Here is a 144,179-nt window from a genome sequence, read left to right on the forward strand (position 1 = left end):
GGTTGACTTCATAAACCAGTATTTCTAGAATTAACGCACATGCATGAGTCATCCCAAATCAACGAATTGTAACTGCAGATAGTTTAATGGCACTGTACAGTTATGTCTCGTACTAAACTTGGTACTTAGTCTATGTGGCCCTTATGAACATTGTTGTTGTTTTATCAACCTTCAATAGCAATATAAAATTAGCGTTCCGCACCTTTCAAAAGCAATGAATGAATGATTTTATGATAGTATTATTGATTTTTTGGTGAGATCAGTTGTTTTCTCTAAATCAATGAGCCAGGGAGTGCTCACAAAAGCATCTGCAAGAACTGCCATCATAAGAAGGCTAGAGGAATGTCATGTCCGCTGTTTTTTGTGTTTCCTGTCATGTGGTGGTCATTAACCTCGCTACCAAGATGAAGCCAGTAATATTTGAGAGTCAGTAATATTTACAACTCAGAAAAGTACAAATCCATAAATATACTCACAAACCCATAAATATACTCACAAACCTATAGATATACTCACAAACACACAGATAAAACAAGTCTGTTTACAAACACTGCAAACATTTGCAGACTTCGATAAATCATAAAAATGGCTGCACGGTTCAAGGGAGACAATTACCACCAACATCTCCACCCAGCTGCTGCCCTGATGACGAGAAGTACTTATTAAAGTCAATTCTTAACAAAAGCTGAACCAGATACGGGTTCCTCTGGTGGGTCTTGGTACTAGTGAGAATCTTGAATAACAGCAAGGTCTGCTTCTGGAACATCTGCAACACATGAGATCAACGAGTCAAGTCTCTGCAGGCTTGTAGAATAACAGTAATGTGTAGGCTTGATAGAGAAGAGTCAACCAAGAAGTAGCCGCTGATACTCTTATTTAACATCGTATGTCTGAATAGCCTCTGGTCTCACAAATGTACAAGTTATACCGATAGATATTGGTATCTCATGTGGTTTAGTAAAAGTAATATTTGTTATAGAGAGAGCATATGTCCTCACAGCTGATAAGACTTCGACACAATCACACTAAATGCAATTAACTGCTACATTATTCGTCTAAATTAATCTACGCATCGTGAAACGTATTTTTGAAAATTCACGGTTTATAATTTCATACGTAAATCAACTGAGATTAAGCATAGCTTCGGTTCATCTTTGTTCTTTGGTTATGCTTCATAAACATGACTTTTACTTGAAAACAATTTACAAAGCGACACAAAAGTTACATAACAAAGCATTTAGGCTAAACAGAAATACTAGCAAACCAATACAACACCTGATAGACTGATAGACTGATGAAAGACATGCTCTGGGTAGTCAGCAGCCAAACAGTGTGTTAAGCCTAAACTAACAGCGGTGATCCGCGCATCTTTGATTATCAAAGCTAATCTGCAATTACACGTTAATTCCTTTGGTTCAGTTGGTTCCATTGACCGCTATTATTGGATAGAGGTTAGAATCGTATTTATTTGTTTTCAGCTGACGCCAACTACATCTTAAACCTGCTAATGAGCAATATGGTTTCATTATAATTCATAATTTATCCTAAAGGGAATCGCCATTAACTCAGTTTGCAATGGAAGAGAAAATAAAGAATTCAACTTTTAGAATCACTGATTGTTTCAGCAAAAAAAGCGGTGGAAAATTCAGATGTGACAACACTAACCACCCTAGCAGGAATTTCACTGGTCAATCTACATGTATTTGTCAGCACCAAGTAGTCACAGCAGATGTCCATCCTATACATGGGGTTGAGTTTTTTGTTTTCGATATGTATAACCATATAAGGTATACATAACCATATAAGGTATGTATAACCATAGCTTTGTAAAGGATTCAGGCTCAACATGACATTATTTTACAAATAAAAATCCAACATTCCAGCAAATAACAAAAAGTTAACCACTTCAAACGGTCGCTGGTGGTAAGTAGGTGGAAAACTTACGGTTTGAAGAGACTGACAGTGCTCGATCTGGTCGGGTGAGAGCGAGCCATCGCATGAGCGGAGAATTGTACAGAAGGAATTGCAGCTCTCAAGGATACACATGAGACAGTGGTTGACGGGTACATTCAACAGGAAACACTACAACACATGTTGATTTGGTTTAAAAATTGGTAATGAGCTTGATAATGATGGTAATGATGGTAATGAGCTACATCGAAATATTCTACAGCTTGATAGAAATATTAATGTAGCTTTGTTAGAAAATAACTTCATGGATACTTTTATTGTTTCAGTCGCTACGCAAAAGCACCTGACGATGTGCGTGACGATGAAGAGTCACAAGATGTACCTGGGAGAGAAGGTTAGTCTGGAATGTCTCATGTGCCGATCGAATTATTTCAAAATCTTTGGAGTTGTCTATCCTGTCTAGCATCTCCTGATGCTGTGACTCGATCACATCTAGCTACAAATGAAAAAATAGACACTGCAAGCAGGTGCCCCTTATGCTGGTGTGCAACAAGTTTCATGTTGATAACAGTTGACACATTTGATAAAAACTGAATTACAAGTGAAAAGTTTTCATCGTAGGACAACTACCAATAATCTCTTGTTTTTGCACTTTTCATACAATGCAATAACATAAAATTACTAAAATAGAATAGAGGACCTTACTAGTTTCTTATTTATGGTGAAGAAGAGATTAAAAATGTCAATTATATCAATTTTAATAAAATCACAAGTAATGCTTGTATACAGCACCTGTAGATACATCTGCAGGTTGTCGACTAAAAACTGCATGTGGTTACGAATTTGGTGAAGCCATGCCTCTTCCTTCCCCAAAGCCAGCTTTTTTCCCCGACACATTTGTTCTTTCCACGCCTTGTGCAAGGCCACCTGAGTCTTTTTTACAGCCAGCAAAAACTTGAATATTACATTGTACCTGCAAATATGTTCTCTGTTAGTCACATTCATTAATCACCAAATCTTACAATCAATGATCCATGATAACATAAATCCTTCCAATGTAAAGACATGCTATCGACTCGGAATGATACCTGATTGATTAGCAATGCTTATCAAAGTAGCCAACCAAGAACCAAAGCTTGGGACAAAAAGTTTTGAATTATGCTCAGTTTGGTTAACCACAACTAAAGCTCACATTTGATTGGATAGCTTATTATTAACTAATCCAATTTTCACTTTATTTCGTAACAAAGGTTGAATTACTCAAGGTTTAGAACCTAACTGGACAACCAGTTTGAGGCTAATTTTTTGAGTTATGTTTGGATCGTGTGGCTGTTTCAGTTGAAATATGCGAACCTCAGAAACTTTAGTTTTGTTGTAGAGTGACAACTCCTTAACAAAATGTGCACCTGATAAAACAGTAATAGTGATTGGGGCACTGTAAATGGTCGGTAGTAATAAAAATGAACTCCTTGGGATAAAAATGAGAGATGAAAGGCTTTCAGATAACTTTTAATAGTTAGCTGTTGCCCTTCTTTAATAAATTCAAAAAATTTACAAGTCATCCGTATGTTTGCAGTCAACACATAAAGTAGCTGCCGAGCCTGAAGGAGTCTGTACCACAAACAGAAATCTGTAAATCAGTGTGCAGCGGCTGTTGAGAGGATTTGATGTCAGAAAATTAGATAGCACAGCCTTTAGACTAATTGTATTAGGCCAAAATTAAAGGGTTAGTAGGGGAAGATTCTTAGCCAGCCATTAGGAACTGTCGAGCAAACATGACCATAGACAAACCAAAACATAAAGCAGCATGATATCTTGCTTATAATCCTTGCATAATCCTTGCTATAATAAGAGCCATTTACGCCTGTCAAAGCCGTGGCTAGAGGTTAGAAAAAGAATCACTTTCAATGGGATTACAACTCCTAACATTAAGCTTGATAGACGGACACTTTACCACCTGCGCCGATTGACTACCTGGTCACTTGTTTGGAATAATTGTACGGTTAGTTATTATGCCTGACGATTTCTCATGATGCATTGGACTGCTAGGGTACTAGTAATAATAGTAACAGAATAAAGTCACAGAATAATCCTTATAATAACACTAGAAATTCCCCTGTCATACAGCCCACGACCAAAGTGATATTGGAAAAAAGAAAGGGTACTGCTGGTTGAGAAATGTAATATTACCAGTCAAATGACAATGCAGTGCAATAGGATAACTGCAATGGTAGCTGTAATGTACTGGGTGTTATTATGTACAACAGACAGCAATAATGAAAGGAAAATATTATATGTTTATATTTCTCCCCTGCAATAGGAGAAATGCAATATTAGAAGTAAAATGGCAAGCTGCTGTGTAATATACACAGTTTGAAAGTTGGTTGTGTTGAATGGTTTTGATAGCGATATGTAACAGAAAGCGAGCATCAGCATTCACGTGTCTAGAAATTTTCTGCAAACTGGAGCAAAATGAAAAAATGTTCTCGTCATAAAGAGGCATAAGATGTTAAGAATTTTGGCTAACATTCTAAATATTTTAATGAAACCTTCGGTAATTCGGACAAAAAAAAACAAGCTGATAAACTGTGTACCACAATTTCGTACCTGTATATCGGTCTACGCCTCAAACGGTCTACGTTATTTTACAGAAACCTTCGGATAAATAAATTCGAATAATTATTTTTATAATTAAATATTTTTGCAAGATATTAAAAACGGAAAGATATTAGAAACCTTCGGCAATTGGACAATGCCATAGACTGGAGAAATGTGCACGTTTTTCTCGTGAAATGCGCACGACTTAATGGTTCTACTCTCGGTCGCACGACTTTATCAACGTTTCGTAGGCCGGTCTTAACTTTGATTAAAAAAGGCTTGTCAGGTTTTAATAGCGATTTTAGGCCAAATTAATCTGTCTAGCTATGTATTATCCGATCAGATGGGTAAGGTTTAGGCTATTGTCTACAAATTTTAAAGACTTGGTAACATATTTAAGTAGGTTTATATGTGTTTTGTATTGTTATTATACTCCATTAAAAAATGGTTAAACTTGTTGATGAGATTTTGGTACAAGGGTTTGCGACAGTGTTGATGAATAATTTTCGTGAGTTGTGTGCACATATGCATTTATCATAAAGCTCCTAAACAATCGCTTCGCTCGTGTTTGGTCGTGGGACAATTATTGCTTACGTGTGGCCAGGTGGTCAATCGGTGCAGGTGGTAGAGTGTCTGTCTATCGAACTAGGTGTTGGGAGTTCGAATCCCATTGAAAGCGATTCTTTATCTAAGCTCTAGCCGTGGCTTTGACAGGCATACACGGCTCTTATTATAGGTAGCAATAATTATGCAGTGATATAGTATAAGCAAGATGTCATGCTGCTTTATGTTTTGGTTTGTCTATGGTCATGTTTGCCCGACAGTTCCTAATGGCTGACTAAGAATCTTCTCCTACTAACCCTTTAATAAACCGCAGTAATAAAATGTACCACAGTAATAGCAAAAATTACAAGAGCGCATGCCATAGGCAATGGGCGTAAGGCACACCACGGTGACAGTACACACCACTACAGAGTACAACAGACCACTACAGATGTAATACACACCACTACAGATGTAAAACATACCACTACAGATATAAAACACACCACTATATGAGTACAATAGACCTAAGTGATAAAATGGATTACTAAAAGGTGAACGACGCCGTATTGAGGGAACAAATTACCGTTCAAGAGCGACAGTCGTAAAGAAAACATGTAGGGGCCACTCAGCCTTGTACTGAATAGATAATATTGTCCAGCCATTCTCTTTAGCCTTAGTACCATCAGCTCTCACTGAGCTCACCAGCAATTTAAATGATTGCAACTTTTCATCGTTCATGTTGAGACTGCGAACGACCTGCTGGAAGATTCTATTAATATCTGTAAAATATAAAAGTCAGCCATGTTTATTGGTAGGAATAGTTCAGACATATTTGAATCTCGTAGGACAGACACGTACCATTTGTAGTCATAGGGTTGGGTGGACATGAGAGAAGTCTGTCAGCTCCATCTATGAGTGACAAGTACAAGTCACTGCGACCAAGCAGGAATATGTCTTTGATTCTGAAGAGCTGTTCTTTTAGTTTCGACTCTTGCACCACATACTCCCACAGTCTCTACAAAAGCAGAGAACCATAAGGGAATGAAATTCTTATGTAGCTTATAGCCAATCAAAAGCATCATCCAACTACATGCTTTTAGAATCTGCATCCTGTGAGGTAAGCATACTACGTTAAACTGGTTATAGAATATTACCTTAAAACAAAGGATGTTTGGAGGCAACAAACATCAAAATATTAGGTAGAGTAAAAAATTGAGCAAATTTTAAACTTTCTGGTTATTGTTCCTAGTACATCGTAACAATAAATAATTTCAAGTTCACAGAAACAAAAAACTAGGGTCCATAAGAGGCCAGTAAGCTGATTCAGTACCTCAGTGACACACTTTCTTATAGTGTCAACAGCGTTTTCTAGCTCCAGCACAGAAAAGGTCTTTGCTTCTGACAGCTGGTGAAGATAGCGAGAATATTCCATAGCTTTATCCTTGAGAATTGTACCTAGAGCAGCAAAAGCTTTTCCCTATATGGCAGCAGAGTTGAACATCGGTTGCGCATATGTAGGTCAAACAAATATGTCAATTTTTCAAGATTCCAAGAACAGACCAAAAATATGCAGCAATAAAAAATGGCATGTTTGCTGAAACTGTCTGACCTAGAAAGACCTCTCACACACCAACCATTTTGTAAGTTATAAAGTGAAACAGCAACATAGGAAATTACATTCTGTGAATATTTTTATGAACTGCATTGCACCAATAGCCAGTTTACACCTTTTTGCTATAAAAGCTTTGCTGCGTAACAGACATGCTAGTGATTCCAAAACCTTAATCTACAGCATATTAATACATCCAAATTGTCATTGTGTGTGTCTGTTAATCCGCGCAGATGTTACGCGTTTCCACATTGTTCGGCTGATTTTATTAAAACTCCACACGTATATGCTCCGTGTCTTTCACCAGTTCACTAAAATTATTTGGTTCCATCTGGTTGCTGAGAACCAAATAATGAATGTTGTAACCAAAATTAATGATTCCGTTGATTTGTCATTGTGTCTGTCTGTTAGTCTGTGTAAACACTACGGGTTTCCATAATTTTTTGTCAATTTCATCCAAATTTAACCTGCATATGCTCTGTGCTGTCTGCCAAGTCGCTAAAATATTTGGTTCCAAACTCCATCTCGTTCCTGAGACTTTTAAACACCCGCCTATAGACCATCTGTTTGATAATAAAAGAATTCCCTGGCATCACCAGGCTTACCACTAGTATACTGTATAAAGTCACGGCTACATAGCGTTTGGTATCCATGGTAAAGTATCCTGGCATCACATGGCATCACCAGGCTTACCACTAGTATACTGTATAAAGTCACGGCTACATAGCGTTTGGTATCCATGGTAAAGTATCCTGGCATCACATGGCATCACCAGGCTTACCACTAGTATACTGTATAAAGTCACGGCTACATAGCGTTTGGTATCCATGGTAAAGTATCCTGGCATCACATGGCATCACCAGACTTACCACTAGTATACTGTATAAAGTCACGGCTACATAGCGTTTGGTATCCATGGTAAAGTATCCTGGCATCACATGGCATCACCAGACTTACTGCTAGCATGAAAATAAGTTTTTCTGGATTTTAGGTTCTGCTCATCTGAATTCTACATGTAAATCAACCGAGTTTCCACCTGTCATTATTAAATTGTATAAGTTTAGCTACTTTATACAGAGAGTGCCAATGAGAGCAGCCAACTCATGTTTATTGCTAAACGTCAGCACGGATCAGGATTTTCTCTTTGCTTCTATTATACCTGCAAACCTGTCAGACTTAATAAATGGCTTACAAATGTCTAATGCGTTAACTTTTATTAGAATTGGATGACATTTAGATTGGAGTTAAAATACAACTACAACGACGACAAGAAAAAGTTGGTCTCATCTAGTAAATAGAATCGAAGCCTAATAGGAAACTTGGACAGTAGTTGAAGGTGAGAGACTGTAGAATCCACTCAGCTGTTATGCTCTGTTTCAAGAGCTTGCATTCAATTCATCTCTATTACATATACCCTTAAAACTATGTATTCAACATAGCAAACGCTATAGGCACATCAAAGCTTAGCCAGATACTCACTTTTGACATCAATACTGTCATTGTTCTCAAACATATCCACAGATTCACCGATGAAGACTATTTTATGTAGAACTCGAATAGAAAGGTAGGGTGGCAGCATGTCCCCCCTCAAACTGAATTGCTCAAAGTACGCACCATCCTTTTTATCCTTGTTCTCTTGGGAAGCACCCTAACAATCATTCCAACCAGACCCTTATTGCAATTTCAAATATTCATCAACATTATTTTCAAACAATTAAGTTCGAAAATGTGTGACAAGCAAATAATTGAATCTACGCAGAAATGAAAATGTCAAGCACATGTTTGGAGGATGTCACCTAACCAGACCAATAATCAAATTTCCCCAGAAGGTAGTGGTTTTCGAATAATATAGTGTTTTCCCAAAAAAGGAGTCATTTCCCAAGAATGTAGTTTTTTCGCAAGAATGTAGTGTTTTCCAAGAAAGTAATGTTTCCCTAAGAAAATAACGTTTCCCCAAAACAGTAGTGTTTCCCCATGAATGTAGCTTTTACCCAAAACAGTAGTGTTTGCCCAAGAATGTAGCTTTTACACAAAAATGTTGTTTTCCCAAGAAAATAGCATTTCCTCAAAAAATTAATCTTTTCCCACCAACAAAGTAGTCTTTTCCCAAAAGGGCAATATTTTCCCAAAAGGGCAATATTTTCCCAAAAAAAGTGTGTTCTCCAGAAAGTAGTGTTTTGTCAAGAAAGTAGTGATTCACCAAGAAAGTAGGGTTTTCCCCAAAGAGTGTTGTTTTCTATAAACTACTACTACTATATACAGTGAAACATGGATAACTCAAACTTCACGAGACCGAGCGAAAGTGTTTGAGTTATCAGAGCGTTCAAGTTATCAGAGCACAGTCACAAGTGAATGTATTTATCAGTAGATACATATACAAACTACATGTATATATAAAACTAAAGTATAGGCTGTTTGTTGTAAGTTAAAGGGCATCTGATGTAGAGTTTTAAAGTATTTATCAGACAGTATAGAGATTTTTATACACTTGAGATTTGTGTGTTGTTTTAGGTGATGTGACTGCCAGAACTTTTTCAGATTAAGATTGGCAAAACATAATCGCGGTTAAAACGCTCAGAAGACATTTTTTCTTCTGAGTGTTTTACTCGAGATCAATTTTGCCAATTTTAATCTTAAAGCGTCTTGTCAGTCACATCACCTAAAACTGCAAACAAATCTCAGCCCAATAGAAAAATATCTATTCTTTCTGATAATTTTTAAAACTGGACATAAGTAAACATTTATGACCAATGCAAAAAAGCATGCTTTACATCTGATCAGTTGTTTCATTTAAAAAACTTATCGAGTGTAGTCTGTGACAAGGTATTTTTTTGACAAAGATCAACAGTGTGACTTATTGTAGAAATAGATTTTAAACAGTTATTATAGTCCTTAAAAACTTGTTGGCCTTGTCTAACAAAATTGGCCCATCGATAGGTACGCATTCACTACGCACTTGTCTAAACCAAGTCAATAATACACCATCCAAATCATCGTGCGACGTTGAACGATCTCTTAGCCTTGATAAATTTTGGTCACATAACGATCTTATTCTTTCTTTTTGTTTAATCCATGTTGACACTGTACTTTTTGGAAGATTTTCTCTTTTTGATAATGCTGATAGCTTTTGTCCTGCTTCGACTTCCTCGAGTACTTTAAGTTTGTCAGAAGGTTTCCACGCTTTTCTTTGCTTGCGTGATGCCATCGTTAAGCGGATGTCTGTTGTAGCGGACGCCAAGCCACGAGCCTATTTGTGACATTTTATCTTTATGTATCCGCATATAATCACTGTTACAATATGTATTTTGCACGCTGTGTCTATCTTTATTAAATTTTTATCGCTAAAACCTTCTAACGTTTATAGCTTGGCCGTAACTAAGCGAACGTTTTAGCGACCCTATTAATCATTTTTATACGATTTCTTTTTCGGTTCCATTATACGGTACGGGGGAAATTATATGTACACTATACGCGTATAAAAAGCGCTTTCGTTAAGAAAGCAGAGTAGTCTCAGCTCCGCGACTAATGGAAACTCATTCGAAATAAATTGAACGGAAACCACGTTTGTGAATTCAGCAAAAAACTGTTCGAGTTAACGGTGCCGAGGTCGAGTTATATAAAGCCATTTATCATTGCGTGGGAACAGACCAAGCAAATCCATTCGAGTTAACCATGTGTTCGATATATCCGAGGGGGAGTTATCCATGTTTCACTGTATATATATAAAACTCTGTGAATCAATAGAGAGTATGTAAAAATAATGTATACTATTGCATCAACCGGATGTTGAGAACCTATAAACAAGCAAACTTGAACCATGTACGTCTAAGCAATAATGATACTTGTGCACAACACAAGGCTAATACATGTATAAACAACTCGTACTGCCATACTAGCAACTCAAGACTGCATAAACATGAAGTAACACTGAGACTTTTTTGAAGTCACCTGTATGTGGAGAAGCTGCTTGCCACTAATGCCACCGATGCCGAGCTCTTCATCCTGATTGCCAGCAGATGTCAAAGATTTAGTCTTGCGGACTTTGTGCACAAAAAACTCTTGGTAGGGGTCAGCGAGGTGACCCTGCAGCAGCCATGGAGACAACTGCTTGTAAAGGACTTTATGCAATTTGAACCTGAGGCTACAACAAAATTATCCAATCATATTGGATAATTGAGGAATTCAGTAGTATCAATGGCAAATGAAAAAAGGAGCCAGAACTTTAGTACTTATTTATAGTTTTTATGGTAACAGATCTAGCAGCTATCTTACTTACATATTCATGGCTCTCTGAACGATAGGAACTCCGCTGACCAACTGCTTGTCCACCAAACCGAGTAGCTGGCATCCATGAAGCTGAAGTAGTGAAGTTATTACGATATAAAACTGACAAGTTGAGAAAGTACAAGATGAAGTTGAAATAATATCATATATCTGCATATATATGCAGATATTGTTAAAATCTGCATTCAAAAACTTTCTCCATCTTACTTCATTTTTCGATCAGATGATCTTTAGAATTAATAAGATGTGTGTTCGCTCTTTCATCTGTCTTAAGGTTGGAGATTGAGAAAAGAGTTCCGATGTAAAGGATTCAAACTCATCTCATTCAGATTATTAGCCCGAGACTGTACCCCCCCCCCTCCCCCCCCCCGCACCAATTGACCGAATTTCAGAATAATTGTGCATATATTTATTATCTACGCCTTACTTAACGATCTCTAACGGCGCACTGTACTACCAGTGTACTAGTTTAATATAGTTTTTGCTCGTGACTAAATTAAACTCTAACTTATAAATTAAGTGAAAGAGAAAAAATCCAAGGAAAATAGAAAGTTGATTTAATAAAGAATTTTGCTTGAAAGGATATACTTGAATTAACTCTTTATTGGCCACGCCAAAGATCATTCCACACAGCTAAACTTAGTGGTCTGTCGCCAGTCTTGAGCAAAGATTCTCTTGAGAGCGACAAGAAATATGGTAAATTTTTCTCAATTATTAATAGCTCTTGAGAACATGTCATATAAAAAAAATTATAAACAAAATAATTTAAATCAATTCACATTGTAGTCATAAAAGACAATTACAAATTTGCGAAATTATAACACTGGGCATACAAGAATCATGCCTACCTTCCTTGACTCAAGCTCCTCAATGAACTGGTGAAGCGCAGGAAAGAGAAGAGTGTATTGTTTGTCCTCGAGTCGAGATTGTATATAAGACAGAGTGATGTCTTCATCCATCATAATCTCTTCCTCCAGAGACACTAGACATTCTTCGTAGTCACCGAGAATGTCATCCCGCAGAGTGTAACATAACGCATTCAGGTACAGCCCCGGCGTTATTTCTGCACATGCACACAAGATTGTAAATCATGAAGACATGATAAGTGTTACAGATACGCCATTTGCAAATCACTTGTAAGCTACTTACAATCATTTAGCATCAAATATATGTATTTATAAAAAATAGTCAAGTTCTAACTGTTCATCAGTGTACTATATTTCTGTCGTTTAGTCCTCCATCATCAATATCAAGATTCTTTATTAAGTTACAAAAAGTGGAATGACCTGCTGATTTATTGAAGTTGATGTACTTGGCAATAAAATCTTGAAAAATCTGGTAATAGCTTCCAAGCTGACATATTCTGTTGAGAAGTGTTCTCTCTCCAGGATGAAGAAAAGCAACAGGTACTACCTGTAATGACAACACAATGTTAGAATTTTGTAAACTAAAATTAACGTGGCTTGAACTTTATAAAGTAGGCCTATATCTAATGTGGCAAGACAAAAATGCAGCAGTTATTGCAGAGTTGTAAAAAAATGATAGGAAACCAGCGAAAGCGCTGCCCTTTACCCACACAAAATTGAAAATATTTAAAGCCTTTTAAAAGAATTTTAAGCTTGACCTCATTTCTAAGAGCTACCTTACATTGAAAATTGGCATCAAATTGCTTTTGCCGCGTCTGTTTTAAAAAAATGCCACTTTGTCTTTTAATTCAAGAATTATGCTAATGCTCGTTGCCCAAACAACCATTTATACTTTTTGAAAAATGAAATTTTTCATAAATGTTTACTAATAAAAATGATTAAAATAAATTAAATAAATATTATTCAATATCTATTAAAAGTTGAAGTGAATTTTATACCTTTCTACTGATTTCTGCAACAAAAAATTGGTTTAATGCAATGAACTTTTCTGTTGCAGCACTTGGTGACCGTTCAATATAATGCAGTAGAGCAGTTATGATAGTACTATTAAAACAAGTTACACAATACTTTCATTCTACATAGTGTATGACGTGACACTAAACATTGTTTTCTACCGTTACACACATTGCTTTAGATGTTCTGATCTTGATTGCTATAATATGAAAAATCTGATTAACAGACTTTCTCACTAGACCATTTTCCAACTACACCCATTTTTTATCCCTTAGCTATTGTAAGAAAGACTTAAACAGTTGGTCAATCATACATGTATATAGTTTACCACTTGCGGGGTTAGTCATATAGGTAGCTCAAATAATGCAAGTGATCACTTTTAGAGCTCAAGTAGATTATTGTGAGAATCTGAATTATCGTGCTGAGATAATACATGGGCAAGGCCAAGCATGGTGTCACACACAAAGGCAATTTTTTTCTGCCTTTTGCAACCATAATTTTTAGTTAATTAGCGAGCAAACATGTTCAGACATGTGAAAACACCAAAGTTTTCATAATGAGATCTTCTCTCATGAAGATATTGGGCACGCAAGTAGGTTTTTCCTGTATGGTGTGTGATGCGTGGGACAGTTGATCATATCCTCTCAAACTTTGCAGTTCATTCTGAAATAAATTTTGCTACCATTTTATAATCAATACAAGAGTGGATTTTCTAGCCCAGGTGTTTTTTCCGAGCAAATGCAAATTTCTCCTTGTAATTCAGGCAAGCAAAAATTAGTTTGCCCGCTCGTCACAATTTTATTGTATTTAGTTGCAGCCTGTTCTTCCTAAGCTATCTGACATGAAAAATGTTCATCTATAATTCGATTTTGGGCTGCTATAGCTTAGCCCAACTCGCCAATTTGCTGAAAATACTGCACATTTCTGTTTTATAGGTACATGGAAGTTTTTATGACGCGCGGGACACTTTTAATAATATGGTGATGTCTGCCTTTGTTTGAGAGTTCTCTTTGATACCCTGATATGTGAAAGTAATGCTGGACATTCCAAGTCTAAAAAGCCAGTTTCTTTGAGAAAAATAATGAATAGAATTATTTTGTTTTGTAACTCAGAATCTGGAGCTTGTCAATTTTAGCCTACTCTTCTGATACACACACCTTGTGTGCAAATCACGAGGTAATCTTTGAATCAAATGTGTATTTTTAAAGTATGGTTACGAAAATTCTCTTTCACTCATTCAATTTTCCGTCAATAGAGAAAGTAGGTTTCCCTTATAGATACTGTAAGACTTTTTTCTGAACTGGCATGCATTCTACTGACTGCCAAACTGCTGTTAACATCATGCCACACTTCCTGTTCACAAGCGATGAAAGCTTCGGAAACACCTGCTGAACTACACTTTGAGTGACATCTTTGAAATTTTCAATGAGGAATATCCAGATGTCAAGGTGAGCCCTAGTAAATTTAAAAAGTTGGGCCCAGTAATATGCAAGCCAGTTTCCAGACATGATCAAATTGTCTGTGCTTACAAATACTGCGAAAATGTGGAGTTAGCTCTACTGGGACTGCGGCAGGCCAGTGTCTGTTCTTTGAATACACCTACTACTGTTCACCAGCTACTGAAGAGAGCTGTGTGTAACATGGAAAATAAATCATGTGTGAAGAGGGAATGTGACTCTTCTGGCACCGCTTCAATCGATAGTTTGGTTGTTAGCGCTAAAAAACATGTGAATTTCTATCAGTGGAAAGATGGTGAAAACCGCTTCCTAGACAAGCTCGAAGATCAAATGCCACCTTCTGACTTGCTTATGCTGCTGAAATACCAACTGACATCACTTTCCCTTTGTATGTACACTTCCAACCGTCAACACAAATCAATCAGCTACCTCAAACAAAATTTGAAAAATGGGGCAGTGATCATTCACAAAGACTTCAGTGAGAACTTTAACTGTAAGCAAGCAATCGAAATCCAAAACACCTACTACATTACAATAGGGGAGACAGTATTCACTGTCATGATTTATTATAAGCTGGATGGAGTCTTAGCCCACAAATGCTGTGTAAAAGTTTGTGATAGCCTAGAACACACTAAGGATGCTGTTTACACGTTTAATAGAGAACTTGTGAAATTTCTGAAAGCAGAAGATATTAACTTGCAACATATTCATTATGTAAGTTAAGGATCTGCATCGCAAATCAAAAATCGGTTCACAGTTCAGAACTTGATTGGGAACTTGATCAGAAATGGGTATGCCAGCTGACTGGAGTTTTTTTTAGACATCGCATGGCAAAGGTGCAGTAGATAGTGTTGGGGGAAGCATCAAACAACAGGTTCTAATAGCAGTATATATTGAGGATGGTATGTCGTAAATGCAGCAAAGTCATTTGCAGAAGCTACAACAATAATAACTTCCAAATCAGTGAAACCAATGAAGATTTTCTACATCTCAGAAAATGATCACTAAAACAGCAAGGATCTGCAAAAAGCGCTGGTCCACTGCACCTCCAATTCATAGCATTTGATCTTGCCATCGCATAGCGATTAAAGAAGACAGTGATGCTATTCTGACGGAATGGTGTTCTTCCACTTGGAAGCCAGTTTCATCTCTACCGAGAAGCGAACCTAATCAAAAGGTAATTACAGGAGATACTTCACAAACATTGACTCAGTTCTTACCACAAACGCTGGTTGCAGTGGCCTATGACTCTGAAGTCAGCTTTAGAGAAATTCTCACAATCGAAGCTAATGAAGGTAGCTAAACTATAAAGTACATATACCATGCACACAAGCAGTTCACGTGGCCAAACCCCGATGACATAAGAACCACCCACAGGGATTTTCTTTTTAAAGTATTTTCAGCTATTGTACCAGCAGCAACTACAAGGTCACTGAAATACTTTGTATTAGAAAGTGAGACAATAATAATGGCAGAATATGATATTCTTAAGAAAAAATGGTTTACTGCATGAAAGTCTGACAATCTTTAAGTTATACGTGTTTATGTTTTAATAAATAAAATATATAGTAATTTTAAACTATTGGTTGGTCTAGCACAAGTATATTCAATGTTACAACTACAACAATTTGTAGTCTAACAACTACAAAACAGAAAACTGCTTAATTTTTCATAATGTTATTTTCGTCCCGCGCGTCAGAGGCGGTAGTCTTCTTTCAAACCTTACAGAATCATTAAACTTTGGCCTGGAAACAAAATGGTATGTATTACTAATAAAAAAACAATAGAGCTTCGAGCTTGCCAAATAATAATGTTATGAGTCCAAAATTTGAGAAGATTTTTCCAATTGATCAAAGAGTAGTTTTTCATGTCAAATTAATACAGATGCCATGAAGTTCTCATTTTTTAACCGAGTCATGAAGTTTTGATATATATATGGAACAAGCTCAGTAGCAGATTTTATTTAACTCTCGATTTTACAAGAATATCTGATCTCTTTTATCGTTATAGTCGCATCTTATCTCTAAAGGCTTATCGGGCCACAAGAGATATTTTATCGAGATAGATAGATAGATAAATTATGGTCCTGCGCGTCATACCAGCTTAAATGGTTCATAATTTGTTAATGCATTGCATGACAAAAATGAAATCTCATTCAGTGATAGTTGATGTCAAGTGCTTTTTAAAACAGTATGAATGACACTAGAATTTCCAATCTGAGCTGAGAAGTATGCGAGGAACCGTTCAAATGTCCCGCGCGTCATAATCCTGCCAAAAACGGTCTTACCCACATACAATCGTATGATACAAACCTCGATTTTCTTAGCATAATTCACAACAAATAATCCTCCAGTATGTCCTTGAAGCGCTAAAATTAGCTCATGAAGCATTTTCAAAACTAAATAATTATCCAAAAATTGTTTTATTGGATTACATGGTCCAAACCTTTCTTGCACAATGTTTTCGATTTGGTGTACTCTGAATTGTAAATTTTTTGTATACAAAATTAATGGACTCACTGACAGAGCGCCAGGATCTCGCATACCTCTATATTATTGGATAGTCTACGCTTTTATGGAGGTTAATTGGACAAATGTACGGTACATATTGCCAAGTTTCTGCGTTTTTTAATTTGACGTTCCGGAAGCGACCTTTGTTTAAAGGTAGCCATGATACCGTATTTGTTTGCACGCCAAATTACAATGCATTTTTATTTTTCATGACTGTCGCACATATTGACGATGAAGTTTCAATCACTTGAAGATATAGTTATGTTTGATAAGCAATTTATCTAATGGCTCGATTTGAAAGTGACAGCTTCACAAAAAAGAGTAGCAAGTTCGAAAACTTTTTGAAGAAAAACCTGGATGAACACTCATACGACCGTATCCGAGTATATGAAGCTTGCATTGTTTGTTCAAACAAGGAGCAAAAAGCATTTAAATATGTTGTATTGAGTGATGAGTGCCTTTATCTTACGGAAAATCCTCCTAAAACCATAAATGTTGCTGTCAAGCTGGAAGATATATTTGATATCAAGCTGGTAAGGAGTTACTTTTTTATGCTGTTGTAATTTAGTGCATTGCTGTTAACTTTAATCATGTAAACGAGAAACAATTAGTAAAAGTCTGTAAGGATTATTGGCTACATCATTGTATCGTATCTTCAATGTGATACAAAAAATAAATTGTTTGTGTGGTGTTGACTCCAAGTGCTTTTCTATATACTATATAACACGCATATTATTGTTCTACCGTACATTCATTGTAAATGTAGAGCAATTTGTAAATAACAGTGGCTCTGTTACACTTGTGTCATTTAAAATGTTTTTTAATTGTTTGATTTTTTACAAAAGATTATGGTATTGCATTTACAACTATTTCTACTTTTGCATTTTATCTCGTCTTTTCTAGTCATGCAGCCACATCCAAGTATAAAAAGTGAATACTGCATTAATGTATAGAAATTATTCCATTTACAACAAAAAGTATTGCATAAACTAAGCTTGCATTTCAAAGCAGAATGCTGCCATTTCTTCTTTCCTCTTTTGCATCTGCCTTTTTATCATTTAGATTGATGACCTTCCAGATTTCCTCTCAGGACAGGAGCAGAAGAACACAACCCATATTGAAATTAGCTACTGGGAAGAAGTTGTAGAAAAGGTGCGACAGAGTAAAATCAAATTGGAAGCATATATAAAATTTCTAGCAATAAAAACTGAAGACTTTAAATGTTTGTAAATTTCTGTTGTTAATACACCTATATGAAACTTTTTTATATCATTTTTAGTGACCATGAAAATAGCTGAATTTAAACTGCGTAAATATTTTTAAATGGGTTTTTGCAAATTTCCATTTTAGGACATGGCAAATGTGATAAGTTCTTCTGCTAGCTATTTAAAAAAAAATTGCTTTTCTTTACAAAAAAGTATGACAAATTTCATGATGAGCACAAAATTTTAAATGACTAAACATCTGTTTACATTTACTGCATCTGGATTATCTTGTGTCAAAGATTAGCCTTGATATTTTGCCACAACATTTTTTTCTCATAGCTTACACTTTTATCTATTATTGTTTATTATTATTTGTCAGGTTAAAAGTTCCTCTCGGCCATCTTCACAAAGCTCTAACCGAGCTGAAGACGGCACGACTACAGATCACAACAAATCTACGACAATAGAGGAGAAGTTCTTGTCGGGAGAATACAAGCTCAGCAGCGATGAGGAGAGAGACAGCCTCTCTGGCTCTATATCTAAGTCAATGCCTGGGAGCTCACTCAAGTCAATGCTCAAGTCATCTCACTCTGCTGAGAGGTAATACTAGGTCGTCAAGTGCAGGTTGTTGCTAGTTCGGCCAATTTTAGCTTTGTTATTCATCACGTCTTATGATACAACGATCCGACTGTGACACAATTTTTTAGTTTTTCAAGGGTTGACTTGCAACAAAATTCACATTACAGTTATTTGGTATCAAAAAGTTCATCATGTTTTACTCTGCTGTGTTGTAGGTGCAAAAAATGTGGAAATGTGATTACAAGCTCTTTAAAGCTAAAAAACGAACAGTTAATCGCCGCCATCACGAAACCGCTGTAGATTGGAATCAGTTTGTTTCTCCGATGTAGTCAATCCATTTGGTTACTGTTTTGACACGTGATGTTCTCATGTAAATTGAAAGGCCAATAAAAGGCTCAATATAAAACTTCCCGTAGATCTAGTTTATGACAAACACTTTGGGTTTTACTGAAGAGCCTGTATCAAATGTAGATGCTCGCTACTTTACAGTTTTGTTTCGGCTTGGTCTAATCGTCTAGTCGTAATCTGATCATGTGACCCATACTTCCTGCCAAACAGCGCGAATAATTTCTGCAGCTTTTTTGATTATCACAGGTGACCAATAGGCTCGTCATGTTTGTCAGAGAATGATATGTACTCCTTCGAGCTAAGGTTAAAAATTAAACGAATTTTTACGGTAGGTTATAAGATATCAGTGCTGAAAGTGACAGCATTACAATGATGATGAAATAGACGCGTAAGGCAATAGACATGGTTTTATTGAATGCGTGAAGTACATTTGTGAAAATATTTCGACGAATGAGGTTGCATGAAAGTGTAAACAGAATTTTTTTAATGCTTTAACAATGGCTTCGGACAGCCGGACAGACACGGGTCTTATTATACTAAAGATTAATATCCACATCAATGAATAGAACAGTTATCAGCATCACTAATCAACGAATATACATGTACTATGGTGTGAAGTTTGAGCAATTTTACCAAAATTATTTTTATTTATTTGTAAGTGAAAGTGAAGAAGCTAGGAAAAATTAAAAGGAAAGCATGAAAATAACATAAAAATTGGAAGCTAAGCTAGGTTAAACTTGACCTAGTTAAGGTGTGTGAGTAAATGGCATATCTCTATCTCTAACCTATGCGTTGCGTTCTAAAGCCAGTTACCTAAAATCCATTTACATAGATTATTACGTTATTGCGTTATTAGTTTTTACATATAATTTAGTTTCTTACATAACTTTATCTAATGCTTTTTATTGTTATACATAATTACCTATTCTATTTATTAAGGAGTTACTGTTATCGGAACAAATTAAGCGAACCATAATAGTGTGTTCATATAGGAGTATTTGCTTCAACATACGATCGACAATTTTGAGACGCGAAGCAGATGATAAGATTAATTAATTTTGTATGTAAAGTTTACTGTACTATGACAGCATAACTACAGCAAAAGACCAAAAACAGCGCAATCAGGAATATTAATGCTAGAGCGCTAACCAGAGATATAACTGTTTATATCCGCAACTCATCTGTTACGATTTTCAAATATGAACTCTTCCAAACTTGTTTTATAAGTCATTCGCTACAATTCTTTACATATTCTGCCATATTTACATTTTGACTTTATTGGCCGCAAAACAAGTATGACATTTTTTATATAAAAATAAACAATCAATAACGAAAAACATTGATTACTTTTCACTTCAGTTGAATAAGAGCCAGGAGCCAGGCTTATATAATAGCAATTGTGCTGAGTGCTTGTTTGCTGCTCAGATAAGAACTAATGTAAACGCACTACTAAGATGGATTTTAACATAGGAAGCACGACTCTCGTTTCTTGTAAAAGCGTGAGATAATTTGGTACACATAAAATAGACTGTGTACCCCACTTCGTCAACCCACATTATAAAACAGACTTATGTAAAAAAAGCTTTTTCTTCCCGTACTCATAATTTCATTTACTTGTTTTTCGTCTCATGGTATAATTTACTTTCAATGACATTGATCAATGATAAATACATTCGTATCTGTTTATTATTACTCTGAATGCATTGTTATTGTTTTTAAAAAAAGTTTAATATTCTAATTTGTTTGCAGTATGTTGCATTTTCTAAGCCATATCTTTTTTACGAGAAAGTCATGCGTGATGTGACTCCCTTAAAATGGCCCGGTTATCTAAATGAGTTGCTGAATGTTTGTTTTCTGATATCATAGCCAAACACGTTTTACATATTTCAACTTGTCAATATTGGTGCTGCCATTCATATTTGTCAAGCTTATCTCCTCATATCACCACACGAATGCTGCCAGATATTCTGTGAGTTACAATCATGTTGTCCCACATAACACTGATGTAAGAGCGGTTAACGCTTTTCAGGGATCTATTCAAGTCAGTTTCAGATCTTCGCTATATATACTGTAAAACCTCTATTCAGACACTCTGGCGCTCTATTTTTTAACTTTTTTATAGTGGCGGTCCAATAGAGGCTGGTGTTCAAATGGGGGTTTTACGGTATATTACTTTGTTGGCAATAATTCCATTTCAAACAAAAATTGTTTTCAAATTATGCCATACAACAATCATCAACAACTCACCTTTTGCAGCATTGGTCTCAAGTCATCTCTGAAAAAAGTCACCATACAAGATCAGTCAAGAGTCTCATCGACCAGGTATAACACACTTCATGGCTGCTGCCGAGCAGCAATAGTACTTTATATTTATATATTCAATGATTGATCTTTCATATATGAATACTATAAAAATATTCCATACGTTTATATTTAATAACTTATCTCCATATGCATGCACTCTGACTATGTGTATGCTTAGCATGTATGCGCGTATGTACTATATGTAGATATAGCAATTTACAAACCTGTATGCATATATTAGTTATTTGGTCAGCTCTTATCTGGTGACATACTTGTCTATTGCTGCCTGTACATGTGAACTTATTGTAGAGGTCTGCCATCTCCTCCAGGAACAGGTGACTCCGATGATTCCAAGCATAGCCATAGTCCCCGGACTCTGCAGAGGTAGGCTAATTTTTCAGTTGTAAGTTTTTTAGTCCAATGGAAAGAATACATCACATTTGTTATGGAGTTGAGACAGTCATTAAACTAGGCAATCAAGCTGTAATTGTCAGGCTTTCTGGAGAGAATCAACGCATTTCTATAGTCATAAAGTTGTAGCATTTTTTCCCCCAGGAGTCACAGTGCAATAAGTAGCACACTATTTTATATCACAAGGTAACTCACACATGCTCATTGGTACACAAGCTAAATATGTTTTATGGTTGACTTTTTGTTCATATTATTTGCTGCAGTTAAGTGTTGCTATCAAACCATTGCTACTGCTCATTGTGATACAAGTATTAAACGGAGCACTTCCCTTCACTATTTTATTGGCATCAGTTTTATATATTTCTTTGTAAGCGTTTTTTTGTAAAGGTTTCGAATCTGTATTTGTTAGGATTTTTAAGGAGCACTTGCAGTACACCTGAAGTCAATCAGCGTATATCTAGATTATGGAAGTTTTATAGTAAACCAGTAGTGAGACTGGTGATGCGGAGGACTTATTTCATTATTAATCAGACAGCTGCTGTTTAACAGGAGCTATCTGTTGCTATCTGTAGCTATCTGTTCGCAACAGCTGTTTAACAGGCTGGTTATCAGAAACCTGATGGAGTTTTTGTAATCCAATATTTATAGTGACCTGGTGAAGGGCATGAAACATATGCCTCTAAAGTTTAGATGAAATCAGCCAAAAATGTGAAAATGCAGAGCGTTTACGCAGACTAACAGACAGACTAACGGACGGACTAACAGACAGACTAACGGACGGACTAACAGACAGACTAGCATACGAACTAACAGACAGACTAACAGACGGACGGACTAACAGACAAACAGATAGACTAACAGACAGACTAACAGACAAACTAATAGACAGACTAACGGATGGACTAACAGACGGACTAACAGACGGACTAACAGACAAACTAGCAGACAGACTAACATACGGACTAACAGACAGACTAACGGACTAACAGACAGACTAACATACAGACTAACAGACAGACTAACATACAGACTAACGGACAGACTAACAGACAGACGAACGGACTAACGAACGGACTAACAGACAAACACAATGACAAAATGGGATTCATTAATACAGATGCGGCTGTATCTGAATATAATGCACTATATGATTTATATAATATAATAAAAGTATTTGTTTATTTTTTAGAATAATTTTTTGTATGATAACTAAAGAAAACAACAGCACATTCCAAGTAGTTAAATACATGACTTTCTAAATTATGAGGTTTTTAAGCAGAAACTCTTAAGAGTGTCAACTGCATGCTTATTGGTCAACTGTAACATACTTCCATGTTTATTGGTCAACTGTAACATGCTTCCATGTTTATTGGTCAACTGTAACATGCTTCCATGTTTATTGGTCAACTGTAACATGTTTCCATGTTTATTGGTCAACTGTAACATGCTTCCATGTTTATTGGTCAACTGTAACATGCTTCCATGTTTATTGGTCAACTGTAACATGCTTCCATGTTTATTGGTCAACTGTAACATACTTCCATGTTTATTGGTCAACTGTAACATACTTCCATGTTTATTGGTCAACTGTAACATGCTTCCATGTTTATTGGTCAACTGTAACATGCTTCCATGTTTATTGGTCAACTGTAACATGCTTCTATGTTTATTGGTCAACTGTAACATGCTTCCATGTTTATTGGTCAACCGTAACATCCTTCCATGTTTATTGGTCAACCGTAACATGCTTCCATGTTTATTGGTCAACTGTAACATACTTCCATGTTTATTGGTCAACTGTAACATGGTTCCATGTTTAATGGTCAATCGTAACATGCTTCCATGTTTATTGGTCAACCGTAACATGCTTTCATGTTGCTATGTTTACAATTAGTTCACGGAATGTTAAATGATTGCCGACTACTAGGTGCTTGTTTACACTTGTTTGCAGCAACACTCCATCACCTTATCACTTTCAAAAGCTTATTAGAGCTCAATGTCGATTGTTTCATATCATTTTACGTCAGAGCGAGTCTGATTAGTTCAAACACTTCATTGAACAGCTTATAAAAATTTCATGTCAAAAGAAATATCTGAACCATAGATCCTTTTCATACGGCTGCTCCTATTTGTGTTTGCTTATTTATCATCGTAAAGTAACCCAGCCATCCTGTGCCCTTGAGAGTAATTTTTATTTTCTCAAACTGATTTGAGGTAATCTATAGAGGTTTATAATACTCATATGGCCTTAAACTTCAAAAGAAGCTTTCTAACGGTACAGTTGTTCTTTAGTTCATTATGCTGGTGTATAATTTATGAGCGAGCCTCTTTTTAACTGTTTGCTTGCGCAGGTTTTATTATATGATGTTGTGTTGATGTCTTTCACAAAATTGTCTGTTAAAAACAGCTTAATTTACGAATACACAAACTCTGGCCATTCCATGCGCTACATCAGATACGAAGCACAAACTCCATCAGAATATTTTGGCAAAATTCATTTTTATAACCATTTTATGACTGCGTTTTAGCTAATATGAGGATGCCAGATGTAGCTTTCTTGTAAAACTTAAAGCTTATTTTGCTAATAATAAAATAATTGCACTATTTCGTTATTAACAAAATATTTTGTGCTTTATATAAGTTTTTAGTCAAAGGAAAGGTGAAGGAACATGAGACCCTTATATTTACTTCATATACAGAAACAGACTGCCGTACCCTTAAATGTATAGCAGTCTGTTTCTGTGCAATAAACCAGGAAGATTAAAATTCAACAATACTTTCAGTGAACTTCCTAAAAATTTAAAAATTTTCAAGTTTTTCTTATAAGTTTAAAAATTTTTAAAAACACAAGCTAAAATTATCAAATTTTCTATTTGGATACGATAGGTAAGTTTATTTTGAATTGTGTCCAAAACAGTAGCACATAAAACTACATGTCTTCTACTTGTCAGAAGTATCATAGAATGATGATTGCAATGATGTGCCCCTCGACATGTTCATCAGCATCTATATACTTTAGCCAGGCTGTTTAAAGCCATTAAACACTTTACTAGAGTCATCTAAAACTGATGTTAACCATAGTACAGGCCATCCTTGTATCCCATCTAGTACTCTACGAAAACCTAGCAATGGCATGGCTCTACGGTCAAGGCTGCCTGTCAATATATAAGGCTCACAAAATACCCTTGCACAGGCTGAAAGTAATGTGGGATTGTTAAACACTCGACCCTCGAGCAAACACAATGCATAATACAGTCTCTGCGGTTGTTCAGTAAACATCGTCACAACATTGTTCTTCCTAATCGATTTCTATTAAGAATTCAAAAACCTGCACACATACCTCAAATATCCGATTGATACACAATGCACTTAACTAGTCTATTTAAATTATTGCGGGCGGGCTCATGTTACAGCAAGCAAACAACATTTGATTGCGTATAGCTAGTGGGTTATGGAATAGTACAATAGATTATACTGGGCGTATTTGCTCAGCAGATGGTTTTGTGTTAGCAGAAGGATTTGTTGCTCAAAATAGAAGCGAGTGGCAGTGTCAAATCAAGCCGAGTGCTTGAAACTTTTCAATTTTTCAAATCTCTTTGTCTCGATCACGTCTTACTTCAATTCCTGGTAACTTGTAAATATCACCTTTCTATTAATCTTAGCTTTTTAGTTGTTACTTGTTGTTGGCGACTAGCTGTGTTTTGATTAGAATGACTCCATATTCTACATGTACATCACAACACCTGCCGTGGTCTGTCACTTACAGCGTAGTTAAAGACACCGCTGCTTTAACGAACGTGATTCTATCATGGTTAACTCGTATGCTATATATTTTCATCGGTCCCAGACAATTGGTCTAACACCGGTTGGTCCAACTCCAATTGGTCCAAAGTTGTGTCGTCTAAAACCAACTCGTCCAATAGATTGATCGGTTCACAGCGTGATTGGTCTAAAACCAACTCTTTTTACCTCTGGCCTACTTACTGAGGATTAGAGCAGATTTGGCTAGGGCATTTGAAGGCCACTCTCCTGACATGGAATGTCTTTGCTTTTATGGTTTTTTTCTGACTCAAGATGTGTATGGTGTACAAATAAGTTTTGCCTTTGATCAGATTTTATGGTAAGGGAAGAGTTTCTGATGAGGCGCTGCAACTGCAGCTTTGCAACTCATGTAAAAGACTAACCTATGCTGCCAGGTGTACAACTTTAAAATCGTTTATAAGAAACTGTTTTTATGTATTTGATAGTTTTAATTTATGGCCTAGACTGTTGACGGTCTATTGCAAGTGTTCGCATCAAAAGTTCTCATTGTCAAATACATATAAAAGAGTTTCTTATAGATTATAAATACCTACGTCATCACATGTTCCGGCTCTTTCTGCTTGATCATTTCGTAATAGTAGTGTCAATATAACATAATCAATGTATTTGGTTTTTCTTAGGCATAAAAACAAGTGATATAATAGCCATTGTTCTCTTGCTTCATCGAGATACAGACAGAAAATGCTCACAGATTTTGACTTTTTGGTTAAGGTTTTTCATAAACATATGAATCAACTTGAGTCGTTATTCCTTTTACAGTAGTAAAGTGGAGACTCAAACAAGCTCTGACAACCTTGCTGTGCCATCAGTTCAGCAGGTACAAAGTTCTAATTTATTGTGTTAGTAGGTGCCAGCGAATTGAACACCACTTTTTGGCATATTAGTTAACCTTTGCTGTGTTAGTTAACGCAATTAATAACAGCAGCTGCCATCTTTAATGTGATGTAAAGAGTGGTTCACCTTCATGTACTGTAGCTTCATATGAATCTCTCTTGTGCTTTTATTTGTTAAACCAATGAGAGTCTGGATGATAAATAATCATTTTTAAATTTGGTTCGCTACAGTTAGCTGACAACAAGGTTAAAAAAGGGAGAAAGCTTCATCTTTATATGCTGGTGACAGACTCCAAAATGCTGCTTCTCATCAGAAGTGCTGTCAATAACCATCTGATTGTAAGTAAACAGATACGCATTATGTGTAGTTGTCTTCCCTTTCTCATTTTATCTTTAAAGAGTGGGGAGAGTGAAAAAGAGAGTGTGTGTATATTATTTACACATTTATTATTACCCATTTTACACATTCGGTTATTTATTTTGTTAGATCGCAGGCTAAGGATAGATTAGAAAATGTGTGAACATTGGGACGGTTTCACTAGAGTCTGACAGAAAGTCCACTAGCAGTAAATTTGGGTATATTCAGTATTGTGTTTTTATACTTCTGGTTGTCAGTTTGTTGTGACAGGAGTGATAATTGCAGTTGTTATATTTTTAAATTTAAATTTCATCAGAGAAATTTAATTTAGTTCACATCAGAAACCAAGTTTTTCTACAATAATAAAGACAGCTCAAACTTAGAAAATATAATTATTAAATTAAAATTAATAGCCAAAATTAAATCATTTTTTGGCTAACTTAATTACTTCCTTTGAACAAAAGACAAGAATTTAAACATAAACTATGCCTTTCTTCCAGTTATGCATAAGCATCATTGGCAATCAATCTTCAACGGTGTTGCCGAACGGTCATCTTACATATCGTATTTCAAGCACCTGCTTTTCTTGCCAATGCACTTGTCAGCTCTCGTTGAACTTCTTATCAATCAATAACCAATAATCTTATTGATCGCCATGCCAGGCATTGCAGAGACTAATGAAGCTCAAGCATCATGCGCTGTCACTTGAGTGGTAGCATTCATTATACCCAACTGGTCACTGCTGGTTATTTAACATATCTATGGTGACATTCACCTTTAGAGTGCTTTTCATCTTTTGATATAGATGGACAGAGTGCCATGCATTCGCATAACGTTTGTTTTTAAATAGCGTTCGCTCCTTTGATAGTTTGCATTTTCATATTTATAGGTTTTCTTAAATCTCAATGGCATGGTTTAAAGAATTTCTTACTCGATGCAACAAATACAGACATAGTCTGTAGATACAGTCATAGTCTGTAGATACAGTCATAGTCTGTAGATACAATCATAGTCTGTAGATACAGACATAGTCTGTAGATACAGTCATAGTCTGTAGATACAGTCATAGTCTGTAGATACAGTCATAGTCTGTAGATACAATCATAATCTGTAGATACAGTCATAGTCTGTAAATACAGTCATGGTCTGTAGATACAGTCATAGTCTGTAGATACAGTCATAGTGTGTAGATACAATCATAGTCTGTAGATACAGTCATAGTCTGTAGATACAGACATAGTCTGTAGATACAGACATAGTCTGTAGATACAGTCATAATCTGTAGATACAGTCATAGTCTGTAGATACAGTCATGGTCTGTAGATACAGTCATAATCTATAGATACAGTCATAGTCTGTAGATACAGACATAATCTGTAGATACAGTCATAGTCTGTAGATACAGTCATAATCTGTAGATACAGTCATAGTGTGTAGATACAGTCATAGTGTGTAGATACAGTCATAGTGTGTAGATACAGTCATAGTCTGTAGATACAGTCATAGTCTGTAGATACAGTCATAATCTGTAGATACAGTCATAGTCTGTAGATACAGTCATAATCTGTAGATACAGTCATAGTGTGTAGATACAGTCATAGTCTGTAGATACAGTCATAGTCTGTAGATACAGTCATAGTCTGTAGATACAGTCATAATCTGTAGATACAGTCATAGTGTGTAGATACAGTCATAGTGTGTAGATACAGTCATAGTGTGTAGATACAGTCATAATCTATAGATACAGTCATAGTCTGTAGATACAGACATAATCTGTAGATACAGTCATAGTCTGTAGATACAGTCATAATCTGTAGATACAGTCATAGTGTGTAGATACAGTCATAGTCTGTAGATACAGTCATAGTCTGTAGATACAGTCATAGTCTGTAGATACAGTCATAGTCTGTAGATACAGTCATAGTCTGTAGATACAGTCATAGTGTGTAGATACAGTCATAGTGTGTAGATACAGTCATAGTGTGTAGATACAGTCATAATCTATAGATACAGTCATAGTCTGTAGATACAGACATAATCTGTAGATACAGTCATAGTCTGTAGATACAGTCATAATCTGTAGATACAGTCATAGTGTGTAGATACAGTCATAGTCTGTAGATACAGTCATAGTGTGTAGATACAGTCATAGTCTGTAGATACAGTCATAGTCTGTAGATACAGTCATAGTCTGTAGATACAGTCATAGTCTGTAGATACAGTCATAATCTGTATAATATTTGATGCATCTAAAAATGATAGCGCATGAGATAATGGATGTCAATGAGAATAGACACAGAAAAAACTATATAACTATGTAGGTGTACAAGTCTTAAAGAAAAGATGGAGAGAACGAAAGAGCGAGGAGTGAAGAAAATGGGGAAAGGAGCATGGAGAGAGGGGCGGAGGGAAGTGGGGCGTGGGGAAAGTGGAGAAAGGGGCAGAGGGGGAGGGGCATGGAGAGAGTAAGGAGAGGGAAAGAGAGAGAGAATGTGGATATTATTTACACACAGAACGCATTGGCTAAGGAATAGCTTAGAGAATGTGTGAAATGTGTGATGGTTTCATGAGGGTGTATAGACTATAGATACGGCATCCAGTGCAGGTAAATTTCAGTTTTATATTTTTGGGTGTCAGTTTATTGTGACAAGATTGATGATTACCAGCTGTTATGTTTTTAAATTCAAATCTCATTAGAGGATGTAATTTAACTCCCAACAGAAACTCAGTTTTTCTACAATGATAAAGTCAGCTCAAAATTAGAAAATAGGATTGTTAAAATTTTTTTTAACGTATTCTAATTTGACTTCAAAATTTATAAATGAAATAATTTTGTATGAATGTCAAGGACAAATAGTTTGCTGGCCCGTTTTAAGTGTGCACTGTAAATTTTTAGCATTTTTCACCTTTAATTTCATCCTTAATCTTTATCAAGGTGTGATGGCAAGCGCTAGCAGGTGTGATATGGCATTCATCAAGGTGTGATGGCAAGTGCTAGCAGGTGCGATATGGTATTCTCATTTGTCACTTCATTGTACCTGGTTGTGACTGATCAATCACACTGATGCAGATTTTTGTCATAGCTCCTCAACGTCATGAAAGACGCTAGCATCTGTTTGATATGAGTTTCCCAGAATTACGAGACATGCTGAAAATAGAGCTTTTTAGCTAGACTGTAAAAGACAGCTACATTCAAACCTGTGTGCTTTTGGCTGTTGAACACAAAGTTTCAGCCACCCTGGTGGTTGAATGCTGGAGAGATTTAAGGCTGCAGCTTTCCCCTCTGGTTACTGACGGTCCTAGTTTAATTAACCCAATCGTGAGATTAGATAGATAGAAACTTCTAAATTCTCAGCCATAACACTTCAGAGATTTCTAGTTGATATAGGGTTTATAGTGACTGGCAGATAACTGCAGCTAATTGGCTAATTTTCATTAGATGTCCACTAAAATCTTTTAGATATTTCTTTTAAACTTCCATGACTATCTGGCTATTTTGTTCTCCCCGTAATGTAGGGTATATTAGGCATTACGCTTCTCGCTATTGAAAATTTCTTTTCTCCTCGAGCTGCCATTATTGTCAAGGTTTTTCAAGTATGCTGCTGCCACCACTCTGTTTATTTTATAATGACAACTTCTATAGCTCCTTATTCTTTTGTGGTATTCTATATTATATATACTAGAAATTTCACTGTCATACAGCCCACGACCAAAGTGATATTGGAAAAAAGGTACTGATGGTTGAGAAATGCAATATTAGCAGTCAAATGGCACTGCAGTGCAATAGGATAACTGCAATGGTAGCTGTAATGTACTGGGTGTGGGTGTTATTATATACAACAAATAGCAATAATGAAAGGAAAAGATTATATGTTTATATATCTCCCGTTGCAGTAGGAGAAATGCAATATTGGCCAATATTAGAAGTAAAATGCACTGATATTATTAGAATAACCAATATTATTAACATAGTAATAATACAAAACCAATGCACAATTTTGTTTACATTTCAAAACGTCATAGCTCACAATATCAAAAAGTTGTGATATTTATATTGATTTTTAGAAACTCTGTACTACGTAGTCATTGTTCTATAGTCATCCAAACTTATAATTAGTTATTGTAATAATCTCATCAGAACTGTTAGAAAAAATATCATCGTCATTTTCTTTACTTACTGCGTTGGACATCAGTTAGATTACCAAAGTACTCCAAATTGTCTAAAATGTCAGTTACTTTTATATCGGCAAAAATGAAACGACTTCAGTACTCCTAACTTAATTACAGAAACCTTCGGCAATTCGACAATGCTATAGACTGGTGAAACGTGCACGTTATTTTTTTCATGAAATGCGCACGACTTAATCGTTCTATTCTCTGTCGCTCGGCGTTTTAATTTCCGGTCTTAACTTTGATAAAAGTGAGGCTTGGCAAGTTTTAATAACGATTTTCGGCCAAATAAATCTGTCTATTTATGTATAATCCGATCAGATGGGTTAGTTTTAGGAATTTGCGGTAACCTTTCAAAGGCTTGGTAACATATTTAAATAGGTTTATATGCGTTTTGTATCATTATTATACTTAAACGACTTTACTGAAAAATAGTTAAATTTGTTGACAGGATTTCGTTACAAGGGTTTGGTGACGGCCGTTAACGGATAATTTTTCGTGAGTTGTGTGCACATGTGCATTTATCATAAATCTCCCAAACCAATCGCTTTGCTCGTGTTTGGTCGTGGGATTATATTATTTTTAGTCGCGAGCACTTTGAATATCAGTTTTAATTGGTCAAAGGTGTAACGTCGCTAAATATTAGCCTCAGTGTTTGTGGTAAATCAGATGTGCTACACCTTGGTTACAACATCTCTACTTTTTTGGTTAGGAATCTCTAGCTAAGTTGTTCTCTGTATATTATATGCTTTATTAGAAATTGTTCTCTCGTCGAGTTGCCACTATCGACTAAACATCTCAACTACGCTGCCATCACTCTACTCCTATTAGTTATTCCTTACTCTCTGCTTCTATTCTATATAGTCAACAGTTAGAAATATAGCTTGTTAATCAACTCTATACCCCAGTATTCCCTTACAAGCTGTTTTATTTCTCTGAAAGCATGGGCACTAAACCTATTACTGTTTCATCAATATTTTTATCTCCAAACAGCCTATTTTATGATTACTAACTTCAACAGATATTGAACTGTTTAGAATTTGTTAAACAGTTACCTACTCACACTTGCTTTGTTAATACAGTTGTGATTTTTACACAAACAGTGCCTTTTGATTCTCTAAACTGTGTACCAGTAATGAGCATTTATGTGTTTTTTAGCAGAGCAACCTTTGTAACTGTTTTTTTAGACAGCTATAGCTTCAGCACTTTTTATATTTAAATACTTCAAAAAGTATAAAAAATTTTGGAATTTGCAGTTCTAAACTACCGTAAAACCTCTAATTGAATGTCACCTCTATTTGACCGCCACTATGAGGGAAGAGTTGAAAAATAGAGTGCCATGGCATTCAATTAGAGCTTTTACGGTAACTACAAAGATAACTCAATTTTGAGTTCTCGGACAAGTCAACGGCAGTCATAGCAAAAGACCTCCAAAATGATTCCTCCTCATCCGGTTCACTTAGAATCGTTTGTATCTGATGTAAGCTAAAGCTAGGATATTATTTCAACTTTATGAAAAGAACAACTCACTGTTTTTCATAATTACCATCGCTGCGTGTCTTTTATAGAGATCAACTCTATCAATAAACACAGAATACGCTGAGGGAACCATTATCTATCCATATAAAGGAAAGCACACTTCGTAAGTCTATGCTATTTTATAATTTACTGATAATTCACTAATAATTGAATTCTATTTGTTATATATATAGCCAGTTTGATATTCCCACAAGACCACTGGTGCCTTACTATATAGCCTGTTTTGACAAACTGTTGTTTTTGCGGAGTTGTCCTCCGTTGAGCGGGTTTAGCAAACAACAGCTTGTCACAAGACGCGCTGCACCTGATGCATCAGCTGCACTGAAACGGAATTTTTTTTTTTCCGTCTATGCGGCTTGGCTGCGATGTTATGTCGGTCACTCCATTGGTAATCAAAACAGATTTCGTGCAAAAATTTATGTAAAAATAAATTAGATTTAAACATTGAACCAGAGATCGGTCTCTGTTGTAAACTTTAGTAAAACTTAAGAATAAATAAATTAAAAATAAAATCAATCAAAACAAATAAAACTGACTGATACAAAAATACAAATAAAACTGACTGAGCGCACAAATAAGAACTTGTTTAGTTGCTGTTGTTGCCTAAGTTCTTAAGTTCTACTAAAGTTTATCGCAGAGACTGGTCTCTGGTTAAACGTTTTTATCTTATTTTTTTCTACATAAATTTTGGCGCGAAATACGTTATGATTACCAGTGGAGCGACCGACATAACACCGCAGCCAAGCCGCATAGACCAAAGAGAACAACTTCTTTTTAGTGCAGCTGTTGCATCGGGTGCAGTGCGTCTTGTGACAAGCTGTTGTTTTGCTTGCCTCACTCAACGGGGGACAACTCCGCAAAAACAACAGTTTGTCAAGACAAGCTACTGACTATAATAGTGGATAGTTCATTTATAAAGCTTGGGTATGTGAAGGACTTTAGCAGTGGGGTAAGTGTGGTGTTGGGAGGCCATTTTTAAACATAGAGGGAATGACATAGAGTGAGGTCTGGTGTGAGATAGCGTAGACAGTAGTCTAAGTTACTGAAAGGGAGGAGCCTATTGGTAAACAGGACTGGGTCATGAGAAGCATTAGTGGTAGGAGTGTCATGGTACCAGAAGCTTGTGATAGGAGGATTGTCTTGGTGGCGGAGCTTTGTAAAAGTAAGTTATTATAGTGGGTGGAGTTTTGTGATGGAAAGTAGTTTTGGTGGGAGGAGCTTTGTTAAGAAGAGTCAGTATGGTAGCAGGAGCTTGTAATAGAAGAATTGTTTTGGTAGGCGGAGCTTTGAAAGATGGATTGTTATGGTAGAAGGGGCTTGGTGGTAAAAAAGTTGTTTTGGTGGGAGGAGCTTATTGACAGGAGGATTATTATGGTAGGAGGAGCTTTGTGAGAGAAGAGTTGTTTGGTGGGTGGAGTTTCGTAAAGAAGGGTTAGTATGGTAGGAAGGGCTTGGTGATAGGAAAGTCGTTTTGGTTGACAGAGGTTTGTAAAGAATTGAAACTCCAAATGAACTTTTTCCACTAATTTTGTCACAGTTTTTTTTGTTCAATATAATAAATTGTTAGCCAATTATTTTCTCCGTTCTAACTACTACTGAAACTACTGGTCACTACGGTTTGTGTTAGAAGATGGTTCCTATTGACTGGCTACTAAGCTCGCTGTGTACTGCTTCAATAGGAATGTATCTGGAAACTTCATATATTCAGGGAGACACAATTCCAAGATACTGTTTATTGCAATGTATTGACACTATTTGTTGCATTTTCGCTACAGGGAACTTGGCGGTAAAATATTTAGGTAACATTTTAAATTTCTATGTTTTCTATATATGGTTTTAAAATATAATTGCTATACATCCACCACCCCATCTAGCTTTGTCATAAGCATGCCTTTAACTGATATCATCTTACGCCAGTTATCATTAACACGCACGCTATATTTTATGTTGGAGTGACTGGCCACTACTTATACCCTTTACTAACGGTCTTTGCATATAAATATTTGATAGTCTGAGAGTTAGTATGGTTCATCACACTCTATAGGATTCTGGTTCTACCTGCCTCGTTTGTCAAGCTCACAGTCTAAAGTCTGTACAATATGAACAGGCATTTGAATATTAATGATACCTATAATCGGTTTTAGTTGTTTTGTTTAAATCCGTTGTTATATGAAGCTTTCAGCGTTTAAACACGTTTATTTATTTTATCGTTTGATGTGGTTATGGTGTCCTTTGCACGCATCTGCCTGCTTTCGTGGTTGGTTTGGTTGTCATTATTTATATTTGTTTTTGGTTTATCGTAATAGGGTGTGGTCCCACACCCAGAATTATGTTTTCAAAACTATTTTAGCATTCCGAAACGGCTTAATGAAATTTGCAACATCAAAGATTAGCAAAAGCCATTCTGCAACATATCTATATGTTGTCTACTAACACTTCATGGACTAGCATTAAATAAAAGGCTGGCTCATTTGCTGAATGCCCTTCTAATTACTGCGGGTGTAAAAAATGATGTTTACCTGCAATCGTGAATGCTAAAAGCCCTTTATTACAAAGCAACCTGATAGGCCCAAAGGTCGTGACACGTTTGATGTGATGCAAGCTGTTATTAGTGACCTTTCTTAAGCTTAAGATAGTCGTACATGTATCTCTCAGAATTCCTAAAGGGTAAAATTATTAATACATTCTTTATGCTACACAGATGTCACAATTTTTTGACTGATTAAAGGCTTGATTTGGAAATTCCCTCAGCAAGCAGCTTGGATTTCCCCATTTCGTTTTTGTTAATAAAATCAAATTGTTTAGTAAATACTGATTTTCATGTTTGATAATTTATAACAATGTTAAAAACATTGAAGATGTTGCGTCGAGTTCAGATTCTGTTTATAAACTATTTATAATCAGTCTTTTAATAATTTTAATAAATTTATAATAGTTTTAGATATTTTAATTTTATAGATTTCATGTTTCATCACTAAGAATTTTCATATTTACAGCGAGAAAATTGACACATTGTTTACTACTCTGACAAAAGATCTCATGCATCCAGATAACTCTATGGAACGAACATTCGCTCTCATGTTAGAACTGAAGACTGCTGCCGAAAAGTACTTTCACTTGAAGAAACTATTTTGGAAGGTAAATCATTAATTGCTGTTCGGTTCAACTTCATGTCACTGCGATTCTGAATAGCTAGGAAATACTTAGAGAAATAAAGGAAGGAAGTTGATAGAGAATGGTAGGGTGTTATCTTTGATTTATTAACAGGTCTCTGGTATGTAGATTAGACTAAGTTTACTAACATACTTGTGTGACACAAGTGACACACTAACTTGTGTGTCTATGTGACACTAGGGGTCAGTAATGCTTTTATCTTCTGATGTTGTGAAAACAAAATGGAAGATAGTAAGATCTTGGAAGATTTTGCGGCTATTGGGTCACTCTCTGAGGAGCAATGGGCAAGTAATAATGCTACATAACCATTAGAGAGCTAGTAGTAATGCTGTAGTCATATATGCATCAGTGGACAGGTAACATAGCCATCCGATCATCAGAGACAGGTAGCATAGTCATCCAATCATCAGAGACAGGTATCATAGTCATCCAATCATCAGAGATAGGTAGCATAGTCATCCAATCATCAGAGGCAGGTAACATAGCCATCCAATCATTAGAGACAGGTAACATAGTCATCCAATCATCTGATGCAGCTACCATAGCCATCCAATCAACAGAGACAGGTAGTGTAGTTATCCAATCATTCGAGATAGGTAGCATAGTCATCTAATCATCAGAGACAGGTAACATAGCCATCCAATCATCAGAGACAGGTAGCATAGTCATCCAATCATCTGATGCAGCTACCATAGCCATCCAATCATCAGAGACAGGTAGCATAGTCATCCAATCATCAGAGACAGGTAGCATAGTCATCCAATCATCAGAGACAGGTAGCATAGTCATCCAATCATCAGAGACAGGTAACATAGTCATCCAATCATCAGAGGCAGGCAGCATAGTCATCCAATCATCAGAGTCAGGTAACATAGTCATCCAATCATCAGAGGCAGGTAGCATAGTCATCCAATCATCAGAGGCAGGTGACATAGTCATCCAATCATCAGAGGCAGGTGACATAGTCATCCAATCAACAGAGACAGGTAGCATAGCCATCCAATCATCAGATGCAGCTAACATAGTCATCCAATCATCAGAGGCAGGCAGCATAGTCATCCAATCAACAGAGACAGGTAGCATAGCCATCCAATCATTAGAGGCTTAGGAGTAGATTGTCAGAAAATGCTCAGAATTAATGAACTTCTGCCCAGAAATTAATAAGCTGCTCAATTATAATAGACACAAATCTCTGTCCATTATTTTTATTCATGTTTCAGCAGTTCATTTCAATGTCTATTCTGTCTTCCAATTTCAGTAACAAAATCTCTATGTCTCTGAATAATAGTTTAATCATGGAGGTCTTTACATGTTTATCAGAAATGTTACGAGATGGTAAATACGGACTATCAAGTGTTCGGTGTTGTCCCAACTGCTTGTTCTTTTACCACACTTTCCTTTTCATATTTCTAATTAATTAGCCCCTTCTGATTGGCTAGTTTTCTGCACTCGAGCATTTCCTAGTACATCCTGTTATCAATGTCGTTGGATGCTACGTTTTCTACAAGTGAATTTTTGCTATCTTTGTATTGATATGTTTTCATAAGTCAGGAATATGTACTTACTAGCTGTGCTACCCGGCGTTGCCCGAGTATTAAAAAAGTTTGGACAGAAGCTTGATTTGTATTTAACAGAAACCACATTTCCCATTCTAACTTTCAAACTCCTTATTATGAGAGAAGTTTTTTGTGTAGTTGAAGTTAAGAGATAAAAACAATTTTAAAAATTTTAAAACTTTGTCAAATAACTGTAACTTTCAAGCTATTAGCTTGGCACATTGCCAATGGAAAATTCCAGTAAGCTGCTAAACTCCTAATGACGGTACTCCATGACGTTGCATCAGCATGGTTGTCCAGCTACAGTTATTCTAATAATAGCTATAGCCGGATTGCAGACAGACATACGGACATACTTTGAGAAATATATATAGATTAAGTAGTAGTAATGATTACCTATTTTGTTAGGATGTGAATTGGAAATCAAGATGTTCTACGAACTACATGTTTTATGAGCCTGTCAGGAATAGCTCGTTATAGCTTTTACTGGCTTGCTGATACTGACTTGCCTCTTATAGGCTTGCTTATTAACAGTTGCATTAGTCTTTAATTTTCTCAATACTCTTTCGATAATTTAAAAAATGCTGACAAGTTTTGCTAAAACTGATATCATTATTTTGTGTGAAACTAGTGTGGATGTAGTTATCAAAATATTTTGTAGGATTTTTTAAAAAGAAACCAAGTGGGCTCATTAAACTTGATTAATCAAAATATTTGTTTGTCAAATTTGTTTGTGCAGAATTTTAAAATAACATTTTTGTATTTTTTTGCATGGGCAGGTAATCTGTGACATTTTAGTAATTGGTTGGAGAAATACCATATTTTGCTATTAGACATCTTCAGATTTCTGTTAAGGAAATATTGCTATAACAACATCACCTCTAGAAGTTTAATTTGAGATTTTCAATGTCTGATGTGAGAAAGCTAAGAACATTTGATAAAACTCCTTGAAGTTACAAAATAGAAATTGAATTATTCTTACTAAGTCTAAGGTGTAAGTCTAGGAGACGTAAGTCTATGAGGTGTAAGTCTTTTGAAGTTATCAATGTTTTGTACAAGCTTTGCACTCATTTAATTTGCCGTCATTATAAATACTTGTAAATATTTTACTATAGACTGCACTATAGAATGATTTTGCATCATTTGATTATAAGATGAGAATTATTTTTAATTAGCCATGTTGCTCTTCATAATGTAGGTCTATAAAGTTGAAAATTATTTGTTTTTTTTTATAGTCTGGAGAGTTGTTTGCCATGATGGTAAGAATACTGAAGAAATACCTTCCTAGGTCACCCATCTCCAACCTCAATAGCGATGCTGGAAGAGCCCGGAGAGCTGATGAGTTTGAGTAAGCGAGCAATTATTTTTGTAGTGTGTTGTCTGCTCATTGCAAATATGTTTGAAAGCAGACAACTCTTATTTTTAACATGATTTGTACATCTACATGTATAATATATGGTTCAGTGTTCCACATAAGTAGGTTACATAAAAATGTATAACAATGCTCGACATTAATAAAAAAATTTACATAAAAGCTCGGCAGTAAAAGAACAATTAATATTTATTAATATTGCATGTTGTTGTCTTGCATCTTAGAATCCCATTTTATAAGCTATTTAAACTATCCTAAAAAAAACCTTTTTTAAGTTGGTTGTGTTGCTGGCTAGATCTTCTCTGATTTGTATCTTCTTCTTTATCAGTTTTTTTAAAGCATTCACGGTTTATCTGACTAGATTAGGCTTCTGTCAACATCATAAGCATTATTTAGAGTCTGCCACACCTTATCAGTTAAGTTATCAGGTACTGACTATGTCGTGTCATCTTTAATATTGCTCGTATTTCTGTTGCAAACTTTATTATTTCATCTCTATTTAGCAAAGCACGTTTAGTGTTATATTATTATTGTTATCAATGTTAATAAAAACTCACAGAAAACTAACAAGTTGATAAAGTAATTTCCTTCAAATTTTTATAGGTCTCCAACCAGAACAGCTAATTCTGAAGATTTTAAATTTTACTGGTTTTTTCACTGTTTCCAAATGTACAGCAAGCTACACTTTTGCACTATCCTTGTTTATGACTTTATGTTTAATTGATCAAATCTTCTTCAGTTTTCTGCACCTAATGTGCTCCGACTATAATATGTATTTTACTTCTTAAAATTTGAGTATTAATTGTTCTGTTTATTTACAGTCAAATCTTGACATACGAAGTAGATCCTTTCCAATATTTTCTTTCTATGTAGAAACTGTCATGTGTCAGAAGTAAATATTCCTATATGAATACACTGTGTTTTATTCAATTGGTTTTAAAGCCCAAAAACAACTACTACTATTTCAAATAATTATCCATACAATTAAAACAAATGTATATTATATTATATAAATATATTATATAAATATGTTATATAGAATATGTAAAAACTAAATTATTAAAGTAATAATATGTTAAAGGTTTTGTAGTTACTTCCCTATACCAGCGTGAATAAAGGTGTAGGCTCAGGCAGAATCTAGGATTGGTGGTAGAGTGATAAAAGTACACATTTTAACTTACGCTAAATTCTACTAGATATGGTTTAAATTAACTTTGTTTAATTACCAAATTAAAATTTGCTTTTCTTTGCTATTTCCATGTTTGACTTCAATATTTTTAATGTTTCACAAAATTTTAAACGTTGCGTGCTGAAAATGATTTTGTAGGTTGAGCCAAAGTTGGTCCAATTTATCATCGTTTTTGTCGAAAGATCTGCACGTTATTACTCTTGCATCGCTTAACACAACTAGGTATATATCATTTAGGCTTTAATATTATTTAAAACGAGTACTCTAGCGATCCGGTGTGCTGGGAGAGATTATCATGTGCGCCAACAAAGCACAGAGAATAAGTATGCGCACAATCATTCCACAACATAGAAAGCGAAGGATTGGTGCAGGCGGTTACTTAGGAAGTCTAATAGTTAGTTGTACTAGTAAGGTGGTAGTCATGAGTTCAAATCTCATATGGTTCAATGTTTTTTGCAACATCCAACCGTGGCTTTAGACAAACACGGTGAAAATTACAGTAAAACTTGCATAATAAATTTCTTGTTCCAAACACCGACGATGTTTAAGTCTTGCATCATTTTTTAGGCTAATCATATTGGTCATACAAACACTCGGTCTCATGTTCCGAGAGACGGAGATATTTCCCTCGCGTCTTCGAGTCCTGAAAGCTGGCTCTGGAAAGCTAGTCTGTGATCTCATAGAGGTTCTCACATGTTTTCCTGATCTGCCTGTTAAATACGTACCTCCAACTACGAAAGCTGCCAAACTTTTGATGCAGACAGAGGCAGACAAGTGGAAATGCTCGGCTGACCATGAGGTGAGTTTCAAATATTCTGAGTTTGTTAAAAGTTAGTAGTTATTAACTAACAAAATTTACATTAATAAAACCACTGTTTTGATTTCAGTGTCAAGTCGGCTTTTAGCTGTGGGAAGTCGTCATATCGCGAAATATCTTTTATCATTTTAGTGATATACAGCATTAAAAAGAAATCCATTATTGTTTAAAAAAGAATATTAAAATGCGCTGTGTTTTCAACTATAAAATTATTTGGTTATTAGATAAATTTGTGCTGTTTTTATTGACGATATATTTTGCTAAAGTATCATACAAAAATTATTGATTACTTATTACAAGAAATTTTTAAATTATCCAATTTTTCATTTTAGGCATCATTGAGAAATTCATAAACAGTTCTTTATGCCATTTTTTATCATAATGTGCTGAATTGTCCAAACAAATATTCTAAAAATCGTTCAGTGAACAATTCAAAACTTTTTCTACCGAAAGTACCATGGTTGCACTTTTCAAGGTATATGTTCAGTTACGATAAAAATAACTACATGTATCTGAATGGTGTGACTGACCATAGGTTTTGCTTTCATGTTATGTTGTACATTATGTGGTACGTTACGTTGTACTTTACATTGTGTGTTATACTGTTTACAGATACATGAGCTGTTTGTGGAGTACACAGGAGCATCTATGTCAGTCCTCTTCGAATTACTAGTCATAGCTCAGCAGTCTAACTGGGGCCGCAGCGAAACGTCCTTTTTCAATGTTTGCTGGCTCATGAACATCTTGGAAGGTCTCAATACCACCGTATGTGTCTACTCTAGTACATCTATGCTCTATAAATAGTCTGCGATATAAAGTTAGGCGCAATTACATATGTAGTCATGTGGCTGTGTTATAAAATGGTTATATGTTAATTCACATAGGGCCTATGGTGTGGATGCTAAAATGCCACAGTAATACTGTAACGAGACTGTGGAATCGTAATGCAGCACTTTGTGGCAAGTCATTTAATACAAGTTGTACAAGTATTTTCACATTTAAGCTATTTGTTGTTTGATTACAGGAAAAGTTTCTTGAGCGCATAATAGGGCAAGCGATGAGGTTTGTACAGCCGTCAAAAAGGGTAGAGTTGTCTCCTCAAGAAGCAATCTTAGTTTTCCAAGAATTCTATATTCAACATGCCATCATGGCATACAGCTCCAAGCTCGCCTCATTCATCAAAAACAATTACACTGAGGAGTTCAAGTATGTTATCATATAAACTAAGACTTATTAGTAACAACCCAAAGTGTGGGAGGGTTTCTACACGTATCAACTTTAGCATAGTTAATTTTAGCTTAGTTAATCTCTACATACTCACAAGGGTAACTCTTAAAGTCACTCACACTGTTAACTAGTAGTATTACTGTTGTCATTACGCATTGTTTGTGTAAGTATTATTTTTCTTTAACAGCCATGTAACTAGAGTAATCTAATATTAAAATGGCGTTTTTGTTTGGAGTTATTATTTCTTGACATTAAAGAGCACAACTCCATATAATCAAGTCTGTTACTTATTGAAGCTACACTATTGTTTGGTTGTATGTAATCTATTCCTATCATTCTAACACTTTATCTGTTCTCATGCTGCTCTTTTTTTTATTTTTCAGGTATTATATTCAAGGGCCAGTTTTAAATGAAAAGCTACCAGAACGATATCCTATATCCGCTCGAACAATTCTACTTATTGAGGAAGTGATGTCACAGGTCTTACAAAAAAAAGCTAGTCTACTTCCAGACAGACGATATATTCATTGAGTCGTTTTTTTTGGCTGGCTGTTGGCATATAGGGACCATAGGCTATTTTAGCAGATATTATTGTTTCGAGATCCGAATAATTGGCTAATAATTTAGTATATTAACATAGCTAAAAGGAGCTCTATTTTAGCAAATTTTTTTCACTGTGGTGTGGAGAAAACTCCTAACTTTTGCCAAAATGTCTTTCGTACTATTTGTGATTAACATTCCATTTACAAATACATTTGAGCAGATATAAACTTCTATCTAGAATCATTTATATTAGTATTTTTTTACATGATTTTTAAATATAAGGTTTGTTTTATTTTTACAATATATATCTCAGATGAATTCCTTTGCTTTTCAGGGTTAAATAGCCTGGAAATACAACTACTGTGTCTCAGTTTTGAAAAAAATTACTGTTTGCCAAAGCAAGTTGAAAATAGTCATATTGGCCATCTCAGGTGACCATCATGTAAATGTGGCTGGAATTTAACATTGAAACCGTAGAGTGTAATGGAACAGCAGCAAGGAGTAGCATTGTTTAAAATTCGGAACCATATTTAGACGAACATCATGACTGATGAATATACATACTGCAGATTTGAGGATGCTAACCACTCCATAAATGTTGATAGCCTTGTTGTTAGTGAATTAAAGTGCTTTCAACTTCACATATTACATTCTAGTTAGAAGTTGTCTTCTCACACTAGAATCAATCTGCCTCAGCAACTCACCACGGCTTAAAGATTACTGGAAATCATCTTTTTTTACTGGGATGAAGGTTGGAGGCTAGTAGTACTTAAGCTACTTCAAGTTATTTCTCATATCACCATTTCTCATGTTTTATCATTAGGTCAAATTCAAAAGCAAAATTGTTATTTCAGCAGGTCAATTAGTTGGTTATGAGGGATCCAGGCTCACCACCTGCAAAAACCTTAAAAACAAAACTAAAGTCTACTAAAGGTACATTTTACTGTTTGCGATGACTAGCAAAGTATTTTTAGATTACGAAGTCTTTTTAATTCATTAGTTTGTTATATTATTTTGTTTATCATTTTTCTGATTGTCGTGAGCTTATTGCGAAAGATGTATCAAAGCATCAATTTATAAAACAATTGTAAGGTTGGTGTTGAGTTCTCTGCAAATAAAATTTTACAAAGTTTTTCCTGACACATGTAATAAGCATAATATATACATATATGCTTCTATGAAATAAAATTGTATTTTATTTTCAAGCCAAATAAAGGTAGTATATGTTACACTGAATAACCTATATGTATACTTTACACTGAATAACATATACATGTATATGTATATTTTTTTACCAACTCTCAATAACATATATTTGACACTTTAGTGTAGTAGCTTCTATAGAGCCACATTGACTGTTATTTAGCCTGAAAATAAAATATAATTTAGTTGATTTGAATTTATACTCTAGTTTAGTGCTAGCTAAACTTACATCAATCTAGTAGCACTCACACCTGACCTACTTACATCGTGAACTTACTCTACTCGACCTACTTACATTGTGAACTTACTCTACTTGACCTACTTACATTGTGAACTTACTCTACTTGACCTACTTACATCGTGAACTTACTCTACTTGACCTACTTACATTGTGAACATACTCTACTTGACCTACTTACATCGTGAACATACTCTACTTGACCTACGTGCATTTTTCAATTAAGAAAATCATTAATTTGAACTAGTGATGCAAAAAAGATAAAATCTCCAATAATTTTTTTTCAAGTGTTAAGGACTGTTGTGGGTGGTCGCTTGTAAGGAAAACTTAGGACACTGTTTGGTTCAACATTCATTTTATACTGTCGAGGGCTATAACTAAATTAAATTGTGATTTAGCATCTCTCAAAACATTACTAATAACAAGAGTTGAATGTTCAAATTTGTTGAATATTTTTGCAGTTTATTTTTTTCTTATGTCTTTTGTCTTGTTTTGTATTATATTATTATATTTTATACATATTTAAGTTTTATATTTTTTGAAGGATAGGTCTCATAAATTCATTACCAAGTAAAAACCTAGGAACACTGAGATTACAAAAGTGTTTTGAAACACAGGTTTTGCACCAAGCTCAATGAGCTTATGCGAGCACTGTAGATTTCTGGTTAGTGGGCCTAAGAGCAGCAAATATGTTTGGCTTAGATGAATAAAAGTTTACATTACCTGTTCAGTTTAAAACCAAAAACAAGAATCATTTATTTCCATGAGCATTTTTAACAAAAGACATTGTAAAACAGGGTTGAATACCTGCAGTTTATTACATGTAGCTGTGAATAGCGTGGGTGGGAAATCTACTATGGAGTTCGGGTAAACTTCAGTTCCTTTAAGCGCAATACCCAAAGCTTTCGTTGCAATTTATGCATGCTATCGCTGCAACCCGTTGCCCTGGATATTTAGGAGATAATTGCGGGCTGTGACGTTTATTGTGTTTGACGTTCTAATTATTAGCTTACCACCCTGCTAAATCAAAAACATTTAAAACATTTTGCTACGTTTTTTTGTAAACTAAAACATTTGAGCTGTAAATTATTTTATTAAAAAACAATTATTAAACAATTTTTAAAGTGTATGTTACGTATTTCTTAAAACAAAATTCAATTAATGCCATCTTATTAAATATTTTTGGTACGGGCGATTGTTAGAACTGCTATAGACACTGACAACAAATCACGCCCACTGGCACGTGCTCGAATTCAACCAATGAAAAGAAGTAAACATTGGCGAACATGGCGTCCGTTGAAGAAGAAAAGAAGAAAAAAAGATTCATTGATGAGAATTTGAGGCTAATTCACGAATAGTTTGTTGGAAATTGCAACCGACATTGCAGTCAAGGTGATTCATTTGAAATCTTTTGGTTTTTTTATTGTTATCAATTCAAGTTTGTGTCATTAAAGTATTAATTATTTGGTGCCGTTTAATGTATTCACATTATTTTCATTGTTGTATTATCATCAAAACCAACAAAACGAAGTAAATGAATGAAGTATTATACCTTAACTGTAAAACAAATAAAAATAAACTTGAAGTTCTTGCAATAAGTATCGGTTTGGCTCGACTTAGTCGTATATAAGTCAGTAAACCATGATTTAGTTAGGTTTTTTATTTTGTTAGCGACCAGTCGAACATCAAAGCCTGTACGATTTTTTGTTAAAGATAATTCGTTTGAAGCTAAAATTATTGAGATTTATGTTTTGGTCATCTTCAAAAAAAATTAAACTATTATTTTGTTGTTTGTCATCAAGTTGGCATTGCATGCACTTGTGGCAGCTAAATGATTGTACATTCTGGGTTTTACAGAGACATTGATAGACGGCTACAAAATACAAATGATGGAGTATAAAAAAGGACTTGTGGAAATTGGTCCAAGTGGACAAAAGCTCCTGCACTGTCCACATGAAGGCTGCGATAAAGTGTTAACCAGCTCTCCAGGTCTGCGGTATCATATGAGAACGCATTGTGGAAATGATCGCCCCTATTTATGTAATAGATGTAAAAAAACTTTTAAAAGGTAAATAGCTTAGTTTTAGCATATGTTGATCATTAAGCCTGATGTTGTCTGCTTTAAAGTCACTCTTACACTAGTGTATTGTGATCTACCAAATCTACAAAAGTTCATGTACAATTCAGTTGTTTATACTAGTGATTTGTATTAGCCATTTTATTTATTCTCTACGCTAACAATTAAATTAATGCCAAGGCAGCCAGTAGTAATAAACAGTGGTATATATGTATATATATTTCGCTATATATATTTCGCTATACATGTATAAAGAGGTAAAGCTGTGGTCATAAACAGCAGCCAGAATAAAAAGTATAAAAATGACCTCGAACACACTTTACTACAAATTGTTTTATGTGGTATGGACAAAAAAGTTGTTAAAAATTTAGTTCACCACCGCAATCTCCTGATACGAGCGTTTCACTAGAAAGAAACTCTTCAATACGACAGCGCTGGCTCCATTGCTGCCGTTTCATCTTAGCCTGCTTATGAGTTGCAGTTTTTGCATGCATGTTTGCCTTGCTCTGCTGTGATTTGCCAGATTTCTTCTGGTGAAGCGGTTGCCTATATGTTTGTATATATTTATATATACTTACGTATATACACAATATTTATATATATAATATATATTTATATATATATTTATAGGTATTTATATATATATATATATATGCAATTTTGATAATAAAGAATTGCTGCTCGAAGTGTCAATTTCATGTTCAAAGTCGATTATTAGTGAACTAAACTACGCCTAAAAGTGCTAGTCAAACAGTAAAACTGATGAATGCGAAATGTGTAATCACTCATAAACGATCACATTTTTCTACCTATAATCTGGTTTGACGAAAAGGCTCAACTGAACACAGATTCCTTGTTGCAGGTATCACCGTCTGAGTTTTGTCAGAAGCGACTGTAAATTGTAAAGTCTCACAAAGTCGGTTAATGTAAACACACTTTAAGAATCGCTCATTCATTTGGAAACCTTAACCAAAATAATGAGTTTCACAGTGAAGTGTATGAGCAGTTGAGTGACAAAAAGCGACTAGTCAAGCGCTATCTAGGTCCTAACTGTGCTGTGGTTTGACCTTGTAACCTTCAGAAATCTCAGCAGTCAACAGGTTGCGGTGTCCATCAAATATGTGCATAAATCACTTCGGAGCTCGAGGATATTCAGGACATGACCTCAAAAATATACTCCTCACCAGTTGTTTTTCTAATCCCAGATTTAAGGGCTTTCACGTAATGCAATAAATGCCTTCTGTCACTTCAGTTTGTAAACACTTGCAATGTCACTGAATTTAAAACTCAGGCTATTACAAACTCTAAATTAAATAATTTCTCTTTTATAAGCTGAACAACTAATGTTATGGTATGCTCCGCTTTGTGTTTCAAGTTCTTGCTCTGTTCAGGCTTTTCTCACACGTTTGTTGCTGTATTACGGTAGGGTTGAGAGTGCACCGCTGCTGCAGTTTGCTGCGGGTCACTGCCCGCTGCAGAGGGTGCACATTCTAAATATACATCAGGCAGTCGACTTATTCATTATCTCCCATTGATTTCTCTTCATGTCATACGTTGTGCAGGTCTCTGAACCCTGATAGTTTGAGTTAATTTTCCTGGTCACTGCCTTCCTTATTGCGTAATAATATCCTTAACTGTCAATACATACTTTTGTAGTGCAAATGGCTTGAAGTATCATACAGAGAAGACCAAGTGTGAGCTCATGATAGATATGACATCCATCCATCATATAGATGTTAGGATGCAGTCACGCAATGAGGAGTCGATCCAAGGTATAGAGAACTTTTTGCAATTCTTTGCCTTTGCATGCAACATTTATTAAATTGCTTGCAACACCCTCTCTAGCATTATGCATTATGTTTAACATGCCATTAATGACTAGATTGGCCAGTGATACGGCTGGTGTAGAAGTACCTTCCATATATAGAGCGCTTAGTTAGTTAACTACTAGCTCTCAGCGCCCTCACTAAATCAGCTGATCGGTTGTGCGTTGTTGACTTACCTTGGCACTCGGCCAAACCTACTTGTCAATGTTTGCCTTAGCTATAATACGTGGCCCCTGGTAATCAATCTTTGATGTATACATCTAGTTATGCAGGAATTAACGCCTTCACCTTCCATGTCTATTGTCGATTGGTGATGGACCAAAAGCTAAATACGACACTAATGTTGATTGGTGTTTATTTCTAGATGTGTTTTCCAATTCTGCGTCACGTCAGTCACGACAGAGTAGCATTGAAAACAACTGTTGCACAATCCTCCGCAATTATTTGTTTCCAATAGATATTGTTTGGACTCTGACAAAAGGCTGATGCAACGCTGTGGAAATGCCTCATTTGATCATGCTGCGCTTAGTTTCCAACACGTTTGGGAAAACTACTGGAGATTTCCAAATAGGAAAAACGAAAAGAGATTAGCAAAAGTGATAAGAGTAAGCAGACGATACGCTAGCAGACGATACGCTAGCAGACGATATGCTAGCAGACGATATGCTAGCAGACGATATGCTAGCAGACGATATGGTTGGAAATAGCTAACATATTTTCTTACCCGTCAGGTCATACATATTAGTATATTACGTGTATTTATTATTTATTTTCTGATAGGGTTAGACTGGGTTGCTTAACAACCCCCTTTCAGTTGATCTGGTTGCTCACCAGCGCCGCCTTGGCAAGCTAATCGTTTACACTTAGGCTATAGGTGAATTGCTCCGATCAAGCAATGAGCTTTCTCTCGCTAGTAGTTGTGGCATTTCAATTAGTGCTTGAGCGACTTGTGCTGGCTGTCAGATCGTAGGAAGGTACAATATAGTCTTTCCGACGCTAAAACGCATCGAGAGGTTAGTGTTTGAAGGGTAGAAAGCAGAGGCGGCTGCCGGAGGGGCAATGACCTGATGCATAATCCGAGAGTACGTTCAACTCTTTACCTAATGTGTTAGAGAGGATTAATGAAATGTTTCAAGGGGATGCCTCATTAGCCTCCAGCCCTGCCTTCCTTCACCTGCATCTCTGCCTTCCCGGGCTAGCACTCCTTTAATGTTCCATACTCCAACGTATTTGCTCTCAAATATTACTTATCCAGCAGTGAAATGGCTCACACGATTGCCTCCAGTCAGCATGTCATTCGTTGTTTTGTCGTCATCTGGAAGCGCTGATGACTTTATCAGAGAAAGTAGGAAGAATATGTTGTACAATTACACGAGAATTGCTCGACTGCTGTGCTTTTGAAAGACGTCTTTGCTTAACAATTAGTTAGATTTTCTATAAAGAGAGGCAAGTAAAATAAAATTGCAAGCCGAACTCAATGTTGTCTTATCTTTGCATTTTTCCTGGCCTTGCAAATTCTGAACTCCAGTCAGATGAAGCCCGCACTCAACTCGCAAATACCAACTAGATTAGACAGAAGCAAAATCTCGAGTGCGTTCAAAGACTCGGTGAATGCTGTCTTCATAGACAGCTATAATCAGCTCACATAAGGAGGCTGCTGGAGCACTTGACCCGTACTCTCGGCTCTCCAATTGCGTTTCCCTCGAGTCTAGTCGGTTGTGAGCTATTACGTGTGTGTTACAGATGTGTTACGTGATACATTGATTACTAGATATAGCTCAAGCATTTCGAGAGAGAGAGAGAGCAGTGTGGGTCTTGTTAGGCCTTTCTCTCGCAATAGTAACCTCGCCTATTTTAGGAAAGCTTTTTCGCTCTCAATCAGGGAACTGTAAAGCAAAGAAAACCACATTCATTAATAATTTTGATCAATACTGCGGCTTGTCAGTGATACAAGTCAACTGTCTTATTCTCTGACGTGTTTGATTAATGCGCTGTGAGGAGGTTGTTCACAGCGCAATCAAGTAACAATCTTCCTGAATAGTCATTGGTACCAGTTTAATGCAGTGACACCCTTGCAATAGCATTCCTTAATCCATTTAAGCTTTCTTTGTACCACCTTGTAGCTTCCAAAGTTGTAGAGTCGTGCTGGCAGCCAATATTCAAAGGTATTCAATTTATAGCATTGTGAGGCTATCTTATTGCTGCCCGATTCCCTATTGACAACCTTTTTAGTAAGGCATTTGACCAAGTAATAATGCTTCAATCGACAGCCATTCAGCTATCTAAGAATAGACTTACACAATTATGAGTAAATAACAAATATAGGTCAGAGCGGGTATTGTGCCCGCGCACTCCTGACTTATCCGCTCTCGACTGTCGGATCGTACAAGCTTGTCTTTGCTTGATCGATCAGAAAACGTCCACTGAATTACATAATAGGGTCATTAGGTGCTCTCCCCGCTGTAACAATGCTCGGTCTAATTGGGTCAACAAGCTTGACTTTCTAGCTTGTGTCTCTCGTTTCCACTAGCAACATTCCTGAGGGCGAGTGTGTGCGGATAGTGGGGGCCCGGGACCGCGTCTCCTTTGCGGCATTCCTCGCTGACGAATGTCTAATCTCGCTGCATTCATCAAGCAATGAAATTTTTCATAACAAATTTACCTGTATTTAGTAGATGTTGTAGGTCGTATTCGTACGACCTACAACAGCGTATACCTACGACCTATTGGTCGTGTTCCAATCAGTTTTGAGTCGGGATCAAAGAAAGATGATATTTATTACAGTTGAATTTACACAAAATTTTATTGGATTTTATCAAAAAGTATCGATATTTTTCTATTATTTGTGATTGTTTTTGATGTTGGAGGTGATCTAATTGCCAGGATGTTTCAAGATTAAAATCAATACAGCTTTATCACGGTTCAAATGCTCAGATCAAGCAAAAGTGCAATTATGACATTTATAGTTGCAAAGAGATCGACAGAATAAAGACACATAATGCTGCAACTTCAACTCAATAGTCGATATCAACTATCGCAACGATAGCAGCTAGCTGCGTCATTTCGCATGTATTTTTTTTGGACGTTTTACTCACGATGAATTTTTGTCGATTTTAATTTTGAAACATCCTGGCAGTCAGATAACCTCAAACATCAAAAACTATGAAAGGTGGTAGAAAAATGTTGATAATTTTTGATAAAATCTATTAAAATTTTATGTAAGTTTATCAATAAATTGTTTACACAGGTTGCTAGGCAGCCATAGATTCTGCACAGATTTCAGCTGGCACTCAGACCAGCATGTTGGTGTTTTGTTTGGAATGCTTTCGCATTGCTCGCGTCTTATTGGTCAAACGCTATTTTTAAATGTTTGATGCCATGAGAATTCACTGCATTTAATAATAATACAATAATAAAACTCTGAAACATTGAAAAAAGTCGCTGTACGACTGATTTAGGTGTTATTATAAAATAGCACATGAGGCGTCGAAACCATAACTCCCCCATGGATGACCACCATTTTGTGTCGCTACAAGCATCGAAGCGGGACGTCTAACCGACTCATGCGACCTCTTGCCCGAACCCGACACCTGAACCAGTGGCCCGTATAACCGTGACTTTACTCTGCTGTTGCATCACTTTTGGCTGCCGGACAGCAGGCTAAATATTCATCCAAATAGGTAAGCTCTGAGGTTACGCAATTTGGCAGTCAGCTACACGTCTGTTTTGGATCAAATCAAAATGTCAGAACCATCTTGATGCTCGAGGGACGTGTTGGTTGGACTCGCAAAAGATGCCTCTTCTTAACCTGTCTTTGACAGCAGACTATAGACGTAACCTGGGTCTTGCGAAATGTGTATACGAACATTAATAGATTATGCGAACAGTCTCCTATGATTTGATGAGCGGCTGCAGAGAATGAACATCTGAGTCAGTGATTGTAATCTGTTTCTAATTTTGATGATTTATGGCTCAGAGCTGGTGGCTAAAGTGCGGTTGTACTAAAGAGCTAAGTGAAACGGTAAACAAATTAGCTAAAGTCATAATTTGTTTACCGTAATTTCGCCCATTCATCGTTTATTTTCTGGGTCTTCGCGATGTAGTCTAATATTTGGCCAATTAGGTAAGTTGCTAAGTGCCAGAGTCTATTCCTCGCCTTATCTGTTATAGTAACACTCTGTTCATTCAATTGAAAGTTTTGTGCATTTTCTGTTAATAATAGTTTTGTTCATTTCAAGCATAAACACTTATTTTGTCTAATTAGTTACTAAAAAAAATTTTGTTCATTAATTTATTAATGATTGGCTCTGATTAAACTTGTGAATATTTATCATTGAAGATGCAATTATTTTATGCATATTTTTAATATTTTAGTAAATTTTTCTTGTGAATTAATTTAAACAGTGGTCACGTTTAGCTTGAGTGAAGGTTTGTTTTTTTGTTGTTGCCTGGGCACTCTGTAATAATTTTATCATATTATACATTGTATTGTGCATTTAACATTTGATCAGATGAAAATACATATTATTAAAATCTGGCAGAGTAAGCTGGTACGAAAAACACAAAAACGAAAGATCGCGAATATCATTATTATTATTGGTTATTATTATTATTTCTTAACAAAACTTTAGTTGGAAACACGTTTTAATATGAATAATATAATACGATATGAGCTCAGCTATTTTGGTAAAAACTAACGGATTTTATGAAGACGCGAAAAATAATCGGTGACAGGATGAAATTCTGTTGATGGAAATTTTGGCGGGTCGGTAACAAAATAAAACGTAATTAAATCATGGTTCACTGACTTATACACAACTTATATGGAGCCAAACCAGTACTTCTTACATGAATTTTATGTGTACTTTTATTCCTTTTATATTGGAAATATAATTTATTCATTTACTTTATTTTGTTGAAATGATGTTTATCCAGCAAGGAGAAGCATGCCAATACGCACCAAATAATTAATATTTGGTGGACACAAACTTAAATTGATAATAAAAAGAAATCCAAAAACGTTTTTAAGTTTATCATCTTGACTGCAAAGTTGGTTACAATTTTTGACACACTGTTTGTAATTTACCCTCAAATTCTCATCAATAAGCTTTTTTTCGACGGACGCCATGTCTGCTAATGTTTACTTAATTTCATTGGTTGAATTTGAATGCATGCCAGCAGGCGTAATTTGTTTACTCTTACGTGTTAAAGTACAATTGGCTTAAATACAGACTTGACCTGGTGCTGACCTTTGCATTTTGCGGAGACCATTACCTCTGTTACCCCAACCATAAGTTGCTGGAATTGTAGCTAATCTATTTTAGTTTAGAATTCTTAGTACGACACTCTTAGGCGGTTCCGGTTCATTTTATTAAAATATAATCAAACCTCTACATACATATGTTATGGTTTGACTGTAGTAACTATATGATCAGAGTTTGACTAGAGGGGTGATTTCTTGTACAGATGATGATGTAGAAGTGGATGTTGTATCGACATCGCAACCATTGGACATCCAAAACTGGCGACAAAGTGCAGTACACGATGGATCCAATGGCCTAACACTCAGCCCTTCCCCTTACAAAAATCGTCTGGATATTTCCGACCAGGATGAGATAGTGAATCCACTGACCCAGTTGGCGATAATTGCGACCGGTCCGCACAGCCCGCTCTTACACGCCAACCTGCCACTCACTGACTTTCAAAAGTAGGTCTGCCTCGTTTGTTAATGTACATCTAGTAGCTTGGTGAGATGGATCAATTTTATTTTATATAAAGTTCCCATAGGGCGATAGTGTAGCGATACTATGCTATTCTGGGCCGACAAGTAGATCATGTTTCTATAGGACGCTATAAGAAAGCGAAGGTTGTGCGATGCCTGCTGAAGCAACAGAAAAACAAGACCTTGCGCATGCATAAATGCGACGCTGTTGATCGCCAAGACTGTTTCCATGGCACAAAGATGGCGCATTGCAAAGGTGTGTCACTTCCAAATAGCGACACTGAATCCCGATAGAATGAGAGCAACATGGTTGTTTTCATGGTGGTGTTGCGGCGTCATATGGGGGTGTGTCACTGCACTATCGCTGTGTGGGAACTTAGTACCGTACTTTTCGGACTATTGGCCGCTACTTTTTTTGATGTTTTGAGCCATGCGGCTTATATAAGGGTGCGGCTATTCTGTGGGTTTTTCTTTCACCGCTAGGGCGCATTAACCAGAATCTCCGGTTAGTGCGCTTTTAGCGGTGAAAAGAAAATGCGAAACAATGCCTAATGGCACTGTTCCGTTTTAACTACTAGCAAAGTTGCCGCCGTGTTAAAAAGCACCGCCTTGAGTTCTGTGGCCTACACAAAGGTGCCTCCTATGTATTGTTTTATTATCGGTTTTTTTGAAAATAAAGCAGATGCGGCTTATATAGGGGTGCGGTTAATAGTCCGAAAAGTACGGTATTAGTCTGTCAAGATTCCCCATTGCTGGAACATTCTTTCTAATCCTACTGTTGAAGGCTGAACAAAAGAATTGTGGAAAATATTGAATAAATCGAGTCACATCCGTCTGGCTGAATATTGTAAGTTTATCCTAATGAAAAGTTCTTCTATTGTTTTTAGAGCGTCCCAGACGTTTAATGCCTCCATACATTCGTATGCGAAACCCCCGAGGAGCAAAATCACATCACCGGTGATCTCACGAAAACGGTCACTTTCCTTCTCGGGACCCGAGAGTAAATATTCATCTAGCACAAGCAACAATAGCAGGTTAGTAACCAGTACCCATACGTAGTACTAGTTAGTAGTAACAGTACCCATCCGTAGTACTAGTTAGTAGTAGCAGTACCCATCCGTAGTACTAGTTAGTAGTAGCAGTAACCATCCGTAGTACTAGTTAGTAGTAGCGGTACCCATCCGTAGTACTAGTTAGTAACCAGTACCCATCCGTAGTACTAGTTAGTAGTAGCAGTACCATCTGTAGTACTAGTTAGTAACCAGTACCCATCCGTAGTACTAGTTAGTAGTAGCAGTACCCATCCGTAGTACTAGTTAGTAACCAGTACTCATCTGTAGTACTAGTTAGTAGCAGCAGTACTAATGGCTGGTGAAGTGGCAGTTATGGCTGCTATCAGCCAGTAAACTAGTACCACAATTTCGCACTGTAAGACAGACATACATTTAGAAGCCTAAAAGTTTAAAAAATCGATTCGACGCCCTTTAATACAGTGCGCCCAGTGATTGAACTGATTTCTTAAATCTATTATGTGCCTTTGGTAAATGCACTTCGGGCACCGCTCCATGGACCAATCTGATAAAGCTACATGTTTTTCCGTGTTAGTAACTTATTATAACTTATTATACAGCGTAGGTGTGCTGCTAACGGCTATTTACTTGTTTAAGAAACCTCCTAAAAGGGCATCGGTAAAGTGACACGCTTATGAGGTTCAGTTTAAATTAGGAGTTAGTGACGGGCAAGTTACACCAACATAGATGTGGATAGATTGTGGATGCATGGGCTAAGGTAAAGCTAGCCACCATTGTTAGATCTTTCGAGAAAGTCGGTTTAGAGTTGAACTGCAGCCAACAGGCGAGTCTGCCTCAGACAATGATGAGGAGGAACCCGGAATGCTGGACAAAATGTAGGAAGAAGAGTGAATATTTTATCCTATAAAGTTGACGAGGTTCGCTGTTTCTTCTTTGTTTTTTTTTTACGTAAGTTTTAAAATGCGTATTATATTAAGGCGCAGTTGAAGATTGTATCAGCTGAAGGTGAATTTACACAAACCTTTGGTAGATTTTATCAGGAAATACCGGATTTTTCTATCATTTGCGATTGTCTCTAATGTTTGAGATGATCTGACAGCCAGAATTTTTCAAGATTAAAATCGGCAAAGCTTGATTGCGGTTTAAACGGTCAGATCAAGCGATAATGTGATTATAATGTCTATAGTTGCAAAAAGACCGACAGAATAGAAACGCGTAACGCTGCAACTTGAACACAATAGCTGATATCAATAACGCGAGAGACAGGCAGCTGAGCAACTAGTGATGTCATATTGGTACATTTTTCTGAGCGTTTTAACCATGATCAGGTTTTATCGAGTTTAATCTTTAAACATCTTGGCAGTCAGATCACCTCAAAAGATAAAAATTGCTGATACTTTCTGATAAAATCTACTAAAATTTTGTGTTAGCTCATATTTAACGTAAGTACAGAAATTGAGACTGCGTCCTTTGACAAGGAGAATACTCTTCATATTGATCAGGCAGTGACTAAACTAGTACCGAGTGACTCACAGTCCCCTCTCATTGGTTAGCGGATCAGTAAGACAGTTAAAGAGTGAAATATGATAAGACTCTACCAGTCACTTAGTAGTGTCAGCTGTCGGTCAACTGATAAGTGAGTTGGGGTCTTAAGGATGTGTCTGTCCTTTGTATGTCATTAGATATGGGCTAGATAACTTTACCCTGTTAAGCAAACATCTACAATAGATATCTATTACCTCAATTGAGCAAACATGGTATATTTATATAGGTAGAGTGCACCCGCGTCATTTAAGCATCGATTTTGAAAAGCAATCAATTTATCCTCGTGTTATGATATTCACATTCTTCTCCACACAGTCAGAATCACATCATGGTCACATTCCCATGATGTCATGGAATTCCCCCTCTCTTTGCCTTGTCAACATTGTCAGCAAGGATTAACCAACTCCCAAAGGCGAACTCGGGCAGGTTTGTGCCTGCCCAGCAACAACCTTCACCCTACATGATAATCACTTAACTCTATTTCATAAGCTTTGATTTGACCCGAAAACTTGACCTCAATTAATGGACCCGCCCTGGCTTGTTTCAGTACGTTTATTGCTATGGCCAAGTCTTACGACATATATGGTAGGGCCTTACACCGTGAAATGCATATGCCATGAAACGCATCATTAGTTCATTTAGGGATTGTCTTTCCTCTGTGCTTATAGTCAGGTAGATACAGGTTATATTATTCGAGAGAGAGGGTAGGCTAGCCTACCAGTAGCTACATCTTTAGATCTTTCATATACGAATAATAGTTTGTTTGTGGATTTTGCCATTGCCAGCCATTCTAGTCAAACTCAGTATTCCATTTGCGATATGTATGCTTTGGAGCCCTCTGTTCGCCGGTTGCGCTTTGTTGATCCTCTAGCTCTAGTAGCTCTATCCTCTAGCTTTGGAAAGGGACGATTATTTTATAGAAATCTCCCAGAATACAGTGAGTATAATGGAATCACATGTATAATTGCTTTACAGTTGTTCAGATGATGACGGTCCGCTGCCGAGTGAGAGTACCAATTCTGAATTAGAATTAGATCCTATATCCACAAGCTCTGATGAGAATAATGGTAGTGAGGCTGGCTCTGAAGACAACCACTGCGAAGAGATGTCATGGCCTGAGGCTAAGTGGCAATGTTTTATATCAGGTGTGTGTTTTTCAACCTCTTTTGAGTCTCTAATCTATGTCATTTCTCAAATAACATCCATACTCAATAATAAGTTAAAACCCATACTCAGTAATAAGGTAAAACCCATACTCAGTAATAAGTTAAAACCCATACTTAATAATTTGGTAAAGCAGTAAAACTGTATGTGTCACAATTTCGCCATAGTCAATGAGCTCAAATTTACACATTTGTTAAAAAAATTATGATATATTTGTTTAATTTAAAGTATGTACTCATAAATTACATTTCCGACCAATCAAGATGTGTTTTGTATCTCGGCTTCCATAGGGTCTTGTTTTTGGTAAGGAAGTTTGGCAAACTACTTGTGCCCATTAAAACATGTCTTTTCCCTGAGATAAATATTTTCAATCTATGTAAATAGTTCAGTTTTATCACGCTTGTATGATTTAGTAGACAAGTTCTGTCACAATTACGTCACTTCATTAGCAGGGTTCAAATAAAGAGTGACGTTGTATCTTTCAACACTTTAGTAGTGGTGTTCTATTAGAGGTGGCATTCAAATGGACGTTTTACGGTAACCACTTTCCATTTCGAAACTTCTTATGATTTGTGACTTAGTCATATCCCTATTGTTGCATTTCGAAATTCAGCAATGCTTATAAATAATAATGTTTTTATTACTTCAGAATATTGCAAGTTGAAGTATTTGACATAGGCTATAAGATTTACTATCTATAGCCATACTATATGAAAACCACATTTGTCTGATTCACTCTGTAGGCTCTTGTCTTGGCAGTTGTACAAAAGTGTAGTTGACAGCACTTGAAAACACCATTGCTGCGAAGGAAGACTGGCAGAGGAAGGGTTTAGCATGATGAAAAGATGATTTTCAAGTTTGAGTAGAAAGTTTTTTGTCTACAAAAAAATTACTGAAGCTCATGTTCATGTGTCGATGTCTAGTGGATTATTGTGAGTTTGGGTAGAAAGATCTTTACTTCTGGCTTCTTATTTGAAGGTACGAAGGTTCGCATAGAAAATGGTATTATTACTGACTGGAAAAGGGTGGAAGATAGGTTTGAGGAAAAATATCTGGAAGGAAGCTATGCTCCCCATGGCCTTCGATTAGTCGAAGTCTTGGCGAGAGAGCCAATGTTACATTTAGCTTTCTCTCCAGAGCAGCCAGGCGGCGGAGAACGAGCGACAGAGAATGATTCCGTACTCTTTGCTCAATGCCAACTTGACCATCCCTTCTTTGTCAAAGACAAAGGTACGCTGACTTTTATGTAGCTGCTGCTTGTGTAAGACCAAGTTGCTGTCAAAAACTACTCACCCTTGCGTTAAACTGCACGCATCCTTAATTATAGCCTCACTTCCAACACATTTCTATGGTCTGCCCCACAGTTTCATGATAGCTTGCGGCATCCACTTAATAAAAGCCAGAAAACCCTATCTATACTTGCTATGTTCACATCGTGCGGATCATCTGGATTTGGAGTCGTGCATACATTAAACTATTGTGCAATAAGTGTTTCAATGAATATGCACATGCTGCGGATTAACTTTGTATGAAAAGATACTTTGTTGAAAAAGATAAGGAATTCTACGTCAGACTTCATACTCCTGTCTCGCTTAGCAGCGCTCTTTCAACATAAGAAAAGCTGAAGCGTGGAAATTTTAAAATTAGTATAGCCTGCACCGCATTTTCTTGCGCACCATTCACAAGTGCCGTTTCCATCTTTCGTAAACATATTTTACTTGACTTGCGAGTTTTTGTCGTTTAGATCTTGCCGATTGACCGTGTCATGTTAACCTGGTGTATGTGTCATCCATCGCCATTGCTCATTTCACTGGGTAGATAATATATGGTTCTCAAAATATGTTTCTTTACTCCTTCATTACCAGTTTAGTTATGTACAACTACAACAGGAAGTAGTTTACAGAGATAGTAGCTCTTTATGGCAACTGTATTGGTTTATTATTGGTGTTTGTTAGTTAGTTAGGAAGTGTTTGACCCCCTCATCCAAGTTGGTGTGACAACTTGCTGCTAACTTAACCTTGCATTAGTTGACACCTGCACTGTTTGGAGATACAACTTTGGTCAGCTGTATGGCCATTTCTTTCTTGTGTACGTGTATCAATGATAGCCTAAGTGCCTTTGTATTCTCTCTAGGTTGGTGCTCTTGCCACCCGTCTTTAACTGATGAGAACTATGGAATACCGTGCTCCTCCTTGGACATAAATGATGTTTGTTTGCCTTCTCATCATCCAGATGCCTCATTCACGAGGAGCGCTGTCCGCAGCCTTAACAGGTGCTTTGAGTTTGCCATTCAGAATGAGTTTTGGGTGGGGAGAGGTAAAAAAGTTGTGGGGAAACACTTTTTATTATTTCTCAATCCAAGCCCTATAAACCAATTTCTGCAAAACGTTTTTCTCTATTAGTTTCTTGTTACCGTTATATTCCATTTTAGGAGCTATTTTTTGAGAAGTCTGTTTAAATTTGGTGTAATCAAGATAAACGATGCTAAAATGGTTTTATTGGTTTCATTGATAGGTCATCTTTTGATAACTAGAGGGATTATCACATTACAGTAATTCTTCACTTTTCGCAGTTAATGGGACTGACAACTCCTCGCGGCAAATACAAATCTGTCAAATAGAAATTAAAAAACTCATATCTAATAAATTCACTATTTCTTTCCCCGTAAGCATTTTCATTGTTTCTTGGGTTCATTAGACAAGATGGGAGGCATTTAAGAGGCACGATAAAGGGTGTTACAAGCACTTTGCACTTTTATGCTTTACAAAAAGTAACAAGAAAACAGTCGATCATGGCGATTGCTAATGCAGCGATGCTCCCTCAGCCAGAGTATGAGAGAGATTTGTGTATTTTATGTATCTTAGTTTTTTATATTTTATTTATTAATTTTTAGTAAACAAAAATTTTTATGAATTTTTTACTTTCGCAGCTTCAGTGCTTCGCAGGGTTAAAAAATATTTCTTTTAGTAAAAGTTTTATAAATTTTTTTATTTTGTTGTACAGAAGCTGTGAAAGTTGAATTACCCTAGGACACTTTTATTTCGCTAGTATTTAGTTTCGTGAGTAGCACACAGAGTAAAATTTTGCTGCAACTTAATTTCGCGGCTCTGATGAGTGCGAAAATATAGTGATGTGAAAATAAATGCAGTGAAAAAAACAGATTACATTCCTCAGGTCCAGTTTACTAATAAGAAACAAAATTCAATTTGGGACTAGTTCGTATTTGTAAACCGCAGGTTGAAATGTGTGGGTGAGATCGATAATTCAATTTGATCACTTGCTGCCATTTGTTTTTTGGACTATCAATGACGTCTAGGTCCCTCCCGCCGTGACTTTCACACTCGAATCCCAAGAAGAAGAAAATAGATAGGTAACAACCAACTTCACAACCAAAACTGTATAACCCTTTCGCTGCCATAAACGCATTTATGCGTTTTCTAGGGGCCACTGCCATAAACGCATTTTTGGACTTTCTCAGCAATTGCGTGGTAACCTGATTTTACTATTCGTTGAACACATAACCCACGGTCTTTGAGAGTTTTATGAAATTGACTGTGTTGTCCGAAGATTTCTCTATAAAATCAGCCTATAACAACGAAGCAATTTCACACTTTTGTTTGAGAATTTCTAATCTAAAATCGAACATTTTTCTGTGAGTTCATTAATTACTGCCCGCGAGTCATAAAACAGGTAATTAGTTGTTAATGACATTATAGCCAACCAATATTTAGATTTTTGTGATTATACAGATAATTAAAGTAGCAGCACTGTCTTTAATGTGTCTGTTCACAACCAAAACTGTATAATGTAGTTGAACCTGGTGAGGGTTGATATTTTTTTGGTTGGTAATAAAATTCATCACTACAATAATTATTCTTCAATTTGATGACTTCACCTACCAGGCTTTCATCCTCATCAGTTACAAATTCGGTGACTAAACTGATATCATCTTAATTTGCTTTGCCATGTTGCTCAGTCGATGTATTAGCTATAATGAGTTTACCAGAAATTTCCCATTGAGCCCAACCACAAATGAAAATTGCTTGCATTTCTAATATGAAGATTTTATTGTGGATATCAATGAACAAAGCTATTTAATTTCGCGTTTTCGCTTGTTCGTTATGATAGTTTAGTTTCGCTCATGAAATTTTCGCGAGAGGATGACTCCGCGAAAATGCGAAAGTTAGATGAGGCGAATACATAAGTGTCCTAGGGTACGAAGTAGCGAGGGATTACTGTAATCGCATGTTAAAAGCAGCATTTAGAGGACAACTCCAGGTGTATGACTGCAGGAGGTGTATGCCTTGATTGCTCATCAAGTATTCAAATGATATTTTCTTCATGCGAATCACAAAGTGGTAGGTTTAGTTGAACTGACATGTTGCTGCCCATTAGCCAATAGCGATCTGTTTTTAGTCAGCAACTGTTTTTAACAAGTACATTTTACTTATTGATTGACACTACTCTCTGATCATTCCGTGTGCTAGTATTTTCTCTCACCAATAAGTAAATTTAAATGAAACTTGTTATATCAATAGTTAATTAATGTTTACCACTTGCCATTCCCTAATGAATTTAATTTATTCTACTGGTCAACATCGAAAGTAAACAAGTCAGAGATGTGAGTAGGTTATTCGCGTGTAAACTTGCTGTTCAGTTTTCTCCAGAGATTCATTTATAAAATCGCATGTTGCAATTGTCTAGTGTAAACACACAGCAAGAGAAATAATTTATGCCTATTAACTGTTAGCTCTGCTGGGGATTTACCCACAGTGGCTTTACCTACTAGGGAAATTGTGACATACACCTGGTCTTTATAGCTATCTATTTATGGTGTCCTATAAATACGGCTTTTTCATACTTACTAAACATTTGTACTCTACCGTAAGTTGTCATGGAAAGAAGCAATTATTTAACTCCTTGTAACATTAGTATGTTTATTATATAATATATCCATTACTGGATATGTCATGGCATTTGGTTTGTAACCATGGCCATAACTTTGTGTGTTTAAACACACAAAATAATCGCTTGAAGCGTGACTCACCACCCATTAGAGCCAAGCACAGAATGAGCGGTGCTTAGACAGGTCATTTTTGTGAACTTTATACAGCTCATGTGACAGCTTCTTACAGATTCTTGTAAGATGCATAAAAGTTAGTGTTAAAATGTAATGTTCTTATATAACCATCCTGGGAGTTGTCTCTTCTACAAAACATGATGGTTATTTCTGTAAGTAATGTCTATTGTTGAAAGTTTTTTTAAATTACTTTTCTTTTATAAAAAAAACTGCTAATTTTGCTTAATGAAACATTAATTTCTGAGCTGGTAAACAACTTTGGTCAAGTTCGGACCCATTCAACCAGTAAAAGTAAATGTGCAATGTCGTGTCTGTTACAGCCTACAGTTCACACCTGAGGATTCACACGCAGTGTTCGCATTGAGTCAGATGGCTAGGGTATGTTTGTTTGTTTACATCTTTCACTTGCTAGCGGCTGATATTGAGTTGTCGCCGTTATTATTTATTTGTTCTCTGTTATTATTTGTTTGTTCCCCGCATGCCATTACACAATCGTAGTCGTCTGCTGTCAATATTTAGAGCCAGCCCGGTGTTTGTTTAATAAGGCGTCTTGTCGTTGCTTCAATATATAATCTTGTTCAAAGGGGCTGATGGCAATGGACAGCTTATTGATCTATGGCGTGTTTTGGTGTGATCCTGTTAATTTTTGGAGTTGTCTGCCTAGGTTCTGCAGAGTTTAATGTCAAGGATAGCTGCTGAAGCCTGACGTAATAGTTATTATTGCATCTTGAGATTCGATAAGATTTAAAAAAAACTGATTTGTTCGGTAGGAATTTGATGTCTTCTAGTGCGCTGCCGACCACTTAAAAATATGTTTATTAATTTGGTGAAGTTCATTCATTTGAAGTCAAACTGGTTTGAAAACATAATAAATGGTTAGGTTTCGTTCAAGACCTGCTAACACTCCTACTTGTAATCTGTGAAAAAAGCGTTCTATGGATAATAATCAAACTGGCCGACAGTGATAATTTCGCTCTCAAGTAATTTCCAATATCAGCGACCTCTAGACTTGTCATTTGCGAAGCTATATAGGCCAGAAACATTCTATTGTGAGCTCATATTAGAGTTAAATAGAGGGTGATTAACTTGTGTTAGACAGCCATGCAATAGTTAGCCCTGCATGTAGCTGGCATCACATCTCTTTGTTTGATGATTTTAGTCCAGAAAGAAGTCTAACTCATCGGAACAATTGTCAAGTTCGTTTCCTCGAAGCTCAATGAAACCGGCGAAGAAAAGGCCTTCCTCTTTCTTTCATGATCACCTCAAGGCCAAACGACCCATGAATGCCTTCATGCTTTTTGCTCAGAAGTACAGACTCCACTATACTCAGCTTCATCCCGGCAAAGATAACAGGTAGATGTATCCTCTTTCAGGTCTGCAAATTGGCGCTGTTCTCTGTCTCACTCAACATAAGTAAAAAAGTCATTTTAAAAAGTTCTTTGCGGTTCCAAATTTTCCTTGCAGTTTTGTTCATTTTTTTGAAAGCAATTGCTCTCGGTTAGATGACAGACTACCATAATTTAGACATGTAATCCACCGCTATTTCATTGCATCTCTATTTGCCTACCGTGTAGAGCTATCAGTGTATTGCTCGGAGATCACTGGAAGAAGATGAAAAACGACGAAAGAAAAGGCTTTTCACAGGAAGCCAAAAAGTTGGCCGAGCAGTTCAGGAAGAAGAACCCGGATTGTTGGAAGCGTAAGAGATCTGTTTCAGAGGTGAGAGAGTTACATTGATTTCACTGAGCTTTCCTAGTGGGCTTCGTTTGAGATAGTGGTGGAGAACAACTCTCATTGAAGTGGGCGATAGAGTGTAACTTCTGTTGGAAGGTAGAGTGCAACTCCTAATGGAGTAGGGAGCAACTTCTATAATTTGAAGTAGTTGGTAGAGAGTAAATACTATTGAAATAGGTGGTAAGAGGTAATTTCTATTGAAGTAGGTGGTAAGAGGTAACTTCTATTGAAGTAGGTGGTAGAGGGCAACTTCTATTGAAGTAGATGGTAGAGAGTAACTTCTAATGGAGTAGATGATACAGAGCAACTTCTATTGAAGTAGGTGGTAAGAGGGCAACTTCTATTGAAGTAGGTGATAGAGGGCAACTTCTATTGAAGTAGATGGTAGAGAGTAACTTCTAATGGAGTAGATGATAGAGAGCAACTTCTATTGAAGTAGGTGGTAAGAGGTAACTTCTATTGAAGTAGGTGGTAGTGAGTAACTTCTATTGAACTAGGTGGTAGAGGGCAACTTCTATTGAAGTAGGTGGTGAGAGTAACTTTTATTGAAGTAGGTGGTAGAGGGTAACTCTTATTGAAGTAGATGGTGGTGAGATAGCGAAGGGTTTCCAGCTTTCAGAATAGGCTCTCAGTTACAAGTTGCTAGTCATTTATATGCGCCAAAAATTAATTTATTGATTTCAAGACTGACTCTAGGTAATGTTACCCCAGCAGATCATTGGCTTCGTATATCCTAAATCTATATAATGTAAAATACCTGCCATATACTTGTGGAAAACCAAGTTTAGGATTGGAAGAACAATTATTTGTTGTGATGAACCAAAAACCTCTCGTTCTTTGTCTAACAAGTTGGGCAAGTTGGAGCCTCGGAGTTAAAACGAGGAACGTTTTCATTGGTTGACTTATCCACTTGCTGCTGTCACAAACCACGTGTTGTAGCAATAAATATGGTATTGCAGTTACTGATATCCATGTTTACAACTTTGGATTTACTTACCCAAAACTATTATTATGAATTTTTTATTGAACAAATGGTAATCGTTGCTTAAATCGAATCAACAATTTATTAAAAATGGCACAAGTTTGGGGACTGTGGCTGATCGCTGATCTACCCATTATAAGGCAGCGGTCGCATGGCCTCTTATCAATTTTCTTGTCCCTCTTGTCACCCTCTTAAATCCAATCTGTTTGAATGAATACTTTTGCTTTTTATTTACTCACTGCTCTTGCTGCGACGTCTCAATCAACCTTCTTTTCTACCAGGGGTTCATTTCCTAACAGCTCACACTACTGCTCCGCCATCCTGCAAGTACTCCAAAGCTGAGAATTAGAACTCACACTTACTGTCCGCAGACTGGACCAGCTGATCTCAAGCGTCAGATACCCTCTACATGCTTTCTACTCTCCGTGTCCACTTTGTCTTCTCTCTTAATTATTTTATAAAATATTTTGTTGAAATTTTTCCATGCATACTTCTTTTGTGTCTACGTCGTTTTAGGATGCTAGGCCGAGAGTCGCGCTCGCCACTGCTTTAGCCCTGACCTATCTTTAAATTCATGCTCGCGCAAAACAATCTCCTTTTATCAATAATAATTTCAAAAGCGTTTCGTCGATTACAGATTTGTTGCGTTCATGGCAAGGTTTTTAATTCAGTCGCGCGACGCATTTCGGTTGTTCTCACTTTTGGTCAGTATTAAATGACTTGGGCTAAGATATTTTTTGATGTTGGAACTTTAGCAGTGGATCAGGGTCAGCTCCGCTGCATATTTATTGGCTGTTAGTACCTCAGGACTTCATAGACAGTGGGAGACAATTTCCACTCACAATCAAATTAAGATCCTTTCAAATTTCTGTATATTTATTTAGTGATATTTTCTTATCAACATATATTTTGGTAAATCGTTTTAGATGTAGGTGTAAAATCAAGCTTTTTGCAAAAATGCTATGGATGAGCTTTTAGTTTGATTGGCTGCGATTATATTAGCTGCGGAAGAAGCGTCAGTTTGGTTGGCTCGGTTCGTGTTGAGAAAATTAGTTGGCAAAACTGGTATTCAGTATGGTTGGGGTTTTTAATGCTGGTAAAATGCATTTTTAAATATATATTTTATATTAGTATTAATTACATTATTATATTTTGTGCGTTACACTACATTATTTGTTTTTCATCTAGCTTGTCTATGTTCATAGACGTCTGCACACGCATATAATCAGTTGTTAATTGTAAATGTTTGCCACCAATGTGACTATGCATCCTGTTTAACTGGATCCTGATCGACCTACAGTAGTTACCATATCACGCTCTCCCCTCGCAAGTTAGACTGGAACCTTAGAGTAGTTTACGCTGGGTGGGGTACCAACTAGAGCCTACCTAATCTCTTAAAATGTCTGCATTACAGGGCATTAAAATATTTTTCAATTACTAACTAGTTGTATTTTTATTAACAATGTAATACAGAGATGCTATATTTGTTATTTTCTAATGTTGATTGGCACATATTTCAGAGATTTTATCCTGTTTTGAATTAGGTGGGAAGATATATATACGTTATTGCTATACTCACAGATTTCACGCCCGCTATAGTGATGACAGGCTGTTACACTGGCTAGAAATATATTTTGTTACATAATTTTCTTCCTTCAGTTTTTGTTGTGAATATTGAATTGTATTTTGAATAAACTAGATAAAATTCACTATCACCGTTTGCATGTTTTGTTGAGCCATAAAGTGTTTAGTTTGTACATACTAGCCATTTCCTTCTAGTAGCAAAACTATAATATCGAGCGTTAAAGAACTACGAACAGCTGGAAATCTAGAAACAACTGCTGCCTGGAAATGGCGCTGTATGTTTATTGATTATTGATTATTAGATGGTAAATAAAGTTGAGATTGTCGTAAATAAAAGAAGCTGATAGAAGAGCAAAAGTAACATAACAAAATTAACAAACAGCTTCTGATAATAGAAGTAAAACATATCCTCACAATAATCTCCCTGCACCATTACTGTTGACTTAACATGAGAATACACATAGAAATGAATTTTAAATAACTATAAACATGTGGTAGGCATGTGTTTACAAAACACACAATGCCAATTGTTCATAATATATTGTAAATAGAAAACATAAGAAATACGTGAAATAACTTCATACTGAACTGAATGGGTTTGGTATATTTGATCAGGCTGTTCAATGTTCGTTTGATTACATGTTAGTTTGGCAGGAACTTCTCAGCCAAAACGCTGCAGACGTGCAGAGCACTGAGTCGTGTGACTAGACAGATATGAGTGAGTAATACAAAAGGCAGTGCTGAACACCCTCCCATCTTATCTAGCAAGCCTGGCACCTGCGTTACCAGCTAAAACCAGCTTCACCTATAGGTGGTCAGCCATGTTGGAGTCAAGAGTATCAGCAACCTGACTGTAGCTCGATGGTAGCATGGGAGGTGGAGGTAGGGCGTGATTATACTCCTCTAAACCCGTCCCCTCTACAAAAATATTTTGAGGTTAAGTGCAAGGCTATTACAGTGAGAGCAATCACTAACAGTTAATTGATAAATTGAAGCGGGTTTCGAGCGACCACAGAGGTTAGTGTCAACAAACTGAACTTCAACTAACTGAACCAACGCTATGCCTGTATTGTTCTCTAAACAAAATGTAGTTTAGATGAATTTATGGCATTTGCTAAAACTACGGCTAAGGTGAATTATAAAACAGATTTAACTCTTAGGATTATTTGTTCTTAGCAGGAACAAAAACAATATAGTAAAGTAAATTCTGTATATTAAAAGAAAATGCTCTGTTCACATAACGCCATTCCATAACGTAAAACTAGCAGTAGAACAGGCAGATGACAAACAGATTGTGTTGGCTAGGCAGGAAATTTATTCTACTGCCTGTATATCTGTATCCTAATATTTTTTTATTGGAAACTTTTGTAGACCGTAGTTTAAGATCACAAATACACATCATAAATGTAAATTTTACTAATCATAGTAGTATAGGTGTTGTCTTATAAAACCAACATTTTCAACTGCTTTTTAAACAGGAATTCATGTCAATATATCACCTGTCGCTGTCTGTCAATATGAGAAATGTTATATCGCAGTAGTTCAGCGGTCAGCAAAATTTATCACACCTTGATTTGTTTTTATAATTTTTTAAATATTACAAAAAACAGCACATGCAAACATGCAGCCATTTTAGCTGCTCTGTAAATTTAAATGCCAATGTTCTGGCAGAAGTATCATATAGGCAGCAGTGCAACTGTATCAGAAGTATCATATAGGCAGCAGTGCAACTGTATCAGAAGTATCATATAGGCAGCAGTGCAACTGTATCAGAAGTATCATATAGGCAGCAGTGCAACTCTATCAGAAGTATAATATAGGCAGCAGTGCAACTGTATCAGAAGTATCATATAGGCAGCAGTGCAACTGTATCAGAAGTATCATATAGGCAGCAGTGCAACTGTATCAGAAGTATCATATAGGCAGCAGTGCAACTGTATCAGAAGTATCATATAGGCAGCAGTGCAACTGTATCAGAAGTATCATATAGGCAGCAGTGCAACTGTATCAGAAGTATCATATAGGCAGCAGTGCAACTGTATCAGAAGTATCATATAGGCAGCAGTGCAACTGTATCAGAAGTATCATATAGGCAGCAGTGCAACTCTATCAGAAGTATAATATAGGCAGCAGTGCAACTGTATCAGAAGTATCATATAGGCAGCAGTGCAACTGTATCAGAAGTATCATATAGGCAGCAGTGCAACTGTATCAGAAGTATCATATAGGCAGCAGTGCAACTCTATCAGAAGTATAATATAGGCAGCAGTGCAACTGTATCAGAAGTATCATATAGGCAGCAGTGCAACTGTATCAGAAGTATCATATAGGCAGCAGTGCAACTGTATCAGAAGTATCATATAGGCAGCAGTGCAACTGTATCAGAAGTATCATATAGGCAGCAGTGCAACTGTATCAGAAGTATCATATAGGCAGCAGTGCAACTGTATCAGAAGTATCATATAGGCAGCAGTGCAACTGTATCAGAAGTATCATATAGGCAGCAGTGCAACTGTATCAGAAGTATCATATAGGCAGCAGTGCAACTGTATCAGAAGTATCATATAGGCAGCAGTGCAACTGTATCAGAAGTATAATATAGGCAGCAGTGCAACTGTATCAGAAGTATAATATAGGCAGCAGTGCAACTGTATCAGAAGTATAATATAGGCAGCAGCGCAACTGTATCAGAAGTATAATATAGGCAGCAGTGCAACTGTATCAGAAGTATAATATAGGCAGCAGCGCAACTGTATCAGAAGTATAATATAGGCAGCAGTGCAACTGTATCAGAAGTATAATATAGGCAGCAGCGCAACTGTATCAGAAGTATAATATAGGCAGCAGTGCAACTGTATCAGAAGTATCATATAGGCAGCAGTGCAACTGTATCAGAAGTATCATATAGGCAGCAGTGCAACTGTATCAGAAGTATCATATAGGCAGCAGTGCAACTGTATCAGAAGTATAATATAGGCAGCAGTGCAACTGTATCAGAAGTATCATATAGGCAGCAGTGCAACTGTATCAGAAGTATCATATAGGCAGCAGTGCAACTGTATCAGAAGTATCATATAGGCAGCAGTGCAACTGTATCAGAAGTACCATATAGGCAGCAGTGCAACTGTATCAGAAGTATCATATAGGCAGCAGTGCAACTGTATCAGAAGTATCATATAGGCAGCAGTGCAACTGTATCAGAAGTATCATATAGGCAGCAGTGCAACTGTATCAGAAGTATCATATAGGCAGCAGTGCAACTCTATCAGAAGTATAATATAGGCAGCAGTGCAACTGTATCAGAAGTATCATATAGGCAGCAGTGCAACTCTATCAGAAGTATAATATAGGCAGCAGTGCAACTGTATCAGAAGTATCATATAGGCAGCAGTGCAACTGTATCAGAAGTATCATATAGGCAGCAGTGCAACTGTATCAGAAGTATCATATAGGCAGCAGTGCAACTCTATCAGAAGTATAATATAGGCAGCAGTGCAACTATATCAGAAGTATCATATAGGCAGCAGTGCAACTGTATCAGAAGTATCATATAGGCAGCAGTGCAACTGTATCAGAAGTATCATATAGGCAGCAGTGCAACTGTATCAGAAGTATCATATAGGCAGCAGTGCAACTGTATCAGAAGTATCATATAGGCAGCAGTGCAACTGTATCAGAAGTATCATATAGGCAGCAGTGCAACTGTATCAGAAGTATCATATAGGCAGCAGTGCAACTGTATCAGAAGTATCATATAGGCAGCAGTGCAACTCTATCAGAAGTATAATATAGGCAGCAGTGCAACTGTATCAGAAGTATCATATAGGCAGCAGTGCAACTGTATCAGAAGTATCATATAGGCAGCAGTGCAACTGTATCAGAAGTATCATATAGGCAGCAGTGCAACTGTATCAGAAGTATCATATAGGCAGCAGTGCAACTGTATCAGAAGTATCATATAGGCAGCAGTGCAACTGTATCAGAAGTATCATATAGGCAGCAGTGCAACTGTATCAGAAGTACCATATAGGCAGCAGTGCAACTGTATCAGAAGTATCATATAGGCAGCAGTGCAACTGTATCAGAAGTATCATATAGGCAGCAGTGCAACTGTATCAGAAGTATCATATAGGCAGCAGTGCAACTGTATCAGAAGTATCATATAGGCAGCAGTGCAACTGTATCAGAAGTATCATATAGGCAGCAGTGCAACTGTGTAGTCAGCAGCATTTTAACATGGCAGAAAGAAGCAAATCTAAATTTCATGTAAAAACATTGAAATAAAAAAAAACTCCTTACTGTATGAAGGTTGTAAAATTCTCAAGTTGCTTCTATTTTCAACAAGTTTAAAAAGTCTCAGTGCACTAGTGTTAACATCAAGATAGCCAGCTGAAACATGCGGCATGTGAGGAACGGATATCATGACCTTTGTACAAAACAGAAGTTGTTGAAATCTTATACCTCATAAAGGCATTTACAGCAACAAAACAGACCCCATCCGAAGGAACCTTTCTAGACTAAGGACCAGGATACAGACTAAACTGAGAGAGTGGCTATCGGGACCCACCTCCGCTGCTGAGATCGGTGTTAGTGTTGTACTCCTTGGCAGAGCCAGCGTTGGAGTTAGACTGGTGCAGAAGATGGTCTCGGTTATGTTGACTTCTCTTTTTCCTGCGCCGCCGTTGCTGGCTACCCTGTGAGCCCTCACACGCGCTTGACACAGGAGACTGCGCGTAGTGTATTGGTCTCAAACCTGGATAATAAAGTAGGGTTGATTGGAATACAACAGAAGGCATATGAATTACCTAGATGACGACAATGAGATTTAGCAGAAACAAGACGATAGAGGCAAGATATGTAGTGCATGTTGAAACAACCACAACAATGCATGAAAGTGAAGGATTTCACACATAAATCAGCCGAATTCTACCAAACATACTAATAAATTTAGTCAAAACAATCCAACACTGTTGTTAGTCTCTGCATAGCTGGATTTCTACTAAACTACCTATAAGAGTCTATATAGCAGTCTAAAACCAGATTTATATTCAGCCAGTCAGCTTTAATAAAATATGTAACGGTAATAGTCACTACAGTAACCCCTGGCTCTCTGCGGTTAATAGGGACCGACAACTCCCCATGATAAGTAAAAGTCTGTAAAATAAAGACTAATAAACTCATATCTAACAGTCGCTGTTCTATTAATCGTCAGCATTTCCACTTTTCTAAAAAGTTCATTAGACAATTTTGAGGGCATTTAAGAGGCATGATAAAGGGTGTTACAAGCACTTTACACTTTTACGCTTTACAAAAAGTAATGGGAAAACAGCGAACTATGATGACTGCTATCACAAAGATGCTCTCGGAGGGATCTCACTGGGCCAAAACATGAGAGAGATTTATGTATTTTAGCTTTCATCTTTGATTTTTAAAAAACAATCCTCAATGAATATTTTTGACACCACGAAGTACTGAAGCCGTGAAAACTGAACAATGAGTAGCGACGGAAGTAGCGACGGATTACTGTAATGCTAGAAATCTGCGCTGACAGTGCTGACCCTGTGGATGCGGAAGCTTGCCGGTGATAGGAAGGGGAGAGGGAGACGTCTCTCGGGCTGGACAAGGAAGGAAAGTGCTGAACTGAGGTGTTGTCGAGCGAACAGGATCATACTGCTGGTGTACATTGTAGTGTGGCAAGGAGCCGTGGGTGCTATTATCATGTTGACTCGCTGCCTCTGCAACATGAACGATGACTATTATGATATAATGATAACGATGAATTATTCAAGGATATAGAGTAAGGCAGTTTAGATCGCAACTGTGACTATGAAAAAAGACAACAGTGCGTCGGCTAATATTTTATGGAACTACAAAACTAGTGGGTGAAAACAACTTTCTCTCCTCAACTCATTGACATACAATTTATTTTTTAGCCTTTAAACAAGCAATTGAAATGTAATAATAGCAGCACAATCAACAAGAGAAACACTGCTACAATAAAGGTCTAACTATAGCCTGTTTATTACACATGTATTCTATAACCTGCAGACATGTTCGAGGATGTAACGGATGAATGGGTAACAAATTTTTGAGTTTCACATCATAAACTTACGCAAGGAAACTTGTTGTTTACCTCAAATCACAAGAACAACGATTGACCACCGAACATTGTGAACATTGTCTGACAATGAAATCTTTTTCATTACTAATGATAGACCACCGGAGTTGTCGTATCATGTAAATACATAGAAGTAGCACCGCTGTCTCAACTAGAGGCAGTGCTGTTTAATCCTTAAATACAGTCGATTTAATCCTTAAATACAGCCGACAGCCAACTGAGAATACTTGTTACGAGAATTAAAGGCACTCACCTATGCTCTGGTGCGAATTATGGTGATAAGTTGGTGTACGTCTGCTGCCGTTACTGTTATAGTGTGGGTAGTGCTGCATCAGGTTATAGTCTTGATTGGTGTGCTCCCTGATTGGTTCCTGTGGGGAAAGACAACAACGAATGCTGATGACCTCATACGACAGTTCTTCTTGAATAATAGGTAAAGCATTGCATATGCCCTACTCGCCATGTGATTTGCAATAGAAGCATACAACAAAAATAGCGTTCCAGTAATGACCAAAATTAGCTGCAAAACAAGGCAACTACAAGGCAGTGTTACTTGTGCTAAATGGTGTTCTACAGCTCTAACTGGTTGCTGTTACAATTCCAGGCGTGAGATCCTAAACCATCGTCTATTATAGAGATCTAACTATTTGTCACTTGTAAATTTAGTCCACAACCATAAACGGATTCATTCAACGCCACTTTTTATTAGGTCTATGACTCAACCAACCAGACTGCGGCATGTTTTATTTTTATTTTACTCAAAATAAATATTATAAAAGATCATGCTGTTTTTATTTTACTCTATGTTTAGTAATGCTTGTGGAGTTTTGAAAGGGTTTGCTACACTCCAGCTAGGCTAGTAGTTAGTGTTTTCACAGATGCTATGTTCGAAATCTTTAGACAACCAAAGTTTTTTTCACGCAAATAACTACAATGTACCTTATTTTACCACCCTAACAGTTTACAGACGAAAAGAGTTACAGTCTATAAACACTATCCTCCTTACAAACGCTGCAAGGTCAAACTAGAGTGATATTTCAACTCACCGGGATGCCACCATTAACTGTCCCACCAGGATTGCCGTCAAGCTCATTCAACGGGTTGATGTTTAGACTCATTCGCTGAGAGTTCAAGGATGAAATAGTACCATTGGATTGAGGAGGTGCTGAGGCGTTCTCACCTTGTGTTACGAACTGGAGTGACAGACCGTTATGGGGCTGCTGCTTAAGTTGATCTCCATATAGCACCTTCGAGGCATCAGCAAACTTGTTATGGCTGCGTGAGGACATAGCTACAAGGTGAGCAGAGTCAACATCAGCTAGATTTACAGCTATAGACCCAAGGCGATGAACGCCATCTACCTACGCTGTGAAATGTTTGTAAATTCTGGTCGAAAGGCTAGTGCAAGGATGAAATGAACTTTTGGAAGATTTAAATCATAAAAATGTTAAAGAGGATGATTCTATCTGCAATGCTACACTAGGATTTGATTATAACAGTGTCGATTCACAAACCTCAAAAAACAACATCAAGAGAGCGGTAGTATGACTACCACATACAATCAGGAAACATGAAGGGCATGTGTAAACAGGAAGTATGAATGACATGTGTAAACAGGAAGTAGGAATGGCATGTGCAAACAGAAAGTATGAATGTCATGTGCAAACAGGAAGTAGGAATGACATGCAAACAGGAAGTAAGAATGGCATGGGTAAACAGGAAGTACGAATGGCATGTGTAAACAGGAAGTAGGAATGACATGTGTAAACAGGAAGTATGAATGGCATGTGTAAACAGGAAGTAGGAATGACATGTGTAAACAGAAAGTATGAATGGCATGTGTAAACAGGAAGTAGTAATAGCATGTGTAAACAGGAAGTAGGAATGACGTGTGAACAGGAAGTAGGAATGGCATGTGTAAACAGGAAGTAGGAATGACATGTGCAAACAGGAATGACATATACAAACAGGAAGTATGAATGACATACGCAAACAGGAAGTATGAATGACATGCAAACAGGAAGTATGAATGACATACGCACATAGCATGGCCCTGCGCCGCTGTCGCTGCTTGAAACCGCAAATGGACACAAAGACGATAAGGAGGAGCACCATTGAACCGAGCACCGAAGCAAGGATTATATAAAGCATGTCATCTGACCACATCTGGCCATCTCCAAGTTTCACCGGGTTTGTGTATGTCTCATCGGCATCGCTGCCGGCCTCTGTTGGATCAACAGCAGCCCTAAAATTTTCGTAAGGATCTGCAAAAGAAGAGAATAGAAAGAACTGCTGATGTGAAGCCAGCAGAAGGTAAAAGCTCTGAGGGATAAAGAGACAAAAGTTTACATCTCATCTTCCGTTGTCAGCTTAACTTCTACATGAATTCTCATGGATTGCGTGTTAATTGAATGCCCATGTTAATCAAATGAAAAGCTGTTTCAGTTCAACAATGACATCTTCGCTGTAAATATATAACAAAGCATCCGTTCATCTTATTTTTTAAGATACATTTGATATTGAAACATCGTTCTCACCAGAAGTTACTCTCAGTCACCCAAGTTTTGAACTGGCTGTTTTTTTAGTAAGATGAGACAACTCCTGAATATCAATTTATTAAGTTTTTTTGTTAACATTCTGCATTTAGAAAATCACAATACAGTCCAGAAGATTTGCATGTAAATTGTCTTATTTGCACATTGACCTTGAAAAAGAGACAATAATATATAAGCTGCCACAGCACACAAGATACTTACAGACCACCTGACGCCTGAAAGCGTTTCCATGTGGACCCCTCCCATACTCATTCACAGCAAGAACTCGGACTACATAGAAGGCATTGTCTTCCAGGTTTCTGAGTCTTGCTTGGTTGAAGTCCATTTCAGTCGAAGTTTTTACCTCGACTTTTTTCTCGAGCCAGCCCTGCGCCACCCTCTCATCCACCTGATACTAGAAACAGCAGGTTGAGAATATAACATCAATGAGAATTTATCTATGAAAACCTAGTGAATGTCTATAAGCTATGTTCACAAAGAACTGGTTTTCTGACAAGAAAGGTCGAGTTGAACCAACAACCAAATTTGAAAAGATGCAGGTGCTATCAATCGATTACTCACCAAATACTGGTTGCGGGTCGACTTGCTATTAACAAAAATGGGGATATACTTCATCGTAGGCTAAAATCAGTGACACCGAATCGTTTTATGCATGTCATGTGACCAAACTGGGTTAAAGTCACTCGCACCCGTTGCATTATAAAAGATGAACTTACACACACTCAGACCAAGAGGAAGTGCAATTATGCCGTCTATAGTTGTAAAGAGACCGACAGAATAGAGGAGTGTAATATTGAACGCAATATCCGATATCAACTATAGCAATGATATAAATAACATGAAGATAAATCTTCCGAGCGTTTCAATTCCAATCAAGTTTTGTCGATTTTAATTTTAAAACATCCTGGCAGTCAGATCACCTTAAACATCCACAAAAATCGCAAATGATAGAAAAATACCGACTCTTTCTGACAAAATCTATTAAAATTGTGTTTGAGTTCATCTTTAATTGAAAGCTTATGCCCTTTTGGGGTAAAAAGAATGAATTTATCCCTCTGGCAACATAGCGAGTGAACAAGTGCAAGAGGTACTTAGGATTGAACATATCTTCTTGCAGCACCCTTGACTTTCACTAGACTTAAAACCATCGATAAAATTCTTCAAACAACTCAAGCTCACAGAAAAGATTATGTCGAATCTAAATTATCAAGCTTTCAACATGAGGGACGGATCGTCCTCACCCATAATGCATAGTTTATGAAAATGTCAATTCTTTCAGCGATCCAACAAGCTGGCCAGAGGAATTATAGGCATTGCCAAGTTACCTGTACGATGAACATGCTTATGGGAATAGCAGTAGCATATGTCCATTGGACCAGCAACACGCCGTCTCCCTGTTGCACAACACTGAAAACCCTGGGAGAAGTGCGTGGTGAGCTGCGAGAACCCTTATTAGCCTCCGGCAATGAAACTCTGACAGAGTCACTGTAGCTGACCTTGCTGTTCTCATAAATGGCAGCGAGTCTGACCTTGTAGGTAGCGCCTGCAAAAAGAGCACCCGCACATAACCATTTGTTGTGGCTAAGTATGCCAACATATTACACAATGCAGTGTATATGTAAACACACCTGGGTAACTGAGATCTTGACAATTTAACCAAAAGTTCAAATCACCTGCTATGCAGTGGCCTACATGAAATGGGTAGGAGGAGAGGGGGTTGAGCTAAGCTACCTAATATTAGCTGAGCAATTGACATGGTTTGTTTACATGTAGTGAGCCTCTGTGCCATCCAAGAGTTGACTTGCTTGTGGGAGCAACTTATTGGTTTACGTTTGACTGTCACTCTGTTTGTCAACACATGTTTGACATGTTTATTTCTGTTTAATTTGAAATACAAATAACACAAGGATTTTTAAAAAAGAAGCGATTTTACAATAAAAAATAAATTAAATTTTATTTTTATTATCTTAAACGCAAAAATTATTTGACTTTTCATTGAAGCTGTGTTTGACTAACAGTGTTGATCAAATGAATTGTAGAAAAGCAGAAAGACATCCACATGTACAGTTTTGGCTGACATTCCTTTCACCTACTACGCTGAAGATATGACGTATAGCAACTTTCATATACCGTAATACATTGTATCTGCTCAAACAAGCCGGCTTCAATAAGAGTACAATACTGTGAATAAGAAATTAGCCAAATTACAAGGTAAACCAATCAACTTAATGAGAGATAATTACAAAGAATTGGCTGAGAAAGTAATAATGAACCCTAACCTAGTTTAGCATGAAGCTAATTGACATTAAAGTAGTGACTTCTTATTGTATTCCAGTCAACTTCGCTGACCTTCAACAAGCTGAATATATAAGAACTGTTTCCCCTTGCCAGACGAGTCGTGAAAATAGAATCTACCTGGCTGCAGCTTGGAGACCTTGTAAGAAGTGTCATCTTGATTTCCCAAAGTTGGTACTGTTTCCCAGTCGGAGCGCTGCTTATGAAGTTGCCTCAGCTGTATCTGGTAGAGACGGACAGACACTCCGGCCGAGATCGGCTGCCACTCAACAATGAGCTCAGTTGGAGAAATCGGTCGCAGCATAGGAGCAGTGGGCGGGACAATAACTGCAGACAAGGAAACGCTCATAACGATTGACCCCTTAAAGACTGGTTTTCAAATCATAGATATCTAGAAACACTGTATGGATTTCGGATACAAACATCCAGCATTCACAATGAGCCAGAATGAAAAATTAGAAAAGGAAAACATTTGAGCGGCGTAGTTCGGTGCAAATGCCTAAGATCACGTGTATTGGTTTTCAAATCTGCGTACCTATTAAATCAATACAGTAGATGCTCCTACAACGTAAATAATCTGTTCAGGGAATGTTTACATTATACAAACAGTAAAATACATAAAAATTGCCAAGTAAGTTCCATGTTCTTCCCAAACTCACTTCATTAGTTCTATCAAAAATACAAAAACTAGGCTTCACTTTTTTAATTTAAAGACTGTACAGCAACTGCAGTATTAATGGTTTGTTTCGACAACTTTTTTGCTTTGTATCAATTTCACAATTTTTACAATAAGTTAAGGGGAGCGCACACCTTCAACATCAATTTACATCGGCTCTTTTTATTTTTGCTAGACATGAAAGTTTATTCTGCAAAGGAAAAAGACTGTAAAATATTTTATGTTTAAAATAAAGCAAAACAAAATATACCATAGCTTTACTATGCATATTTAGCAGTATATTTAATGTTAAAGTTACTTGGCAAAATTACCGGTGTCAAATATAAGTGAAGCTATATATTATATAAAAATATATAAGTGGCATATAAATATTACCAGTAAACAAGTTTATGATGGCACACTCAATCATAACATGGCCGCCGTCATCGTTGTGCTGTACCGCTACCTGTCGATTTGAAATTTAACAAGTACTATATTTGGAAAGCCGTTAACTGAAAGCATACAACTGTAAATTCCAAAGAAAGTATACGTATAACTTTAGGGTTTGTTCACCAGCCACAGAGTAGCAAACACCGCTCCTAATACGTAAGGTATTAAGAGTCATGTCTGTTTGACCGTCCGTCTATCCATCGCCAGGGTTTTAGGTTAGAATCAAAGAGAGCTTCCGGCTACACTAAAACTCGTGACATTACACTTAGTATATCGACACTCCAACGCGTGCACCAATAGGTCGGCTTGTTGAAGTATTTCATAACTATTGCACGGCTACTTGTTTTCTGTGCTTTGTCGACACACTCTGTTGACGAACTATAATGCCAGGGTACTTTTATATATAATGGAGAGAGGCCTATATGACATTTTTTTCTCTCAAGTGCGACAAAAGATTAAGCAATATTTTTAAGGCTATGATATTATTGCTAATCAAATCGAATTTGCACCCATTTGACACTTTAGGTTGTATGGAATTCTTTATGTTGTATGAAGCAAAAACTTCACATAAATTATTTACATGATGTGGAAGTAACGTTATAAGAGGTATACGCTATAGGAGCATCTACTGTATTGCGGTTTAAATTTCAACTTAGACTCTAGGCGCAAATGCACTTCAATATTGTTTTAAAAATCAGTCTTTTTTTTCTTTTAAACTATACATAATGAATTGATTGAGTGTTCACATTTACAGGACTAGACAACTCCAAAACTGTAGCGTTATGTGAGAGCAAGTTGCATAATGCTTTGGATTTGAATGCCCAAATGAAAAACTTGAATTGCTCATTCTAAACACCCCACTAATATAAAACCAAAATAGCAGGAACAAAATGATAAGTGGAATATCAACACAGCACATGATGTCTACGCTCAGTCATGGATTTGCTGATACATGGTCAGCTGAAACGCAGTGAAGTTGTCTTCTCATACCAAATTATGGCATCTTTGCCAAGTTAGCCTTATAATAGAGTAGGAATAACCGTATTCTCGAATGACTGTTTTTATAGATATAGTAAACTTACGGCTTACTTCTGTTTATAGTCAAGTAAAAAATAGGTGAATTTCAAAGAATTGTGATCATTCCTGCTAACAGCTGTTTAAAACAAAGATTAACATCAGAATTCTGCCAGTTTAACATTACTAATTATTCTTTTAATAAATTGCATGTTTGACATTTAACTTCTTCAGTACTGGCAGTATACACTGTATACACTGTAATATAATATTTGTATTATATGTACATGTATATATAATATAAAATATAAAAAGAACTTAATACCGTGTATACTCATGTATACGTCAATAGGTATTTTACTACAAAAAATTGCATTATAAGGTATTATAAGTAATATTTAGGTCCCATTATAGGTATTACTCTTGTATAAATAGATTCCGCTATTCCAGAATATTCTAGAGTAATTATATTAAATCAGAATCAAGTTTTGCGAGCCCGAAATAAAAATATAATTTTTAAAATTTAAAGTATTCTTACTCAATACAATCAATGGTGTTCTTCTCCATGTTTAAATGAGGTCTGGGATGACACGCTTGCTGTATGAAAAAAGTATGAAACTGCAACCGCAAAACTTAGCAAAATATGTCTTGCTGAAAAGATAAGACTTTATTATGCAATTACATGCGGCATCAGATATTCTTGTGGTAGTAAGTGAATAAATACAGAGCACTGCTCCCAATAAAATCAGTTTTAGATTAGTTGATTTGCTTTAAATATATTTACATTTTCTATAATTTTTGTAAGGTTTGTAAAACGTTCGATTTTATTTTGTGGTGCAATAACGCCAGTTCGTTGAAAGTTACAGATACAAGTCATCGGATTTTAGCATTAAAAATTATATAAAAAAAAAGATCTTTTATCAAAAAATTTTTTTCAAAACAAAATTCTTATAAACAAAGACAAGCAAACTTTTGTGTCTTAAAATGTCTTGAAACTGCAGTAGGAGCAAATGAATTGATAAAAAGAATATTTTGGAATTCGCAGACAACTAATACTGATTCGACCAACCGTATGTCAGTCTGTTTCGAACTAATTGTAAACCGCACATCTCAACCTGTCAAAGTCAAGGTGAGTACAGCGGAACATATTGAGCTAGCAAGAGAGGGTGTCAGTATAGCTTTACCATTCTCTCGACTTGGTTGGCGAGCTCTAGCAGTGGTAGTAAAGGGTGTAAGGTCAACACTAGGTTGCGAGAGAGAACCTGCAAGCAGAGGTACATGCATGCAACATAGGTCAATAATATCTGTTAGCAGCCCAAATATTCAATGATTAAGCTATTTAAGAAAAAGCCTTAGCTCCCTTAGCCTTAGCTCCCATGGTTATACAAGCGATTAGATTTTAAGCAGAACTTGGAGTTGGATAGCCCGATATAGGTTAAAGGTTATGAATGAGAAATATCCCTAAACAGGTTACAAGATGAACGGATACCCATTACCCAAACTGACAGGAAGTGATGTCATAGATGCGCGTAGACATCTATGACAGATTCACTAGCAGTGAATCAAGCCATACAGAATAAGACATTAAGAATGTTAGACTAGCGTATGGTGAGACAACATTTGAGTGCAGTTACCAATCTTGGACAACGAATGACACGCAAACAAGCTGCCGTCTGATGCCAGACAAGGTTCTCACTTCGTCGAACAATTCGACTTTTTTGAGCTGGGTATACAGAAAAACTTATTGATGATATTTTATTCAAATTTTTAGAACAAAGTCAATTTTTGGTTAAATAACACAAATACCAATTTACCTTGCTCATGGTGCAAAGCTGTAGTTTCGCGAATTTTTAGGTACGACGAATAACTTTTACATCCAACTAAAATTTAACTGATTTTATTCAACTAACAAATTGCTGCCGACCATGCTTCGCAGCAAAAGACAGCTTGCCTGTGGGGAAGAAAGATACATGTAGCATCTATCTACCTATAATGTTTAAATAGGCTGAAGTGTTCACCGCTCCGTATTGATTGGATATTTGACACGTGTACCAGGCAGTATCCTGAGTGCGAGCATATGACAACCACAACAAGCCGTCATTCATGGCAATATCGCCTGGAACCCTATCCAGTAGGACACCATCTTTGTACCAAGTGTAGCTGATATCACCAACGATTCCCTGACACCGCCATTTCACGATGTCACTCGCCGGCCGTGTCATGTTGCTCAAAGCAGTGATGACAATAGGTGGACACTGACTGGAACATGCGGGTGCTTGCGCTGTGGTTGACAGTGTGTCAGATGACAGTGTTGCGTTATACTCAGTGTGAGCTAGCATAAGGAAAGAGGTGTTAGTGAAGCCAATATATGCAAGATCAAAATTAAGAAGAGATATACAAAAGGGTGGCAAAGCAATCAGTGACAAAGTGAAAAGCAAACAGAGAACCATAGGCAGGGGCTGTCCTAATGGTATACAGTGATCTCTCGCTGCATCATGCCTCAAGTTTGTCTCTATCAACAAATGGCCACATTTTTGTCATGTGCATTTATGAATGTTTCACCACAAATTTAACAAAATTCGATCAGCAAAAAAGGGAATTTTCAATCTAAGTGACTTCCAGATTAAACTTCGACTCGAGATCCACACACTTCTGAACTAGCTTGCTATTATGCAAAGACTAGGCAAGTTAAGCTAGTTCACAATAATTTAAGTATTGCCCTTCATGTCGAGAAGATGAGCAAGCAAGTCAGTTTAGATCTTTGTTTTCAGATAAAAACAATGAACCAAATAGTTTAATCGTAGACTTCTTTTTTATACAAATAAATACAACTTAGCTACAGCTGAACGAATGTTTGTAAAAATTTGGGAGAAGGCTGCTAACAACATCTAGACAACAGAGATGCAACAAAATACAGCATTCACAAATACTTTGGCAATGCTCCATCACCTTTTCATCACTCCCATGTTTTATCCTGCTTTAACATTCGATCACCATCTAATAACCACGCCCAGTTAGACAGGCTATTAAGGTAACTAGAGATACATTATAGTATGACCCTCAACCAGTGCTAACCTTTAAATAATGACTCAGCGTTTGTGTTGCTTTGAAATGTAAGATGCCAGTATAGAAGACCTATCCAAGACGATTCAATTACATGAATCATTTAACATAAAAGTCAGCGCTGACGCAATGTTCAGTCGTTGTCTTTGCGCAACTTAAAAATGCCAAACCAGCTAAAATCTATTTTAATCGTCATGAAACCCAGCTATCGCTTTTAAAACCTTCTGCTCATGGCCGCTGTCAGACCACGAAGGAAAAGCCAGGGGCAAGCCATACGCTGCCATATTACACATATTGGCTGTAGAGTCTCTTGATAGTTGTAGCGACTCCACGGCAAAAGCCAGACTATGCATCACAAAGAATCTGTCTAAATTCACTTCCAAAAATGTGTGTATACCTAGTTTTAATTATATATTTTATTATTCAACAAAATTAATGATAAATGTTAAAAAGTTTCAGTAAGCAGCAAGAATACGAAATGGAGGCCGCAAGACATTCAACAACGGACGATGTGATACCCTCAGAAAGATAGTTAAAGTTGTTTTCACTAAAACTAAAATAAAAACAAATGAACACATTTATTATGAAAGTTCTTCTTCCAACAGGAGCAAACCTGCAAAAATCACTCCTACTATGCTAGAGACCTTACAATTACAATTACCTAGAGCATTACAAATTAATATTTTATATTCACAAGTTCATTTACTATTAGTGAATGAATTTCACTTACTAACTTTATAGAAATTTTAATGAATTCAACAACAATTTAATTTTGAACTAATATTATTAAACGCAGTTAACAACCTCATATGTAATCTGCTGTTTTTCATGGGAGTTTATGCCTTCCTTCAAGGCAAGATAACTCCTGTAAAAAACTAATTCTTATCTAACTTCTACTTTATGTGAAGGGAGTGAACATTTGAGATGTTAAAAAGTTAAGAACTAATGCTGCACGTTGTTTTTTAAATTAGATTTTAAAAGTTCCATATAAAAGTATGGCGACTGCTATTATTATGGTTTCATTATTATTATTACTGTTTAATAGACTTATTTAAGACACTGTCATTCCTGTGCGCACATGGTACATAGGCTGCCTGGGGATATCACAGAAACAGAGGTAAAGCCACACAGACATATATATATTTATATAAAAGAAGGACTTGCATAGACAAAGCGGTTGACTCACTGTTGGCAGGAGTTGTCTCATCCTCCCCAAACGTTGGATCGAGCGTGATTTTATGAGTGGGCTCACTTTCAACGCGGACGCCAAGACGGTAGACTGCCACAACTGCGAACTTATATTTTTTACCTGCAAGAAAATACCAATCACAACTGGGCAACCTTAATATAATACTTCTGGCTATTAAAAAGTCAAGTGTGCATACTGCAGATAGTTGAAACGAAACGGTTAGGTAACGCAAAATTTAAAAGGGGCTGCCTGATTGAGGTCACGTGCAGCTGTCACCTTCAGCATGTGAAGCACCCACAAACATATCACGTAACACTAACAAAACTATAAAAAGGTAGAATGTGAAATTAATAGCCCTGACAGTGGCTACTGCACACAAGTCATACAGTATTATATCATCTGAGAGTGCAGTAATACCGAGGTGAGGGCACAAGTCATCATTGCCCTGAGCATCATAAGATAAAAGCCTGAACCTTGCAGAGCCTCTCTTTCGTTATAAGGAAAACAGCATAGATATTCGATTTGTCCGCTATTCAAACTGCATTGAAATGTTCCAGAATGAAATGCAAAGCTCCTGTACTTAATGGCTAATGACAATTGCTGTTGTCGCATGTTCAGGGGCTAAGGATCTTCAAGGATAAACAACACTAGTGACATCACTGAGCCTTTCTTGTAACAACACGTTGGTGTAACCATCAAAGGAGAAATCGCATGCCACAGCATCGATCACTTACCCGAGACAAGGTCGTTATGGACTTCCTGCGAAGATGCTTGCTTCGCAATGTCCCAGCTGACCGTCTTCCAGTTGCCCTTGCCTTCCCTCATCTTTATTTGGTATGACAAGACGTCAGCATCGGGATCGATTGACCAAGTGATTTTGAAGCCTGTTCGCCGTATCTGCTCAACCCGCACATTCTCTGGACTCGGTTGTATAGCTGCATGTCAAACAAATGCAAGAAATAGAATTCTTTAATTATTTGCATCTATCATCTGGAGTGTACTAATACCGCATTCTCTAAAACCCGACAATTAACCTTGCAGTTCCAATATTGCTACACCCTCACAATGAACCCACAAAATATTTGCACTCTTGGATTTTTAGAATGGCTTGATTTTCGTCAGAATTAGATAAAAACGAAAATCAAGGGATAGTCTATTTTATATTTAATTTTACACAAAAAAATATATTTACTTAATTTCTTTCATTCTTCATTCTTTGATTTCTTACTTAATTTCCTTCTCGTAGGTAATGGCTGAGACAGAAAGAGCATCTGATCCTATGCTGCGCTGATCTGACCTTTGATCTGACCTGATCTTAAGCTGCGCTGACCCGACAGTCACAATGTTTCCATGACATGATTAATCCACAAGTTGGTTAATCCATGACATGGTTAATCCACAAGTTGGTTAATCCATGACATGGTTAATCCACAAGTTGGTTAATCCATGACATGATTAATCCACAAGTTGGTTAATCCATGACATGGTTAATCCATATGTTGGTTAATCCATGACATGGTTAATCCATAAGTTGGTTAATCCATGACATGGTTAATCCACAAGTTTGTATCATCCACAAAATGGAAACTGCAAAAAACCCGAAAGTTAAGCGAGTTTTTTCACTAGAAAATTTTTATGAAATTTTTCATGCTTGCAAAAGATAGAAACAGCACTTGGGAACGATGCTCAATCGAATCCATTTAAAACATTTTCCACTATTCAGTCATTCCTTTTTCCAAGGTCTGCTACTAAGCAAGACAGGATTGCGCCGCTATTACCTCCGATGTAGAATTCCATCTTTTTTTAACAAAGCACCTGTGTTAACCTGCAGCAGGTGAATGTCCATTAAAACGCTTATCGTGCAGGAAGTATCGTGCGCACAATTCCAAACCCACATAATGAAAACATACGCATCAAGAAACGTCAACTTGAACTTAAGCAGCGCTGACCTGACCTTAAGCTGGGTTAATCAAACACTAAGCTGTGCTGAACGAGCTGCCTACTGGTGACTAATACACTTTATTAAAGGGCAGACCGCAATCTTACAAGGGAAATGAGTAATGAATGAGTCACTTGGAAGAGTGTAATGAGACAACGACTCCTCGTTTCTCTCTCATCACGATGAGTTAGATGAGAAATATACAGGAAACATTATAGTTCACAATCGGCGTTTTTATAACCAGTACATAAACATAAAACCAAAACATCAGTCACGATTTGGTAAATATAGATTTAGACATATTTTAGTGAACTGCTCATTCCTCTAATCGAATACTCTTTACTGTCGATGCTTTTTAAAATCGTAAAGTTGCAGAGACGTACGTCAAAATTTATCTCTCTTGACCAAGTAGTTTCCAACATACAATGTCCACAACTAGTCAAAATATTGCTGCTTCGTCAATCATTCAATATTTCCACAAGTTTCCTTCACACTGTTTGCTTCTACGTTGTTGAAGAAGCCTGAAACTAGTGAAAGTGGAATCGCTGGCTTTATGAAAGATGAAATTATAACAAATAACAAAGTTGAACAGATAAATATATAAAGTATGTTAAAAGTTCTCGCTGTCAAGCTAGACTAGCTCCCTATCTCTATGGTGATGCCTACCTACACCCGATCCATCTTTCATATCACGAAGGCTACACCTGATTACACCTGTCTTTCATGTTGTGGCGATGTGGCAACAAAAATACTTTCCATTGATTAGTACCTTATTCAATTTGTTTTTACACATGAATTAGTTTTTGGTTTTAGCTTTTTACGGTTTTATGTAATTTATTTGTTTTAATGTTATATGTAACTAGTCCAGTGCTACCATCCTGTGTAATAACTATGTGCATAAATATTCTTAAATGAGGAAAGATAGTCGAGTGGTACACTTGGTGGCATATTGGTTGAGAATCGGAATATCCGAATATGATTCCCGTATACTGCCAACTTAGCTGACTTCAGACAGACAGACAGACACGGGTCTTATTACAGATTACCTAAAGTTTCTATTATTAATTTTTTGTGCTGTGGAACCAATTAAACAAAACACCATGTATTTTTATAAAAGTATTTGCTCCAACATACGATGATTTTGACATACATAGTAAATACAGGAACAGATTAACTTTGTATACCGAGGTGTGACTGTATATTGAAGGACTTGGTTACACGGGAGTGGAAGTAATCCAAAGCAAACATAAACATTAGTTGAAGCCAGCAAGCTCTTGAAATCAACATATGAGAGCCTCAGTACCTAGTGTTGTAGTGGTTGGGGTAGTTGTAGTAGTAGTGGTAGGAGGAGGGGGCTTCTGCACGCGTAGCTTCATGTAGGCTGTATCCTCTCCCACATCATTGCTTGCGGTGCACTGATACATGCCAGCTGATGACTGTGAGACATTGGACAATGTCAACCCAGCTGCAACAGACGAGTTGAGCTCAGTGATTGTCTTACAACCTGGCATTTCCACAAACAGCAGAAGATGGAGCAAAATAATTAAAATAAACATATTATCGATAATTCTAACGTGAAATGACATCATCTAGCTTTTGTAATAACGATTTGATAAAAAGCCAGTCTTTAAACGCGTAGCTGCAACAAAGATATCTCTCAAAATCGCTGGTGTAGTTAAACATGTGCCCACTGTACTTAGCCAAAGAATAATTGCCCTAAACTGGATACAAAGCACCAACGGATAGCCTGAGAATGACATTATATCTCAGTATGAATAAACCTTAGAATGAAAGGAGGTGAGTAATTAGTAGAGATGATACAAACATGATGAGCCATTAATACACTCAAAGGCCCCATTGGTCTGCTTCTAAGGGCAGACTTCCAGTTAACTGACCAGTAGAATATTTCACGACTTCTTCACAACTATTAATATGTAATACCTGTCTTCATATGTAATACCTGTCTTCATATGTAATACCTGTGTTTACATGTAATACCTACATTCATATGTAATCTCTGTAGCTTGCCTTCAACTCATTAAAGTTGGTTCACGGTAACCTAGTCTGTCTGCAACCCATTATAACTGTACTACAGCCCTTTCCAGCCTGCACACAATATCTTACATATATACAGTCTATCACAGTATGTATACAGTCTCTTCCAGTATGTATACAGTATCCCAAATACCTTCACCAAGAGCAACACCAAGGTCAGGATCGCTCGTCAGGAGACTGCCATCCTTGTACCAATTCTTTATAACATTATTGGAGTTGTCCCCAGAGTCAACACGGCAAATTATGACGACTTCGTGACCCTCATCTGCATTGAACTCTCGGCTCCTAAAGTTGGCCTGAGGATAGGCTGAAAGACACAATCAATAAACCAATAATATTCTAAGACATAAATTTGTAATAGTTGATGACAGCGATGCGATATCCAATTATTTCACCACTAGACTAGTACTAGCTAGACTAGTACCATCACAGGACGTGCAACGCAGCGATGTTGTTCATATTTGATTTGGTGAAAAAAATAATGGTAATCATTTGGTAATCATTTACGCTAATCGGCTTTTCAAATGCTACAACTATGTACCATTACTGGTTACTAAATAATGTTTCACATCAAAGTAAATAGTAAAAAATGGAAAAATAGGCTGTTTTCTACTTCCAACGGACCAAATGTAGGAGATTTAGCGTACGCTATTTCGGTAGTATTCAAGCAACTTACATGTAGATAAAAAAAACTTAAATACATGTTAAAATTCATATTAATGTTCTATAATGAATTGAGGCAGAATAAACGAACCATGATTTTCATGTTCATGTGAGAAACAAAAGTGGTTTGGTACTTTGCTCTCCAAGTAGATTTGCCAATTTCCATTTCAAAAATGAGTTTTTAATAAATAAAACAGAAGACAAGTACAAATGATGCTAAATGACTGTAATAAAGAACTAGCAGAGGTGTACCGACCTGCAACGTCGATGTTTACAGTAACGATAGCATGTCATCGACATGGACCGTAACGATAGCGTGTTATCGACATGGATCGTAACGATAGCGTGTCATCGACATAGATCGTAGCTATAGCGTGTCATTGACATAAATCGTAGCTATAGCGTGTCATCGACATGGATCGTGATGATAGCGTTTTATCGACATGGATCGTAGCTATAGCGTGTTAGCGACATGGATCGTAACTATAGCGTGTCATCGACATGAATCGTGACGATAGCGCGTTATCGACATGGATCGTAGCTATAGCGTGTTATCGACATGGATCGTAATGATATTGTGTTATCGACATAGATCGTAATGATCTTGTGTTATCGACATAGATCGTAACGATAGCGTGTTATCGACAGATCGTAACGATAGCGTGTCATCGACATGGATAGCTTATTATTTTATATTTTTTTGCGCAAAGTAAAGTTTGCTAAACGATTGTCAAACCAGAGATCTGCCAGCCGATGCACCCCCAAAGCATTTCATATAACTATGGCATGAGCTGTCTACCCTTGTGTTTATGCTAACAAGAAACAACATTTTACTAACGCCAAAGGCCAACCGACACAATTAACAATAGAGATAAAAACGTCTCCTCCATTGTTGAGATACGGTTTGTCAGTTGAACTCGAAATGCTGGTTTGCAAGGAAGGAAGAGTCTAGCTATCAAACTCAAGTGATATAACTGACTAAGACATATATTATACTAGCATGAAGCCCAACGAGGCTCAAGATTTTTTAAATTTACGAAGCCAATTGTTTGACGACAACAATCCATGAACGTGTTTATGAAGGACAATTGTTGTTGATACGTGTGAAGGTGGAATCTTGAGTTTCTAATCTGATAGGTTGTGGCACATTTATATGGATAATGAAAGTTCCAAGATTGCCAATTGAGCCTGGCATTGCTTGTAGTGGACCTGCTTTTGTACATCCAATAACCAGTAGTGAGTCTGTTATAATTCTTCCAGTACATGAGAACTCGCTAACGGTACAGAATATCGCTCTTATTCTTCAACTTTGGAATGTCCGAGTGACGCGAGTGGTAGAGTGTCAGGCTACATACCGGATGTCATGAGATCGAAACCCGTACAAAGCAATATTTTATGATTCGCTTCTTCACGGCGACGGTTGCAAGCAAGACTACAACAGTTATATAATATGGTCTATATTATAATATTATATTATGTATGAACAGCCACAGAAATTTTATTACAATATTTTATGAAGCGCTTCTTCACTGTGGCGGTTTTAAACAAGACCACAAGAGTTTTATAATACAAACTATAATATGTTATTATATATATTAGGTTATAAGATTATATTACGAATAGCCACAGTAAACAGGAAACTCATCTTCTTTCCATGATCCTAACAATCTAACATTCCCTGAACAGCAAAGAATGCATAGCCGTTTAACATCACAGCACACTAGCTGCTATAGGACACAGACAAGTGATGCTGGTGGCTTAAACAGCCCAAGTACCAGTAGCGACACAGACTACCTCTGAAAGTAAGTAAATAGGACGAGAGGAGGCTATATGTACTTACTTAATACATTAACCACATATGTGAGAGTGAAGGGTGCTGGATTCGTCTCATAGTCTGCCTGGCAGTTGTAAGTCCCCGAGTCACTACCTCTCAGGTCCTCAAGTAACAGGCTGTCTGCAAACAGCGAGAACAAAAAACAGAACATTAGGGTCAATGATAAACTATCATTATCAACGCGCATTTACGCTGACAATAAAATCCATATTAATAATAATTATACTATCATATAGACCAAGTGTATGTGCGTCAAAAGATAAGTGGCTTACTATGTATATAATTGTATAGTAATCCACTTTTACAATGAGACGCATACAAACCCTGCTATTATAAACAGCAGAGTTACTGACCAGACAATCTATAGAACCGGTTAACACAAAATAAATACTTAAATTAATTATATGTGTAAGTATATGCATAATAATATAGATAAGATTAAAGAAATACTTAGAGTCATAGCAAAGTCACACTTAGCTAAAAGCCGCGATCATCGAGTCAATTTTGGACATTTAAACTAACAAAAATTAAATTATTACATATTATTATTATTATTTTGCTAATTGTCTCTCAGAGAGCGTGAAACAGATTTTCAGTGACTTTTAGCTAAATATTCTTTCTTTTACCCATATTATCATTACTCTAATCAATGAAACTTCTTTTTTCCAGTGCCTTTTAGTGTTTTTAGAATTCTCTTTTGTTAGCATTTAGTAATACTAACTGTATATATATATAATGTTTATATATTATATATATAAACATTATATATATAATGTTTATATATATAAACACATATAAACATATATAAACGTTATATATATAAACATATATAAAATAGATATGAAAAGTGTGAAAGTTTGATAAAACTGTATTACTCAAAGTTTCATGTAAAAACAATCTTCAGATACAATAGCTTTCTTTATAAACACACACACACACACATATATGTATATATATATATATATATATATATATATATATATATATATATATATATACACACATATATATAGAGTAGACGCTCCTACGACGTGGATAAGCCAATCCAGGAACATTTACGTTAAAGGATTTCACATCATAAGAACAGTAAACTACATTTAATATGCCTAATCCGTTTCAATATCGTCCCAAACTCACCACTTTGACTATACCAAAAGAAAAAATTTGACTAAACTTTTTAATCTATCTGTTCGCCGTTTATCTGTGTCCAGGGGTCCAGGTTAAGATAAAAGGCAATTATAGACGATACTCCAACTCGTAACATTCAGATTGGTAGACCGAGGCTGTAACACCTGCACCAATCGCTCACCTTCAAGTATTTATGAACAATACCTATTCTCTGTTTTGTCAACTAATCTGACCATCTACCACGACGAACTAGAATGTCATGGAAGTTGTATGCATAATAGATATAACGCTATACGTACGTCTTTTTTTACAAGTGTGACGAGATAGATTACCATTAAAATCAAGTTTGAGAACTTGCCCGACTTGACACTTTACACCATACAGAATTTTTAACGTCGTTTGAAGCAAAAACTTTCCATAAATTCTTTACGTTTTCTGCAAGTTAAGTTGTAGGAAGTGTACATTATAGGAGCATCTACTGTGTATATATACACAGGAAAGTATATATATATATAAATATGTATATATATATATGTGTATATACATATATATGTACACATATTTTAAAATGTACTAAAAACTGTAAACTTTAAAAACTATTTAGTGCTTAAAGTTTCACGGTTGTTACCATTCATCAGGTAAAACTGAAATATATATATATATATGTTATATATAATATAATAAATTTATAAACTATATTAGTTTACTAATTAGTAATGTAGTATGAGGTAGGTAAGCTGATAACAGATAGACCCAGTTGAGTAAACAGTAGTAAGCTCACTGAAATCTCTGTCAAAACACTTCAAATTAGACACACATCACGCACCAACGAACTGAAAGTGAACATACCATGCACTTGCTGAGACCTATTTTGAGGCATTTGAGATGGATAGCGATCCCATGAGATCTCTGCTTTAGGGTTACTGTTGACAGCGCATGGCAGCAGAAGGTCAGTACCTTCCTCGACGTTAACCTCCTGCCCAGAAGACCAGTACTGGAATTCCGGCGCAGATGCTGGCTGGGTGTTAGCTGCAAGAGATTAAAAGGATATACTAAATCGTAAACAACCAGTAGATGTGCGACCAACTAAACTGCAGTCAAAACGGAGAAGCGTAAAACTGAACAATGATTAAAATTGAAACACATGTTGGATGGGATCTATATATATAAATCTGTGTATATAAAAGGTGTCTGTGATTCCACATGTGATTCAGTCTATCCAGCTATAGCTATTAAAATCTTGGAATGAAGAATCTGTGCCACAGAAGATTTGATCTCGGAACCTACCATTCCCCAAGCGATATGCTAAACCATTGAGCTACACGAGATCGATGGATTCATTGGGCAATATGAGTCGTTATATGGTTAAAATACACATAGCGACTATGCATTACGTTACAGTGCAACGTCAGTAAAACTTGCTCTCCCGACTCTTATTAGTAATTTTAGCAATATGAATACTAGCTTACTCAAATTAGCTAATGGCAATGTGCCAGGCTAATGGCAAGTGGTAAGCAACTACATTACCTGCCACTGTTTATAAGCTGTTTTTTAATACCTGTGCAACGCCGGGCATTCGGCTAGTCTTAACTATAATAGTAGCCAATCTAATTATAAGATTTTTTTTCATTAATGATTTACTCAAGTTTATTCATGCTCGCTAAAGATAAAACTGCACAAAAATAGACAGAAAATAAGCAATAATTTGTGAGAAGTTTGATTGGATGATTTATTATTAGCGACAGCTGATAATAAATCATCTACCCAAACTTCTTTCACCAATGCTGTTTATTAGTAAACAACTCATTGTGTGGCAGCTCATTTCAAACTACAGGGGTTCAATTAGACTATGGCTATAAATTAGAGTTGTCATCCTCCCATTTTTGTCAAGTCGCAATCATGTATGCGCATTTTTATCTAATTCCAAATGCTAAGAGTGTTTTAAGATTAGAAATATTGATGAAAATAATAATTTGAGATATTGCGGGAAGACCAAAAAAGTTCAAAAAATATCTACAAGTTCAGAAGCACTACCAAAACATTACGTAAAATTTGATACACGAAATGCGTAATTGAATAACAAGATGATTTACATGAGACTTCAACCGGGTAGACAACTCCAACAAGTTATTGCAAATCCGTGTAACTGAAGATCAGAGTAATATAATGAGCACATGTTACACTTTTGTGAAAACTTCAAGTATATGTTTATTATGTTTATTATGTTTATAAAACAGCACCTCATAAAATATTATTAAAAAATATGTTCAAAGCTAATCAATTTTCTATGAAATAAGGTTTTTCTTAAATGTGAGGCGCGGAGACGATGAGCCTCGTTACAGCACCTAAACTTTCAAGAAAGTAGTGCTAAAGAATAACAGTTTATTGCATCACAGTTATGAATACAAGTAAAATTATACTTAAGTGCAGTAGTTAAAAACTCAGCAGTGTTTACTTTACTTGATGTTTTGTTTTCAAACGTGTTTAAATATCACAAAAGCAGCAAGTGTAAAGCATCTTATTCTTAAAGCCTGGTTCACACTGTACCGACGTATCTCGGCATTGATACCACAACATTTCGGTGATCGTCGATGATAACGATGTTCACACTATCACAAACCCATCCGCGTTTGCATCAGGAAATACTCTGTGACGTAATGTTCTCATTTATTTTTTTTTAATTTTCACGAAGAAACCTCTTTGTTTTCGCGTGCTGGAATAAAAAACTAGTCCCGCAGCGACTATCATAAGCGAATATGAATAAATCACGCAATTCGCAACCGCAAATTACCATCGCTGAAATGGTTCACATCTGAAAAGCGGTCATCGATGCTCGGCGAAATATCGGGAAAGTTTGACAGCTGCAAACTTTCCCAATGTATCCGCGATTCTTCATCGATGCCATCGGTTCATGGTTCACATAATCGACGGATGAACGCCGAAACGAAAACACGGACTGACGGCGATATAGTGTGAAACAGGCTTTAGCTACTCGGAAAATACAAAAAAGCTGATTTGTTCAATACTTTCCGCTAGAAACTCATAAGAAGCATTACATGGGCAGCAGTAAAAGCGCGGTCGGCAGCTCTTGAACAAAGTCAACGAACCATTGCATAAAGAACAGACAGTAGGAGTGAATCTGAAATTTGTCATAAATTAAAATATGAAAGATGTATTACAGTGGAAAGTTAGTAAAATACTCGCGGTACAATAGCTTTAAAGCTACATACCAGGCTAGAGATTTTGGATAGCAAAAATTGATATGCATGTTTTTATAGAAAATAACCAGGAAAGTGATAACATGTTATAATAATTGATGCATCTTACCACTAAACAGGAAGCTGTCAGCATCCCTAGTCGGGCGATGGACGCACACGAAGTACCACGATGTTGGAATCGATAAGCCACACTCTTTAAATTGATTAAATTGGAATGTGTATAGAAAGGAAATTGAATCATCTGGTAAAAGCTGGACTTGCGAAAGCAATCCATTTTAATAAGAAGAGATAATTGATTGAACAGTGTATGAATTCACTCTGACGGTGGAGGTTGCAAAAATAAACATAGGTAACTGAGTTATATTGACTAGTGTAGTATCGAGTATTTAGTGTAGTATAGAGTATATAGGGTAGTATATAGTGTAGTATAGAGTATATAGTGTAGTATAGAGTATATAGTGTAGTATATAGTATATAGTGTAGTATAGAGTATGTAGTGTAGTATAGAGTATATAGTGTAGTATATAGTATGTAGTGTAGTATAGAGTATATAGTGTAGTATATAGTATATAGTGTAGTATAGAGTATATAGTGTAGTATAGAGTATATAGTGTAGTATAGAGTATATAGTGTAGTATAGAGTATATAGTGTAGTATAGAGTATATAGTGTAGTATAGAGTATATAGTGTAGTATATAGTATATAGTGTAGTATATAGTATAGTATAGAGTATATAGTGTAGTGTATAGTATATAGTGTAGTATAGAGTATATAGTGTAGTATAGAGTATATAGTGTAGTATGGAGTATATAATGTAGTATAGAGTATATAGTGTAGTATATAGTATATAGTGTAGTATATAGTGTAGTATAGAGTATATAGTGTAGTATAGAGTATATAGTGTAGTATATAGTATATAGTGTAGTATAGAGTATATAGTGTAGTATAGAGTATATAGTGTAGTATATAGTATATAGTGTAGTATAGAGTATATAGTGTAGTATAGAGTATATAGTGTAGTATAGAGTATATAGTGTAGTATAGAGTATATAATGTAGTATAGAGTGTAGTATATAGTATATAGTGTAGTATAGAGTATATAGTGTAGTATAGAGTATGTAGTGTAGTATAGAGTATGTAGTGTAGTATAGAGTATATAGTGTAGTATAGAGTATATAGTGTAGTATATAGTGTAGCATAGAGTATATAGTGTAGTATAGAGTATATAGTGTAGTATAGAGTATATAGTGTAGTATAGAGTATGTAGTGTAGTATAGAGTATATAGTGTAGTATATAGTATATAGTGTAGTATAGAGTATATAGTGTAGTATAGAGTATATAGTGTAGTATATAGTATATAGTGTAGTATAGAGTATATAGTGTAGTATAGAGTATATAGTGTAGTATATAGTATATAGTGTAGTATATAGTGTAGTATAGAGTATATAGTGTAGTATAGAGTATATAGTGTAGTATAGAGTATATAGTGTAGTATAGAGTATATAGTGTAGTATAGAGTATATAGTGTAGTATAGAGTATAGAGTGTAGTATAGAGTATGTAGTGTAGTATAGAGTATATAGTGTAGTATATAGTATATAGTGTAGTATAGAGTATATAGTGTAGTATAGAGTATATAGTGTAGTATAGAGTATATAGTGTAGTATATAGTATATAGTGTAGTATAGAGTATATAGTGTAGTATAGAGTATATAGTGTAGTATAGAGTGTAGTATAGAGTATATAGTGTAGTATAGAGTATATAGTGTAGTATAGAGTATATAGTGTAGTATAGAGTATATAGTGTAGTATAGAGTATATAGTGTAGTATAGAGTATATAGTGTAGTATAGAGTATATAGTGTAGTATAGAGTATATAATGTAGTAAAAGAGCCAGTAAGTAATGGTTAGCATTTAATGCTATCATCTATCCTACTAGTATGTTTATCAGGAAAAACTTTCGTATGGTACCAATAGCATATACATGTGTTCCAACTTTTTTTAAAAACTCTAGAGATCAATGTTCATGGCTATTCTTCAAGATAAACTTGCACCAAATTTTAGTCAATTTTATCAGAAAGACTGAGAAAGTATCGGTAAATTTTTGTCATTTGTGATTGTTTTTGATGTTTGAGATTATCTGACTGCCAGGATGCTTCAACATTGAAATAAACAAAACTTAACCGCGGTTAAAATGCTCAGAAGAAATATATGAGTAAAATGACATCACTAGTTGCTATCATTGCTATAGTTAATATCATCTATTGCGTTCAAGGTGAAGTGTTACCTCTCTCTGTCACTTTCTTTGCAACTGTTGCATAATCTCTCTTTTGCTTGATCAGAGCGATTTTACAGCGATTAGGTTTTCTTGACTTTAATCCTAAACACCCTGGCAGTCAAATAACCTCAAATCTCAAAAGCAATCGCAAACGATAGAAAAATAAAGACACTCTGTATGTAAATTTTTAAATCTGCAGCGTTATGACTGCGCCGTTAAGCGCAGACTTCCAGGCAGCAGGCCACACCTACCTTGTACGTCTAATCGCACCACATAACCGGCTGTAATTTTTCTCCCAAGCACCCTGTTAATAGCCACACAGACATACTCTCCGCTGTCAGATATCTGGAGGTCAGAGATCAGCAGGTCACCGCTGCTAAGGAGGGTGAATCGGTCTGTAACAAATGAGGAATAGAACACCCAGTAGCTATTTCAACTTGGACAGTTGAGCAAGATGAGATGTCTATGTATCACTTCCAAGGTGAGGTACTATGCTGGCATCCAATAGCATATTATCAGCAATACAAGCATATCATTCCATTACCGAATTCCTACTAGCGAAAATAGTCTCAAATGGCGTGTGGTACCAGCTCCTACTGCAACATCTAAAAAATGCTAGATACAAATACCATAGAAATGATTAGACGCAAAAATGATCAAAGAAGGTTCTAGAACGAGGTAAAATATATTGTGTCTGAGCAGTCATAACTGACCCAAATCTGATCAGACACAACTAAGCCAAATCAATAAGTACCTCTGTTTCGCACTTTCTAATCAGAAAGCTTGCAGTAAATCGAGATGAACAACATTGTATTACAACATCGTGGTAGAAGGATTCAATTACTAGAACAAGCAGCACGATTATAGCTGTAAAAATACATAAATTGTGAACATAGTATTGCAAATCATTTCCTTCCCACATCTGCTCCGCAGCGAGCTCATTATATGGATTACGTTAGAGTCAGCTAAGTGAAACGGCGTGGCGTGCATACACCGCCGTGACAGTACAATATCTTCCATTAACAAGATAAATTGTAAAAGTCATACACTACAAATATTTACACAGCTCAAATAACGGTGACGGGAGAGAGCCTTGTATCTATTGTGCCAACACAATGAGCCAGCTACACCGGGTCGTAACAGATGGGGCCAATCTACTGTATAATGGATTTTATTAAAACCTCTGCCTCTGAGGCAGCATATTGTGGAAACTGTCTCGAAGAATGTCGAGACACCAAAAGGTACTAGGTTATCATGGCTTCATTTAGTTTTAATCCAGATTGGCTTCTAACATTTAACTACAAACACAAATAAAATTTAAGACCGGAGTGTAAGGGAAAGGGAGACAAACTCAACAGACAAAACGTCCGCAACAAACGAATTTTTATGTTTACACAAAGAACTCTATTACATTTTCTGATGATCTTGAAGGAATCGGTTGTACGGTCATGATAAAACAACAGCCTCCTAGTAGAAAGATTTTCACCTACGGTAGGTAGTCAGAGATTCACAGTTAATCAATCGTGCTGGGAAACAGCCATTATTTTACAGTTCTATTCAAAAAGCAAACACATCCATGCAGCTGAAATGCTACCAAAGCAATTGAAAAGCCGTTCTGATAATTAGTTGAAGGTGCAACATTCTTCGTGACAGGAACCAGACTGTTTACTAGCAATTTCTGTTGTTGTTCTAGGCGTAACCAAACATTCCTCTCGTAATATGCAAACTAAAACGTTCGTAAGAATACTTATGAGGTATTGATGAGCGAGGAGCTAATTTAACCATGTTTTCATTAACTACTTCCTGTTCTGAAAGCGTTCATGAGAACTTTACTGACTGTGTTCAGAAAAGTCCCTTCAAATCAATACAAATTATCTGATGTTTGTTGAGCCTTTGGTGAGCCTTTTGAATTTTTACTACATCTGCATCTGGCAAATGGTTATGTCGGAGGAAGAGTGGGCAACAAAGAACTGACGAGAAAACACAGGAAAGCTAATAAGCTAATTGCCAGACGGAGCTCGTGGGGAGGCAAACATCCTCAGAGGCTCGCGCTGTGGTCGGAAAACAGCTTTGGCAGGCACCTGCTCACAAAGACTGCTTGAGACAAATGTAATTTCACTACGCTATAAACATTAAGGGTAAAAACAAATTAGCGCGTACAGAACCTAGGTTCTAATTACCTATAAAAATGTTGCGAGTTAAATCGGCCAATTAGGAGCGTCAAAAGGAAGACAAGATGTTTTATTGACACAGAAAAAGGAAACAGACAGGATGGGGCAAAGCGGCGCACTTGGGCTGCCATGACTCAACCTGCCAAAGCTGTCTTATAAATTCAGAAAGTGCTTGCTCCACCAATTAGGTGAGTTTAATTGGCAGCGCAAAAGGCCAGATGCTGTCAAAGTATATCATGCCAAACTGAAGAACGCCAGAAGAATTGTAAGCATGACAGGAACTAACCATTCAGCTCATACAACCTCCAGGATGATTATAACTTCAACTTTATTTGAAAAATGATCAATATATTACATGGGTCATTTTTCAAATCATTTTACAAATATCTTTCCTTTCACATCCTAAAAAAACTGTTGGATCTTTCTAAAATAAAGTTGTTTTATTTTCTCTCGCTCATCGAGTTTTGACAAAAATCACTTTTGATTGTCCCCACATGTAACTTTACTTTTAGACAGCTGCTAAAGGGAAAAACCTCCTTAAAGCTTTATTAGTGTATACTAGTACCCTGGCAGTCTAGTGTGTGCCGCAGGAGGGGGTCAGGTGTACCGATGAATCGTAGAGAGTAGAAATGTGCACAACATCGGACGTGTAAGACTGCCCGGTTGCCAAGCCGCATGTCACAAGTTCGAATCCCGCATGATGAAAACCTTTTTTCCAATCTCCAACAGACGGATGAACTCGGTTGTTGCAGTAAAGATTTTCACTAGTTACTAGTAATGAGTTGATCAGCTGATATGGAAATATTTACACTTTAGGTAACAAGTTCACTAGTGAAAGGAGTTCATAATTTTTAATAAAAAATAGAGATTTAACATATCTAATAAAACTAGATACTAAAATGGACTAATCTAGAGACCGGTTTACATGATGACACATCAGCAGCTGGCCGATTTTGACTGATGCATTGAAACGCTAAACCTTTAGCCAGTTAATGTTCAGTTGACAAGCCTTGCATACTGGACGGGACTAACTGGGCATTTGGAAAATTCCTTTAGTTTTTTTCTTGTCAAATCGGATGAGATCACACCAGGTTATATTTCTAGCAAACCTCTGATGCACATCGTGTGAATAAAAAAAATTTACATGATTTAATATATGAGAAAGAGTACATTCATTTGAATTGAGACTGCATGATGAATAGTTTTTACTAAAATGTCCTATTGTCCTTTCAGTCAGCCACTCGACATTCTTGCTGATCTTTGATGCTTTTTTTAACATTTTATCATTTACTAAACAGCCTTTAACATGTTTTAAACATTAATTTTTTTGAAGTTTTCAACTACTATGTTATCACGGCTTCATTTAGTCCTAATCCAATTTGGCTGGTAACATTTAAATAAAAATAAAATTTTAGACTGGAGTGTAAGGGAGACAAATCCAACAGACAAAATGTCCACAATGAATTTTTATGTTTACACAAAGAATTCTATTACATTTTCTGATGTTTTTAAAAGAATCTATCGAATAGATTGTACGGTCATGATAAAACCACAGCCTCCTAGTAGTAAGATTTTTACCTTCGTTAGGTAGGCGGGGATTCTACAAACACATACATACTATCTCAAATATTATCTCTATTTGCTAATCTATAGCATGTTGTATGTCAAGTAATATCCGAGAATTATCTTATCATAAAATACAAGTTACACGTTATTCCACGATGATCTATGGTGAGCCGGAAACTAGTCGCTTGCATATCATCCAAACAATTATCTCAACACTAACAAAGTTTTTAATAGAATCGTTACGAATGTCAACACAGAGAATGACCACTGAAGAACTGGTGCCAATGCAACATCAGCAGTAAGCAACTAAAGGTTGGTTCGGCGTGACTAGGATTTGATTGGAGCATGTGAAAACAAAGATGTTCCTTTGAGAAAAATTGAAAAAGAAAAAAAGAACACTACGTCGCAAAGTATTCGCTGATGCAAAAGTGGATGGGTTTGTGAGTGTGCACATTTTTTATCACTAACGATCACTAAAGATTTGTGGCTTCAATGCAGAGACACAGTGGTCTAGTGTGAACTGGTTTTAAGTAAGCACACTATCTGAGAGTACTTGTTTACCACCTTAAAATTAACTAAAATACTACCCTGCTTGTCTCGTTAATATGACGTCATGTAAACCAACCTCAAACAAGCTATTTAGATGGAAGTTTGTGATATGACTCATTTGGCGTCTGCACAGGTTCTCAAGGAGACTATGTGCCTTTGTCCATGACATAGATTTGATCGACAACAGGTCGATACACTAGACCATCGATAGAAATATAGCCATGACCCGACATAGCAAGAGCAAAGATCGATAGAAATCGGACTGAGGCGATTTAAAAAATTGGTCCCGGCGAGAGTATATTGCTCATAGAATAATTTTGGTCCTGAAAGATCATTTCGATGTCAAAAAACAGTCATAGCATCGCAAAGCAAAGAATATGGCAGACGATTAGCGTGCATGCGAGGACATATTTTCAGTAATAAACGATCACTTAAAAAGCTCAAGAAACAAAACAAAATGAATGATTTCTGAAGCATGCCATGCTGTCACGGATCTACCACAGCCATTGCTTTGACATTCATAAACACATACTGTTGGTCATCATGGATTCGGAAAAAACTCAAGTTTGTGAAGTACCACGGACCAACTAATAAATATTAAGACTTCACATTTCATCAAGATACGATCTTTTAAACGATTATTAAAATTTGGCCATAAAAAGTAGCCAACTGATACAGGTGATGGCGATAAAGCAAACAATTATGGAAAGTACCAGAAGACGATCGGACGATGACAATACATATCGTTTTGACCAACCATTCGTCTCACTGGTAGTGAAACATGAGTTACAATGTACTTAGGTATGGACAACAAAACCGTTGCTTGAAAGTTCAACTAACCTCGAGACTCGTCTATTGTTGCACCAGAATGTTCAAACACCGTATCAGCCCTTGGGTTGCTAGTTGGAGGTTGGCACGGAATGAGAGCGCTCGTTCCTTCAAAAGCTGCCACCGCCACATCTTTAGCCGAGGATGGGAAGCTCTTTATTTCTACAATCAGTTGCCATGGTGATATTACCAGTTATAGATCACCTAAGTACTTGGTTTGTATGGAAAATTAATTGACCATTTGGCTTCAGCTGAGTTCTAACAGCGATAAAAAGAGATCACTCACAGAGACAACTCATGAGGAGTAAAGGAAACTAGGATTGAGAAGTTCGGAAAGTAACGTGTAGTTTTTTTCGCCTAGAATTTCTTCGAATTAGATGTTCATTCCACCAATTTAAAAAGAAATAAACAACTCGCTCTTTTACCACAACTATTGTGTTTCATTTATTATTCTGTGAACATGGTCTCTCATATTTTTTAAATTACTATGCCCTCACAATTTATCGTTACATTATGCGAGTGAAACCGTTTCAAAAGTTTGATTTAAAAATGAATCATAGACCAACCGGCAACAAAATGTATACCATAATCTAGATGCAAATTATGCTTGTAAAAAACTTGTTTTATTTGGTAAAAGAAGATAAGTTTTTTTGTTCCCGAAATTGCTTGCTCATCCTCAATCAATGGAACTCGGTAAACTCAGCAACACTGCTGACTGCTGCCAATTCCAGCTGATCGCTAAACTACTCCTGACAGCAGAAAACTCAGTTATGATTGGACAGCAAGCAGACAACCCAATTATGATTGGACAGCAAATGGATGACAACTAGCATGAGCACCTTCATCATATCATGGCTGCCGCCAGCAGGCTGAGGGACCTAACAAGCTAATCACTGACGGCAATGTTATCATCTTGAGCTTGTTTTAGGCCTATTACACGCTAATTGGCACAAATCTTTCTGTCATTGCTACTATAGCATAGACATCGAGACTTTCTGACACACATACTCTAGCATATTCACTGCACCCCAGGATATGTCAGCTCTCTCCACCCTCTCATGTGTTTAGTAATAAGAGCTTGAAGCCTTTACTCACTTGCTTTGGAGAGAGTCAACTTTTTGCTGACCAGAGATCCGCTGACACATCTCCAGTCACCATCCTGAGAGTTAACATTGTTAGAAGATGCTCTGAATTGATCTATAGTCATAGAGCTACCATTGAAGGTGATGCCCATTTCATTGGCGGATTCTATCACTACATCGTTCCGTGTCCAGGTTACCGGGGAGTTAGGTTCGGAAGAAACACACCTTAAGGTGACACTCGATTTCACCTTTACTGCGCCGTCTATCGTGTCAGATTGAATTATGGGTAATTCTACAACAAGGATTGTAAATTATAAAGTAGTGTTATGGCAACGGCCACCTTATAAGTAGGTCCAAGAGTGACTAGCGGCCATGCTGTATACAGTGAAACCTTGACTTGTGACCACATCTACATAGTAATTTTAAATAAAACTACATCTACATAGTAATGCTTAAATCAAATAGCTGTCTCGACATATGTCAATTTCTAGAAGCTTCTGAAAGCATTGTAGGTTTGTAAATCACTTTTTGTGAGATAGTTTAGTTGTACTCTGTTTTAATAACATTGAACCGTGCTTTATACTTTTCTCATAGTTATAAAATCATAGTTCCAAATAAGCTTGGCGCGAGTTGTGGCGGGTTTAAAAAATGAAAAATGGCTTTCCTTCTAATTAAAACAAACAATAAAAACAAGAAAACATCTTGGAAGGCGTTTAGTAGTTATTATGAGGTAGAAAGCGAAAATGATGGATCTTACAGTTAATATTTTTAGTAATTTATACTATGTATTTATGCTAATGTTGTGTGAAAAATTTATAATCACCGTAAGACCTTGTTAGGCTGATCAAATGGAACAAAAGATACCAAATTATGTTCAGGATCTTTGCTCCAACGACAGCCCCGGCCTACACTATGTTTCCATGACTAATCCACGAGTTGGCATCATCCACGAGATGGAAACAGCAAAAATCCGCAAGTAAAGTGAGTTTTGTTACTCGTAAGCTTTTACCGAATGTTTCATGTTTGCAAAGAATGAAAACGAGTGCGGCAAATACCGCACAAGCTTTTCCATTTTAAACATTTGCCACACATCAGTTGTTCCTATTTCTATTTTTGATCAGTTCCAAATGTGCCACTTTGACATCTGGCGTGGCATTCCTTACCTTTTTTAACAAAGCACCCGCGTTAATCCACAACAAACGAGTATAAATTGAAACACTTATTGGGCAGTAACGCAACGTGTGCAGAATTCCAAACCCTCATCATCCGCCCAATGAAAACATAGTGAAACAAAGCAAATATTGGAACGAATAACTTTGCTTGTCGAAGTTTGACTTTGGCTGTAGTCCCCCCCCCCCCCCCCGCCCAAATTCTATACACTACTTTGCAATAATCTTGCCAAAAAGCACCCTGCTTGCAGTAGTCAGAGTGTATCAATTTTTGTTTAGTAGCTGACATCTTAATGGCTTGTTTTCTTTTGTACATAAGGTACTGATGAATAGCGCTATGTGCATCATCGAGCAGTCTGCTGTTTTAGTATATCTATCAAAGTGAACAAGAGAAACACTCGCAAACACTTTAAAAACCTTTTGCAATATGGCACACCTTTATATTACCATATCAATGACTTCGATCCACTAGTATTGCGATTGCTTCAAACAGCAAGCAACAGTGTGTATGTTTTTATGAACTCATGTTATGCAGATTTGACTGACAGTCATGCTTGTTGTCACTGAAGGTCGAGTAAGTGGTGAGTGTCACATTAAATATTTACATTCTGTATTCTATAAATAGTCATTCCATTTTTCAAGACCGACTTTTCAATCGTGACATTCATGTGATGCCAATATTGTACTGCAACCGGGAAAATAAAGTATTTATGTTTTTTTACAATCTGGATTAGAAAGAACATTTGAATAATTTTTCTACAGAAAACCTTGATTTCTTCCATGACTTATCTGATTGCAAAATAGGAAGATCTTGTGGTGAATGCCGAGGAAAAGATGGTGAAGCTGATATGCACTAGCAGTGTTATTTTCTTTTAGAACATTTCCTTCCTCCCAAGTGCAAGAGCAGTTTCAGCCTCCAGTTTATTTTACTAATCGCAGAGTGATCTAGAAAACTTTTTAGACGACTTTCAGATTACTAGTAAATCTATCCCATGATAAATTTTGTAAACCTAATTCAATTTATGCACATACTCGCTAATGGATGAGTTATTTAAGGCAGCTTTGAATCAAAGCTCTATTAGCGACATTGAGACTATCAAACTGATACCTGACATCTGCAGAGCATTCCAATTGATAAATAAAAAGTAATAATAGAAATAATTCCCCAAAATTCCCAGAACGCACTCATCATCACCCATCATCGCTTATCTCTGACAGATGACATAAAACATGAACAAATCACACACTCACCTACCCTATACAAGTATTTGCAGCCCTATCTTGAGGCATGGTGTATTGATGTTTTATGATGTTAACACTTTTATGTCACCCTGTTCAGGCAATGACACCATTTTTTATTTCCATATTAACGCCAAGTCAACATTTTGGAATTACCTCTCTTGGCCTGCCATTTATATGATGGCAAAATCCAAGGCACCTGACCCCTCAAGAATTACCAACTCAATGGTCCATCTGAGCATATCAAGGGAAATGAGCTAAGTGAGCAGTTTGCATCATTCTGCAGCAGCTCTGCGCGACATGCCATTTGGCAACAGGAGAGTTAAAAACAACATTGACAAATAAAACCTAAGCTTAGCCTAATACATAAAACAAACGTCTGCGAGATAATGTACAATTGTAGATAATTATAAGAGAAAGTTAAGCTGTCAAATGAGTGAGTTGACTGTCAATCCACTCATTGTCCTCTAACACAACATCGTTCATCGTCCGCTTCACAACCTTCATATAACCAGACAACACTACCAATGTGAGTAAAATATGTGAACAGAAAAAAGCACCAACACTCTCACCATCGCCCAGACGAATCAAAGCAGTAAAAACCACAACTTGCACTCCCGGCCTGGCCCGCAACATATCCATTCACTGCTGTACTTGACAGCTGTCCTATTTTAACCGCCGTACTCGGCTATGGTGTTAAAATTTGAGACCGCATAACCTGAGGAGCAACAAAGGTGTTTCAGCGCAAACCACAACTATGACTATCTACATATCTTACTCCAGCGAGAGACAGGCAATCAGCTTGTATCTCGCTGGGGTAAGATAATTCAGAACAATTTAATTAACTGTACAAATGTGTTCCACTGAGTTGCAATGTATGTTCACGGTGTCCCTAGGTAATACCGGCTAGCTAGCTACTAGTTCAGCAAGAAATGAGAGAGGGTGGACTTTTATATTCTGGGGTTCATTGACATGAGAAATGTCAAAACAACAAATATCATTCCGATCTCATTAGTCATAGTAATGACTGGGCTATTCAAGTTACATGGAACCTTCTAGTAACGATTCCAACTTTCTATTTAGTAATCTAATGACAAGTAACGAGACTGTACATACCTTGACACCAGAACTACCCGATTGTTATTAATATTTCGCTAACAGATCATGATAAAAATATGTGTGTTAAAGAACCTAAACAAACATGTATAAAATGATGATACTTTCAACATTTTCCTAATTGTTGTAGACAGGTTTTCCAAACCTGTTAAACCGTGTAGATACAATACAGATCCAAACTATTGTAATACTCGTACTCACGTGCAAGGAGTTCAGACGGTAGTAAGATTGTGACAGCAAGTGTAGTGAGTAGAGATGAGGTACAATCCATTTGGGAGACCAGCTCAACGGGGCTGCTATCAACTGGCACTAGCAGTTAGTCGACAGTCGTCACAGCAAACAGCTAAAAGAAATCATTGGTTTACAGCAATTACGAGAGAGACAGGTACCCAATGAAGGGTGGACTCCACTTTATGACCAATTAGCACGCCACCGCGTTGGTGCCATGTCATATTCATGAGCAACAAATCGCTCGATTGTAAACCAGATTTTCCATGATGTTATCACTTTACATGCCTCGTTAGATAGATCAACAATCAAAAATGCAATAGACTAGGATGTTGGCAAACAGAGGGAAACAATAATAATATCAGTGTTTGAAAGAATCACTGCAGATGATAATGGTACAGAGTCTACATGTTTATATGTAGGACGTTATATCAGATATTTGTAATCCTCGGATATAGGACCACATATCTAAGGATTACAAATATGAGGACCACAGATCCGAGGACCACAGATCCGAGGATCACATATTTGAGGAACAAATATCTGGGAATCACATGTTTGAGGACCACATATCCGAAGATCACATGTTTGAGGACCACATATCTGAGGACTACATATATGAAGACCATATATTCGAGGATCACATATCCGAGGACCAAATATCCGAGGATCACATATCCGAGGATCATATTTAAGGACTAAAAGTCTGTTATATTTGAACTGGTAATTAATTCTGTTAGAACCAAGTCTAGTTTTGGGGTTCGACAATCACCACAAATTATCCTACAGACAAATGCTGGACTCAATAACTTTTTAGGACAGTAGCCACTGTCTCTGATAGCTAATTGGAAGAGTGCTAATTATTTATCACACAACATGTCACACAGTTCTGCTAGCATCCTAAATGAACTGTTTGTGTTGCGCTGAAACACTGACTAACATTCAGTCATTGCTTAGTACTAGAAAATAACAGGATTGACTACCATTTTGGGTGTTTCAAGCTAAACATTTAGAAGTGCGTACTACCATCATAAAAATGGCATAGAATAAAACACTGGCAGCAATTCATTGCAAGGTATTTAATCTGTCAACCAGAAAGTGAAAAGATTTCATAAGCAGACGCCATGATAGACTAGTGACTAACCAAAGGGCAGACGGCTGACAGAAATTACCACTAGCATTACATAACTGTTGATAAAACGCCCTAATCCAAATGGTAATGAAATTACTATTGTCTCCAAATCAATCACAGGACGGAAGGCTCCTGAGAGGCTCCTGAGTGACGTTGACTCAGGTTGACAGCCATACTCCGCACTGGGTAATCACCAGCCATAGCGAATAATTACCACCCATAGCTTATCAGAGATGATTGCTACAACTTGGTAAGACAAATAACGAGCCTTTCTTGCCGATGTGATAATGTCACAGGATTCCTTAGTGAAGAACCTTACACAAAGGAGATACAGCTAAGGGAGCCAATAATAGCCTATAGTAGTAATCATTGTTCCATGTACTCCTATTATTATTAACTATTATTATCTATTAACCTATTATTATTATTAACTCAAAAGCTTTCATTCTAGATATTGAATAGTGTTACGTCACGGAAGATGAAATTGTTAAAAAAAACTGTAAGATACTTGTTTGATTGTCTCTGAAGACAGGGTAAGGCGACATTGAAGTACTGCTAAGTGATTTCTTGAAGCTCAGCTAGGGAATAAGTTCCAAAAATAAAAGGCCTTGGTTTTTATAATCGACTCCATTTTGATGGTAAAACATTTGAATGACACGGTTTTAATTATAAAATTTTATAAAAACTATTATTTATGCTACGTTGTATAAAAATTGGTTGTGATAATTTTGTAATTCAAAATGATTATTATTCTATAAGCAGCGAGTAGAACAGCCATATGGAAGCTATTCACATGGTAACTAGAAGCAACCGCATTTTATTGGTAGGTTTGACGACAGACTAAAGATAGCTATCGCCAAAATGGAAGCAATAATCTTAAGGATTTTTGCATATTCTACGCATTAACAATGGTTGCCATAGCGACTATCTCATACAATGCAGAGAGTTGAAGAAAAGCCCTTTATGCTAACGTGGAAATCGCTTGCTCCACAGGGACCCTCATGCCTAGACTGCTGTTGATACGGATGTACAGACTGCTGCCGATATGAATAATGCTGCTACTAACTATCAGAAGCTAGCCGTACAACATTTGGAGTGGAGAAGCGCCGATCAATACAGTGAGAGAGTAACCTGATCACAAAGATAATAACAAGGCCTTCACTAAATTTCAGAAACTGACTCAATGCTGTGGCCAAACACTTGAGAACCCTCCTGAAACCTTGTGTATTGTTATGAGAGTCGATCATTACAATGGTCCCTGCCTAACACTAACAGCTGGTGAGAAGGAAGATGACAGTTGGAGGGTGGTTATAAAAGATGTAAGTACATCAATTTTAGGAATTACATAGTTTAAGAAATCGCAAATCAATAATGGGAACATGAGGAATCCATTAGGCAACTGGTACTAGTCAGACATGAGCAAATACTCCATGATAACTAACCATACAGTTTCAACATTATAATCCAGCATCTAGAGCCCATCTGAGGTTCATCATTCAGTATCAAAAAGAAGTAGATACAAATTTCTTGTCAATCAAAATATGCAAGGAACTTTCCAAACAATAAAAACCAGGTCATTTGTTACGTTATTAAAAAAATTTGAGGGATACAACATTGTAAAACACCCAAAATCCAATTAACCATTTATAGCTAGCCATATTATTATATGACCCTTAAAGGTATATATATTTATGCTACCGAATCAGTTTACAAAAGGTCACCATAGGAACCTCTATCGAGTCTAGTTTGACGTCGGGGAGACAAAGTTAGATCGACCTAAAAACTAATTACCAGAATTTATTCAATTCGAGCAAACATGGTCTCTGCCTCGATGGTAGACTTCCCGTGATTACTTGTTCGAACGAATAACTCCTACAAATTAGATCTTTGAAACATCGAAATGTAGTGATAGTAGTTCTTCGATACAAACCTGTGTTGACAGACGTTCTTTGGCAACGCTAACCATTTTTTTTGTGTTGGCAAACCAAATATCATAACAAGACCACCTCAAGAAATTTTATGGATAGATGCTTAGAGGTGCAACAATTTGCCATTCTTGAGCTATTATGCATAATTGACTACTGGTATGTAGATCTGACCTACAAGTAGCAACTACTATTTATCCGCTGATTATCATACAGTTTATTTATTGACATACAACAATATTCTCATTAGCAAAAGGCGCTGAGGTGATAATTTTTACTAACACAGGCTACTTAAGGTACATGTATCAACTGATAACACAAGCAGGTTAAATAACTGTAAAGGTCTTTTCAAATGATGGCAATTCCTGGCACTCTTTGTAGGTCAAGGCCTACTTTGTAAAACACTGACAAGATTGTTCTAGTGTGAAAGCTAAAACAGATTTACGCAGTTGATAATCTAGAAAACGCTGAACCGATAAAAGCAGCAGATGCTTCAGAAAGACGAGTATGTGCGAGGCAGTTCTGCAGAGAGTTTGTATAACCAAATTGAAAATTACAAAAATACTAATTGTAAATCGTAAAGCAATCAATCGCACTACCAGCAATTCATCTTTAAAACAAATTTGCATTCAAATGCCAAATAACAGATCACTTTGGTTGTCACTTGAGTTTTTGCGTGTTTAATTCATCAATACTATCATACAAGTCATTAAAAATTGAAAGCATGTTGGCTCTTTAAAAATAATGTTGTAATAAGCAAGTATTACTGCTGAGCCTTTAGCATAGATATTGACTGGTAGCCTAAGTGTATAAAAAGTAAACAAATTATTCATCAAAACCAGTGCAGCATATTGTGACCTCTCAAAAGTTGGGACACCATTTTTAGATAAAGCTGAAGGCTAATCGAACATCTGTCCATACATAGAGTATTTTTCGGACTATTAGCCGCTACTTTTTTTTTTAGACATTTTGAGCCATGCAGCTTATTTAGAGGCTGAGGCTATTTTGTGGTTTTTCGGACTATTAGCCGCTACTTTTTTCAGACATTTTGAGCCATGCGGTTTATTTAGAGGCTGCGTCTTTTCTGTGGTTTGTTCTTTCACCGCTAGGGTCGCACTAACCGGAATCTCCAGTTAGCGCGCCTCTAGCGGTGAAAGAAAGACTGTGACAGTGCCTAACGGTATTGTTCTGTTAAGCACTGGCTTGAAAAGCGGCAGTTAAAACAAAACAGTGCCGTCAGGCACTGTTTTGTTTTATCTAGCAAAGTTGCTGCCGTGTTAAAAAGCACTGCTATGAGTTCTGCAGCCTATACAGACGGTGCAGCCTACGTAATGTTTTATCATCTGTTTTGTTTTTAAATAGAGCAGATGCGGCTTATATAGAGGTGCGGTTAATAGTCCGGAAAATACGGTATGTCCAAACTCTCACACAAAAATATCGGACAATGTGTACGTGATGGTAAATAAAAGCAACCTGGCATGAAATATGACATAAAATGAAGCCTGACGTGCTGTTAGGTATTACTTTTCCTCGTTGAGTGTTGACTGGTTAACTGCATTTATGAATGTTCGTATCACTTTTTCTTGTTGCTAAGTTTTGACTAACTAATCACTCTCATAATTGTTTAACACACTATCATCAGTCTCTTGACTCAACAAAAGGTCAATAATTTTTCAACTAATTAATATAATAGTAGTACTCTATTTTCATATTTTTGCAAGTCATAAAGTTAAAACTGCATCACAACCTTTTCTAATGTGCTTCCCTTCGTACAAACTGAAAAAACTCTATTTCAACAGAATAAGTTGGCTGGATCAAAATGGTAGCCCTTGCAGGAGCATCTGAACCTTAAATGCTTCAACACGCATGCATGATTGCTCTTCCAGCCCCATCACAAATGGACAAAAATCTATCTTATTACCAGCCGAAATGAACTGACAGATAATTAACAAACTAATAAAGTAACCTCAAACTGAAGGATGCCAAAGAAATTACGATTTGAAGACAAGAATGTTCATAGTGAGCAGGTCATAGCTGAACTTAGCTGACAAATCGGCTTATGAACATGGTGGAATTAGATCTTATGTTAGACTATACTTTGTGTCAGCCATGAACAAAAGTGTCAGTCAAAAATTCACTGATGGATTGATCTACTGAACGACTGACAGATTTCATAAGGCCAGTTACCTGACAAGAAAGGACCAAGCTTGAAGACTGTAAAAGTGCTTGGGAGAGAATGAACATCAAATGCTAATTATGGCCGTCGACACATGATGAGCTGACAAAGCCATACATCAACAAACACTATTTTGACAATCCATGACTAACCAACATCAAATATACACAACCTAGATGCTGGTCAACACATATTTGCTAGAGAAAAACTTTGGTTAAACTATCAAGACAAATGAGAAGGCAATGATGCGAATAAAAGGTAGAATCCATATGAGATCATATCCTTGATTGGACGCGCTTAACAAAGTCAACTCTGTCTACCCTAACGAAATAAATAGCAAGCTGCCGGAGTCGTTATACAAGCTCCTCAACTTGTAGCGGAGGAATGCGCTGCCTATCATTAAATCCTTAGTAGCTGGATAACTATCAATCGATAGCCAGTGGTTTGGCAGCAGATCCAGTCATGGTTCACAAGACAACGGAAAGCAGCTAAGTTCCCATCTAGCAACTATTGTGATCCAACACTGGCGATGAAAATGTTATTCAACATTGTCATGTCAGCACTGGAACCACAACGTTGATTCGACCAGAGCGAAGAAAAACCATTACCACAAAAACACAGCAGTCTCAGTGGTAGTATACCACTGAGGCTGGTAGTAAAATATTACTGACACTCTTTGTAAAATGGCAGAACTTGTAGACCAGATACCAAATGCAATATTTTAGACAACTGAGAATGCTGAGAACTGTTTATTTTTACTCCGCTAGAACATAACCTTCCAGACATGCAAAAAGGGAAAAGGCCTTCTCTTCATATTCTTGTTGAAAAGGAGTAGGATTAGGACATGTATTGATTATCCAGCTCGACTACCATGGCAAACCATTCAATGTATTTTTAATGCAAAGGAACCACTTGTCATTAATTAATTAGGCAAGCCAAGAACAAAATAGGCTATGCCCTCTATATACAAAACACTTGCCAACCAGATGTTAGATGAGGCAAAGGAGTATCATGACGAATCAGCTACCATGTAAGGAGACCTGAAAGAAGCCTTTTCAAAATAATAATTCATTAATCTAACGCAGTGTCAAACAGGGAACTCATTGTTTTCAAAGAAAATTTGCTATTCAACGCAAGCATTCGGTCCAAACGATTCTAATCAGCAAATTAGATAGCTGTTGAAACATTGTTTGTGTCAGGGAGTAAGCATTGTAAAAACTAGCGTAACATTCCCAACCGTTAAGGATTGAGGCGTCAACTTGAAGGAGAAACAACTGTAACAAAGGAACCAACTAGCGAACTTGAGATAAAAGACAATGATGAGCGGGGAGGTCTAAGAATCGATTGGTCGGTTTAGGAGGTCGAATGTGAGTTAATCAAGTATGCTGGGATTTGATAATAGTGTAACAATGATTGGTTTAAGAATCAGGAATGAAGCTCAGTGATTTATTAATCAATACTAGGAGTAGGATGCGGAATGAGTGCAGAAATGCAGAATAGAGATGGGACTGATAGTTCATCTAACTCCAAGCAGCGCACAAATTGACATCTCAACGGTCTCAAATGTACTGTGTACTAGTTGACTACCAGATTTCAGGTTTCCATCCATTTCGCGCTACAATTTGCTATATAAACATCTTAGGCTTAGATTATCATTATGCTGAGTGAACTTTGCTGATCTTTTTACAAAAGAGATAGAAGATGGGAGTGGGGTAACCGTAAAGACAATTTTATAACAATATTTACAAGAATTTAAAGATTTACAAGAATTTAAAGAACAATCGCTCACTAACAATCAAAAAATATTTTGACGCTTGTTGAATTGTCACTTATGTTTTCAGCAATGCATAATACTATGATGATGTGCAAAAAATGCAACCAAGTCATTTTTAATGCAACCAACCACATAAAAACACGTTAGACATGAGATATTTTAACATTAGATAAGAACAACAAAATCATCCTCATTTTCATTTTTTATTAAATACCTAAGCGGACAACACACAACACGGATATTCACCAAAACGTACTACATGAGGGCTAAATTTTAAATATGGACTTGACAAGCAAAATGGAAGGCTTGGGCTCTTGCTGACCATTATTGACACCAGTGAAAATCTCACTTCGTGCGTAAAGAACTGCTGCGACAAGTCAAGTGTGTTTTGATAATAACACGTTCAACGTAACACTATACCTGTCTCAACGCTTAAACTAACAGGCTGGAATTAAATAAATCGTATTGGCATAAGTTGTAGCGCAAGCAAATACAATCGAGGCAAACTGTGCCCTGAGCTATAAATACATATACCATGAGAATGAATGAAACATTAGATTAAGTAGTATGAGCTACTCAAGCAAAGAAACTTCATGTTGTAATTACATTAATCATGGTCATAAAGCAGGCACCATGGGCCAGATGAGTTTGTGGTTAAACTGAGTGGTTAGCGAATAATAGATCAAACAGGAGGATCTGCCAAGTAGGTGGTGTTAGATTCTGGCCATATATATATAATAATGAAAGAAACTTGATCATGTATTTACGTTGAAAGACTGACAAGGCCCTGAATTGGTTCATTACACTCACTAACACTGAAAACCCTTGAGCATTCAGTCCTATAACTGGAACAATAAGAATAAACATGTCAGTGATTCACAGACAAAAGTAGCAATCAGTGTTTTACGGTTTTGAGCTCCTTGAGTACTACCAACATTGTGGCTGCCATATAGCTCCCGGCTTTACTAGCTACTCGTGAGCAACAACAATTGCTTCATATGGATTGGATAGGACGTTAGAAGCAAATTACCTGATCAATGATTCATTTTCAATTTGATTATTGCCTGGCTGTAATGATCTTGTATCATACAAGACATTTTTGTGAAAACATCTATACTAGATATCCGGTACTTTGGCCAATACTAAACTTTGCAGAGGTAATAAGAACTGGGAATGTAAGCAGCAAAAAACTAGCATGTCTAAACGTAAGACAGATTATTAGAAAATGTCAAGCTACCTATCATTCCTGATTTTCAGACACAAGAACGAACTGTTCCAGGACAAGTTCTACAGCGTTGGCATTCTAGTTGAGTAAAGATGAGTCAGTACCTTGTTCATCAAATATAGTACTGTGAGAGTAACTAATATATTTCTCCATTGGAGAGGAAAGCTTTAAAAAGTGAGCGGTAGAAATTAAAGAAAAACTGAAGCAACCGACAACTAAAACGACATGAGCTAAAAATAAGATTGAAAAACGAGTTTTCCTAGGCACTGATTAGTTTAAGTAAAAACCACAATCAAAATACGAGCACTGACAGTACACATGGTTCGAACTGTGAGCACATTGATGCATAAACACTCGAAACGATTCTTCCATAGATAATTACAGGGCTACTTCATGTAAAATTCATAACATGTACGCTCCGTTTCTTGAACATAGGTTACTTTTCACGCAAATGTGCTTTGTCTATGTCAAAAGTTGTTAGGTTTAGGCTGAAGTCAATTATACTATTTGTGATCAGACAAGTGATTTGTTTAGTCTAGCTGTCTCTATCACTGCCACTTAATAGAAAAGTGATACGTAACCAAAAGCAGCATAATTAAACGAAAAACCATTATAGATTCCAACTGAAGATCAAGCAATAAAATCATTAAATATTAGTAAAGATCAGTAAAGATTAACGGCCAAACTTTTTAACATGGCAACATCTAAAACAAGTATTCGGGCAAAAAGTAAACTAGAGCGAATAAACTAAAACTTCATGCTTACGTGCATATAGTTGTTTTGTTGATACGTAGCTTAATACTTGAACCTTCTTCCAGAATTCTGAACTTTGTCTATATGTAGTAGCCTTTTACTAACAGATGCGCCAGATCGAAGCCATGTGCTGGACACTTATCCCTGGTTTGGAAAACGTCGAGAACCCTGATTGTGTGCAAACATTAAAGACGTTATTTGATCGTGTTAACTAAACTATAAGGTACAAAGGCTTCTTCAAATTTTCACCAATCAACGAGTTGTATTCAGTCGAATTAGCCAATTAAGTCGATAGTAATAACTTCATCATGTGTGAGCTCCGACATATACATGTATGACCAGTAAGCAACTATTAATATAGCGATAGGTCGCCAAAGAAACTCACTCGCGTCAATCGCCACCATAGAGTTATCTCCCCCTAGAGTGATAACTGTGCATTCAACAACACGAGCGTTTCCGGTGCCATCAAGGAGCGTTTAGGCCACGCCCCTTTTTTGTGCTAGTCACTCGTAGTGATTGACAGAACAATAACATCAGCCGTGAGAATGATCATTAATTTGCACAGTAATTATTGTTCATATTAAAGAGATGATGATTATAGTTTATTACTCTAATATATGCTTATTATTTAAAGCAATTCAATACTTACATGACTTGCAAAGACACTGAATAAACAGTGTTAAGTAGGTGAGTTAATGCAATCAGTTACTCCAATGATATACAGCCCCCACACATGAGGGGCTGTATATCATTGGTTATTCATAGATAAGATAGATAGTCATACTGGGGTTGTATTACATTGGTGTGATGGGAAGCTAATCGACTGCCATCAACTGAAAGTGTTGACATTGTATGGTGATAGAGTGATTCATTGTCACCTCAGTTCACAAACAGCCCTTGCATGTAATATTAGATTTCAATACATATCAATCAAATACATAGACTAGCTTGAAGCAAAGATGTCCACTAGTTAGTGGACATCTTTGCTTGATGTAAGCAAGCAAAAAGTTTGAAAGTTAGAGTGGCAAATGTTGTTATATGTTAGATAAAAATAAATGATACTTAATTATACTAAATTATAATTATTTAAAAATAAAATAGACTTTTTATTACTTTATTTATTAAATAAAGTAATAAAAAAGTAGTTGTGAATTACTTTATTTATTAAATAAAGTAATAAAAATTAGCTAGATTAGTAATAAAAATTAGATTATTTTTTATTGTAATCATAGCTAAACAGATTATATTTAGCATTACTTGCTAATTATTTTACATTTAAACACATTTACAGTTTTATTTTTTTCCTAATTTATTTCAACAAAACACTTCTTTCATGATATGAAATTTAAAAGTTGTAGTTGTTTGAAAAAGCTTGAAAACATTTACAGTTCTTTTTATTTTCTCTCTTCTCTTCATTTATTTCAATTACACAAAACACTTTTCATAATATGTAGTTTGAAAGTTAAAGTGGTAAATGTTGTTATATGTTAAATAAAAATAAATTATACTTAATTCTACTAACTATAATTATATAAAAATAAAATAGACTTTTTATTGCCTTATTTATTAAATAATTTTCCATTGTAATCATAGCTAAACAGATTATATTTAGCCATTACTTGCTAATTATTTTACATTTAAACACATTTACAGTTTTATTTTTTTCCTAATTTATTTCAACAAAACACTTCTTTCATGATATGAAATTTAAAAGTTGTAGTTGTTTGAAAAAGCTTGCAAACCTTTAGAGTTGTTTTCTTTTTCATCTTAATTCATTTAAACTGCTTAAAAATATTTTCTCATGATATGAAGTTTAAAAGTTAGAATAGTAAATGTTATATAAAAATAAGTTTTCTGTCCAAATACTTTTTTATTACTCGGGCAACACCGGGTAGTACAGCTCATAGTTGATGGCAGTTGATTAGCTTCCCATCACACCAATGTAATACAACCCCAGTATAACTATGTATGTTATCTATGAGTAACTGCTTGCATTACCTTCACTTTCACTCACTATCTATTCAGTGCCTTGGCAAGTCATGTAGGTATCAGGGATTATGTGCATGTCACAATTTCCATTTCCATAATTCATTTCCATATTATTTCCATTTCCATAGAAGTTCCATAATTCATTTCCATATTAATTCAATTTCCATAATTCATTTCCATATTATTTCCATTTCCATATTATTTCCATTTCCATAATTCATTTCCATATTAATTCCATTTCCATAATTCATTTCCATATTATTTCCATTTCCATATTATTTCCATTTCCATAATTCATTTCCATATTAATTCCATTTCCATAATTCATTTCCATATTATTTCCATTTTCATATTATTTCCATTTCCATAATTCATTTCCATATTAATTCCATTTCCATAATTCATTTCCATATTAATTCCATTTCCATAATTAATTTCCATATTATTTCCATTTCCATAGGATTACCATAATTCATTTCCATATTATTTCCATTTTCATACTATTTCCATACTTGTAAAATAAAATTTCCATATCCATTTCCCTAAAATTATGGAAATATTTATGTTTATGGAAATGAAAAAGTAAACATTTCCATAATATGTTTAGCAATCCCTGGTAGGTATTGAATTGCTTTAAATAATAAGCATATATTAAAGTGATAAACTATAATCATCATTTCTTTAATATGAGCATTAATTACTATCTCAGCTGGAATTCATGATCCTTGTTTAACCCTTCTCATGGCTGATGTTATTGATCTAGTCAATCACTACGACTGACTAGCACAAAAAAGAGGCGTGGCCTAAACGCTCCTTGTTGGCACCGGAAACGCTCGTGTAGTTATCACTCTAGGGGGAGATAACTCTATGATCGCCACATACACGCTGATCTATTGAGTTGTCTATCTTTGTTCAAAGAGGGAGTAATCCTCAAATCGCCTCAACATTTTTCAGTGTACATGTTATTATTAGTTATTACTTATTACCATAGATATTTTTAGTTTATGCTACTAATTTTACTAGATTGATCTATCATTTTCAGATAATTATAGAATATAATTATCTGAAAATGAAAATAGTTCAATATACTGATAATATAGGCACTAGGTTAGACTATACCGGTAATATAGTCACTAGGGAAAAGTATACTGGTAATATAGTCACCAGGGTGAAGTATACTAGTAATATAGCCATGAGTGAAAAGTATACTGGTAATATAGTCACCAGGGTAAAGTATACTGGTAATATAGTCACCAGGGGAAATTATACTGGTAATATAGCCATGAGTGAAGAGTATACTGGTAATATAGTCACTAGTGTCAAGTATACTGGTTATATAGTCCCTGATATAAGGTATGTTCGTAATATAATCACTAATGTAGAATATTCTGGTAACAGCTGCTGGGTTTATTCTGAAAGCTCATTTTGTGCATAAAAATTATGTGTTACTAAAGACTATTGAGAAAACAAAGCTATAATTAGCAGACATCAGCTTGAAATAAAATGAATTATTATACTGATGTGGTTTACTAAAACACTTACCGATGTTATCTATAAAAATAAATCACAAAACATTTGTTTTTTGTGTATTTGTTTTGTATTTTTTGTATTATTTGTATTTGTAACAATAACACAATTACTTCTCAAATAGAACAGTTTCTATGGCCCACTGGACAAGAGGTCTGACTACAAATCAGAAGATTGCGGTCATTAAAAGTGAAAATCATGTGAGAGATTTGAGTTCCATCAAGGTCAACATGCATGGTTTGTTTCGGTTGGCTGTAACTTTTAAACGAGACTTTTTGTATGGTTAATACTAATTATTCTTTTAATCTTTTTGCTACCAAGTGCAAACAACTCCAAAGTGTCGAGTTTTTTAAGCCAATTACTAGCACAATTTGGACATTGAACATGGCTGCAAGAAAGCTGCTATAGACATCTACTAATTCGATCAATTTACTTCCATCAGAATAATTTGTAAAATGCAGACTGTTCATAACCAATAAAAACCTGCTTATTGACACCACTTAACTAATAATGGATTGAAAGACCAGTAGGATAAGAAATTAGGCTTTCTAACGATATTCATAATCAGAACTGTATCGAAAACTCTACTAACTTCTTCATTATCAATGTGCTCTCAGGCTTCACCAAGTCTTTGTAGGCCATATATATTATTCTCATTTACTATAATATTCATAAAAGCTAAAGTTACAAAAAGTCTTCAATTATCGAATATACTTATCTGGCCATCATCAGGTTTTGCCATATTTTTATGGCATGTTTATTATTCTCATTTAATATAATGTTCATAACAGCTCAAGTTATGAACAACCTTCAATACTCAAATATACTTATCTAGCAAGCAATTGGAAGTTCCACTCCTACAAAGCTTTCACTAAAATTTAAAACTTTTGGTTCCAAATAAACTTCTCTCCGCTATTTATTCTTAGCCCAGTTATATCTGCCAGCAGTTTTACATTCACTTTACCTGTCATCTTAATTTGGTTTTGGTACGCAAAGGGTTACTAATCTTACATATTATACATGTAAAGGGTTACTAATCCTACATATTATGCCTGTAAAGGGTTACTAATCCTACATATTATACCTGCAAAGGGTTACTAATCTTACATATTATACATGTAAAGGGTTACTAATCCTACATATTATACCTGTAAAGGGTTACTAATCCTACATATTATACCTGCAAAGGGTATCTGATCCTACATATTATACCTGTAAAGGGTTACTAATCCTACATATTATACCTGTAAAGGGTTACTAATCCTGCATATTATACCTGTAAAGGGTTACTAATCCTACATACTATACCTGCAAAGGGTTACTAATCCTACATATTATACCTGTAAAGGGTTACTAATCCTACATACTATACCTGCAAAGTGTTACAAGTCCTACATATTATACCTGTAAAGGGTTACTAATCCTACATACTATACCTGCAAAGGGTTACTAGTCCTACATATTATACCTGTAAAGGGTTACTAATCTTACATATTATACCTGTAAAGGGTTACTAATCCTACATATTATACCTGCAAAGGGTTACTAATCCTGCATATTATACCTGTAAAGGGTTACTAATCCTACATACTATACCTGCAAAGGGTTACTAATCCTGCATATTATACCTGTAAAGGGTTACTAATCCTACATACTATACCTGCAAAGGGTTACTAGTCCTACATATTATACCTGCAAAGGGTACTAATCCTACATATTATACCTGTAAAGGGTTACTAATCCTACATATTATACCTGCAAAGGGTTACTAATCCTTCATACTACACCTGCAAAGGGTTACTAATCCTACATATTATACCTGCAAAGGGTTACTAATCCTTCATACTACACCTGCAAAGGGTTACTAATCCTTCATATTACACCTGCGAAGGGTTACTAATCCTACATATTATACCTGCAAAGGGTTACTAATTCTTCATACTACACCTGCAAAGGGTTACTAATCCTTCATATTACACCTGCGAAGGGTTACTAATCCTACATATTATACCTGCAAAGGGTTACTAATCTTTCATATTACACCTGCAAAGGGTTACTAATCCTCCATAATACACCTGCGAAGGGTTATTAATCCTACATATTAAATACAAAAACAAAAATGAAAACTGGCAAAACTTTAGGTCAAACTGAGACATGACACAAAAAATGGAGCAGAATACAGAGCAGCTGCAGGACAAACAATAAACAGACAAAAAAGCAGACAGACAAAAAAGCAGGAGGTGCATGACAAGAGCTACTGGAAATACGCTGAAACTACAGAGTGAACTCCCACCCGGAACGAGCAGAACAAAGGACAATGCCAGCTGCTACGGTGAAACCCCAGTGTGGACTCATGCATGCCAACAATCAGACAGAGTTTGCCATCAACAGTAGCAAGGTAAATTCCCGGTTAACTAGAGCATTTCAACGAGACAGTGTCCACTAGTTGGACACTGTCAATGAACACTAAACTTTGCGTTAAACCATGACTTTAAACCATGACTATAAGTGAACTACTACTTATATGAACTACTACTTGTATCCAGTCACTAACAGTAGGAATACTATTGTACTGCCTATATGTACTACCTACTTGTGTCCAGTCACTAATAGCAGAAGTACTAATAGTGCTATCTACATGTACTACCTACATGTACTTCTGTCCACCCACTAACAGTAAGGGTACTAATACTATTATCTACATGTACTACCTACTTGTTTCCAGTCACTAACAGTAGCAGTACTAATAGTACTACCTACATGTACCACCTACTTGTGTCCAGTCACTAACAGCAGGAGTACTAATAGTACTACCTACCTGTACTACCTACTTGTTTCCAGTCACTAACAGTAGCAGTACTAATAGTACTACTACCTAGAAGTAGTTCAAAAACTCATCATGACCTCTGCTTCATTTTATCCACCTTTTACACAATTTGAATGTGTCAAGTCATGACATAATTGTAACCAATAACCATTTGAACATGTTTCAACAGCTACTGCCATGTTGAGAATAGATATAAAATTAATATATGTGATATGCATATTATGTGTATATTATAAGTATATATTATGCCATATATTATGTATATATAACTTCAATTGTTAACAATATTTAAGAAGATATGTAAAATTTAAGGCTGCATTTCCAGCCAAACTATAACTCGTGAGACTGATACAATAACTAATAATTTATTTTAGACAAAAACTGGTTGCTTTATCAATAACAAACAGTCAAATGATAAAAAGTGAGTAAAATTCATTAGTGTTGTAGATGTGCCGGGAAAATTTAAATAGAAAATGTGGATAGAAGTATAGCTAAGATCAGATTTTATAAAAAGACAAACTGGTAGTCATAGAAGTAAGCCTACGGTTCCTTTATCAAAGCTATTGTGGCAAGAAACACTCCTGCCCCTGTACTTTGAAATTTATACTGAATAAATGAACAGTTTGGGTGTAGGAACATAACTAAGGCTATGTTTTAAAAAAGCAATGGACGGATGAGGGCATAGAATCAGCCTGTGGTTCTTTTGTCACCACTATTGGAGCTAGCATTGCTGCTCCAGTAATTAATAGTTTATTTTAAAACTATAAACATACTGGTTGTCACAATACCCCGGAATAGCCAACTCATCTCCTCTAACACTAATCTGCCCTGTTTGCTGTGGAAGTTGTTCGTCCACTAATCTATGTAGCAATTTCCCTTGGAGAGAAACAATGTAGATCGACTTGCTATTCCATGTAGAAACATATATGAGTCCTTCACTCTCACACACTCCATAAGCATCTTGCAAACCTTCACATGTCCAGACAGTGTTGAGCTCTCCATCTTCTACTTGGTACCTTGTCAGCACTGCGTTCTGATTTGAGATTTCCAAAAAATTTGGTTCCTGCCCATCTGGGCTCTGCCAACCTGTCACCAGTAGGTCACCATTCGGTAGGAAACAAACGGTTTTAAGTTTAACTTCAACATCCACATCTGAACTTTTCTGGCTCAGAACGTTAAAAATGCTGATTCGCTTTTCACCAGTGGGATATGCAATAAGTTTATCAGAAACTGCCAGAAATGTTTTGTACCATGAACATCCAATGTCATAGCCTTTTGACAAAACCTGCATGATTTCTGAAAAATCTGGTGAATATTGGTGAATTTTTGCCAAATATCCATTCATTTTGAGTCCATAAGTGACACCCTTATGTTCCACTGGAAAAATGAGGGCATGTTGACATAATGTTGTTTTTCTTGCAAGTGGCCTACTGATAATTCTAACACTGTTTTGTCCTCCAACTAATAGACCTCCAACTGATCTGTGGCAGGCCGAACAGTTCGCTTCTGATGAATTACTCATGTAATGCTTGAAGGTCAATGTCAGAGATGTTGGTAGTTGTCTTATTTTTAAATTCATAGCTGCCATGCTGACTGCTTCAGACACCAACACAGGTTCACTTATGACTTGATAGTTCAGTGTGCCCAATTGTCTTCTGAAACAAGTCATCCATTCTTCTCTCTGTTTAACCAACTCAGTCACATGACTGTCTCTCAGGTGCCTGTGTACGTTGGTGCGAGATTCTTCTAATTGCCGTTTTCTATTAATTAGTTCAGAGCTGTACATTCCTACCTGATTGGTCAGTCTCTTTTGGTAGTCACGGATACGCTCCTTCAGGTTTTCACTCTCTTCTCTGATTAGTTTAATCTGCTCTTCACAGACTCTTTCAATTAACTCTATCTTTTCCTTACATTTAGCTTCTTCCTTATCCAACATGCGCCAGATCTGCTTGTCTACTACACAAATCTCTGTGAGTTTATCATTGACTAGCTGTAATAGTCCATCAAACTCAGTAGTTATCTTCTCTTTAAGCTGACTGAGTAACATGAAAGTATGTTTCTTCTCTTTACTCATGCATGCTACTGGGGGTATCTCACATTTATTACAAGCCAGTCTATAGCAACCATTACAACCTTTGGATAGCTCCTCATCATGGTTCTCACATACAACTCTCTTGCTTCTTTTGGTTGGTACTTCATAATCTGATACTCCCACAACTGAGTGACTTCTCTTAAACATCAAGTTATGGTATTCAGTGTGTACAGCACAAATCTTACGGCAACACTGTATGCAATAGCTGACAGCTAACTGGTTGTCACAGTCATCACACTCACATTTCAATGCAGCAGTAGTAATGTTAGGGTTATCTTTTTACGGTGCAGTCAGTTTTACTGCTGGCAGCTTGTCTATACCTTCGCTCGATTCATACTCTTTGTTACAGAGCGGACAACTCACAACTTTCTGATCTTTGTAATCCTCCTTTAGACATTCTAGACAAAAGGCATGATGACACGGCAGCTCTTGGGGATCTCTCATTAAACTGAACTCCTGATAGCAATATCCACATCTGCTGTCACCAATCAAATCTATGTCAGCCATTTTCTTTTTTCGTATACAGCACACTACAAGCTGAGAATGTGCTGAATCAAATTATGTTGTTAGCACCCTGGATACTGATCAACAATAGAGTTTTCGTGCGTATGAGCTAATATAAAAGACATCAATGCTTCTATTTGTCTCCTATAGCAACAAGGTATGTAAACCTTAGAAATCAAACACATGACAGAGACTAAATCAACCTATTGTGTAGTAATAGAAAGCAAATCCCGTTATTATTCAAAACTATCAAACTTTCATTTGACCTGTGCATATTTCATTTCTGCAGTTGAAACCTCTGTAAAATCTTGCATGAGATAAACTGCTAACCATATCTTTTGCTCACTATAAGAAATAATATCACATTTACCTCTACTTTCACCTTCTACAAGATGTTAGACATGTTGTTCATAAAATATAACAAGAATCACAGATTACTCCACATTTCCCCCATTTGAAGTGTAATTCGATGAGCCTGACTGAAATAGGCAGTCTTCTAGATGGGGAATGCCTGACAAAAAACACCATATATCAAGCCAGCATGACTTCAAATGACAAGGCAGAGACATATGTAGGTCTGACTGAAGGAGTCTTTAAAGCAAGACACAGAAATCACAAAACATCTTTCAACTATGCCAGCAAAAGAAATAACCCTGAGCTGAGCAAACACATCTGGTCTCTCAAAGGTAAATATAAGACCTTTAACATCAAATGGAAAATATTAAACAAAGCTAGGGCTTACTCGAACACCAGTAAGAAATGCCAGTTTTGCACCAGTTAAAAATACTATATATTTTATAAACCGGAGTTGTCTACCCTAAACCGCCGTACCGAGATCGTGATCACCTGTAGACACTCCGGTAAATACGCTCTCAGGAAAACTTAATTTCACGGCGAACTTTCTCTCTTTTTATGTCCCGAAGTTGGTATACCAGGCTCTTTTCAGTTGAGCCGTTTTTGTAGTAAACGCACGCACCTGACACTTGTAAGAGTGAACTAAATATTAACATCCCTTTTGTTCACACCACGAGAAACAATTTGTAGTGAAGTATTTTCTAGTGGTCATTTTTACATTTTTATTATTTTAGACCACGTCTTTGCTTTTTTATTAAAAAAATATATATGTACTTTGCTCCTATTAGCAGCAGTTTTCTGTTTTCTCCGTAGTTGAGCACTATTTCATATACTACAATGTTGGCCCTGCCGATGCCTTTTCATGTCCTTGCTAGACTTTGAGTTGTGGTTCATTGCATGTATTTTGCTTTTAGCCGTGTTTCTTGGAGGCTTGCCGGATTTTCTTCGGTGAAGTAGTCCTGTTAGTACTTTTGCTGTCAGTAGATAAACACTAGCAGGTAGTACATGTAACATGTAGGTAGTACTATTAGTACTCTTGCAGTTAGTGGCTGGATATAAGTAGGTAGTATATGTAGATACTATTAGTATTCCTGATGTTAGTGGCTGTGTAAAGGAATTTACCGGTCTTTACTTAGGCACGAGCTAGAATGTTGCATAAAGAAGAAAGAATAAGTATCAAAGTATAATCCAGGTACAACAATAAGGTCTGCCAGTAAAGCCCTTGCAACACTCTCCATCAATCGCTAAAAGGTGGCTGGAGCGGAAGTCAGTCCGAAAGGAAGGACTCTCCATTTCAACAATCCCGAGCGAGTGATGAAAGCCGATTTTTTTCCGGCATCTTCGTCTAGTGGAATCCGCCAGTATCCGTTGACGAGATCGAAGGTACTAAAATAGCGGCTCCCGGCTATGGCGTTCCGACTTTCGTCTATCGTGAGAAGGGGATAGGCATTTTGTTCTGTAACAGCATTGAGCCTCCGGTAATCCACACAAAACCCCCATTTCCCATCCTTCTCCTTTACCACAATAAGCGTGCTCCACACTCGTCCAGCCAGCTCAATTGACTCTCTGGCCAACAAGTCCTGTACCTGTCTCTTGGCCTTCGCTTCCTTTTCAGGCCCTAAGCGGTGAGGGGGTTGGTAGATAGGTCGGGTCCCGTCTTTCACGGGTATGGAGTGCTCCATGAGGGACGTTTTACACATATCATCGTCTCTAGTGCTAATCACTGGCCCATACTTAGTCAGTAGGGTAGACAGCTTCCTAGCCTGCTTTGCATTCTGGCACGAGAGTCTTGCGGCATGGTATAGTTCCTGGAGATGCTGAGGGATCCGTAGCTTGGCCTAGACTTAGGTGATCGACACGGCAAGGCCTCTCTTGAAGCCAGGGGAGCCGATGGGAGCCGGCGATAGGAGGAGGTGCTTCCACACGAGTGTAGGTGCCTACAGTGGTTCCTGAACAGAAAGTCAAGGGCTGGGAGTTTGGGTTGAGACACCTAACCAACACCTTCCCGTCTGCTCCGGGCTCGTTCAGGCTTGTGACTAGAGGCGGGCCTTCGGGATACCCTCCTATTAGCCCTAGCGGACAGAATATCTGTATAGTCAATCTACACCGGACCCCAACTTCTGTCCTAGCCGGCATCACCAGTTCCTTAATTACCTAGACTTTGTTCTGGAGGAGCTTCCCCGTTTAGTCGGTATAAGCCAATGACTTCCTGTCCACCTTCACCACGGGTCGTTTGAACTCCATTGAGCATTGATGTGCCATATAGAAGGGCATTCCAAGAATAGCGCCCTCGCTAATCTGGCTGACTATGAAGAATTCTTCGGTCCTCACTTTGCGGAGCCTTACAGGGAGCCGGTTTATGCCGTAAAAGAGCAACCTGGTCCCATCAGCGAGCAGGTCATGGGTGTCACTCTCCTCCAGTTGGTCTCTTACACTCCGGGGAAGTCGGTCGAACACCTGCTTTCTTAGCAGGTTAGTGGGGCATCCGGTATCCATCAGGAAGTGCACCGCTCGACCTTCAATTTTTCCCGAGAGGAAGTAACTGGTAGAGTGTGGGCGTCCTAGCAGACGTGCTTTAGCAGGTTCCCTGTGTTTGATGGGGGCTGCCTGAGGCTGCTCCATTCGTGCAGGTAGAGAACATGCCTGGGCGGGTCTCTTTGGGTGGCGGGGGGCTGTCCTCTGCAGGACCGGCTGGCAAGGTATCGGAGAGGAAGGCATAATGCTTACATCGGAGTGACTCATGCTTGACTTTTCTAGGTGTAGTGGTTGGAACGCGTTCTGGGTTGCCGTGAAGGCTGCTTGAAGTGGAGTTTTGGGTTGGCCTAATTTTCTTGGATAGGTCCATCCGGGTGAGGCCTTGGCTGAATCAATATTCCGTTTTTCTGGTTACTGCGGGTGCCTTATTGCAGCTAGTAGTGAGTGCTACTGCTGCGGCCTTCTTCCGTTTCCCGACCCCTTTTTTCTTTTGACTAGGGCACTCCTTTCGGAGGTGTCTCGTGCCTCCACATCCCCAACAGATGGCGGGCTTACTTTCTAGAGGCTCCGTTGGCTTGTTTTGTAGCTGCTTATCTATTCTGCCAGCTGCTTTACTGTGGATAGCAGTACGTTCAGGGTGTCTTGTTCGACACTGCGTACTGCACCATGTCCCGTATTGGCCTCTGAGTCCTCTATTTCATCTGCCATTGTTCAAACAGCTCTGCCCAGAGTCATTTTTTCCAGATTTGATCTGGAGAAGTTTTTCTCCAGCCTGTACTGCATCGGCGAGAGTCTTCGTGGATACCGCTAAGAGGTGCCGCTGTAGGGTGCGGTGGTGTAAGGAGTTTGAGAAGTACTCCTTGGCCATGTTGCTTCTGAACGGTTCGGGCAGTTCAGCATAGGCTATGTGGAGTAGCTGTTTAATTTCCGTCGCGTGTTCCTGCAGGAAGTTTGAGTTGCTTTTTTCAAACTGTTCAACTCTACTGGGGCTTGTCGGGGAGATGGTCCAATTCATCTCAGATGGCTGCCACCCCAACTGCCTCTCCGCAGAACTCTGCTTCTTCCTTCAAAGCCTCTCTGAAATGCAGTGTGCTGGCCCCTTTGGCCCACCTATTTGCAGCTGCGACTTCTCTAAATCGGCTAATGAAGTATTCTGGATCTCCGACGCCATTATACTCAGGTGTTTTGAACTGGTTTAATTCTGATTTAATCTTACCAGTTGCCTTATGATGTCAGCTAGTCGGTCCATGTCTCGGTCTACAATCCTTGTCCTCCTTTGAGACATGGCTTCAAGCTTCTTTCCGAGTGAAGGGGACCGTTATAGACGATTGTGGCCTAACTCGGAGTCCCTGAACCGTTTTCGGCAGTATCAAGCGTCTCACAGAGTAGGGGGATGTTTGGCATAGTGCCAGCCATCAACCCTTCTCTAGAGTGCTGGATCACCTGATTATTCTAAAACACCAGGTTTCTCTACAAATGTGGGAGGTTCGGAACCCTCGGTGTTTGCCGTACTACTCCGGTTTTCCTCTACTGAGGCTGCTTTTGTAAGCAGGGCCAGAGGTCTGCCGGATTCTGATTTCTAGATAGTGCCTGCCGAGTTGGGCACAATCCCACTGTTGCCACCAATGTAAAGGAATTTGCCGGCCTTTACTTGAGCACGATCTAGAATGTTGCATAAAGAAGAGAGAATAAGTATGGTTTTCGTTCGCTTTTTTTTATGAAGAAAAATACATTAGTCGAGGAGCTTTTGACTACTGCTCTGCTCTCTCATTGAGTGCGCTCCCTTTATATACATTCATGTTACCTGTTTCGTCTAATGGAACCGAGTAAGAAAAACCGTATAACAATAAATATAAATGGAGTCGCTAATGTGTTGGCATGACTAATATATTACAACAGCGATACAACATAAACGAAGGCAAAACATAGCGATATAGTATAAAGAACAAGTTGTGAATGATATACTAAAAGAGCAAACATGACATGCAAGATATATATATATAAAAATATTTACAATTAGAAAGTCTTAGCCCGGCGTCCACCACAGCTGAACACAAGTAGGTAGTACATGTAGGTAGTACTATTGGTATTCCTGCTGTTAGTGGCTGGAAACAAGTAGGTAGTACATGTAGGTAGTACTATTAGTACTCCTGCTGTTAGTGGCTAGACACAAGTAGGTGGTATCAAGTGCTGATAACTCGTGTACTTGTTGGGAAAAGATTTTGGATGTGATACTTTGCCCTACGAACATGCGAAAGCAGGTGGGGTAGAACACACATACCCTTTCTCATCCCAAGATAATGAAGACCATTTGAAGACCTAGACTGACATAGCACTGGCCAGGAATGACTTTTGATGTCTGATGTCAGGTAAACAGCTGCGAGATATGCCAGCAAGCGAAGTCTGGAGGTTTGCATCATTCTTCAAGTCAATGACCTTTCTCAGCTGGCTGTTCCTGGCGAAAGGTTGCAAGCGACCTAATTGGACCGCTACCTTTGACCACTCAAGGAAACAGATGAATTCTAGTGTTGACAAACCAGTTTACTCTGTGGAAGGACGCTACACCTCTACATGATGCTACATCTCCCATATATGTTGAGGCTTGGTAGCCATGTCTTTTGCCACTTTGGATTATCCGATGAGCTTCATAATCACCGAAGGACACAGGATGAAGGTGATCTTATTACAGAATTTCACGCTACGTGGAGGAGCACTAAAACTCAAACAACGGCGTACCATCCCCAGTCTAATAGGGCAGTAGAACGTAGAAATAGGACTTTGGGCGATTCTTTTTGCTGTATGTTACTTAGTCAGATGGAAGCTAAAAAACTGGGACATTATGCTACCACAGATCATGAGGGCCTTTAGAGCAACCTCAAATACAGCAACAGAGAAAACTGCAAACTGTTTTATGCTATGGCAGAAGTGTAGGCTATCTGACCAATTAATACATGGAGGTGGTGCACATGATGTCGATGAGACTACACAAAGTGTCTATGCCTCACATATGCGAAATCTGTTACATACTGCTTACCAGTTGATTTGCACACAAAAGATGCTACCTCCTAAACTACCTGATCAGGAGGATGTAACTTTCAAAGTGATTTGGCATTAGTGCAAGACGAAAAGGAATTCACTCAAAACTCCTACTGAAGTTTGATGGGCCATACATTATCAAAAAGGTTTTTGACAACGGCATTTTCAAAGTTGCTGGTCAAGGAACCATCAATAAATGTCATCTCAAACTCTTTATGGCGGTATCTGATCCAACTGGGCAAGTGATAAACCCAAGGACCAGCTCCGTTGTCGATCAGCCAAGGAATGATTCCCCCAGTGATATGGATGAGCAAATTAGCGCTGAGGAGGATCCAGCATCAGCAAATGCTGCACTCGATCAGCATTTTAATGATCCCAACATGTCCTGGGAAGAACAAGTTCTGCCTCCTGAACGACCAAGGCGCGCCCTAAGGAAACCTCCGTGGACGAAAGCTCATGTGTTATATTGAGATTCGATCCTTTAAAAAAAGAAATTGGTATTCCTGATGACACCAAGATTGGAGACATACTTGGGGAGTCTCAGATGCCTCTATCTCCGGTCTCGAGGTTGCTGTAGCGTCAACCTCTAATTAAAATATTCAACTCACTCTAATATGCTGCATTATCAGGACAACTAAGCATTGTAACCTAAGGTTACAACAGGGTTTTCAACATTGGAGCTGGATCCATAATCCATCTTTTATCGACGCTGCTGGGCCAATATTAGAATACTGGCACTGCATCTAGAAGTGGACAATGTAATGGATTTACTTAGCTGAGCTTAAGTGCCATATGCGTTCAGCTATTCTCGGATTGGCCTTGCAAATCAGAAGCCAACTTGCAGGGAAAGCCCATAGCCTAACACCTAGCACTTGCTACATAAGAAACTGTGCTCCAGTGTTGGGAGGAACAAAGACCACAGAGCAAGAAACTGCGAACTACGAAGCCAAGAATTAGAACTTAGATAAATTAGAATTTGATTGTATTATATATAACAATTCGGAACTATCATGTTAGATTATTTTCCATCTGGCATACACCGTTAGAAAGGCTTACCTTTACGTCAACTTCTATGTGCTATCTGAGATATCTTTTTAATGCATTCGGTCAATCACAAAGTACTCCTAGTCAACTTGAGAATGGATTTTTTAAAGGAAGTTGGTACAATTCTTGTGGTTTGTGTAGGAGGCGAAGGCAACTGTATCTTGAAGCATCACAAACCGTCAAGTTATGTTGGTCGACCTTTCTCATTACGGCTGTCCCGAGCTACCTCCTGAGCTGTTCACTTTTAAAGAGATAACTCGCTTGGTGTTAAGGGCTCACAGCCTCAAGACAGTCAGTCCAGATATACGTCAGCTCGTAAACTTGATACTGCTTGATCTGTGTTCTTTTAACATGAAGAACAGGGAGTGCCACACATTTCTTGACAAGTGAGTTTAATAAATTATTCACTTGAAAATAAACGACTAAACTTCTTTTCCTTTGTATTAGACACTTTTCATCATTGTGAGTCATTTGGGCAGATTACTGGATTGATCTTCAAATTCACAATACATTGCTGTTTAATGTACATCTACTGGTCTGAAGCATCTGGCCTGCCAAAAACAGGTTGGGACCTGCTTCATGGATAGGCACTTATCGTAGCAAGACGAGCATCAGACTTTTAATTGTTTAAATTTAACATTTAATTGACTCTAACTGCCAAAAAATAAGTTGCCCTTTTTATATTTAAAGGTTGACTTGCAACAAAATTCACATTACAGTTATTTGGTCTCAAAAGATTCACCGTGTCTTACTCTGTTGTGTTGTAGGTGCCAAATATGTGGAAATGTGATTACAAGCTTTTAAAAGCTCAAAAATGAAAAGCCGCCGTAGATTGGAATCTTATTATTTCTCTGACATAGTCATGACAGTTTGGTTATTTTCTTGTCACGTGATGTTCTCACATGAATTGAAAGGCCAATAAAAAGCTCAATATAAAACTTATCGTAGCACTAGTTTATGACAAACACTTCGGGTTTTACCGAAGACCCCGTTTGAAATATAGATGCTCGCTACTTTACAGTTTTGTTTCAGCTTAATCTAATCGGCAAGTCGTAATCTGATCATGTGACCCAATACTTCGCAAATAATTTCTGTAGCACTTTTTGATTATCACAGGTGACCAACAGGCTCGTCATGATTATCAGACAATGATATGCACTCCTTCGAGGTAAGGTTAAAAAATTAAACGAATTTTTACAGTAAGTTATAAGATATCACTACTAAAAGTGACAGCATTACAATGACAATAAAACAGACGCGTAAGAACAATAGACATAGTTTTATTGAATGCATGAAGTATATTTGTGAAAATATTTCGACGAATGAGATTGCATGAAAGTGTAAACAGAAACCATCTCCCACAACTACGTCACATTTAGCCGTTTTGGAAAGAGAATCCAAACTACGGCGGTCTCGTGTGGCTGCGATTAACTGTTCGTTTTTAGCTTTTAAGAGCTTGTAATCACATTCCCACATATTTTGCACCTACAACACAACAGAGTAAGACATGGTGAATCTTTTCATATCAAATAACTGTAATGTGAATTTTGTTGCAAGTCAACCTTTAAGGAAGCCCCTGCCCTGCTACCCTGTCTCAGATGTATTGGCACTATTTTTCCTTTGATGCTGAGTGAAAAAGCTTCTTCAATGCATACTTTTATGTCTAGCCAGATTTATGAATTATCTCACCATCCATTGTCAGCCATGACAGGTGCTTGTCTAAACTAACGAAACTGTTTAGATAGATAGCTAGTGATACACTTTGAGGAGAAGTACCATAGAGTCCGTGGGTGTAGGATATAAACTATGTGTGTACCACCAGCCTTATTACCCGATTTGGACCTAATCTTTTTTGATGGATACTCAGTAGTTGGCAAATATACATACCTAAATGGTGTTGCTATCTTGTGCTAGTATCAAGTACGAATATTTTGTTAGACTTCCTGATGCCATTTGCCATCTAAAGAAATTGGTGCAGTTAGACTTGAGTTACAATGGATTGTTGGCATTCCCAGATAACGCTCATCAGCTGACCTCCTTACGGTACCTCAGCCTGGCTAGTAACAGACTCACTGATGTACCAGTCACTATATTTAAGGTATTGTTTTCCTATTATCTTCCTGCTGACTTGTTTGCAGTCTCTGTTGTTAGACTCACTTATTTTAACGATTATCTAGTAATCTTTTCAGTTTGTGTTTATTGGATTTGTCTGCCTTTTGATAATTTCCTGGACTTAGTCTTCTATATAACAGTTTATTTCATAGCCTCAGCTCCAATTACTGTGGTCATGAATTTCATCGCTCACCATTTATTTCTTTTAGTTGAGAAATCTCCAGTTTCTGAGTTTAAGAAACAACAAGTTGAGTTTTTTACACGCCGACGTCGGAAAGTTGGCAGCTCTGAATTATCTAGATGTGGCTCGTAAGTTGTTAATTTATCTGATCTTTTCTATCCACTTGACAGGCAGTTGTTTTGAGTGGGCGATATTGTTTTTAAATTTTTATATTGCCATAAGAAATCGCTCGCATCCTGTAGAAGTATATTTTTATCCCATGAAATTTGTCCTTGAAATTTGAAATCTTTGTCCTGTGAAATGAATCCCCGTTTAACAGTGGGCTCTTTTTTCTGTCAGTAATACTCTTGTATCCTGTAGAGTCAGCAGCTAAATTTACTATGCTGACTCTGTTGAAGTTATCACCAAAATTGAAGCAGCTTTTGTTTTTTTATTTAACAATAAAAAAGTAAAAGCTGTTTTACAATGAAATGTTTTACTACGGCTCCACCATAGTAAAACATCAAAATTCCATCATTTCTAAATGAGAACTTGTCAACATAGAACATAAAATTTGATCACTTACACATGAGAACTTGTCAACATAAAATTTCAGTCAAGGATAGTCTCGACAAGCGATGTTATTTCCAATGTATTACATCCAAAGATTCTTCAAACTTTACAGTTATGTAATTAAAATAGGTAAAAACTGGTAGAAATTAAACATGATGTGGAAATATTTAAAAAGTAAATTGAGTTCAATTAACCTGTACCTAGCCTAAGTTAGAGTAAGTTATTCTGTTTCTCCCTGTTATTCTATTTTTCATTCTACGTACAACCTTAAACCATAACTGTTACGTACAACTTTTATCGTTTTTATTAAGTAAATCAGACACGCTGATTCCGATTTTGTACTCAAAATAAAGATTGGTCTACTAACTTTCAAAGTCAAAAAGGCTTTTTTACAGCGTTGTAATATCCGTCTCGAAAACAAAAGCATCGGCACAACAAGCTCCACCCATAGATATGTGACGTATCCTAGCTTTTTTAGAAACGGAAGTTGGAAATGTTTTGTCCAATTTAGAACGATAGAGATGCGTGTCTTAAAACTGGAAAATAATCTCGGTATTTTTTGAATTTAGGTAGACAACCTATTTAAAATGGCTCGTAGCCTATTACAGAATGTTTAATAGGCTGAACGCCGAGACAAATGAGCTCAAAAGCGCGATAACAACGCTAGCCTGTGATAAAATCACGCTATTTTGAGCTTTTAAATTGTTTTAACATTTTAAATATTTTGTCTACCTTTCACAAAAAACAGAAGATTTTGAAGACTGAATTTAGATAATAACGGGTTTCGAGACACCCATCTCTATCCTTCTAAATCAGACTAAACATCTCCAACTTCCATTCCTAAAAAGCTAGCATATGTCACATATTTATGGGCGGAGCTTGTTTTGCCCATTGTGTTGTTTTCGAGACGGATACTAAAACGCTGTAAAAAAGCCTTTATGACTTTGAAAGTTAGTAGACCAATCTTTATTTTGAGTACAAAATCGGTATCAGCGTGTCTGATTTACTTGAAAAAAACGATAAAAGTTGTCTGTGACAGTTATGGTGTAAGTTTTACGGAGCCTACACTTATGTTTACATGTCTTCAAGATAAGAGAACAATAGAAACCTCTTTTTATCGATTATTACTTTACTAGTTTAGCTTTTATTTGTATTTTGTATTTTTATATTTAGTTTTATATAATGTATTTATTTTCAGGCTACATCTAACAACATTATGTTGTTTCATGGGTTTTCCAACATATCAAACGATATTCAATGCCTTTTCATGAGAATAATCTTTCCTGCATACGAAAGTGTTGTTATCTTGGAACAGATTTACTTTGTATGTCAGGGTTTGACTATATCACTAGATAGCAAGGTCCCATATTTTCTACTCTGTAGAGAATATGATAGAAGAAATACCTACCAGCCTTGGTCAATGTAAGATGCTCTCCACACTCCTTCTAGACTCCATATCTATCGGGGCTTTGCCTGAATCTTTTAGTGAGCTACACAGGTGCGTTAGAATACCACTCTCACTCACATTTAGTAGCCTCAGGCTAAATGTACAAGCGAGTGAGGATAGTTTACTTTTTGGCGGATTTTACTGTGTAAGGCTCACTTCTATGCAGTTAATGGCGAGCTGGCTTGAAGTGATTTGTGTCAGCAATGATATAACCCCCCTACAGAATAGACGACGCTATCATATGGGCGGGGTTTATTGATCGAGCTCTGTTAGGATTGTGCTAGCCTGGGTTTTGGGGCTAACACAGTTCTCGCGGGGCGGTTGCGTTGCCTCTTTAGGTTTTTGTGTCTAGATTTTTATCGCCTATATGCGTCAATCGCGGGTAATACCTGATTTTCGGTTAGTAGTACAAAACAACAAAACCTGTAACCAGCAAACACCTATTTCTTTCTTTCCCTCTGAATTTTAGCGATATACTAGGATCCATGGAAAATAAAACATTTCAAATTACCCATTTTTACCAATTTTGAGATTGGTAGCGGTCGTAGTATATGCTTAAATATACTACGACCTAAAGTTAAATATAATTTACCCAAAATCACCCGAACAACATCCTTTTTTCCCTGGTTTATTATTAATATTTTGCCACCCCTAATATAAAATGACAGGTGAAAACGATGAAAGTCTTTCATCATTGTCACATTGTTTGACCTGGCTGGGACAGCAGGCAAAGCTGTGCAGTGTAGTTTCCATACTCAAAATCTAAAACCGAATCTGGGCTATATCGCGATGGCAACTATTAATATCACGAATGCTTGCGAATGGCAACTGACTGATTATAACGGTGACAACATTGGGCAACTATATTTATTTGAAAACAAAATGAAACAAACAGATCAGTAAAATAACTACTATTCATAATATTTGTAAATTTACAAGTGGCTTTATTCAGCATATTTCATTGTTCTGGTGCCATGTTCGGGTTCATCCCAACAGAGCCCGATCATTAAACCCCGCCCATATAATAGCGGTCGCCTATCCTGTGGGTGGTTTATATCATTGGTGTCAGTTAGCGATTGGTTGCAGATCTTGTTGACATTACATGCCGTATTTTATTCGTGTCATTGGTTGACCTTTTATCAGAATAAAGGCTTGAACCTTGCTTATAAATGTATTGCTGTAGTCGTATAACTTGTCATTTTAAATTTACATGTTTAGATGTAAGCTATATCCCAACGCGATACAGCTTCCAATATAGTTTATATAACGCGATATAGCTTCCAATATAGCTTATATAATGTTTTATAGCTTCCCAACAGCTTCTTAGTTCAACTCGCTGTTGTCACTGCATTTACATGCTGTGTTGTTGGCACTGCATTCACTTCTGTATTGCACCTGTTGTGTCATGGGTTCCACATTTACTACTTACATTGTCCTTGAATTGCATTTCAGTTTAACGCTTCTGGATTTGTCCAATAACAGAAGGCTGCAGACGCTGCCAGCTGGGCTACACAAGTTGGAACACCTGACAGCGGTGCATGTCGTCGGATGCCATCCTGACATAGTCAAGTGCAGGGAGCTGCACAGCCTTCACAAGGTCCTGGTCAGGAACAAGATGAGTCTGCTAGCTGACACTCAGTGCAAGAAGCAGCTGCCGATCGAACACAACTTTGACCTGCATATGGAGCGACCTATTGAACTTGTAACCCAAGAGTAGTTAAACTTTAAATTTGTATTCCAGATTAGCCACTTCTCATTTCTAGTCATTTTTTTAAGAAAGATTTTTAACGTTTGTATTAATATAATTAGCCTTACTACTAACCAAATGATGCTGTAGGTTTTCTCAAATATTCATGATCTGTGGCTGTCAGGGGTTAAACACATGGTAGGGCTACTACTGAAATTGGCTTTTTATGTTCAAGTCTAGTTGGTTAGTCTTGAGGCTGGTTCACACTATATCGTCGTATGTCGATGTTAATCCCACAATGCATCAGTGATCATCTGTGATCATAAAGCTATCCGCATTTACATCGGTGAATAATACGTGTCGTAACGTCTTCTTTATACAACGCGGTCCATGAAACGATGAAATATTAGTTCCCTAGCAACTGTCTCTAGTCTTTTCGACCAGATACTAGCATTTACATCGACAAATAGTCTATCACATATTGTTCTCACTACACAGAAAGCTATCGCTGGAATGATGAAATATTAGTCCCACAGCAACGATCATGAAGGGAAATATAAATTAAGCAATCCATGACAGTCAATCACTATCGCGGAAGTGGTGCGCATTGGACAGGTTGTTGCAGGTGCTCGGTAAATTACCGGGAAAGTCTGATGGCTGCAATCTCTTCCAGCATATTCACATTGCCTCGGCGATGTCATTGGTTTGTGGTACATATAGTCGACAAATAATCGTCGACAGGACAAGTTGACATACGACGGATACAGTGTGAATCAGCCTTTAAAGCTCAAATCAGTAATTCAACACATTGTGAGGCTGCTTAGGCTCTTCAGAGTATTATCATAGCAGAATAGTATACACTAGCTGGTCGATGAATCACTGCGCAAACTGCAGTAATAATTTGTTAAAACAATGATTGGCCATAAAATTTGCCGTAACAATGAGTTAAAAGTCTCCCTTTGTTGTAATATCATCATACAGTTTACATGTTTTGAGCAGCGCGAATGTGAAGTTAAAGTTGTTTATTTTGATCTGGAGGTTATTTAATACAAATAAGACTGTTTGGTAATCTTTTTAAAAATGATGGCTGTCATATTTTATTTATGCTCTAGTCTTCCTATCAAAACATTATTTTATAGCTATTTTACCGCTAACCAGTAAGCATCTTGAGGAAATGCCTTTGCTGAAATGATTTTGGTCTTGGCTCGCTCAAGGACCAAGTAGTGTACCTGTGCTAGAGAGACTCCCAGTGCAATGTGCTATTATTAAGTAACCTTTATATATTCAAGAACCTCTCACTTGTGCTTTGGTTTATATATTTTACACTCTTTATACTTGGTACAAATTGTACACAACATTAACCATAGTTTATACTTTTGTGCAATGTCTAAATGCAGCTATCTCCTTCAAGCTTTTTTATTTTATATATTGATCTATTGGAAATGTAAATTCACATCTACATGTACGTTCATATCTACATGTACATTAATATCTACATGTAAGTTCATATCTACATGTATGTTCATATCTACATGTATGAAAACAACTGCTAAATATGGAATGTATTTTAACAATAAAAATTGTTATTAAAAATATTTCTCTAAACACGATTGTATAACATATTCATAATGCAGAAAAATGTACATAATACTCCCAGATAGCACCTCTGTGTGCAAAAATTATCAAAATAATTTGCAATTAAATTCATGTAATAGCACCTGCTACGAATTTTACAGGCCAACACTGTAAAGATTCTCTGTCACTTTCCAGATGCTATAAAAAACTACCATTAGCTCTTTTTAGTAGCTGCCATCTTAGTGACCGATTGATAGCATCTTCAGAGGAGAAGCAACTAATTTGCTAAAATGTGTTGTACTTAGTATCGCAATACCCTCTGTTATGCTATTGTGGTGTCTACAGATAGTCAAATGAAGACACAAATGATGATTGTTGGTAACCTCTAGTCAAATGAAGACACAACTGATGACTGTTGGTAACCTCTAGTCAAATGAAGACACAAATGATGATTGTTAGTAACCTCTAGTCAAATGAAGATACAAATGATGACTGTTGGTAACCTCTAGTCAAATGAAGACACAAATGATGATTGTTAGTAACCTCTAATCAAATGAAGATACAAATGATGACTGTTGGTAACCTCTAGTCAAATGAAGACACAAATGATGATTGTTAGTAACCTCTAGTCAAATGAAGATACAAATGATGATTGTTGGTAACCTCTAGTCAAATGAAGACACAAATGATGTTTGTTGGTAACCTCTAGACAAATGAAGACACAAATGATGATTTTTGGTAACCTCTAGTCAAATAAAGACACAAATGATGATTTTTGGTAACCGCTAGGCAAATGAAGCGCGGGGTAAAACAGCTTAATAAAAAAGAAACTTCATTTTTCAAAACTAAAACCTTAAATTTTTTCTATATTTTTTATTAACACAAACAGCCTTGAAATATGATAAAATATAGAGGTTGCGTCTGGCAGCGTTACACTTGTCAATTGAAAATAAAAATCAAATAATTTCCCAAGGGAGGATAACTGTAGACTTTATTTCAGCTCGAGTCTCAGGTTTACAAGCTTATTTTACAGGCATCAAAGCAGTTTCAAGCTATGCCAGATGTTGGTGAGTTTGAAAAATCAACAACTCTTTCCCCACCTACTTTATGCTAAAACTAGATTTAGGGTTGCCTTCCTCAGCCTGCCATTGGATCACCGGTATATTCAAGCTAACATATGATTGACCTGATGTATTTAGCAATATGCATACTCAATATGCAATAGGTATTAAGACTGTGATTATAAACAGAGTACGAGGCATGGTGATTATTGACTAGTCTATAAAGATTATTGTGTTATCAATTGTTGTAGTTAGGGCTAACTAATGGAGGGATTTTTGTCAAGAGCTAACAACTTCTCTTGTAGTAGATTTTCCAATAGGTGTGGATACTTTGAGTTTCCATATTTGAAACAAACCAGTCACTTACGTATTTCAATTTCATACTCTGAAGTTTTGGTATAACTTGCCTTCAATCTCTTATCTCTCATATAGGAACTTCAAGCTGTCTACACTTCAGATTCAGTAAATTAATAAACTGCACTCTTCTTAGTAAACTGTAGTAGGTGGTGGACGGAATTATTATGTTGTTTGCTTAATATTCATTTTAAAAACATTATGATAATATTCTATGATTCAAGATTATTCTATGGTATGAAGCTTTCAATAGTTTTTTTATAGAACTGCGGACTAACTAACAGCTACTAGTATTCCATGTTAGTAAATAAATGCAAATTGTTACAGTAATTGCCGATTACTATAAAAATTTACCTTTATTTATGACATACCTGACATCTTGTCATGAGACACTTTTAAGTATCAAAAAGAATTGTACCCTTCTTTGAGTGGTCTTTAATACATTAGACAAGACAATTACAATAACAGCCAAAGTATATCCTTAGTCTTTGTATTAAAGTAAAGCTTCAAGTTTACATATATCAACTTTAATATTTTATTACCTAAAACCTAATTACCTAAAACATAGAAGGCTAAAACCTAGTCTTAGCCTTTTGCATTAAGGTGTTAGCAGCCTTATCAGAACCAAGGTAGTTAAAAATGTGATGAGTAGAAGAAGGAATAATCTTGTCATAACAATCAGAGAAATAACTCTTCAAATCAACAAACTATTATTGTGCACAAAGCTTGAAAGGTCTACATTAGTAAAATGCACTATTATTAAATAGTTACTGGACATACTACAAGTAGTGGTCTAGAACCAGTAACTATTGTCTAGTAGTTACTAGACAATAGTTACTTGTGTCCAAACACTAACAGCAAGAGTACTAGTAGTATACTGTCTACATGCATGTACCACCTACTTGTGAAAAGAAAAACATGTGAAAAGTACAAAGTTGTAGCCTTCTGTCTACAAACATGCAATTGTGTTCTTAAAGTTTGCACACACTCCTAGCGAGAGATTAGAAAACTAACGCTATAGTCTTAATCAAACTCCATAATTCAAGTTTATTAAAGTGATAAAATAACTAACAAAATATTTTTGACACACATACTTGTTGCTTTATAACTAACAACTAACAGTTTAATAAGAACTAAGTACTGTAAAACCTTAATTGTTGTAGATGCGGATAGGAAAATAACTATAACCATGTTTCTCAAAATACTATGAGAAAATGAGGCCAAAGAAACAGCCTGTAGTTTTTGTCACCACTATTGCAACTAGAAATGCTACTTCAGTGATTAAAAGTTCATTTTAAAATTATAAACATGCTCGTGGTCATCAACAGCCAGTTCATCACCTTTAATACTAATTTGTCCTGTTAGCCACCGAAGTTGTTTATCCACAAATTTATGTAACACTTTTCCATGGAGAAAAACAATGAAGATGGACTTGCTATTCCGTGTAGAAACATATATGAGTCCTTCACTCTCACACATTCCATAAGCACTTTGCAGACCTTCACATATCCAGACAGTGGTGAGCTTTCTATCTTCTACTTGGTACCTTGTTACCACTGCGTTCTGATTTGAGTCTTCAAGCCAACGTGTTACCAGTAGGTCACCATTCGGTAGGAAACAAAGGGTTTTAGTTGTAACTTCTACATCCACATCTGAACTTTTCCGGCTTAGAATGTTGAAAATGCTGATTTGATTTTCCCCATCAGAATATGCAATAAACTCATCAGAAGCTGCCAGAATGGATTTTTGCAAAGAAAATATCCTATGATAACTTTGTGAATCAACAAGCATGGATTCTAAAAAATATGGTGAATATTGGTGAAATTCTAGAGTACTTTTATCAGCTTGCACTCTATAGTTACACGAATATTGAGTGAAAGCTTTTAATCCTTAAGTGACACCTTTATATTCTACTGGGCAAATGCTGACAATCAAAAAATGGTTCAGGTGGCCCACTAATTATCATAACCCTGTTTCCATCTTTGACTAATAGACCTCCATCTGATCTGTGGCACACTGATAAAGGTTCCTCTACTGATAAACAATCCATGCAATGGTAAGAGGTAAACGACAAAGATGTTGGTAGTTGTCTTATTTCTAAACTCAAAGCTGTCCTGCTGATGGTTTCAGACACTAAAACTGGTTCACTTAGAATAGTACAGTAGGAGGGCATCGAAAAGTTGTCAAAAAAGTGATTTATTCCTTTTGAAGGTGGGCTATGTGATAAGAGTTGCATCTAATCAGAATTTTGAGCTGATTTCAAATATCTGGTTTCTACACCTCCCAGATTTTCCATTTTTGGGCATTGTAATTAATATATTACTTTAATTAAATAAATGTCGGTAATGTTTTATGTGCTTTTTCCAACACTGCGATAATGAAAATGGCACATAAATACTAATCAATTAGCAATAACCCAAGTTGGAATCAATTCTGATAACATTAAAATATTTATTATTCAAATATTAGAATAATATTATAATTGTGTTATATAATATTATGTATTCCCAGTTTGGTTGATATTGTGGCAGTTTTACAGTTTGTCCTTGTTATTCCGCTACTCCTATATCATTACAGATCTGCAAAACAGAATGAAAAGTATTTTTAAAGACTCAGACGATGTATATATAATATTTTAGTATACATATATTCATCATTAATGCTTATTATGTTGAACCATGTAATTTATTATGCAAGTGAAATTGCAATTAGACAGTCTTTTAGATGGTATGACACATGTATATGTGTTCTAATCAACCATGAAGCACACCTCTGGTTACAATACTACTTGAATACTAACCTTCTAATTCACAGTCATCTGAGACTTCTGCATCACTACTTTCATCTCCAACCTCTTTATTTCTATTGGTACAGCTGGTGCATCTGCACATGTCCGTACACTTGAGATCTGCTTTGTTGCCTTGACAGCAACGAGACTGGCACCCAGTTTTGCATCAACAAAACATGTCCATGAGCGCATCCGTAGGTACTGGTTGTTTTGTCATCCATTTAGCTTTAAGCTCTCCATCTTCCATAAACTATCCATGTTGCTGAGGGGTATGAGGCATTGATGACGGTTTGCTTGGCTCTTCTCCATATCACGGCCTGATAGGCAGCCCTAGATATATGGAGATTTAACTCATCAAGTGTGGGTGGTAGGTTTTATTGCGATGTGCGAGATGGTGAGCAGAAGATCTTATACAGTGCTTCATTGATGGAATTTGTTTCTTCACTATATAATCTGCATATGAATGTCTCAATAGATTCTCTTATTGCACCATCAACTTCAAAATCAATGGTTTCAGTGTGTTACAGAATTCAGGATGTATGTATGTAAAACTGTTTGATCCGAGTGAGATAGAGTCCAGCGTTGAGAGTTCGATGACTTTCTAGTAAACCCTATGATTCCATCATGAGACTTTTTAAGTTTCTATTAGTTGTTTGCTCAATAGATTGATCAGGAGCGATTGAGCTGAAAGGCACCTGATTTTAAGCTAGTTCAAAGAAGATCAGTAGGGAGCTAGTAAGTCATCAATTACAATAACTG

General features: G+C 36.7%; 5 protein-coding genes across 8 annotated transcripts; 3 read left to right on the forward strand and 2 right to left on the reverse strand.

The window, feature by feature from the left end:
• Positions 1-412: 412 nt before the first annotated feature.
• On the reverse strand, positions 413-16,724 carry LOC137391085 (gamma-tubulin complex component 4-like). 2 transcript variants are annotated; one of them, XM_068077436.1, is made up of 13 exons: positions 16,598-16,724; positions 12,235-12,361; positions 11,797-12,011; positions 10,941-11,020; positions 10,613-10,805; positions 8,144-8,312; positions 6,386-6,510; positions 5,914-6,070; positions 5,639-5,834; positions 2,704-2,884; positions 2,294-2,407; positions 1,945-2,082; positions 413-766 (listed from the first exon to the last, which is right to left on the reverse strand). In XM_068077436.1, exons 1-13 carry the CDS (start codon positions 16,673-16,675, stop codon positions 599-601), a joined length of 1,941 nt encoding a protein of 646 aa, XP_067933537.1. In that variant the 5' UTR covers positions 16,676-16,724; the 3' UTR covers positions 413-598. The 2 variants fall into 2 exon arrangements, with proteins under 2 accessions (XP_067933537.1, XP_067933538.1); XM_068077437.1 differs by lacking the exon at positions 16,598-16,724 and adding an exon at positions 14,358-14,412.
• Positions 16,725-17,064: 340 nt separating this feature from the next.
• LOC137391292 (uncharacterized protein C12orf56-like) lies at positions 17,065-42,342 on the forward strand. The gene is made up of 14 exons (XM_068077718.1): positions 17,065-17,328; positions 17,858-17,947; positions 18,380-18,600; positions 21,184-21,249; positions 26,224-26,281; positions 26,529-26,636; positions 32,394-32,467; positions 34,140-34,163; positions 35,361-35,502; positions 38,330-38,442; positions 40,223-40,454; positions 41,085-41,237; positions 41,545-41,678; positions 42,083-42,342. The coding sequence occupies exons 1-14, from the start codon at positions 17,080-17,082 to the stop codon at positions 42,228-42,230; spliced, it is 1,812 nt and encodes a 603-aa protein (XP_067933819.1). The 5' UTR covers positions 17,065-17,079; the 3' UTR covers positions 42,231-42,342.
• Positions 42,343-44,956: 2,614 nt separating this feature from the next.
• LOC137392313 (HMG box-containing protein 1-like) lies at positions 44,957-66,567 on the forward strand. The gene is made up of 12 exons (XM_068078992.1): positions 44,957-45,075; positions 45,541-45,751; positions 47,417-47,532; positions 53,053-53,293; positions 54,196-54,342; positions 56,860-57,029; positions 58,027-58,278; positions 59,182-59,320; positions 62,449-62,506; positions 63,288-63,481; positions 63,703-63,847; positions 65,126-66,567. Exons 2-12 carry the CDS (start codon positions 45,570-45,572, stop codon positions 65,138-65,140), a joined length of 1,659 nt encoding a protein of 552 aa, XP_067935093.1. The 5' UTR covers positions 44,957-45,075; positions 45,541-45,569; the 3' UTR covers positions 65,141-66,567.
• Positions 66,568-66,693: 126 nt separating this feature from the next.
• Positions 66,694-115,956, reverse strand: LOC137392312 (brother of CDO-like). Of its 3 annotated transcripts, XM_068078989.1 has the most exons (22): positions 115,828-115,956; positions 106,804-106,945; positions 103,092-103,370; positions 102,009-102,158; positions 97,134-97,277; positions 92,236-92,415; positions 90,265-90,378; positions 87,895-88,068; positions 87,010-87,171; positions 84,502-84,702; positions 83,765-83,887; positions 81,503-81,847; positions 80,700-80,777; positions 77,517-77,723; positions 76,427-76,644; positions 75,303-75,495; positions 74,589-74,810; positions 73,593-73,837; positions 72,800-72,917; positions 71,987-72,163; positions 70,996-71,181; positions 66,694-67,346 (listed from the first exon to the last, which is right to left on the reverse strand). In XM_068078989.1, exons 2-22 carry the CDS (start codon positions 106,871-106,873, stop codon positions 67,234-67,236), a joined length of 3,699 nt encoding a protein of 1,232 aa, XP_067935090.1. In that variant the 5' UTR covers positions 106,874-106,945; positions 115,828-115,956; the 3' UTR covers positions 66,694-67,233. The 3 variants fall into 3 exon arrangements, with proteins under 3 accessions (XP_067935090.1, XP_067935091.1, XP_067935092.1); XM_068078990.1 differs by lacking the exon at positions 81,503-81,847; XM_068078991.1 differs by lacking the exons at positions 80,700-80,777; positions 81,503-81,847.
• Positions 115,957-131,809: 15,853 nt separating this feature from the next.
• LOC137391268 (leucine-rich repeat protein SHOC-2-like) lies at positions 131,810-139,227 on the forward strand. Its single transcript, XM_068077683.1, has 5 exons — positions 131,810-132,049; positions 133,602-133,761; positions 133,985-134,084; positions 135,892-136,006; positions 137,408-139,227. Exons 1-5 carry the CDS (start codon positions 131,850-131,852, stop codon positions 137,670-137,672), a joined length of 840 nt encoding a protein of 279 aa, XP_067933784.1. The 5' UTR covers positions 131,810-131,849; the 3' UTR covers positions 137,673-139,227.
• The last annotated feature ends 4,952 nt before the right edge of the window (positions 139,228-144,179 follow it).

This window comes from Watersipora subatra, chromosome 3 (genome assembly GCF_963576615.1).
Source record: "Watersipora subatra chromosome 3, tzWatSuba1.1, whole genome shotgun sequence".
NCBI classification, from domain to species: domain Eukaryota; kingdom Metazoa; phylum Bryozoa; class Gymnolaemata; order Cheilostomatida; family Watersiporidae; genus Watersipora; species Watersipora subatra.

Coding starts and splice junctions, on each gene's coding strand:
- LOC137392312 (XM_068078989.1), bottom strand. CDS start 106,873: ATGGATTGTACCTCATCTCTACTCACTACACTTGCTGTCACAATCTTA. Junction 87,172..87,894: donor TGGTGTTGCTCTTGGTGAAG/GTATTTGGGATA, acceptor CGTCTGTTGCAG/CTGGGTTGACATTGTCCAAT. Junction 77,724..80,699: donor CCAACCAAGTCGAGAGAATG/GTAAAGCTATAC, acceptor CCTTGTCTGCAG/TTATTGTCCCGCCCACTGCT.
- LOC137391268 (XM_068077683.1), top strand. CDS start 131,850: ATGTTGGTCGACCTTTCTCATTACGGCTGTCCCGAGCTACCTCCTGAG. Junction 132,050..133,601: donor TGCCACACATTTCTTGACAA/GTGAGTTTAATA, acceptor ATATTTTGTTAG/ACTTCCTGATGCCATTTGCC. Junction 136,007..137,407: donor TCTTTTAGTGAGCTACACAG/GTGCGTTAGAAT, acceptor ATTGCATTTCAG/TTTAACGCTTCTGGATTTGT.
- LOC137392313 (XM_068078992.1), top strand. CDS start 45,570: ATGATGGAGTATAAAAAAGGACTTGTGGAAATTGGTCCAAGTGGACAA. Junction 62,507..63,287: donor CATTGAGTCAGATGGCTAGG/GTATGTTTGTTT, acceptor TGATGATTTTAG/TCCAGAAAGAAGTCTAACTC. Junction 63,482..63,702: donor CATCCCGGCAAAGATAACAG/GTAGATGTATCC, acceptor CCTACCGTGTAG/AGCTATCAGTGTATTGCTCG.
- LOC137391292 (XM_068077718.1), top strand. CDS start 17,080: ATGGCTCGATTTGAAAGTGACAGCTTCACAAAAAAGAGTAGCAAGTTC. Junction 32,468..34,139: donor TATAAAGGAAAGCACACTTC/GTAAGTCTATGC, acceptor TTTTCGCTACAG/GGAACTTGGCGGTAAAATAT. Junction 35,503..38,329: donor TGAAGAAACTATTTTGGAAG/GTAAATCATTAA, acceptor TTTTTTTTATAG/TCTGGAGAGTTGTTTGCCAT.
- LOC137391085 (XM_068077436.1), bottom strand. CDS start 16,675: ATGCTTCATGAGCTAATTTTAGCGCTTCAAGGACATACTGGAGGATTA. Junction 12,012..12,234: donor CAACTTCAATAAATCAGCAG/GTCATTCCACTT, acceptor GTGCATGTGCAG/AAATAACGCCGGGGCTGTAC. Junction 6,071..6,385: donor TAAGAAAGTGTGTCACTGAG/GTACTGAATCAG, acceptor CTGCTTTTGTAG/AGACTGTGGGAGTATGTGGT.